At 44.0% G+C, this 135,525-nt stretch overlaps 3 protein-coding genes and 3 long non-coding RNA genes across 14 annotated transcripts in view; 2 read left to right on the plus strand and 4 right to left on the minus strand.

The window, feature by feature from the left end:
* Positions 1–5,378, plus strand: part of LOC135981451 (uncharacterized) — a 9,617-nt gene extending 4,239 nt beyond the window's left edge. Inside the window, exon 3 of the long non-coding RNA XR_010598475.1 lies at positions 5,249–5,378. This is a non-coding gene — a long non-coding RNA (uncharacterized LOC135981451). The remainder of the gene's footprint in view (positions 1–5,248) is intronic.
* Positions 5,379–26,157: 20,779 nt separating this feature from the next.
* On the minus strand, positions 26,158–66,619 carry FH (fumarate hydratase). Of its 2 annotated transcripts, XM_065584039.1 has the most exons (11): positions 66,427–66,566; positions 64,862–64,932; positions 56,022–56,156; positions 50,994–51,104; positions 49,617–49,793; positions 46,519–46,701; positions 45,007–45,172; positions 34,566–34,769; positions 33,170–33,297; positions 31,069–31,222; positions 26,158–26,350 (listed from the first exon to the last, which is right to left on the minus strand). In XM_065584039.1, the coding sequence occupies exons 3-11, from the start codon at positions 56,058–56,060 to the stop codon at positions 26,208–26,210; spliced, it is 1,305 nt and encodes a 434-aa protein (XP_065440111.1). In that variant the 5' UTR covers positions 56,061–56,156; positions 64,862–64,932; positions 66,427–66,566; the 3' UTR covers positions 26,158–26,207. The 2 variants fall into 2 exon arrangements, with proteins under 2 accessions (XP_065440111.1, XP_005296563.2); XM_005296506.4 differs by lacking the exon at positions 64,862–64,932 and having other exon boundaries at positions 66,427–66,619.
* Positions 61,293–64,855, minus strand: LOC112059694 (uncharacterized). Its single transcript, XR_010598473.1, has 2 exons — positions 62,381–64,855; positions 61,293–61,746 (listed from the first exon to the last, which is right to left on the minus strand). It is a non-coding gene; the product is annotated as an uncharacterized LOC112059694 (long non-coding RNA).
* A 2,675-nt stretch (positions 66,620–69,294) lies between the features above and the next one.
* SDHA (succinate dehydrogenase complex flavoprotein subunit A) lies at positions 69,295–99,232 on the minus strand. Its single transcript, XM_005296507.5, has 15 exons — positions 99,074–99,232; positions 90,297–90,383; positions 89,717–89,878; positions 88,959–89,102; positions 88,336–88,500; positions 86,758–86,906; positions 85,326–85,450; positions 80,808–80,976; positions 79,680–79,875; positions 78,547–78,718; positions 76,248–76,366; positions 73,797–73,908; positions 72,310–72,440; positions 71,501–71,614; positions 69,295–69,668 (listed from the first exon to the last, which is right to left on the minus strand). Exons 1-15 carry the CDS (start codon positions 99,140–99,142, stop codon positions 69,582–69,584), a joined length of 2,001 nt encoding a protein of 666 aa, XP_005296564.2. The 5' UTR covers positions 99,143–99,232; the 3' UTR covers positions 69,295–69,581.
* A 28-nt stretch (positions 99,233–99,260) lies between these two features.
* Positions 99,261–109,530, plus strand: CCDC127 (coiled-coil domain containing 127). Of its 8 annotated transcripts, none has more exons than XM_065584040.1 (5): positions 99,261–99,398; positions 102,887–102,960; positions 103,452–103,517; positions 106,129–106,257; positions 107,448–109,530. In XM_065584040.1, the coding sequence occupies exons 4-5, from the start codon at positions 106,137–106,139 to the stop codon at positions 108,116–108,118; spliced, it is 792 nt and encodes a 263-aa protein (XP_065440112.1). In that variant the 5' UTR covers positions 99,261–99,398; positions 102,887–102,960; positions 103,452–103,517; positions 106,129–106,136; the 3' UTR covers positions 108,119–109,530. The 8 variants fall into 8 exon arrangements, with proteins under 8 accessions (XP_065440112.1, XP_065440116.1, XP_065440113.1 ...); XM_065584041.1 differs by having other exon boundaries at positions 99,265–99,403; XM_008169341.4 differs by having other exon boundaries at positions 99,330–99,494.
* Positions 104,692–107,448, minus strand: LOC135981450 (uncharacterized). Its single transcript, XR_010598474.1, has 2 exons — positions 106,780–107,448; positions 104,692–105,992 (listed from the first exon to the last, which is right to left on the minus strand). It is a non-coding gene; the product is annotated as an uncharacterized LOC135981450 (long non-coding RNA).
* Positions 109,531–135,525: the final 25,995 nt, after the last annotated feature.

Here is a 135,525-nt window from a genome sequence, read left to right on the forward strand (position 1 = left end):
ATTTCTGGGCTCTATCCCTGTCTTTGGGGGGTTTGCTGTCTGTTAGAACAGGAGTCTGATTTGGATAGGGATAGAGACCTCTTTAATGTTTTTAATGAAGTAAATACTAATGGGAATTGTGTGATCATGGGAGACTTTAACTTCCCAGATATAGACTGGAGGACAAGTGCTAGTAATATAATAGGGCTCAGATTTTCCTAGATGTGATAGCTGATGGATTCCTTCACCAAGTAGTTGAAGAACCAACAAGAGGGGATGCCATTTTAGATTTGGTGTGGGTAGTGAGGATCTCTTAGAAGAAATGGTTGTAGGGGACAGCCTTGGTTTGAGCGATCATGAGCTAATTCAGTTTAAACTAAATGGAAGGGTAAACAAAAATAGATCTGTGACTAGGGTTTTTGATTTCAAAAGGGCTAACTTTAAAAAATTAAGGAAATTAGATAGGGAAGTGGATTGGACTGAAGAACTTGTGGATCTAAAGGTGGAGAAGGCCTGGAATTACTTCAAGTCAAAGTTGCAGAAACTATCAGAAGCCTGCATCCCAAGAAAGGGGGGGAAATTCATAGGCAGGAGTTGTAGACCAAGTTGGATGAGCAAGCATCTCAGAGAGATGATTAAGAAAAAGCAGAAAGCCTACAAGGTGTGGAAGATGGGAGTGATCAGCAAGGAAAGCTACCTTACTGAGGTCAGAAAATGTAGGGACAAAGTGAGAAAGGCCGAAAGCCATGTAGAGTTGGACCTTGCAAAGGGAATTCAAACCAATAGTAAAAGGTGTAAAAGGTTCTATAGCCATATAAATAAGAAGAAAACAAAGAAAGAAGTGGGACCGCTAAACACTGAGGATGGAGTGGAGGTTGAGGATAATCTAGGCATGGCCCAATATCTAAACAAATACTTTGCCTCAGTCTTTAAGAGGCTAATGAGGAGCTTAGAGATAATGGTAGGATGACAAATGGGAATGAGGATATGGAGGTAGATATTACCACATCTGAGTTAGAAGCCAAACTCGAACAGTTTAATGGGACTAAATCGGGGGTCCCAGATAATCTTCATCCAAGAATATTAAAGGAACTGGCATATGAAATTGCAAGCCCATTAGCAAAAAATGTTAATGAATCAGTAAACTCAGGGGTTGTTCCGTATGACTGGAGAATTGCTAACATAGTTCCTAGCTTTAAGAAAGGGGAAAAAAGTGATCCGGGTAACTACAGGCCTGTTAGTTTGACATCTGTAGTATGCAAGGTCTCAGAAAATGTTTTGAAGGAGAAAGTAGTTAAGGACATTGAGGTCAATGGTAATTGGGACAAAATACAACATGGCTTTACAAAAGGTAGAGCGTGCCAAACCAACCTGATCTCCTTCTTTGAGAAGGTCACAGATTTTTTAGACAAAGGAAACGCAGTGGATCTAATTTACCTCGATTTCAGTAAGGCATTTGATACAGTTCCACATGGGGAATTATTAGCTAAATTGGAAAAGATAAGGATCAATATGAAAATTGAAAGGTGGATAAGGAATTGGTTAAAGGGGAGACTACAACGGGTCGTACTGAGAGGTGAACTGTCAGGCTGGAGGGAGGTTACTAGTGGAGTTCTTATATTATGGGAACAAGTAAATAACTTTTCCTTATTCACTTTCTTCACATCACTCTGATTTCATATACCTCTATCATATCCCCCCATAGTCTCCTCTTTTCCAAGCTGAAAAGTCCTAGCCTCTTTAATCTCTCCTCATATGGGACCCCTTCCAAACCTCTAATCATTTTAATTGCCCTTCTCTGAACCTTTTCTAATGCCAGTATATATTTTTTTGAGATGAGGAGACCACATCTGTACACAGTATTCAAGATGTGGGTGTACCATGGATTTATATAAGGGCAATAAGATATTCTCCGTCTTATTCTCTATCCCCTTTTTAATGATTCCTAACATCCTGTTTGCTTTTTTGACTGCCGCTGCACACTGCGTGGAAGTCTTCAGAGAACTATCCACGATGACTCCAAGATCTTTTTCCTGATTCGTTGTAGCTAAATTAGCCCCCATCATATTGTATGTATAGTTGGGGTTATTTTTCCCAATGTGCATTACTTTACGTTGTCCACATTAAATTTCATTTGCCATTTTGTTGCCCAATCACTTAGTTTTGGGAGATCTTTTTGAAGTTCTTCACAGTCTGCTTTGGTCTTAACTATCTTGAGCACTTTAGTATCATCTGCAAACTTTGCCACCTCACTTTTTACCCCTTTCTCCAGATCATTTATGAATAAGTTGAATAGCATTGGTCCTAGGACTGACCCTTGGGGAACACCACTAGTTACCCCTCTCCATTCTGAAAATTTACCATTTATTCCTACCCTTTGTTCCCTGTCTTTTAACCAGTTCTCAATCCATGAAAGGATCTTCCCTCTTATCCCATGACAACTTAATTTACATAAGACCCTTTGGTGAGGGACCTTGTCAACGGCTTTCTGGAAATCTAAGTACACTATGTCCACTGGATCCCCCTTGTTCACATGTTTGTTGACCCCTTCAAAGAACTCTAATTGATTAGTAAGACATGATTTCCCTTTACCTAAACTATGTTGACTTTTGCCCAACAATTTATGTTCTTCTATGTGTCTGACAATTTTATTCTTTACAATTGTTTCAACTAATTTGCCCGGTACTGACATTAGATTTACTGGTCTGTAATTGCCGGGATCACCAATAGTGCCCTTTTTAAATATTGGCGTTACATTAGCTATCTTCCAGTCATGGATACAGAAGCTGATTTAAAGGACAGGTTACAAACCATAATTAGTAGTTCCGCAATTTCACATCTGAGTTCTTTCAGAACTCTTGGGTGAATGCCATCTGGTCCCAGTGACTTATCAGTTAATTCCAAAACCTCCTCTAGTAACACCGCAATCTGTGACAATTCGTGAGATTTGTCAGCTACAAATGCTGGCTGAGGTTTGGGAATGGCTGGAAGGTGAAAAGAGACAAATTCCTATGACAAATAAGGCACAAATATTCAACAGCGAGGATGACTGACCACAGGAAGAAACTACCAAGGAAAGTGGTGGATTCTCTGTCTCTTGATGTCATTTAATAAAGACTAGATGCCTTTCTGGAATGTGTTTACCCCAAAAGTAGCTATTGTGGTAGACAGGAGGCCTGTGATAGGGGGTAAGATTAGACGCTCTAACTGTCTCTTCCGGCCATAAAGTCTACTCATTTCTGAGAAACCGAGTGTAGCATTGGGAGCAGCCTCTGATGTTTTACTGTCTATCCGGCTTGCTTCCTAGAATGAACACTCATTGAGCGGGGTGATCCACAGGGAGTAGCTCAAACCTCCAAAGGGTCTGGCCTGCAGCAGAACATTAGCACTGCAGGGGAGGGGTGGGTGTGGGAGTGACATCACAAAGGCCTTTTGCAGGACTTCAGCCTATTGGCCAAAGGTGCAGGGGAGGTGGTGACCTCACAGAGGGATGCTGACATCAGCCAGGCAGGACAGGGGCGCAGGGCCAGGGAAACCTCAGAGTCCCCTGTAGCTTTCCTTCAGCAAGTCTCCTTCTCGAGGTCTCTCTTTGAGGACTGAGAGAGTATTAGGGGTCACGTACATGAGCGCCAGGAGGAACCTCTTTTGAGTTTTCTCCTTTCTTTTTCCTGATTTTACTAGAAAACAGACGTCCCTGTTTAGAAGGTAAGAGCCTCCGAGAGGTTTGGAACCTGTTCAGTCTGATGCATCTGGCACCAGCTGAATTCTAGGCATGGAAAACACTAGCTTAAGGTGGCCGAATTTTATTCCCCACCTGGGATTTTGTTCCTTAGAATCACTGGGGACATTAGGGTTTGTCCTTTTTGTTTTACATTTTCCTCCATCCCTCCCTCCTTTCTCTTCATCTCTTACTTCTTTTGTCCTTTCCTCTGTTCCCCTCCCACCACCAGGAGACTCTGTGTGTGTGTCGTGGGGAGTGCTCTGCAATGGGAACAGGGACAATTCTCCAACTTTGGGCAGTCGAGAGCCTGGGTGAGATAAGGGGCGTTAAAGCCCTTTGTAAAGGAGAAATGGGAGTTTCATGGTGTTGAGCACCAAGGAATTCTAAACTTTGCTAAAACATCTAGTCTGCAGAAACCAGAAATGGTTGGGGCCACATTGTAACCATTGTCTTTTTTAAAGCCCATTGAGGGATGTGAGTCCCACCCTTTTAGGTATCTGGGGTGCTGGGAGAAGAGAAGAGGTGCCTGTCTCCATTTTATGGCCTCAACAAACTAAGTGCTGTGCCCCAGTTCTCGTCAGAGATCCCTGAAAAAGAACGTCTTCCCATCCATTAACATACCTGGAAAGATACCGAAACTCCTTATTAAACAATCAGTTTGTCAGCACCTACAGGACAATTTGGTTCTTAGGACTAGTGAGCATGGACTTGTCAAGAACAAATCATTCCAAACCAATCCTAGCTCCTTCTTTGGCAGGGTTACGGGCCTAGTGGAGGTGGGTAAACAGTAGATGTGATCCATCTTGGTGTTAATAAGGACATTCTCACAAGCAAACTAGGGAGAGGTGGTCTAGATGAAATTAGTATAATATGTGTGCACAGATGGTTGAAAGCCCGTACTCCAACAGCCCAGAACCAAACACTCCTCCTCCTGGGCAGTGCGCTCTGACCTCTAATGGTCAGATGTTGCTTAGCACTGTCAGAGCAGCTTTTGCTGGGGGATTCTCCCAGCACTTTCCAATAGTGGGAAAGTATGAAATCCCCATTTGACTGCTGGGGACAGAGCCTAGAGCGGGGAGCAACTTACCCAAAGTCCCACAGGTCAATAGGAAACCAGCAATGGAACCCAGGAGTCCTGACTCCCAGTTCCCTGCTCCAGTCACTCCAGCGGAGCACACTCCCTCTCAAAGCAGGGGGACCAGACATGAAGGCCTGGTTGTAATTTCCAGCTATGGGAGGGAGTGTGCAGCAGTGGTTAGTGAAGGGGCCTGGAAATAAGGACTGCTGGGTCCCATCCCTGGCTCTGACACTTGGTGTGACCCTGAGCCAGTAGTTTCCCCACCCCAGGCCTGTTTCCCATCAGTAGGGTTGGGGTAGCAGCCCCTACAGACCAGGAGGGTTGGGAGGCTCCAGGAAGGTGTGTAAAGTGCCAGGATGTCAGGATCCCGGAGGTGCTGTCACCCCCGCATTAGGCCAGTGTTCTGCACCCCCTGCTGCTGGCTGAGTTTCTCTGTCCCTTGGCAATAAGATAGACTCTTGTTTTCACAGCCAGTCGATCGCCCAGTGCTATCCCCCTGCCTGCTGGCTGGGCAGGGTAACTCCTCAGGTCACCACCACCCTCTCCAGCCTGCCTTCGCTTTGGGGAGTGAGGAGGAGGGCGAGGGACGATACTGAACATCCTCCATCCATCGCTCCGTCACCAGATCAAGTGAGTGGCATTAGGGTTCCCCGTTGGCGTCCCCTGTCTGTCTGGGGAGAGGCAGAAAGAGGGGGAAAGAATCTCTCCCAAAGGAGACTGGATTTGCAAACCGCCCCCAGGAGCCCCTCGCTCTCAGACCGGGGAGGGGCTTCTCCAGAGCCGTCCCCAGTGTGTTTGGAAAGGTCCCAGGAATGGGGCTCCCAACGCTTCCCTTGTGGGAGACCGTTCCCCAGGCTGAGCGTCTCTGAGCTGGGCCAGACCCTGTGAGCTGCTGAGCATGGAAATCAATGGGAAAGGCAGGGGTCCTGGCCTTGCTCTGCCTCGGGACTTTGACCTGGGGAATGGTTTCCCAGGAGAAGTCGAGACTCCTGGGTTCTGTTCCTTCTCTAGCCTGGGGGGGAGTGTGGCCTGGGACGGCAGGAGGGAGCTGCTTGTCCAAAGTGACTGAGCCCAGTGATGGAAAAGGAGGAGACTCCCCGGGCATTGCAGCCCCAGAGATGACGAGGGGGAACGCTGGGAGCAGATCATGCAATGAACTCCTGCCAGTGCATGTAGATTGCATTACGTGCACCCCTGTGGGGGGAGGAGGAGCTGCTCTGGCTGGGGCAGGGATGGGGAGGGACCAAACAGGCTGGTTAGTGAGAGGTTGCCTTGACCCCAGACTCACGCCCGCTTCCCGCTCGGTTCCAGGGTGGCCAGGCTCCTGAGGATGTTCAGGAAGAAGGCTCTGCAGGTGGCCCCAGAGCCTGAGGGAAGCAGCTGCCATCTTCCCCGGGAGCAGAGCGGCCTCTCCATCCCCACTGGCGGGGAAGGAGCTCCCGGCCAGGCCAGGAGGTGGAAGTGCCCAGTCTTCTGGCGGAGAAAACCCGCACCCAGCGCCGGCGCCGAGGTGGGAGAGGCCAGGTCGAAATGGAGCTGGGCCAGGCTGCGGCTGGGCAGGCAGGACCCAGCGCAGGACGGGAGCCGGGCAGAGTGACTCTGGGACATGTTGTGTGGGCAGCAGCAGCCCCAGGAGCCCAGCCCTGATTCCCAGCAGGAGGCATCGCCCGGCCCGGTCAGTGAGGACATTCCAGCCTCCCCAGGGCAGGAGGTGGAGGATCCCTGTCCCACCACCAGCAGCTCGGCCCGCTCCCCATGGGACAGCAGCAGTGCCTGGGACTCGGGCAGCAGCGAGGACGATGGGCGCCGCAGCTTTGTTCCAGGTGAGGAGTCAGGCTGGGCTCAGGGAGAGGTGAGGGCGGGGCTGTGAACACCCTGGGCCCAGGCCCTCGATCAGTGCTATGGGGGCGGATCCCCAGCCCAGGGGTCTGGCCTGAGCCACATGAACCCCACTGACACTAGATGCTGCCACTTTGGTCCTCGGTGTTCCAGTTGGGGGGAGGCACCTCCCAGGGAGTCCAGGACAGCGTGGGGGGGTCTCTTTGCTATGGGCTCCTGAAGGAGTTGGGGGCTGAAGGCATCACTGAGACGGGGGAGTGTGGGGCCCGATCTGCCCTGGGTCCCGGAGGTGGGAAGGGGACACATTGCCACAGCGTGCCCCTGTCCTTCCCCCGAGTGGCAGCAGGCGTCACCTTGTCCCCTTCTCTCCCTGGTGCAGGGACCGCCAGGGACTCAGGGGACGAGGAGGAGGAATGGGTGGACGTGGCCACAGAGGAGGCTGCTCTCAATAACAGCCGAGAGCAGCTCCAAGATGGAGAAAAGGTACAAACGTTCCCCAGCTGTGCTGGAACCGAGACTGTCCTGCCCCTTCCCAGCACCTGACCCCCTGCAGAGGGTCTTGTCCCTGATGATCCACCAGCCCTAATGGGGACCTTTCTCCTCCATGATCTGGGACCCCAGAGGTGGGGGTGTCTGTCACACACCAGCCGGGTCTCCTCCCCCCACAGGCACTGTCCCAGTTCCTGACCCCTGCCAGTGGTGGAGTGGTGGGTGATTTGGACAATGGGCGGGTCCCCACTATCCCCCATTCAGGCCTGAGTCCTGCAGCTGCTGTGTGGGGGCAGGGAGGTCCCTGGCTAACTGGCTCTCTCTCCCCTAACCCCACTCCTGGTGGGTGCAGGAGGAGGCCCAGCAGCTCGTGTTCCTGCACGCCATCCACCCCGCGTCTCGCTGCACAGCAGAGAGGGCAGGACACACTGGAGCCGCACTGCTGCAAGGCGGCTGTGGCGGAGAGGATTGTGGTGAGCGAGACACGGCGCCCAGAGGGAGGACAGAGACATGGGAGGGGCAGGGGTCTCCCCAGGCCAATGGATGGGGGATGGCTGGTGCTGGAGGGGCAGCTGAGGGCAGGGATTGCTGGGGCTGAAGACTGGGGAGAAGAGACGGGAGAAATTCGGAGAGTGGTCACTATTGGGCAGGAATCGGAGGAGCGGGGGGCAGGTGGGGGGATCCTGCTGGTTGTGTGGGGCCCTGGCTGTGTAATCTCCTCACTGGGAAGTGTCAGTGAGGCCCGAATCTCACACGCTCCTTTGTCTCCTTTGGGTCTCACAGGAGCTCATTGCGGAGCTGCCTGATAACTCTGCACCCGGCACCGTCCTCGCCAACTCCCTGATTGCTGTGGGCAACCTCAGGTACCGAGACCCTTCGGTCCGGTTCCCCTAACCCCAGTGCTGCTCAGGCCCAGGGCTGGGAGTCACTGCCCCTCCCACTCCCAGGTCACCGCCCAAGGGTGGCTCCTCTGGCAGAGGTGCGGGGAAGGTTCACTCTCTCCTGGCTGGGCTGTTCTTTTCACTCCAGTAACATTGCAACGGCTTTGGGGAGAGGCTCACACCCAGGATCAGATACAGGAGGGGTAGCAGGGTGCAGGGAACAGGGGCTATTCCTGCCCTGCCACTGTCTGTGTGAGAAACCTTGGCCTTGTCATTCCCTGGCTCGGTGCCTCAGTTTCCCTTCTTGCCAGCCTGTGCCTATTTCCCTGCAGTTTCACCTGCGTGTTGGTGCCAGTCCCATCCCCGTACTGCACAGTCTAATACCGGCTCCTCTCTCTTGCCAGCACCATGACACCTGCCCTGGAGCCAGAGCTGGAGACCCACCTCCTCCGAGCTGCCCTGCACGCCGTCTTCACCCTGGGTATGGAGAAGGACACCGCCCAAGTGCAGGTAGATCATGCTAAAGTCATGGATTGAAGAGCCAGCTGTCATCCTGCCATGAGTCCTTGCTAATTGCCTGCAGTGGGATGTGAAGGAGAGAGGCCAGGATATGTGTTTGGGGGTCTCACCAGTGCTTCCCAGAGACCCCACTTCCCATCCTGTGGCAAGTTTAGCCCCAGTTTCCCTAACTCTGACCCATGGCTCTCCCTTGCTTTCAGGATCTGCCTAGGGTCTTGCCAGACCTCCTGGACGCCATGCTGGGGAACCTGCTGGCAGAGTCCCCAGACACCGACAGGCTCCAGTACACCTTGGAGGTGAGCCCGATGAGAGGGGTGGGGGCAATTTTACCTTCACTCTTAGATCCATTTTCCAGTCTGTCCTCCTAGCCGGGCCCCCAGTGGGCATCCTTGGTCAGGGCAGTCAGTGCAATGCCTCCTTTCCCCACAGCACATTAACTACTGGATCGTGTCCAGGGTGCCCCGAGAGAGAGCCAGGGCCGTTAAGAGCAGCACGGCCCTGCTCAGATTCACCATCACCCTCCCTGAGTTTGACGTAAGTGACCTCTGACGCCAGCTTCCTGACTCCAGGCGTAGGTGATCTGGCTCTGACGGGCTGTAGGATCTGCTGCTGCAGGGGCTGTGGGTTAGGAGTGTTCCTCTTGGGGAGGCAGAGTCAGAGCAGAGAGTGAGCCTGGCTTGAGTCAAGTTCTTCTTGTCCTAGTTAAGTGGTGACTCTGGGCTTTTAAGGGGACTGTGCTCCAGGTTCATGCCTCCCTGTCATCCTGGAGCAGCTGGGGAAGCAAGTCCTCATGGAGGGCCCTGTCCACAGCCCTGTGCTCCAGGCTTCCTTGGGGGCAGAGGAAATTAAGGGTCTGGCTCTAGCTCCTATCCTCTAGCATCTCCTGCAGAGGGGCTGAGGGGAAGGAGAGTCCTGGCCCGGGGGGGACTGGGAGCTAACAGGAAAATGCTGATGGAGTCCCCTCTCCCTCTCCCGTCCATTAGAACTCAGCGGAATTCGCCAGGATGGGTCACCACGTGGCACAGCTGGCTCTGTCCGTCAGTGACCCAGCCAAGGACATCAGCCGGCAGGCCAGGGAGGGGGTTTACCGGCTCTACCAGCTGCTGCTGCACCAGAGGGGTAAGGAACCCAGCTGGGAAATGGCACCCGCTAGAAGAGTGAGACTGGGACCCCAGCCAATTTCTCTCAGACTGACCCCAGCTGGAGGATGAGTCTCTCTATCTCTTTCTGTGTTCCACACCACGCCCTGCAATTCTGTTGGGCCGGGCACCCAGCGAGGACTCTGCCCACTGTGCAGCCACCAATGGGATTGGAAGGACACAAGCCCTGCAACCAGAAGGACAAATGTGTGTGTCTCTCTCCCTGTCACCTACTCCCTCCTGGGGGAAACCCAGCAGCTGATGGGGGACAAGGTGAGCAGCTGAATTAGACTCAGGAGATTGGGGCTGGGCCCAGGCCTCATTCCCATCCTGTGGCCATTCGCTGGCCTGGCACAAGGAGCCTGGTGGGGAATGAAAGGGAGAGCAGGTGCTCCTGGGAAGGGAGATGAATTCACCTCCATGAGCAGGAGCGAGCCAGCTTCTCCCCGGAGCAGCTCCACCCAGCTCTTTAGCCAGGCTAATTAATGACAAGCTTTGCCTCATCCCAGACTTACGTTCTTAGGACAGGGTGCTATCGCTCTTGGGAAGGGCAGGAGAGTCCCCCAAGTGCCCTCTGCGAGACTCTCCTGTCCCACAGGGCCGCACCCAATTCCTAGTGGTCTGGTGTCTGTGTCACCCGAGCCACCACCCAGAGTTGCTCCCATCACTGGCAGCCTGGGAGGCCAAGGACTGACGGGTGATGGCATCTGACCAGGCAGGGCTGAGGCACATGGGCAGGGGACGCTTGTCCTGCTGCTGGCAAGGCTGGACCCGTTCTGGAGAGAACAGGAGGATTCAGTCAGCAGTAGGGTTACCATGTCTAATCAATAAAAAAAGAGGACCCTCCACAGGCCCTGGCCCCGCCCATTTCCCCACCCCTAGCCCCGCTCCAACTCCGCCCCTTCCCCGCCCTAACTCAGCCCCCTCCTCCCTCCCACTCCCAGCCATGGGGAAAGGGCTGCCCCAGCGTTACCGGCTTCACGGTTTGCCGGGCAGCCCCCAGACCCTGCGCCCCCGGCCGGCGCTTCCCCAGCGCAGCTGGAGCCCGGGAAGGGAAGTGCCTGGCCCGTGGCTCGGGGTCCGGAGGCAGGGGGGGCTGCCCGAAGCCAGTAGCGCTGGCTCGGGCAGCTCAGCTCTTAAAGTCTGAGAGGGGAGGAACGGAGCAGCTCAGCTGGAGCCCGGGAAGTTAAGTGCCTGGCCGGCGGCTGGGGGTCCGGAGGCAGGGGGGGCTGCCCGAAGCCGGTAGCGCTGGCTCGGGCACCTCGGCTCTTAAAGTCTGAGAGGAGAGGAGCGGAGCAGAGCATCGGCGGGAGGGGAAGTGCCCAGCCGGCATTTTCCCAGACATGTTTGGCTTTTCGGCAATTCCCCCCGGACGGGCGTTTGATTGCCGAAAAGCAGGACATGTCCGGGAAAAACCGGACGTATGGTAACCCTAGTCAGCAGGGGCTGCCGATCCGTCCCATTTACCAGGGCTCCCATCCTGCGGCTTCAGCATTAGTGGCTGGGGTGACTTGGGGAAAGGTCTCAACCTCCCCACATCCCACTTCACTGCTGCCAGAATCCCTCCTGCCCCCCCGCTACAGTCCCCTCCCTACCCAACCTGGGTGGGGCTGGAGGAGAGGGGTCTGAGAACTTGAGCTGTGGATTGGAGGTGGAACAGCTGTCAGGGGCACTGACGGGGAAGTGGCAGGAGCTCCCCGTACAAGGAGGGGGGTTGCCACTAGAGGTCACTAGGAAGGACAACAAGACTCCATCCAGGGGGTGAGGAGGAGGAATCCATCCCTCAGAGGTGGGCAGGGGCTGGGTGGAAATGCTGCTGGTTCCAGGGGCCGTTAATCCCCCCTGATTCCTCGGAGGCATCTGAGTCTCAGACAGGTTCTCGTTCCCTTGCAGCATGAGGACGTCACGGCCAATGTGATGCGCCAGCTCCATATCATGCGGCACTTGCGCCAGGTGCCCGAGGCGCTGCAGGGCCTGTGCCTCTGAGACCACCAGCAACTCCCGCTCTCTGCTGCAGGTACTGCTCTGGCTCTCTGTAAATGGGGAGCTAGTGGAAGGGGAAATGGAGTCCCCTGGCACTCACAGAAACCCTCTCCCCTCTCTGTGGAGCGGGGTCCTTTCCTCTGCCCCCAAATTCCTTCATCTGGGACAGGAGCTCTTTCCCTCACACCCATTCCCCTCCCCCCTTTCCTTGATCTACCCCCATCCCATTCCCCCTGCACCCAGGCAGAGCTCTGCCTGCCCCATATGGTGCAGAAAGGCCTGTGATATGCAGGGGGTCAGATTAGATGCTCTAACGGTCTCTTCTGCCCATAAAGTCTACTCATTTCTGAGAAACCGAGTGTAGCATTGGGAGCAGCCTCTGCTGTTTTACTGTCTAGCCGGCTTGCTTCCTAGAATGAACACTCATTGAGCGGGGTAATCCACAGAGAGTAGCTCAAACCTCCAAAGGGTCTGGCCTGCGGCAGAACATTAGCACTGCAGGGGAGGGGTGGGTGTGACAGTGACATCACAAAGGCCTTTTGCAGGACCTCAGCCTATTGATCAAAGGTGCTGGGGAGGTGGTGACCTCACAGAGAGATGCTGACATCAGCCAGGCAGGACAGGGGCGCAGGGCCAGGGAAACCTCTGAGTCCCCTGTAGCTTTCCTTCAGCAAGTCTCCTTCTCGAGGTCTCTCTTTGAGGGCTGAGAGAGTATTAGGGGTCATGTACGTGAGCGCCAGGAGGAACCTCTTTTGAGTTTTCTCCTTTCTTTTTCCTGATTTTACTAGAAAACAGATGTCCCTGTTTAGGTCAGAGCCTCCGAGAGGTTTGGAACCTGTTCAGTCTGATCCATCTGTTCCACAAGTTCTTCAGTCCAATCCACTTCCCTATCTAATTTCCTTAATTTTTTAAAGTTAGCCCTTTTGAAAAAAAAAACCGTAGTCACAGATCTATTTTTGTTTACCCTTCCATTTAGTTTAAACTGAATTAGCTCATGATCGCTCAAACCAAGGCTGTCCCCTACAACCATTTCTTCTAAGAGATCCTCACTACCCACACCAAATCTAAAATGGCATCCCCTCTTGTTGGTTCAGCAACTACTTGGTGAAGGAATCCATCAGCTATCACATCTAGGAAAATCTGAGCCCTATTATATTACTAGCACTTGTCCTCCAGTCTATATCTGGGAAGTTAAAGTCTCCCATGATCACACAATTCCCATTAGTATTTACTTCATTAAAAACATTGAAGAGGTCTCTATCCCTATCCAAATCAGACTCTTGTTCTAACAGACAGCAAACCCTCTCCCCCGCCCCCCCCGAAAGGCAGAGATAGAGCCCAGGAATCGAGATGGTGGGGAAATTTCATTGAAACCGTTTCTGACCAAAAATCCTATTCAAACTAAACCAGTTTGTTTCTTGAAATCATAACAAGTGGCAATGAAAATTCTTTGTCACAATGTGTTAACTTGTCTCGTGGCACTCAAAGAGGAGACACTTAGATCTCAAAAATTAGATAAGATGCTTCAGTCTGAGCTGAGTAGTTGCTGCTCTTAACAATTGCAAAATAATACAATACAAATAAAATAAACTATTTCAGCCATTCTATTATGTCCTAATCTGATCTGAGTAAACATGATAGGACACCTCATCTTATGCACTGCTCCTAGTGACACTCTCCAATAGACCCAGAAGTCCTTATTTCCAGGCCCCTTCACTAACCACTGCTGCACACTCCCTCTCACAGCTGGCAATTACAACCAGGCCCTCATGTCCGGTCCCCCTGCTTTGAGAGGGAGTGTGCTCCGCTGGAGTGATTGGAGCAGGGAACTGGGAGTCAGGACTCCTGGGTTCCATTGCTGGTTTCCTATTGACCTGTGGGACTTGGGGTAAGTTGCTGCCCCCTCTAGGCTCTGTCCCCAGCAGTCAAATGGGGATTTCATACTTTCCCACTATTGGAAAGTGCTGGGAGAATCCCCCAGCAAAAGCTGCTCTGACAGTGCTAAGCAGCATCTGTTTGCTTGTGAGAATGTCCTATGGGACTGTGTCAAAAGCCTTATTAACACCAAGATAGATCACATCTACTGTTTACCCACCTCCACTAGGCCCTTAACCCTGCCAAAGAAGGAGCTAGGATTGGTCTGGAATGATTTGTTCTTGACAAGTCCATGCTCACTAGTCCTAAGAACCAAATTGTCCTGCAGGTGCTGACAAACTGATTGTTTAATAAGCAGAGGCTGCTCCCAATGCTACACTCAGTTTCTCAGAAATGAGTAGACTTTATGGGCAGCAGAGACCGTTAGAGCATCTAATCTGATCCCCTATCACAGGCCTCCTATCTACCACAATAGCTACTTTCGGGGCAAACACATTCCAGAAAGCATCTAGTCTTTATTAAATGACATCAAGAGATGGAGAATCCACCACTTTCCATGGTAGCTTCTTCCTGTGGTCAATCATCCTCGCTGTTGAATATTTGTGCCTTATTTGTCATAGGAATTTGTCTCTTTTCACCTTCCAGCCATTGGGTCTTGTTCTGCCTTTCTCTGCTTGATTAAAGAGCCCTTTAATACCCAATATTTTCTCTCCATTAAGGCATTTCAACACTTCAGTGAAGTCACCTTTCAATCTTCTTTTGATAAGCTAAACAGGTTGAGCTCTTTCAATAGCTCACTAGAAGGCATTTTTCTCCAGCCCTCAGAACATTTCATGGCTCTCTGCTGCCCCAGCTCCAATTTCTAGGACCATCTTTTTCAAAGGAGGACACCAACACTGGAGGCAGTATTCCAATAGGAGTCTCACTGCTGCTGCTGTCACCTCCCTATCCTACTCACGGCTCTGCTCCTACGTCTAATGATGGCTTTAGCCCTGTTCACCACAGCATCACACTGGGAGCTCATGTTGAGTGGCTTCTCCACTCTGGCCCCTAAATCCTTTTCAGAGTCACTGCTTTCCTGGATACACGTCCCCATTCTGGAGGTGTGGCCGGCGTGCCTTGTGGCTACGTATAGGACCTTGCATTGGGTTCTGCTCAAACTTGTTTTCTTTGAATGGGTCCAGCTGGTCGAATGAGCCAGATCGCTGTATATCACTACCCTCTCGTCATCAGGAATTACCACTCTGCCTGTATTTTGTCACCCCCCAATCTTATCCGCAGTGATTGTATGTTTTCTCCCAATTCATTGATAACAATTATTTTAAAAAATTAGTCCTTGAGAGCTTCTTCAGACCCTTAGTACCCAGGACCTGCTCCCCACAGCACAGTGAGAAAGGCCGTCCAGCCCTGCTGGTACATACGGGATAAGCACAGAACAAACACACTTTAGGAGCTGTGTTGTCCATAGGCTCTGAACAACATGTGGGGGTCAGCAGATTACAAATGCACGACAGACCTGTAGTCTAGACAGGTCCCAACTGTGTCTCGGTTTCCCACCCTGCTCTAAGTTTAGTCACAGCCTCCATGTCTTTCCCCCGTGTCCCTTAACCCCACGTCACTACAGAAGAGAGATTTTCTGGTAGCCAGCTGGCTCTCCTGCATGTGGATGTCGTTCCAAAAGACGTGCTCTGGCTCAGTCCCATGCTATGGTTGGCTGAAGGAACCACTGGTCACATTCTAGGCCCTGAGTTATACAGGAGGGGCGACTAGATGCACATAATGGTCTTTTCTGACCTGAACCTCTATCAATCGCTTCATTTTCTGCTGCTAGGAAGAGAACTCTGGACCTATTTTCTCTCATTCACTTTCAGTCGGAATAATTTCAATCCAGGCCAAAGGATTTCCTCTTCCATTGTGTCTTCAACACCTTTGCGAGCAACCAGTTACTGTTACCCACAGGTTACCAGTTTCAACCTGTTCCAGGTCAGATGACCAGGGAAGGGGTTGGAGCTCAACTGCACCTAGCCCAGGTGATGCAGCTCCCTAGGGTGAAGGGAATAAGTGTGGGGGTCACGTGACAAGACGCAGCCTGTGACTAGGACCCAGGCCTGCTGAGAGATAGAAGGGTAGCCTGTGCTCAGCCAGGAGAGAGACCCCAAGGGAAGCAGGCAGGAGGGGCTTGGAGAGTCCTTTAAAGGTCAGGGACAAGCTGGGAAGGGGCCAGGCTGAGCACTAAGGACAAGGCCCTAGGAGGGAAAGACAGGGCAGTTTAGGTGATGGGGCAGATAGTCCAGTTGGTTTCGGCTCCCAGGGCCAGACACCCAGAGGTGAAGGTGATTGTCGGGGCTTCTGACCTTCTTCCCCAGTGTAGATTTGATAGTGGAGAAGACTGATGCCGTAAGGGGGAAGTGAGTTACCCCAAGGTCACCCAGTGAGTTTATATCACGAATGCATACTCGGAAGGATCCAATAGAAACATGGATTTTCCAGTCTCTTCTTTCTAGGAGTACCCAGGGCTAAGGTAAAACCCCTGCTGCCCCTCCCCATTCTGCTCACCTCCAAGATGTACTGGAGTTTGTCTGTGCTGGGGGGTGCTGTCAGCAGGATCGAGAGCTCGTCATCCATGTTCTCTGGGCAGGCCTTGCTCAGAGCCTGCCAGCGGAGGGAGACCAGGGGTCAGGATTATGGAACCTGGGGTGACACCTGCCAGGATGACAGCAGGCTCTGTAGTCCTTGCCCAGAGCAGCTCTCTGCAGAGGGCCTGGTGCACAGCAGTGTAGGGAACAGCCAAGCTGCAAGGGATGGGAGCTGGGCTTCCTGGCAGAGTCCAGCACCCAAAGCCCAGCATCTGCAAGGAAGGGATTCCCCACAGAGGGGCAACATCATCTCCCACACACAGGGAGTCTCCCCCTGACACTTGATTCGTCCTATGGCCTGTTCTCATCTCTGCCCACCACACTCCCAACTCAGCAGCTCCAGCTACCGAAGGGAGCACGAAGCAGAGGCCTTCCTGCTCCTGGGACAGAGGAGTAGGTTGATGATCTACCTGGATGTGAGCGTTGGCCTTCCCCATGCCCAGGGTCTAGACTCCATTCAGGGCAGCGCACAGGAACTGCGATTCCTATTCTAGATCTAGTGGCAGCTTCAGTTTGCTGGCAGGAGACTGTACATGAGACCTTGCAGTTGCGGGGGTGACACAGGCACTAACATGTGCATGGGAGTTTGAGCAACAGGGCAGAGGCCTGTGTGGGGCAAGGAGGGCAGGGATTTGGGAAGCAAGAGCAGAGGATCAAACCCTTTCTTAATGTGGGTCGGGATGATCCCCATTTCAAAGATAGAGAAAGTGAGGCACCAGGTGGGAGAGTGACCTGGCCAGGATCACGTTACCGCTCAGTGGCAGGTCTGCAAACAACCAGTTCCCTGATCTCCTCACTGGACGCTGCTGCCCCTCCTGTATAACCCCTCCAGCCATCCTCTCCCACAGCCCATCCCCACCACTCTCCAATACCAGGCTGTTTCCATAATGGAAGCGGGCTTGTAACAGAGTTCACTCACCGATAGGTGCCCCTTCCTTCAAGGCCTGGGGTCACAGATTTCTTGGGCTAGCACGCCCGCCAGCAGGTTTCTGGCTGGGAACTCAGCCCTTCGACCAGGCGACCATCTTTTAGACCCACTCCTTCCTGGGTCGCGCTCATCCCAAACGAAAAGTCAAAAAATGTCTTTAACTGAAACAAGATCCTCTGTCCCTTGGGGGCTTTTCCTCAGCCTGACTTTGGCTCGGCCTGCCCTTGCTGGCCTTGGTAGCCCTTTCTATGGCCCTGTACATCCCCTTCCTTAGAGACCGTGGGAGAACCAGTCCTACCCTGGATTCTAGGTTTTGCCCCAAGGCCCTGTACCCAACAGCTAGGCCTGCTCCTGTACCTTTGTTGCGGTTTCCCCTGGTTTCCCCTCAGCTGGAGCTCACACTGTAATCCATTTGGCCTAGCTCCAGGCTTTATAGCCCACAGGCCAAGCCCCCCGTTATATACCCTCCTCCTTAGAACCTGGCCCACGCGGGGGCAAGTTCTATTCTTCTCCAAGCTTCATCCCTCCTCATCTCATCGCCGTCACCGGCTGCGCGCTTGTACAGCCTGTGCGCAGTGTCTGCAGCTCCACTGCCAGCTCGCTCGGGGCAAACCTTCTCTTCTGCAGTATCCCGACGCTCTTCCTGCAGCCACTCAGTCTCATGAACAGCTGCTTGCAGAGCCTGTTCTGAAGCCTTTAGCGTCTTCTGTTGCCTTTTTGCTACTGCCGCTGCATATGCCAAAACCTTTTCGGTCAGGGTCTGAGAACCCACCATGGACTGCTCCACCCTTGTGCTTGTCCCTCCTCCAGTCTGCTTCATCTCTGGGCCAATCATTTCGTCCTTCATCTCCCTGCAGCACCCGACAGGGTGTGTTGGTGGAGGGTCTGCAAGGTCCATGGCCACCCCAGCCACCTCCACCTTGCCTGCCTCATGGGGGTTTGTGTCAGAGGACACCTTCTCCTTTCTTTCTAATTTCTTAGGGCCCTGGCCCCTCGTTCAGCCACTCAGCAATTTCCTAAGCAGGCTGTGTCTTTTGATATGGCCTGCTTCTCTGCCCCCAAAACAAAGAACTCTTGCTCCCATCTTGGCATTAGGCCACGTTTGTACACTTTCTCATGCCCTTCTCCCTGGGCTAACCTTCTCAGCAAAGCCCAGGCATGCTCTCCTTCTCTGCTCTTTTTGTCCATGGGCATAGCAGACCCTGGGTTGATTTCCCTTTGCAGGATCTCTCACAGGTATTGCTGCTGCTGCGTCTATAGCTGCACCTGCACTTCCTTCTGCGTCTGTTGGTTTTCTAGGAGCTGCTGGAGAAACCCCTAGATCTGCTTTGGCTGCTTAGCCAGTCCCTGGAACTGAAGTGGGAAATCCAGCGACCAGCTTGGTCCCTTGATACACCTGCTTGGGGGAGGGATAGCTCAGTGGTTTGAGCATTGGCCTGCTAAACCCGGGGTTGTGAGCTCAATCCTTGAGGGGGCCATTTAGGGATCAGGGAAAAAAACTGTCTGGGGATTGGTCCTGCTTTGAGCAGGGGATTGGACTAGATGACCTCCGGAGGTCCCTTCCAACCCTGATATTCTATGATTCCTTCAGCAACCAAGACTTCCCTCACGGATCACAGGGGGAACTCAATCCTGCCAACTATGCCAATCATAAATGAATCTACTCATTTTTAGGTGCCCCCCGGCGGCCAGGCATGGCATCACAGCCCTCTCGCTGGGCTAGCGTCCCCCATCCATGGTCGCTCCAGCACCACGGCAGTTTCTCTGCCTGGTAACTCCGGCCAGGTCACCACCTTTAGTCCACCCTTCTGGGGCCCAGCTTGCCTCACACTAAAAGTCCAAAGAGGTCTTTCCACAGACAGAAGTCCTTCTGCCATCGCTGGGGCACTTGCTCAGCCTGTAGCCCCCCTTGCTGGGCTTGGGAACCCTCTCCAGGTGCGTGTACGCCGCCTCCTCTGGGGCCGGTAGGGGAACCCAGTCCCACCCTGACATTGATAGCAGCTCAGGGCCTTGGACCCAACAGCTAGGTCTGCACCTTTCTCTTTGGTGCACTTTTCCAACCTCTCTTCTCAAGTTCCCCTCCAGGCTTTCCTTGTTGCTCTGAACTTCCTACCTCGTTCTCAATCCTGTTGCTACCCCAGCTGGGGTGTATCACCACTGAAGTCTGGCTCTTTAGGGGGGCGGATATGGTGCCTCTCAGTTCGGGCTCATTCTGTAATCAGCTTTCTGTGAGTGCCAGGGGGCTCCATTTCCCCTTCCACTAGCTCCCCATTTACAGAGAGCCAGAGCAGTACCTGCAGCAGGGAGCGGGAGTTGCTGGTGGCCTCAGAGGCACAGGCCCTGCAGCGCCTCGGGCACCTGGAGCAAGTGCCGCATGATACGGAGCTGGCGCATCACATTGGCCGTGACGTCCTCCTGCTGCAAGGGAACGAGAACCTGTCTGAGACTCAGACGCCTCCGAGGAATCAGGGGGGATTAACGGCCCCTGGAACCAGCAGCATTTCCACCCAGCCCCTGCCCACCTCTGAGGGATGGATTCCCCCCTCCTGACCCCCAGGATGGAGTCTTGTTGTCCTTCCTAGTGACCTCCAGTGGCAACCCCCCTCCTTGTACGGGGAGCTCCTGCCACTTCCCCGTCAGTGCCCCTGACAGCTGTTCCACCTCCAATCCACAGCTCAAGTTCTCAGACCCCTCTCCTCCAGCCCCACCCAGGTTGGGTAGGGGGGGGACTGTAGCGGGGGGGGCAGGAGGGATTCTGGCAGCAGTGAAGTGGGATGTGGGGAGGTTGAGACCTTTCTCCAAGTCACCCCAGCCACTAATGCTGAAGCCGCAGGATGGCAGCCCTGGTGAATGGGACGGATCGGCAGCCCCTGCTGACTGAATCCTCCTGTTCTCTCCAGCAGGGCCGGCTTTAGGAAGGGCGGGGCCCAATTCGAACATTTTTGGCGGGGCCCCGGCAGGGATGACTAACAAAAAAAATAATGTAAAAAAAAGCCTTTCATTTCTTCCATGTATTATTTACTTTCCATAACTATATAAATAATAAAATTATATATTCTGTACATTGCATCATATATGCTGTTGATCGGTTATTAATGAGCTCCGTTTCACGTGTGTGGGTCCCCGCCACTCCCTGGGGGTGTGCTAGGGTGACCAGATGTCCTGATTTTATAGGGACAGTCCCGATTTTTGGGTCTTTTTCTTATAGGATCCTATTATCCCCCACCCCCTGTCCCGATTTTTCACACTTGCTGTCTGGTCACCCTAGTGGTGAGCTATAAAAGCCACCCTGCCCTTAAAGAGTCTAAAGATGCTATACGGCCCCTTTGACGATCCTATTCATACACCTCAGCCGCTAAACAAAACGCTGGGGGGGCGGCGGGGAAGAGAGATGGGCCTTCTGCAGCAAAATCCAGATTTCAGGTTGCAATAGGTGGCGTCGGCAGGTTAATAACCAGCCTCCAGGGAACTGTAATGATACCCCAGAGGGTGAGAACATAAGAACATCAGAATGGCCGTACTGGGTCAGACCAAAGGTCCATCCAGCCCAGTATCCTGTCTACTGACAGTGGCCAATGCCAGGTGCCCCAGAGGGAGTGAACCTAACAGGTAACGATCAAGTGATCTCTCTCCTGCCATCCATCTCCACCCTCTGACAAACAGAGGCTAGGGACACCATTCCTTACCCATCCTGGCTAATAGCCATTAATGGACTTAATGCAGAAGGGCGGTATGGATGGACTATGTAGAAGCTGTGACTATGTATGGAGGCATAACTATAATGTGGAGATGCAGAGCAGCTTTCATTGCACGGGATCCCGATGCATTTTACAAACGGTCTGTATAAAACTCACTATACCCACAAGAGAAGTCCGACCACCTCTTCCAGGGGGGATGGGACATAGCAGGCGTTTAACAGCACCATAGTTAACCTCAGGTAAGCAAGCATGCAGCATGCAGGTGGAATGTAAGCTAGGGTGACCAGATAGTAAGTGTGAAAAAAAGGGATGGGGGTGGGGGGGTAATAGGCACCCATATAAGAGAAAGCACCAAATATTGGGACATCTGGTCATCCTAATGGAGTGCAAACCTCCAAATTAGATGCTCAGTTCCCATGCTTGGAGAGAGTCCCAAGGATCACGACTTTGGTTTTATGCCCCGTCTGAAAGATGGAACATCAGAATGGAGCTGCCACATGCTCCTGGTAGAGCGCCCCTTGCTGGAGTGTTTGGGCACCACGTGCTTTAAGCTGCCTGAGTCTGAGCAGAGTTCAGGCACTGCCTCTGTTTGAACGCAGAGGGTGTCTCTATGCAAACTCTTGGGGTGCACATGCTCTGTCTAGCATCCCTTTCTGGGAGTGGAGACCCCACAGTCCAAGTGCCTAGGCACAGAGACTAGCGCCAGCTCCCCGGTCGCGTAAGCACACCCTTTCCAGAGCCCCAACCCTGGAGATCCTCACCCCTGTAGCTGAACCACGTAAGACAGAAGCTTTGCAAAAAGGGCTTCTAAAGCAGCTACTCTTTACTTTAGACAGGACACAAGATATACAGCTCCAGACCCAACAATCACCTTCCCTCCCTCAGTTCCCTCCCCACTCTCAAGTGTTTTTGGGCCAGGCCAGAGTCTTTTAAGGAATTCAGGGTCCCTCCCCCCTACAGCTCATGGCTTCTCTGAATCATGGAATCTCACTCTTTTCTCCTGCCAATTTCCTTTGCCCTTGGTCGGCCCCCGCATCCTTTGTTTTTCCTGGGAGCCCCCTCCTCACCCTGTCTCTGGTGCCCTACACCCCAGCCCCCTGCACAGAAGTTAGAGAAAACTGACCCTCCTCATTTCAGGGTGCTCCCATATGAATGGGAGCCATTCAGGTTAACGACTCTCCATTGTCTCTGCTCTGGGAGAGATGAGGGTGGAGCCCACGTACACCAGCGAACTCCCTTACACAACAATTTCATGAAGATCAGCCAGAATTCTGAAGTTGCACCTAGATTCCCCAAAGCGTCCCATCGGCACTGGCTCAGTTCTGACCCAGAGGGAAGAGCGCCACCTATTGACTCACCACCACCACTTCTGGCGGCACCCTGGGCTTTCCTTGGCGCTCTCCCATCCAATACTAGCGACAGTAGAACCTCAGAGTTACGCACACCAGAGTTATGAACTGACCTGTCCACCGCACACCTCATTTGGAACCGAAAGCAATCTGACAGCAGCAGAGACACACACACGCACAAAATCAACTACAGAACCGTACAGTATTGTGTTAAACATAGACTACTACAAATAAATAAATAAAGAAAGAAAGAAAGAAAGAAAGAAAGGGAAAGCGGCATTTTTCTTCTGCATAGTAAAATTTCAAAGCTGTATGACGACCATGTTCCTTTGTGAACTTTTGAAAGAACAGCCATAATGTTTTCTTCCGAGTTATGAACATTTCAGAGTTATGAACAACCTCCATTCCTGGACTCCCAATCCTGCATCCCTTGCGACAAGGTCACAGGCAGGGCTACCTGTTCTGGGCGAGTAGATCTCTGGACCCAAAGCTTGGTAAGCAGCATGGACATGTGGGCACGGTTGTGGTGGCGTAAAACTGCCCATTCCCAGCAGACTCGTCCTGTCCCCCAGCTGTGCAGAACAGAAGTACTCTGCTGACACCTCCTCTGGGCCTGTATGATATCCTCAACTGATTAGAATTGCACCTGGCTGCCAAACTCTCTAAACCTAATGGTGAACCTCCTCTTCCCCCGCCCACCCCGATTAGCTCCCCAGGGCAGCGGCTAAAGCTTTGCAGACAGTGACAGCCTGTTATACAAGACTTAGGCATTGTTTCCTTTCTGATCTTTCTCTCTCTCGGCAGGTTGGCATCACAAAGCAGGCACCAGGCTGCAGAGCGGAGATAACAGAGACCATTAATTCCATCAGGGCTGGGACGACAGCTCATTAGCGGCCGGAGAGGAGACTAATGGTTCCCTTTGTTCCTGCCATTTCCTTCCCTGAGCGGTGACCTTTCTGGAAGAAAGCCCCTGGCTTGGGGAACGCCACCCCCTTTGAGAGAGCATCTTAAATTTAATGGTGTACCATTAAATCGCTGCCTTCCCCCAGGACACCTTCCCCCCCAGAGCTGCTCTCCCAGCCTTGTGAAGAGTCCAGGGCCCTGTCTGTGCGAAGCCCCATCTCCTCTAGCCAGAAGGAGCAGCTCAGTAACTCGGCTCAGGAAAGCTCCCTGCAGCGGGTTCCCAGCTTTGTGACTCATCCCACACAGGATTTCAGGACAGACTGAGCATTGCTTCCCCCTGGCACTACATTGAAACGGTCTCTGATTTGCAGAGCACGCAGCTGCCTCTCCGTGGGTGCAGGCTCTGGGACAGAGTTTGGGGGCTGGAGAAGGGGTGGTGGGTGCTGGGGGGGAGGGAACTGCCATCACATGTGGCTTCCTTCCTCCCCTGCTGCCCCTCACCATAGCCTCGGTGGGGGATGGGGCTGCCCCTTGCCCAGTGTTTGCAGGAGTGGTGGCTGGGGAGAAACCCAGTCAAACTCTGGTTTTACTCTTTCGTTGATGGGTCACTTTAACCCCTTACAAACCCCTTCCCACCTCTCTCACCCCCCTTTTCTACTGGGCTTGTTTGATCTTTTTGGTGGAGCCAGATGAAAACCACAAACCCCAGCAAGAGCAACAGGCTGGAAGACTAGACTGAACCCACCACCCACCCAGCCTAGTCCATCCCAGAGCCCAGGACTGAGGGCAAATGTCCCCCCACCCCCGGGCCACGTGCTTCCACTCCTAGCCCCTCCTAGCGCCGCCAGAGATTCTGTGTGGCTGCATCAGGTGGGATTTCAACCGGACCCCCCCCCCCACCACTAAATTCACCCCTGTTTTGTGACCACTCTGCACCAAGAGCCCCTTCCTTCCCTACCCTAGAGCTGCTGGATGGCTAGAAAGCTGAGCTGGGCGTTTGATCGATCTGGAATGTTATCGTGCCCCCCCCCCCCCAAAAAACCTTAATGTCCACACAGCTTGGGGGGGGAGATATTCCTCCCCCCCAAGCCAGTCTATTTTATTGCTGTAGGGCAAATGAAGGAGCCAGAGTTTAATGGAAATATTCAGCCCCTACAGCAGTCTTGCAGCAGGGGAAGCAGAGTTGATGGGAAGGGAACTGGTTTGGATAGGAGCCCCCCGTCCCCCTCCTTTGCAAAATAATTTGGGGAGGGGAATCAGATCACTCCGTGCCTCAGTTTCCCCTCTCTCGGGGGAGAAGGGAGAGATAAAAGTCTCAGCCTGCCGTGTTGCAGACCTTTCGCATTCTCCCCTCCTGATGTATTTGATTTCCTCCTCCAAACCTCCCTGTCTCTCTCTCTCTCACCTGGAATTCACAGCACTAAGTACTGGCTCGGGGCTTTCTTCCTGGGTTACATGATCCCGAGTTTAGTTTTGAAACAGACGCAGGCAGGCACAACTCACCCTCAAACAGCAACACCACCGAAAACCACAAAACCAACCCAATATTACACACCTAGGGGGAATCACGGGGTCAAACTCTCACCGACCGAAGCCCCAGCAGCTGCTAAGGTGAGTGAGGTCCACTGCAGAGATTCCTGTCTCCCACCGGACCGGAAGCCCCCTCGGTGTCTCCTCCAGGCGAGTGCTGGGGGGAGGGGAGGGGAAGGCTGCAAAGCACATGTGCCTTCTCCTCCCCTCCCCCTCCTGACCTGCAACAGCCGCTGCTGCCTCTGCCTCAGGCCCCTGCCGGCCAGCGTCTCTCGCTGCCTAGCAGCAACAGCTGCTGCTTCCGGGAAAGCCACAGAGCTTTGCTTCAGGCAGGGACACTGCCCGATCTGCAAGGGGCCCTCTTAGGGGCGGGGCCCAATTCAGGGGAATCGGCCTAAAGCCGGCCCTGCGTAGAGGCACAGCCAGGCGGCTCTGCACGCTGCCCCATCTGCAGGCACTGTCCCTGCAGCTCCCATTGGAGTGCTTAGGAGCTGGAGCGGGACCATGCCATGGTTCATGCTGCGGCTTCTGGGAGCCACATGGTGCAGCCCCTGAGCCAGTGTCCCGGCTGGAGTGCCAGAGTGCCCAGCGGGAGCTTGCGGGCTGCCTTAAAATGGCTCACAGACTGGATGCGGCCCGCGGGCCATAGTTTGCCACCCCCTGATCTAGTCTGATCTCTTGTGTAACAGAGGCCATAGAACTTACCTATCATATTCAAAGTTCCACAATGTCTCATCTTGTTCAATATGCCTTATGTCTTCATTTCATCTAATCCAACGATTAGCTAGCCCTCAGCCAAGCACTGGGTAAGGTATCAGGCTCCAACCGACAAAAATATCTACCTCTTTAGCTGAGGATGCATGTCTGCCATTTGTTGTTTTGGCACACAATTGAGGGGTGTGGTTAGATTTCTCGGTATTACTAGATCAGGTTACCGCAACTTCCACTATTTAATAAAGGCTGAGAACAAAATAGTCTAAAATTTGATGTCCTTTGGGATACACAAAGTTTTTATATATTTAATTTTTGATTTTTGAGAAATTAGATAAAACATTGGAAGGCAAATTTAAAGTTGGGTTCTTGGCATTGACAATGCAGGTGCTTGGTTTACAAATATTAAAATTATGTTCTGCAAAATATGAATACATTTTCAAGGACATCTCATAAATTAGTCATTCATCTTTATTCTTGAATAAAGTTACCTTTTGGTTTAAAGCAGGCAATCCAGTACTGGAAGGCTCCTATATTTTAAATTAGCTAATCAAATGATCCATAAAGGAAGTAATTTACAGTATTTCTTTATGTTTTGTTTCAATAATAAAAGATGCATTGCCTTTTATTACATAGAGTTAATTGTATAGATATTGCTCTGGAAGCACCATCCTTTCAAGTATGCAATTATTTGAGGACATGTATCTAAACTACATAAATAATGAGGTATCTCTGGCAATGAGATGCAGTTGGATGAATCAATCTTTTTGGAATATTTATTATATTTGCATATATTTATTATATTAGAACAATTTCCTCATATAACCTTATGACCCATATGGAAAAGCACTTCAATCATAATATAAGTGGCCATGAAAAACAAAGTGAGCTGCAAAATATTTTGTTTTATACAATTTAATTTTTTTCCTTTTAAGTACACTTGTTAAAATTACTGAGGACCTAGCATATCTTTAGGCTTCACCCACTGATCAAATTGTTCTGATGTAAGGAATCCAAGCTTAATAGCTGCTTCTTTTAGTGTTGTCCCTTCTTTGTGTGCTGTTTTGGCAATCTTGGCTGCCTTGTCATATCCTGTAATTAAAACAAAAGAAACATCAGATGAATCTGATTTTGGCCACTATGTGTTCAGAAGACCTGTTAAAGGAGACAACTTGGTCTATTCAGAACTACTGCTACTATATTTTACTTAATTTGAAGTCACGAATGTTGGTTTAAAGCAGTATTAACCCCCCCCCCCCCAAAAATTAAAAGATATTCTGGTAATAAAACATTTAGGTAAATTTTATCTGACATAAAATTTAATTAGGCTTGTTGCCACTCAATTCAATGACTTTACTTAAACATTTCATGATCATCTATTGCCACATTTCTTGCTATGAAATTTTAACCGCTAGAGACCAGTATTTTCAAAAAAGCCTATAGATATGGCTATTGTGAACAGGGCATTTATTTTCTGCTGACTGTGCTCAGTGGTAGTTTATCTACTCTTTGGGATCTTATACAGAGTAAATTCATTTCCACACGCAGTGAAAGAACTAGTTAATTGGAACACACAAAAATGCAGTTCATGATTGGGTTCTGAGCTTCCATGAACAAACATTTAAAAACATAAAATATAAGTATAGCAGAATAGTCATGCAGGAGAAGTAATCCAACTTCTAAGAGACATAAATGTTGCCACCTAGTAGCATGACTCAAAATGAACAGCTCTGTAGTTGATCTATATTAAAAATAATATTCAGTGACAAGCACAACTCCTGGGGAGGAAGAATTAAAATTTCACCACTGAATCCCATTAAGTTTAACACCAAAAAACCCAAACTGAATAAAACTAATGCACTACCATCAAAGAAAGTAATTATAGGAAACAAAAGAAATAGATTCAAAAGGAACAATATAATAGGTGACTGATGTCAGGAATATAATTTTTCAAGTTTTACTAAACAAACGAAAAAGACAGTTACTTGCTGATACTGTAACTGTTGTTCTTAAAGACATGGGTGCAGAGGTGCATTCCACCCTGGGGTGTGTGCGCTGTGCGCACCAGAGTCAGAGAACTTTGCCTAGCAGTAAACATAGGGTCAGCACTTGTGTTTCCCGGGCCTTATCCCTTCCCCAGGCTATTTAATGGTGGCACTACCTCAACTCCCCTCAGATCCTTTGCACAGAATGCCAAGAATTGGGACTCCAATGCAGAAGGGACCAAATGTGGGTCATGGGATACACATCTGCACCCACATCTAGAACAACAACATTTACAATACTAGGAAGTAACAGTCTTCACTTCTTTGAGTTGCAGATGTGTATTCCACTCAGGTAACTCAATCAGTATCAGAAAGCGGTGGGGCTTGGAGTCTATTTAAAGAGTGACTGCAAGACTGCCTTCCCAAAATTTGCATCTGATCAGGATGCAGACATAAAAGTATAAAGCTTGGTAAAAGTATGTACCGAAGACAAAGTAGTAGCCCTGAAAATGTCCAATATCAAAATATCACTGTGAAAAGTGATCAAAGCTGCTTGGGACATTGTCAAATGGGCTCTTAACCTCTGTGGAGGTGGTGGAGTCCAAGTTATTTCAAACTGTAGTGACACAGGATGTTAACCAACTGGAAATTGTCTATGTGGAGACGGCTTGATCACTCTTGTGTTCCACAAAGAAAATAAAAAGACAAGGTGATGAATGAAATAGCTTGGTTCTTTCTATGTGAAACGCCAAGCATCACCTCACATCTAAGGAGTGAAGATGCTGTTCATCAGTATTCGAATGAGGTTTGGGAAAAAAATATATAGGTAAGTAAATTGTCTAGTTAAGATGAAATAGTGGCACCACCTTAGAGAACAGGACTAACACGGCTGCTACTCAAACCCACCTTAAAGAGAAATTTATGATGAGATCTCAAGGCAACCTTGTCCTTGAAAAACTGGGTATACTGAAAGCCCACCATTAGGGTCTGCAGCTCAGTAACTCTTCCCACAGAAGTTATGGCCATAAGAAATGCTGTCTTTTGGCATAGGAGAGAGAGAACAAGTTGCCACATCCCAAGGGGGCCATTGGGAATACGCATACTGTTGGTCAGTAGGTACTAGGCCAGGAACCCCTATCCCTACTGCGGTAACAGCACTGATATTTGGTACTGATGGTGATGGAAGGACAGTCTTCAGGATTGCTGAGAACTGTGCTTGGACAGCAAAGAAGAAGAGGAAGAGGTCCTCAATCTCGACCAGCCTCCAGTAGTCATCCAGTGATAGTGGAAGAGCCACTCCCCAAAGGAGCAAGCAAGGAACAAGCCTCATCCAAAAACCAATAAGGAGATGATATCAGTACTGAAAATGAATGAGAAGTTGGTGCCTTCAGTACTGAAAGAGGCATCGCAGTTCCGCTCGGTCCCAGAGCAAACAGATATTGAGCGGAAGTAGTACCAATCCTAAAGATAAAGTCTGCAGCAAAGATATAGTCAGTGCCAAAGACAGCGTCTGCACCGATGGGTCCCTCAGTACCAAACAAGATGTTGACTACAACTCAGAACTCTGGTTCTCAGGTGGAACGTAATACAGTGCCAAAGTACGAAACAATCTGCAACCAAACTAGATGATGCCGAGAGCACAGCCAAAGCAGCTGCCCCAGCTGTCAAATGCTCCTGAATTATTAGGGAATCAAGAATGGAGAGGCAGAGCAGGTCTGACACTGCCTGGTAGACCAATGACATAGAAACAGGCAGGATGATGTTGGTACCTAACTCAGACTCCCATGGCCAGTACCAAGTCAATGGTACAACATCTAACTGATCATGGGTAAGTATCAGGGAGTGGTTAGGTGGCCCAGCTCCATCTCGAATACCGGAGGATTCACAGTGCCAGTCAGTATTCCTCTTAAAAAGACAAGGAGGCATCTCACCAAGTCCTGGATGGTCTCAGTTCATCTTGTGAGACCTCTTTCTTGGAGGACAAAAGAAAGGAGAACAATCCCGCTTCCCACTAGGGGAAGCACCAGACCCCAAGCTGGGAGCTACATTCTGGGCCAGCTCTGAAGGAGAGTGCAGGTCCAGGCAATCTGCAGAGGTCCCCAGTGCTGAAGCAGGCCTCATGGCCTGCTCTAAGAGGTGCTGCTTCAGACACAAGTCCCTCACCAGGTGAATTCTCCTTTTAAACAACATGGAGCACCTCTCTTTCTTCTGACCTTCTCCTGTGCACAACAAACACCACAGGTCGGGGTCACTGTTGGGGATAGACATCCCACATGATGGACAATGCTTTAACCTCACTGAGGGCATCACCCAGGGTAAAAATCAATTTTAACCTAATACAACTAAACCTAAGGGTACTACTAAACCACACTAACAAACTACATACACCTCCACCTTGATATAACGCTATCCTCGGGAGCCAAAAAATCTTACCGCATTATAGGTGAAACCGCATTATACTGAACTTGCTTTGATCCACTGGAGTGTGCAGCCCCCTGCACCCCCGGAGCACTGCTTTACCGTGTTATATCCGAATTCGTGTCATATCGAGGTAGCAGTGTACAATAAAACTCTAGAAAACAGAGAAACAACCACACCAAACGCTCGGACTGTAGCTGTGGGCAGTAAAGGGACAAAGAGATCGGGGTGGCGGCACCCTTAAATAGCCTGGGGAGGGGCTAAAGGCCAGAGGCATGAGTGCAGCGCCACCTACAATCAAAGTTCTCCAACTCTCATGCACTTGGCATGTGCACACTTGAGTGGAATACACATCTGCAACCACTTGAAGAACTGCTCTTTATCTACTTCTGATTAAGTAAAGGTTGTGGTAGTTATTAATATTTATACAATATTATTAGTTCATAAAATTGTGAAGAGGATAACAGCTAGAGTTTATATGGCTGGGGAAGACAAACTGTAGAAATGGACTTAGATAAGCTTGAAGATCCCTTTCCTCCATCATCCTCGCAGACAAGAAATCCCACCCATATCTTAGCCTGTAAGAGAGTTTCTGTATTTTTGGTGCTGACATTGCTTCATCAGGCTGTTGGCATGCTAGCCAGCTTCCATATCGGTACACATCAGCAGTATTTACATTCATGTTTATCAATAGTGCCTGATGCAAAGGCTTCTGGGATATACATGCTGTTCAGTGTGTACAGTGTGATTAAACAAGATAGAAGAGGAATTATTGTGTGGATGGATGAGGCAAACAGGTAGGCAGGACCAAGTGCAAGATAAAGCACAACCTCACTAATGCAAACTCAAATGCGAGACACTGAGTACTACTGAATTTTGTGAGTGAACAACAATAAAAGGATACTACATCACAAGGTGTACTTCATTTATTTCATCTTTTGTACTTCCCGTATTTCCCGTGACCCATCCCTGACTTTTACTAAAAATATCCGTAACAAAAACTTAGCCTTACTCACGAGTCTGGGATATACATGTTCCCCTATCAACACAGGGCCTTGATTGTGTAATTGTCTATGCTAGTTTTCTATAACATCATCATAATGTAATGGAATTCTTCAAAATATGTACGTAAACAATTAGAAATAGTCTTATGTAAAAAAAAAAAAAAGTTTCCTGGCCATAATGAACTCTCTTATTAATTCAGTTTGTTTGTCAAAGAAAAAGCTAATTTTTGATCAAGCACTTGAGTGCATTCTTGATCAAAGAACAAAATAGAAGGAAGTCTGAAACACTGTACCTTGTTAAGCAGAATAATCTACTGCTTGGTTATTCACAGTAACTGTCACTATGTATTTTTTTGAGAAGTTTATATATTCTAATGAATAGATATCAGCCTTAGACTTTTACCTATGTGGGGATTAAGTGCCGTCACCAACATCAAAGACTCGTTCATTAGTTTGTTGATCCTCTCCGTGTTGGCTTGGATTCCAACCACACAGTTGTCAGTGAAGGAAACAGAAACATCTCCAAGGAGCCTTGCAGAGTTTAATACATTTTTAATCTAAAAAATGCAGAAAGTTATTAGATGCAGCTATTAACATTTTCGTTATCTGATACATCATCATTTCTTAAAAACCTCATGATCCATCCATTTGACAGTACATCTTTAGCAAAGGATTGTGTGCTGTACTGTACTCTCTTCCTTCTGCAATATAAATTGAGTCACTGATATTTAAAAAAGCACTTTATGTGAAGCATTTCATATCCTGAAGAACACTTAAGTGCAATAGACATTATCCATACTATTGAATATATAAGCAAAGCATCTTTGTAAACTACTTAGAAATCAATAGATTAAAAATGTGCTATGTAAGTGCTAGATTTCAGAAAGAAAAGTGTGAATTTTACACACATCAATAAAAGATATTTAAAATTATTAAGTGGATGCACAATTGGCATACCCCCTGGCAGTCAATTACTCCGAAACAGCATCCAGTTGATAGCACTAAAGCCAAAGTTTAGTAAAGAATAATAATGGAAAGGGACACCTATATCTCCTATTGGGAATATCACTATAGCTGTTCAGTATGCTATTATTATTATCAAAGTTAGATAGAGACTTTGAAGAAAGACGCTTTTTCAAATGAAAAAAATTCCTTACTAGGTCTATTTAGGAGATTCATAGACAAGTACATACAGCTTTTAAAAGTCTTTTCATTTTGTTGAAAACACCCTTAAACAGCATGAAAAAAAAGTAGCAGACAATAAATGGCTAGGTGCAAGAAAACAAAATACTGCTTGCTACATCCCCCCTCACTGTTTTTACTGCCCTGACCTTTCTGCTATAATGTAGCTTATTCTGTAAGCCTAGCACCACTGTTATTTTAATGATTTCTCCTGCTGTATCTTCTACCTTTATTTTTTCTTCTTGTTTTGACTTTTTGGTCTTCCTTTTCCACAATTCCCTGTTTTTATGCTTTTGCCTCTATTCTTTCCCTCAATTTCTCCTCTGTTCATTCCTCCTCCTCCTCCTCTCCTCTTCCTAACTCACCCTTCATGGAGTAAGATAGACCCCTCAGTCCTTTGTTTTCTTTCCCCACCTACACTAAACAGGTTTCCTTCTATTTCTCCATGCCCTGCACAATCCAGTCTAGAGGGAAGAATAAGCACCCAGACAAGATAGGTGTGCAAATGAACTACTTGTTGCCTTGACACCTCCCAGAAGCAGAATGAATCTAACAACATGTGGATTCAACTCTCACAAAATTTTTACTGGAAGCAACATAGGTATGATTTAGCCTGAAATTTCAAGCGTCAAAGTGATTAACTGCGTATGCTATATACTCCTCCGCTCAGCTGTGCCTCTGCCTTTAAACACAGTAAGGAAATGGTCACATTAAGATTCTGATATGTCCTCCTAGAAAATGCATAAGATAAATATTTTAGAGGCCCCGAGCCCAAGATTATTATCCTGAATTTACATTTTAAACATTTGTAATGTGAATCTGAACAGTTAATTAATTTAATGGTACAATGGTAAGTGGCTTTCCAGGCAATTGGGGTGTGTACTGCAGGAAGGCCAAAGGGACTGCACAACAAAACAAAGTCTTCTGGCCACTGGAATAGAAAACAGGAATTCCTCATTTCAAAACGTCAGCTCTGACACAGATCCTTTTTGGCTTTAAACAAGTTACTTATTCTTGCTGCCTCAGTTTTGCCATCTGCCCTTTTCTCCTAGGGGCACTATGATAACTAGAGTTTATAATGCATTTCTATGATGAAGTGCTACAAAAACTCAATTCTTACATATTGGACAGCCAGTTATGTCTCAAAATGATGAGCTATTTGATTTATCACCAAGCAGAATTTAAGATTCTTCTAAAATTAATATTCTCTGCCTCTCTGGTGCTTGTGCTGTCCAAGCAATCACTGAAATTCTTCCCTAAGGACATACAGTAAGATAACCGTTTTTTTAATTAAAAAAAAAATTAAAATGTTTTGAGCTTACAATCATGGGCTTGAAAACATTCAATTCAAAATGTCCATTGCTGCCTCCCACTGTAACAGCAACATGATTTCCCATCACTTGAGCTGCCACCATGGTTACAGCCTCACACTGGGTAGGGTTTACTTTTCCTGTTGGGGAGGGAAGGGGAAAGTATTTAAAAAAAAAAAAAAGTTCTCCAGTGTTTGTTTTCTGAATTTAAATCCTCAGAAATGGTACATGTGATTTCAAGAAACATGTAAAAGAGGCAGCAGTCAAGCAGTGAACAACATACAGGCACAGATTTATTAGACCCACTGCACTTTTCTGATAACAACTAGGATTTGTTTATGGTGTGAGAAGCCTGTCAGACATTTACCTTGTATGGCCTTGACAACTGTTCGCCTCCCAGAATGCCTTACTACTCAAGACGAAGGTTATTATTCTGAAACGTACTCCCCCTCCTACCTCCCACAAAACAATCAAAACTTTTTAAAAATTACATTTCTCCCCTTTCTTTGAGGAGGAAAGGAGGAGCTGCAAGATTACACTTTAAAGCAGGGCTGTCCAAACTTTGTTAAGATGAGGGCTGCACTGGCAGCCTTCCAGGAGCACATGAACTATGCTGCTGGCTGCCACCCTTATCCTCAATATGGAGAAATGACCTGCAAAGACTTCATTTACTTCAGGGGAAAGAAATCAGAAACAAAGGCCATTTGGATCAGAAAATTACTGTGCACGTTTCAATCCTAAAACCCCTCCCATTTAAAAATATTGCGCAGAAAGAAAAAAACCGCAACCTGCCACAATGGCTTGTATTTATATGTGGAACTAAACAGACAAAGATCACACACACAAGCACCTATTCCATCTGCAAGTAATCAGTTCAACACATGAAGGGCCTGCTTTGAATTGCTTTTTAGAAAGTGGAAGAAGTTTTCAAAGTCCTTATTCCCCTCCCTTGCTGCTCTTCCTCATGCAATCTTCACCTGGTAGGGAAGGATGAAATTTAGTCCACAGTCCCCAAGCCAATCCACCTTTGTTTTTTCAAACTGAATAAGAGATGCTATTTGTACTCAGAGGGTAAATCTAAAAATCTGTGACAATAAAAACCTTTGCATAAAAAATGCACTCTTCCAAGACACTTGCCAACTAAACCTTTATACCGCATCTCTCCAAAGCATATACTCTCTCTCTCTCTCTCACACACACACACACACGTTATAAATCAAATAATTTTACTTGCACACATTTTTGTGGACAAAAATGGATTAGTCACTGTCAAAAACTGCATCATTTTAGTGCTTCATACCATTTTACCACCCAACTCTGTCACAGTTCTATACATACTTGTTAATAATAATTATTACTCTTACTTTGCTACACAAACGTAATTGACATTTGTTATTGGATACGCTACCTGGCATAATGCTGCTTCCAGGTTCATTTTCAGGCAGGATGAGTTCCCCTAGACCAGAGCGTGGTCCAGAACCCAAGAAACGAATATCATTAGCTATCTTCATCAGACTGCAAGCCACAGTGTTCATTGCCCCACTGAGTTCAACTAGAGCATCATGAGCAGCAAGAGCTTCAAATTTATTTGGAGCAGTGATGAAAGGCAAGCCTACGGAGAAATGAGTATTAAAGGTTTTTGAGGCATAATCATTAGTTAAAGCAGCATGCCCTTAGCCAAAGCTCTTGAAATGCTGTCTAGTTAATACAAAAATCATAAACTAGATAATATAAAAGTAAAAATATTAAGCAGCCAAGTCAAGCAGAATGTTTTCTTCTCCAGACTTATGACAACCAAGAGTTTCCTAAAGAAAAGTTCTTGTCATGGTGGTATTGTTTGAGAAAAAACTGTTACCTACCTTTCTGTAACTGTTGTTCTTTGAGATGTGTTGCGCATGTCCATTCCACTGTAGGTGTGTGCGTGCCTCATGCACAGTTGTCGGAAAACGTTTTGCCTCAAAAGTACCTATGTGCAACACATCTCAAAGAGCAACAGTTACAGAAAGGTAGGTAACAGTTTTTTCCTCAAACAATACCACCATGACAAGTACTCAAACACCCTGTCACCACATGCCACTGCATCACCCCCCTCAGCTCCTTCATACTTGACAGACTAGGATAGAGAGGGGAAGGAGGGCAGGTCATGGAATGGACATGTGCAACATATCTCAAAGAACAAGTTACAGAAAGTGGGTAACTTTTTTTGTTCTTCAAGTGCTTACACATGTCCATTCTACTGCAGGTGACTCACAGGCAGACAAACATGGAGATAGACTTGCAGTCTACCTGAACAGTGATTGTAGGACAACCTCTCCGAAATTGGCATCATCCCTGGACTGACAGGAAATGACATAATGAAAAGCAGAAGTGTGGACTGATGGCCAAGTTACTGTTTTACAAATTTCTATGATTGGCACTTGCACCAAGAAAGCTGCCAAAGTTGCTTGTGCCTCCAGCAGAATACACCAATACTTTAGCTGGTGGGTCTATATTAGCCAACTGGTAGCATAAACAAATGCAGAAAGAGATCCAAGATGAGATTCTCTGAGTGAAAACTGGTCAGCCCTTAGCTCTGTCCGCAACCACAATGAATAACTGTGTGAAGGATCTAAAGGACTTAGTACATTCCTGGTAGAAAACTAAAGCCCTTCTCACATCTAATAAATGAAGTACCTCTTCAACTCTGTGCTCATGGGATGTCGGTAAATAGATCGCCTGGTTAACATGAAAGTAAGAAGAACAGGAGTACTTGTGGCACCTTAGAGACTAACAGATTTATTAGAGCATAAGCTCTCGTGGACTACAGCCCACTTCTTCGGATGCATATAGAATGGAACATATATTGAGGAGATATATATACACACTTACAGAGAGCATAAACAGGTGGGAGTTGTCTTACCAACTCTGAGAGGCCAATTAAGTAAGAGAAAAAAAACGTTTGAAGTGATAATCAAGATAGCCCAGTACAGACAGTTTGATAAGAAGTGTGAGAATACTTACAAGGGGAGATAGATTCAATGTTTGTGGCACCTTAGAGACTAAAATTTATTAGAGCATAAGCTTTCGATGCATCCGAAGAAGTGGGCTGTAGTCCACGAAAGCTTATGCTCTAATAAATTTGTTAGTCTCTAAGGTGCCACAAGTACTCCTGTTCTTTTTATGAAAATAAGAGACTACCTTTATGAGAAGTTTTGGGTGAGGGCAAAGAAACTTATCCTTATGGAAAACAGTATTGGGAATTTCTGACAATTGGGGTCTCAACTTGTTGATCCTTCTGGCTGAATAATGGCAACAAAAAAATGCTACCTTCGTAGAAAGGTGGAGCAGAGAACAAGTTGCAAAGGGTTCAAATGGTGGTCCCATTAACTTTGCTAGGACCAAGTTCAGATCCCGAGCACAGATTGTACCCCCATGTGCATGACCCTATCTGATCCAAGCCCTTTAGGAATATGTCAACAATATTGGAGAAAAAGGATCTTCTATCCCCTGAGGTATGGAAAGCTGAGATAGCTGCCAAAAGAACTCATACAGAGCTAATTGCCGAACTCTGACGTTTTAGGTACAGAAGATAGTCCGGTACGAGGTTCAGGGGTGCATGCTCTGGTGATATGCCTTTCTGACAGGACCAAATAGAGAAGTTCTTCCATTTGGCCAGTTAAATGCTCCAAATTGAGGGTTTTCTACTATTCAGAAGCATTTCCTGGACATCCTTAGAACTGGATCTCTCCAAAGGCATTAACCATGAAGCATCCCAACCATTAGGTGTAAGTATCATAGACTGGGATAGAACAGGCGGCCGTGGTTCTGAGAAATCACATCTGGATCCAACAGGAAAGGCAGCAGAGGCTTGATTGGCAAGATCAGCAGGGCTAAGTACCAGTGTTGTCGAGTCCACGCTGGTGCTATGAGGATGAGATGAGCGTGGTCTTGTTTGACTTTGAACAAGACTCTGGGCAGCAAGGGAATCAGAGGAAAGGCATACAGGAGGGGGTCATTCCAGGGTAGCAGAAAAGCATGGGTCAATAAGCCTGGGCTGAGACCTCCCTCGGAACAAAACCAATGGCACTTTCTGTTGGACTCTGTTGCAAACAGGTCCATGTGGGGAGTCCCCAAGAGCTGGAAGATGGATTCGGTAATGTCCAAGCATAAAGACCACTTGTGGCGATTGGAGAAGGTTCTGCTCAGTTGATTTTCCAAAGTGTTCTGTTTCCCTGGAAAGTAAGCAGGACTGAGATGAATGGAATTGGTTATGCAAAAGTTCCAGAAGCGAATTGCCTCCTAGCATAGCTAGGTCAACCATGCTCCTCCCTATCTGTTTACAAAACACATAGTTGCAAAGTTATCAGAATGAACAACTTTTTTCCTACTATATACAGGAAGAAAGCTGAACAGGCTAGCCACACAGCTCTTAACTCCCTGACATTTATAGGAGTCATTAGATTCTGAGATGATGAGAGATTGAGTCTGCAGGGACCTCAAATGAACTCCCCAACCCAGGGTTGATGTGTCTGTATTAAAGTGAGGGCTGGTAACGAGGGGGCTAAAGGGAACTCCACAGACTTTCAGAGGGTCCATCCACCAATCTAGAGATGACAAAATCGACACTGGTACTCGAACCACCTTCTCAAAATGATGACAACAACTTGGGGCGTAGACTGATGCCTGCAGCTTTCTGAGATGCAGCTTGGCATGTTGAATCACATAGGTACACGCTTGCCATGTGACCTATAAGGGTGAGGCAGCTGTGTGCCATGGTGAGAGGATACACTTCAGTCATAGCACCAAACCCTGTTGCGCTTCAAACCTAGATTGTGGCAGCCCCAGTACATTGAATGTGGACAGGATACACAGGATCCAGTGGATACACTGGAGAACATCTGAGCCTCAGACCGATCCTTGAGCAACCAGTGATTCAGGTACGGGAACACATGGATTCCTGATTTTCGTAGATGTTCTGTCACCATCGCCCTACGCTTCATGAACACCCGAGAGATTGAATGGGACCAGCGTGAACTGATAATGGGACCCATTTGACACAAATCTGAGAAACTTCCGATGGTTGTGCCATATTGTGACATGGAAGTAAGCATCCTCTAAGTCAGTGGTTCCCAAACTTTTACAGCCTGTGAACCCCTTTCACTAAAATGTCAAGTCTCGCGAACGCCCTCCTAAAAATGAATATTTCCAGGGATTTTCTCCTTTACCTGAGTATAAATTATAAAAGCAGTGATCTTGGAAATATAAAATTTGTTTTTATGACATGCTTATTACACACTATTAATTATTATTTATCATTACAGTATTTTTATTACATTATGAAAACAGCAACAGCAAGATCTCACTTTCGTAGCTTGTATCACTTTGAATAAGCCTGTTATAAGACAAGGCTCATATGTTTCATCAAGGAGTATCAGATGTGAAACAGCATGAAGATATTTAAGAAGACAACTCAAAGAGTTCCTCCTACACAAGCATTCAGGTCTTGAGCAGTCCAGGCAAACAACGCACGTTACAACAAAGCTTAAACTTGTTCTTCATAATAATTTTAAAAACAATACTAGCTCCCTATTTAATTTTAAAAAGCAAAAAATATCCACCTCCCTTTCCATTTCTTATAAGGAGTCTTGAAGTTTAAATCTCCTCCTCCTATGCTTGCTTTGATCTGCTTAGCTCTTGGAAGTCCAGGGGCTCCGGGCTGCTGTAATAAAAAAACAGCTCTGTCCGCCATTAGGGAATTTTTTCCCCGAGAACCCCCTGTAACATTTCATGAACCCCCAGGGGTTCACGAACCCCAGTTTGGGAATCACTGCTCTAAGTCAAGGGCAGCATACCAGTCCCCCTGTTCCAGGGAGGGAATAAACGGAGGCTAGGGTGACCATGCAGAATTTTATTTTCTTCAGAAATTTGTTCAGCTCTCTTAGATCTAAAATAGGTCCAAGACAACCATTTGTTTGGGGATCAGGAAGCAGAGGGAGTGCAAGCCTTTCCCCTGAGGTGAACGGGAGTTCCTCTATGGCCCTTGCCTGAAGAAGTGATTGGATATCCTGGTGAAGGATGATCTCATGAGAGTAGTTCCTGAAGAGAGATGGGAAAGGTGGGGAGGAGGAGGAGAAGTGAACTGGAGGGCACACCCCAGTTCCATCACGCTTAAGCCCCACCGATCCAATGTTGCATGGGCCCAAGCACTTAGGAAATGGGATAAGCTATTTGTAAACAAAGGGTGGAAACAAATTGAACTATAGTCACTGGTTCACTGCCCTCGACCAACATATCATAATGTCTGTTTGGGTGAGGTGGCTGGGTAGAATGAGCCCACTGATGCTGAAGAGAAGGGCAGCAGATGTCTCCTATAATCCCTGCCCTTTCTCCTTGGTGGATCTTGAGACAGAGGGTGGAGGAGCACTGTAAGGCTGTTGAGGATGAAACTGCTTCCTCTTTGTTGCCAGAGTTTAGATTCCAAGAGATTTTAATATCACCTTGGAATCTTTTAGGCCAGGGGTCGGCAACCTACGGCACACGAGCTGATTTTGAGTGGCACGCAGCTCCCTGCTGCGGTCCCAGTCCCACTCAGCCCCCCCGCTCTCTCCTGCGGGGGCAGGAGGCAGAAGCTTGGTTCTGCGGCAGCCAAGCTTCCCCCCTCCCCTGCTTCTTCCCCCAGCGTGGTGCTTTCCTGCCCCTCCTCCTCTCCTTCCCTGTGCCGATCAGCTGATGACCCTAGCGAGGGGGAGGGGAGGGGAGGGGAGGGGGGGGGAAGAGCGGCAACGTGCACACAGCTCCGTAGAGGAGGCAGAGAGAGGTAGGGACGGAGCCTGGGGGAAGGGGGTGGAACAGGGTATATCCCTTCCAGCCGCCTGCCATGAGCCGCTCAGGGCAGGGGGCTGGGAGCACCCCCACGAGCCGAGCACCCCAACCTTCTGCCCTGCACCTCCACACCCCCCCCAGACCTCTGCCCTGACCTCCCCACAACACCTAGCCTTCTGCCCTGCACCCCCACAGCCCCAGCCCTCTGCCCTGAACCCCCCCACACACACCCCAGCCTTCTGCCCTGCACCCCCACAGCCCCATCCCTCTGCCCTGCACCCCCCCACCCCAACACACACCCAACCTTCTGCCCTGCACCCCCACAGCCCCATCCCTCTGCCCTGAACCTCCCCCACACACTCAGCCTTCTGCCCTGCACCCCCCACACCCCAACACACTCAGCCTTCTGCTCTGCACCCCCACACACCCCCAGCCCTCTCCCCCCACACCCCGACACACACCCAGCCCTCTGCCCTGATCTCTGAACCTCCCCCACACACACCCCAGCCTTCTGCCCTGAACCCCCTCCTCCAGCCCTCTGCCCTGACCCCTGAAACACCCCCCCCCAGGTCTGGGGTCCCGTCCGCAGGCCCTGATCAGCCCGCTGCTGGCCTAGGTGAACAGAACCCCAGGCTGGCAGCGAGCTAAGCAGGCTGGTGGCGTAAGATCAGCATTTTAATTTAATTTTAAATGACGCTTCTTAAACATTTTGAAAACCTTGTTTACTTTACAGACAATAGTTTAGTTATATAATATAGACTTATAGAAAGAGACCTTCTAAAAACGTTAAAATGTATTACTGGCACGCGAAACCTTAAATTAGAGTGAATAAATGAAGACTGGGCACACCACTTCTGAAAGGTTGCCGACCCCTGTTTTAGGCTGTGGAGCCTATCACTTGTCTTATCCGAAAACTGTCCTGGAGAGTTCTTGCAACCAGCTTGTTTTCAACTACCATTACTGCGAAGTCCTGCCTACAGTCCTCTGGTAGCTTGTCTTTAAACATTTTATATTGTTTTCTCAGAGAGTGAAGTCACAGTGGTTCAGGAGTGCCTGTTGGTTTGCAGTCCTGAGCTTTAGATTCCCTATAGAATAAAGTTTGCGTCCAAACAAGTCTATTCTCTTCAAATCTTTGCCTTTCAGCATTGATGCTTGATGTCCTTGTTTTTCCCATTTATTAGCAGCCACCGCCCACTACCAAAGAACCTGGCTGAGGGTGAGAACAGAAATTCTTAGAACCCTTTGAGGGGATGGATTATCTCCTTTCAAATTGCTTTGCTGTAGGAGATAAGGAAGATGGTGTCTGCCACAGTGCCTTGACCAACTCCATAATGGCTTCAGTAATCGGCAGTCACTTTGGCCGATACCATAATGACACTAGTGAAAACTTTCACGCACCTCCTCTGCTTGAACGTCAAGAACAGAGGCCACCCTTTTCAATAGATCTTGATGAGCCCAGTGGTTCTCTGGGGCTGGTGAATAGCTTGCCACCTCAACAGCCTGGTCTGGCCATGAGGAAGAGGATGTCACAGGATTCTGAGGTGGTGGCTGCTCCATGACTTGTGGTGGGGAGTGACTTCTGTCTGCTTGGTACTGGTTACTGGAGAATGATGCTCTCAGTGCCAATCCCCCCGAGCAGTCTCGAAGACAAAGAATGAGACAGTTGGGTGAGGTCCTAGAAGGATGTCCTGCGGTGTCCGAAATGGCCACTGATATGGGCCTGGGACCCAGCCTTGAATGGACCATTGCTCCTTAGAAGGAGGTGGCCAGTGCTGTGACTGTTGCATGACCTGCACTCCCCAAGTCTGTGATGGAGAGTATGCCCTCTGTCTTGAATGGGATACAGATGAATCCACCTCTGAATCTGAAGAGAAAGAATCTGAAATGTCCAACATCAGTGGGGCACAACCAGTTGGGACTGGAGAGAGGTAGCCTGCGCCCAGGGACGGTAGTACTAGGGATATCAAAGGAGACCATGTGGAATCCACTCTGTGGCTTCCAACTGAAGAGAGATGAATGAGGGGCTCCTGAGAATGGTCTCAGAAGAGGGAGGGGGAAGAATAGAAGCAAACTGGAGCATATATCCTACCCTCCACAGAGTTCAAGACCCACTAGTCCAAAGTAATTTGGGATCAAGCACTGTGGAAGTGCAACAGATGGTTTGTGAAGGTGAGGGAGTCTGGGACTGGAGAGATGGAGACTAGCATGGCAACCTTGACCAGCCCATTAAAATGAATGTTTTGTACTTCCTGGGTGTCTCGAAGGGCCTGGAGCTGGAGCCGAAACAGCAGAAGGGGGATGCATATGCCTATAACCCCTGGACCTCTTTTTGGACAACTCCCGCTGAGGAGGTGGATCAGAATACCAATGCTGGGGCCAGTAGTGCTTTCTGACTGGGGCAGCTATGTACAAGCCCAAGGACTTTAGGGTGGCACTAGAGTCCTTAAGTTCAAGGAACTTCCTGTCCATCTGGTCTGAGAACTGAGAGGGACCCTCAAATGGCAAGTCCTGAATTGTACTTTGGACTTCATAGGGAAGACCAGAAGGCTGCAATTAGGATGATATCCATGGTGAGCATGGAAGCCATGGTTCTAGCTGTTAAGTCTGTTGCATTTGTCCCTGCCCATAGTGATGTTCTCGCAACTAGTCTGCCCTCATTGACTATTGAAGAGAATTCCTGCCTGGCATTCTTTAGAAGCAGCTCTCTGAACTTCTCCATGGAAACTCAAATTAAAATCATACCACCCCAGCAGAGCCTGTTGGTTACCAATACACAGCCGTAAAACCTGTCAAATAAAACTTTATGCCAAATAAGTCCAGCCTTTTAGCATTTTTTGATTTGGGGATGGTAGACTGGTGCCCTTGTTGCTCTCTCATTAGATGCTGTCACAACTAATGAGCCCAGTAGTGAGTGAGTATAAAGGTATTCAAAACCTGTGGAGGGTATATAATATTTACTTTCTGCCCTTTTTGAGGTGGGATGCAATGAAGATGGAGTCTCCCACAGAGCCTTTATAGGCTTTAGCATTGCCTCATTAATTGGCAGAGCCACCCTGGAGGGACCAACAGATGATCAAATGCCAACCAGGCAATGTGACGACTCTCCCTGACCTCCTCGGCCTGTACACCCAAGTCTGCAGCCATGCTCTTCAACAGCTCCTGATAAACTTTAAAATCATCAGGAGGAGGAGAAGTTGCCTGACAGAAAAGCTTTGTCTGGAGAGAACAAAGAGGAAGCCTAGACTGGAGGTGCTAGAATCTCTTCTATAGGCTGTTGCTCTGGCTCTGTGATGACTTCTTGATGCTCAGTACTTGTCCCAGTACTGGACTCTAGACAGAGCCCTCTGGTGTACAGACTCTGTCCTTCTAGATGAGGGGACTGAATATGCATGGTGAAGGAAAGATCTGGAAGGTGGGAAAAACCCCTAAGGGTTTCAAGATGGCCACTGACCTGGCCACATTCACATGGCAGTTCCAGCTTACTGCTGCGACCCTTCAGTAGGAAGAGAGGATCTGTGAGGAGAGTGGAGGTCCTGCTTCTGGCTTGTGAGACATACAATCTCACCTCCAAATCCAGTGACAAAGACTTCCTTTCCCTTTGATCACGGAGGAGCTGATCCAGTGCGTGCCAGAGACTGGTGCAGCATTGTCATCATTGTGGCTTTCCCCTTGGATGGTACCAAAGGGCCACCTATGCGGGAAGCAGGCAGCTGCAGTACCAAAGGTTGAACTACTGGTTCCAGATAGGACAACAGTGCTGAGAGATCCCACTCCTGGGATGATGGTGACACCAGCACTCAGAAGCAGAGCAGATTCTTTGCCGCCGCAAATGCCTCCAGGGTATTCAGCACTGAGACAGTCTCCTGGGGTGTGGAAGATGATGACAGTGCCACTTCTGGTACCAGGCTTTATAGTGCTTTCTGTGGCACCAGAGCCAACTGCATCAACCTAGGCACTGATTTGGAGGAGGTTTTAGGTGCGCTCTACTCAATACCTTCTTGCCCACCATAGCAGACTTAGAAGGTGAAGACCTTGACCCAACCAGGGCTTCTTTGGAAGTCTCATATTTGTTCCTCAGTATGAGTGAGGGAGATTGGTGCCAGGATACAACTAAAGTTGGAAGTATGCTTCTCACCAAAGCTGCAGCACTCACAACAGAGTCAAATCGGGACAGGTCTGACAGTAGCCTGAGTGCTGCCTCCATCAGCAGGAATTTCAGCTTAGCCTCCCCATCCTTCTTCATTCTAGGCTAGAACTCCTTGAAAATGTGGCACTGCCCTTTAACGTGTGCTTCACCCAAGCACCTCAAGCAGCTATTGTGAGGCTCACTCACTAGCATAGGCCTTAAGCAAGAAGCACATGGCTTGAATCCTGGTTACCTGGGTATCATATGCAGAAAAAAAATCCTCAGATGGGGAAAAACAGTCAGTCTGAATTTTTTTTAAACCACTAAAATTTATTAACTATATGACATACACTACTATACACAAAAGCTGAGAGAGAGAGAGAGAGAGAGAGAGAGAGAGAGAGAGAGAGAGAGAGAGAGAGAGAGAGAAAACTATTCTGGTCTTGGACAGGGTTCCAATGACCATTCTGGGCAGTAAGAAGAAAATGAGGGGGGCTGTGGTGGCTCTGCCCTCTACACCTGCATGCAGTGGCACACGGCAAAAGGGGGAACTCGAGCCACCCAATGGGTACTGCTGAGGGAAAAAAGTTTTTGACAGCCATATTGCTGGGTGCACAGACACCAAGAATGGAATGCACATATGCAATCACTTGAAGAAGAATCTCTTCTTTTAGAAAGCAACAGAGGGTCCTGTGGTACCTTTGAGACTAACAGAAGTATTGGAGCATAAGCTTTCGTGGGTAAGAACCTCACTTCTTCAGATGCAAGTCTTGCATCTGAAGAAGTGAGGTTCTTACCCACGAAAGCTTATGCTCCAATACTTCTGTTAGTCTCAAAGGTGCCACAGGACCCTCTGTTGCTTTTTACAGATTCAGACTAACACGGCTACCCCTCTGATACTCTTCTTTTAGGTTATCCTTACCTGTCAGTGAAGACGCTTTAGCAGCAACCTTCTCAGCAAAACCAATCCTGGTATTTAATCCTGTACCAACTGCAGTGCCACCAGCTGCCAGCTCATAGACTCTTGGCATGGCTGATTTAATCCTAGCCACACCATATTTAATTTGTTGCACATAAGCACTGAATTCCTTTGAAAGGAAAAAAAAAAAAAAAAAGAAGAGAGAAAACCAAGAATTAGTGACCAGAATTGGTATTTTGTAATTTAACATCACGTAACACTTTTATTTAAAAATAACTTTTAAGCAATAGTCTCTATCCAATTTGACTATGAAACAGAGTAGGTTAACAGACTGCTCATGTACTGGAAATAGTTCTGCACCTAAATGTGGAGCTCCAACCAGCATATATCTGTATATAGATCGTCTCTTTCCTTCTCCTTTCACCTTTTTGAGGTTGCTTATCATGGGCCCTGATCTTGCAATCAACTCAGAGAGTGCAATGAGTCAGCATATTCCACACAGGTATGGATTGCAAGATCAGGGAGTTTTAGGACTTGTTGCCACACAAAGTTGAATCAGTTTAACTGAAAATGGTTTAAAAAATTATTTCAGCCAGGGCAAAACCTGTGAGGACAGTCATGTAGATTTAAACCTAGTTTAGATCTCAATTTATAATCAATCAATTCTTTACCAAATTAAGCTAGATCGATATAAGCCATTCTTGAACCAGTAAGGAGCATCCATACAGAGGTTTGCAGAGCTTTAACTAAATTGGTTCAAAAACACATTTAAACTAACAACCTTTGTATGTAGACAAAGTCTCAGCCTTTGAGAGTATACAGGGTAGGAACAGTCTTTCTATGAATTTATAGAATAAGGCCTAAATCTGACTGGACCTTTTGGATCCCACTGCAATAGAAATAACTGCTAACACAATTTTTAGCTTGACATTGTTCCCATAAAGGGATACCATCAACAGAAAAAAAATCACTTGTCTGAACATATTATTACCACCATAAATATTAGAAAAAGATTTGTACTATTGTTTTCAGTTTGAATATTTGCAGATAGTGTTACATTTGCATTAATGAGTTATCCAGCCACCAAACTCCTTCAATAATGTTGGTCATCTGGCTGAAAAGAAAGAGAAGCATATGTAATACTCAAATGTCAGTCTACTTTCATCATTTTAAAGATATTTTACGTTTACTTGTGCAGTCTTGATATAGTCTACTCAAAGTGATTTTTTTCCTTTAAATCTACTGGTTAAAAGAACACACACCGGTCAAGGAAAATTCTTGAAGCTCTGCGTGCAAAACACCCAAGAAATGTTGTGCATTAAATTTTCAGTAAATATGAACCTATAATAAAATATTGCGAACCAAGGTTCTGTTGACCTTCAATACTTTGTCTTCAGTTGCTGAGCAAATTTGTGCCATGATCAAAATTAACAATTACCTCCATTAATTTACAACAATGCTCCAAACAAGTGGATAACATTTTTGTACAAGGTTATATTGCTTAGTGTTTTATACCTGCCCAAGAGTAAGTGGAACAGCATCCTGTGTATGAGTGCGCCCTATTTTTATGATTTGGGAAAATTCTTTGGATTTTGCTTCAAGTGCATCTTGTAGCTTCTGTAGTCCAGGTAACAACACTTCATTAACCTCTTGTGCAGCAGCAATATGCATTGCTGTTGGGAACGTATCATTTGAGCTCTGTGAAGGAAGTTCAAGTCTTATTATTTACAGTCTTTTCTTTAATGTTCATTATAGTACCTGAGTGACTCATATAGTTGCTTTACACTTTAGTGGATTTACCTTCAAAACCTCTGTGAGGTCAGAAAGTAGTAACCTCATTTACACATGAGGAACTGGGGCACAGAGAAATTAAGTGATGTGTCTAAGGTCAAAAAAGTCAGCCTGTGACAAGAAAGAACCCAGACCTCCCAAATCTCAGTCCTATGCCTTAACCACAAGACCATCCAAGAAGTTCCTTCTTAAAAAAAGGAAGAAGTGCAAAAAGTATTAAGTGGCTATTAAATATGGTTCACAAATAAAAGTTAATTGAGAAATGGAAAGAATTACTGTAGTAGTTTAAACTAGTATAGAAGAAAAGATGTAAAAAGTGCAATGAACTGATTAAAAATAATATCAGTGACTTTTAAAATAACCCATCTGTATTCTTACGACAACACAGTGTTTCCCAAAGCATGGGGTGTACCTGCAGAACTAGTTCATTGGGGAAAGAGGCACACCACTCAGTTGTTCTCCTGAGTATCAGCTTTCATTTAAAAGGAGTCTCTAGCTGCAACCATTGTCAAGAAAACCTTCAAAATGGGAAACAAAGTGTAACCAAAGCAGCTTCACTGTGCAGATGGCCTAAAATAGCTCTGAGGTATGAACTGACCCATTCCTTTCACTGCTTCTAACACAGATGTCAACTACTATAGGTCAAATGTCAACACTGTTAAATTATTTCATTGCTCCAAAGTATAAGAATGGAGAGAAAGTACCATATAATGGAGCTCCATAATATCTACATACAGTTGACTGCTATAAGTCTACAGTTAGACTCTTCTACTGCAGCAGCTGTCAAACCCCAATGTAAGAACTTACAGGGAGAAGAAATATTATAAACAAACAAACAAACTCCATAAGACAGCAACACTTTGATCATTTTTGTCAATCCATTACACTATTATATTTAACTCTCAAAGGAGCTAGCTTAGCTACACCCACCACAGCAACTGAAAAAGGGACAACTTTTTGATGGCCAAGGAATTTAACCTAATGTGCAGAGACAAAGCATGAGTGACATCAAATTACTGACCTATAGACTTAAGAGTTTATTTCATCTGCAACTGCAAAATTGCTAGCAACTTGACTGCTAGTAATCATTATTCAAGCATAGCTGCATGTGAAAGCTCACAAAATTTGACAACCCTGGAAGTTCAAGCCGTATATCTATAATCAACAGAAAAGATGCAACACGTACAACAGCTCAACCCTAGACCTAAGGGATATGAATTGTTTATTTTCCATTCCCTTCTAGTCCTTCTCTACTGGGACTGCCAAAGAGAAGATCACTTCAGATTGCCTATACTTGGAATTAGCCCTGACTGAGCCATTGGTGGCTAGCAATCTAGGTAACTGCACTGTTGTTGGTCCCTAAGTGTAGACAAGTCAAACTAACATTTGCCCAACAGAGTTTATCCTTGCTTGAAATCAGGTATGACACAGAAACTTTGAATATTACTCCTAGGGCAATTCTACGCCAAAAAAAAGCACAATATTTTAAAATTCTGAAAAATTCTGCATATTTTGTCAAAAGACTACAAAAGACACCAGTTTCAATTATTTTGGTAATTAATTTCAAAACACCTATCAGCAAATATGTCTAACAATATGGACAACAAAAAAGATTCCCCCAAAAGTAGAGAGTTAAAGAAACCTCTGCAACAACCCAGTTTCTGTTTATCTGTCATGCTTTTGTCAGGCACCTCAGTCTGGGGGTGTCACACATGCCAGCTAGGCCCATCTGGGGGAAAAAACTGCCCCTCTGTTCTTTTAGTCGATTCTCTTTGTTTTTTTTGCCCTGCCCCTGTAGGATTACCATATTTCAAGTTCCCGAACAGAGGACACTGGAGGTTGTGGTGGGAGGGGGTGGGAAGGGAGCTGGGTGGGAGGTACAGTTGGAGGGTGCTGGAGGGATGTGTGTACTGGGGGGGGGGGTATTTGGGGAGTGCTGGAGGGGGCTGCACGGGACCACCCGGCCCAGACACCCACACTCTCCTCCCCTCCAGAGCCCAGCCGCATGGCTAGATACCCGCACCCCCTCCTCTCCAGAGGCCAGCTGCGGGCTCTGCTCCATACAGCTTAGTTACTGTCCCACTGGGCAGAGACGACCTGTACCTGCTGTTAGTTGGGGGGATGATATAAAGGTTCAACAGTTCCTGGAACAGCTCAAGTCACACCCACCCCGCAGCAGGCCTCCCCCTTACCCTCAGTCTCCCCTCCCAGAAAGCAGCAGACCCCCCTCCTCCCCTGCAACTCCCAGCTGTTGCTCCTGGCTCTCCCCGCAGGGTGCAGCTCACGGGCTTTGGCAGCTGCCACACAGGGAGGGGGCCCAGCTACACCATGTGACCGAGTGGGACCAGCAAACCTGGGAACCGCAGCCCACCTGCGCCTCCTGCACTGGTGCATTGTGAGCCGGGATCTGCTGGGTCTAGTGGCGGCCAGCAGCTCTGCAGCACCAATTCTGCAGGAAAAAAAAAAATTCTGCGCAGAACATTAATCCTGAGCAAATTCTACAATGTGCAGTGGTGCAGAATATGGTGGTAAAGTGGATACAAGGAAAAAACAAAATGTACAGAGCAGGGATTTTGTTTTTGTAAGTATAAACAAGCAGTAATTTAACATCCAGCTAATTCACCACTTAATTCAATAAAAGCTTTAAAGAATAGGTCTAAAATTTCAGACCCGAACAAGCCATCTGAGTATCAAATACACAAAAATAAAAACAAACAGTACCTCAGAAGAATTTTTGAATTTTTATAGTAAGAACCACAACTTGAAAGGTTTACTTTTTGCAAAACAACCCCCCAAAAATATTTGAAAGTGTGTATAACCACCTGGCTTTTATTAACATGATCATTAGGATGCACTGGATCCTTGCTTCCAAGTTTACCTCCCATTATTTCAATGGCTCTATTGCTTATGACTTCGTTTACATTCATGTTGGTCTGTGTTCCAGATCCAGTCTGCCACACCACCAAAGGAAAGTGATCATTTAATTTACCTTCAGATACCTATAGAAAAATAAGAATGTGTTAATTTCTGTAACCATACAATCCTTCCTTCCCCAGATGCTTGTTAAGATTAGCAGCAAACAGGGCATCCCCCGCTAAAGGAAAATTTGATCAGCTACTACCCAATTCAGAAATTAGTGAGATTATCATCACAGGATTGATTCACTCTTGGGGGCCTGACTGCCCATTTGAACTGAACACACCCCTGGGGTCACAGGTGGTGCTTAGCATGTTCAGGACCATCATCTCCAAAATACTGATATGCAGTTGTTTCTAGAGAGATCAAGATCTATGGGTGTGCAGTCCCCCTACATGGGCTCGCCCATTCCAGGTTGAGCATATAATTTGGATAGGAGGCATTTGGAAGTCAGTTTCTAGTTCTCTAGACTGGCATCAAGTCAGAAAAGCAGTCATCCAGATCCAATGCAAGTGATCCTGTACTGCTTGCTTCCACTGAAACCTCAAGGCCTAGTGATATGGTCCTATATAGGGAAAGAATCAGGCATACTATGAACAATAGACCCAACATCAGTAGCATGTTATCAGCTGTCACTTGCTAACTAAAGCTTCTCCTTTCTGTCAGTCAGGTGGCTTCACAAATCCTGTGAAGAAAACCATTTGCCAGTACTGATGCTTTACCGTATCAATTCAGGAAGCAAAAGACGTTGATAAATTGGAGAGGGTTCAAAGCAGATCCACAAGAACGATTAAAGGATTAGAAAACAGGCTTTAAAGGAGCTTAATCTATTTATCTTAACAAAGGTTACGGATGATTACAGTCTATAAGTGCCTACACGCAGAACAAATATTTGATAATGGGCTCTTCAGACTAGCACACAAAGGTAAAACATTATCCAATGGCTAGAAGTTGAAGCTAGACAAATTCAGGCTGGAAATAAGGTGTACATTATTATCTGTGAGGGTAAATAGCCATTGGAACAATTTACCAAGGGTCATAGTGGATTCTCCATCACTGGCAATTTGAAAATCAAGACTGGATAGTTTGGGGGAATTATTGGAATTATTTTGGAGAATGTCTGAGGCCTGTGTTATTCAGGAGGTCAAGCTAGATTATCTCAGTGGTCCCTTCTGGCTTTGGAATCCATGCATTTTTTCAGAATCATCTGTTCCTATGGAAAGCTATTTTACACTGAAATAATTTGATGTATAGTCCTGATGTTTTGAACGCTTTCCTCCTACCTCATCTGCTGCCTTTATAATGGCATTAGCAATCTTCGGATCAAGACCATAATCCTGATTTACTTCAGCAGCTGCTCGTTTCAAGATGCCAAAAGCTCTTATAACTTGAACCTGAAATTTCAAAAATATGTTTAAAGATGTGAATGTTTTATGTATAGAAAATACAGGAAGTCGCAAGGTTTGTATAACTCCTTCTAAAGCTAAATCTAGCAAGGAGGCAATCAGGTAGTCCACAGGACAACGTATGCTGTATGGCTAACATCCATTGAAATAATGTCTGACCAAGCAGTGCAGAAAAAAATTGTAAAGAAGTACTTTGCAAGTCTTTTTCCTTTGTACTAAAAGTCTGTTTTGGTATATAGTGTGTCTTGAAGTGACACTCACACCTACAGATCACAAAATAAGTTGCCTTCTTGGAGATGGGTCTTATTACAGGTTTCACTTCAAAGTATATGCCAAGTATATACCTGGAAAACTGTGGGTACCCTAGCACTATATTGTTTCAATTTGTCCAGTTGCAGAGAAAATGAGGCAACCTACACGGAGGACAAGAACTTCATTTTATTTAGTGACTAAACTCTTTAATACAGATAATTAGTACTGTCCATAATTCTGTTTACCTTATACCGGGGTTCTCAAACTTCATTGCACCACGACCCCCTTCTGACAACAAAAATTACTTCATGACCTCAGGAGGGGGGACTGAAGCTTGAGCCTGCCCAAGCCCCACTACCCGGGGGGCAAAGCCTGAGCCCCATCACTCTGGGCAGGGGGACCAAAGCTGAAGCTCAAGGGCTTCAGCCCCTAGTCAGGGGTCCTGCAACCTAAGCCCTGCCACCCAGGGCTGAAACCCTCGGGCTTTGACTTTGGCCCTGGGCACTGAGGCTCGGGCTTCCGCCCTGGACCCCAGCAAGTCTAAGCCAGCCCTGGCAACCCCATTCAAAGAGGGTCGCAACCCACTTTGGGGTCCCAACTCCTGACCCACAGTTTGAGAACCGCTGCCTTACATAAAGCTTAGAATCCATAAAACAAATTTGCAGCAAAACTAAAACCACAGTCTTCTATTCAAACTTGCTATTAAAAAATCCTCAGTGGTAAGTACCACGATAAAAATCACTAAAAAAAAGTTTAACATCGCTTTTCAGTAATTTCTTTATGGGCAGGCTCAATGATTCAACAGTTCACTCCATGGAAGAAACAACTATCTACCTTTCTGTTACTGTTGTTCTTCAAGATATGTTGCATATGTCCATTCCACTGTAGGTGTGTGTATTCCTTATGCACAGATGTTTGAGATATTTTCCCCTCAGTGGTACCTGTTGGGATGGCTCCAGCACCCCCTGTTGCTGCCTACCACTACAAGCTGGTATAAGAGCACAGAGCCACCTCTGACCCCCTTCAGTTCCTTCATACTGGATGTGCTCCAATAGAGAAGGGAAGGAGGGAGGGTCGTGGAATGGACATGTGCAACACAGCTTGAAGAACAACAGTTACAGGAAGGTAGGTAATCTTTTCTTCTTCTTTGAATGAACTTGTCAATTCCACTGTGATGCTCCAGAAACAGCTAAGGAAGGGTGTTCAGAGTCTACCTGAACAGTGATTGTAAAACACCCGTCTGAAATTGGCATAGTCTCTGGCGTGACAGCTAATGGTGTAATGAAAGTGAAGATGTGAATTGAAGACCAAGTCACTCCTTTACAAATGTCGACAATTGGTACTTGAGCCAGGGGCCGCAGGGACGTGGTGCCGGCTGCTTCCGGGAGTGACGCGGGGACAGGGCAGGCAGGCAGGCAGGGAGGGAGCCTGCCCTGGCTCAGGTGCGCTCTGCTGCCACCCCGGAGTCGCTCAAGGTAAGTGGCGCCAGGCTGGAGCCCACATTCCAAACCCCTCCTGCACCCAACCCCCTGCCCTGAACTCCCTGCCACACCCTGCCAGCACCCCAACCCCCTGCCGCACCCCGCATCCCTCCTGCACCCCACCCCCTGCCGCACCCCAACCCCCTGCCCTAAGTCCCCTGACACACACCTGCCCTGAGCCCCTTCCCACACTCCTCCCTGCACCCCTGCCCTGAGCCCTCTCCCACACTCCACACCCCCTCCTGCACCCCAACCCCCTTTCCTGAGCCCCTTCGTATACCCCGCACTCTTCCTCTGCTGCAACCCCCTGCCCTGAGCCCCTTCCTGCACACCGCATCCCCTCCCACACCCCGCACCCCAACCCCCTGCCCTACATTCATGGCCCTGCATGCAACTTCCCCACCCAGATGTGGCCCTCGGGCCAAAAAGTTTGCCCACCCCTGTCCTATATGGTCTGTTGGACTTCAGCAAGTAGTCCGGAAGACTATAAACATGAACACCTTTTCATAGCAATGATGCCATGGTTCGAGCCACCGAATCCACACTAGATCCTGGACAGCAGTGCAGGTGACCAGTTTACCCTCCTCCACCATTACTGAGAACTCTTGCTTGGAATCCTCTGGTAATTTGTTCTTGAATTTAGCAATGTTCTCCCAGAGCATGTAGTTGTATCAACTCAGGAGCGCATGTTGGTATGCAATCCTTAGCCACAGGCCCCCAAGTAATGAAGTTTGCGACAAAACAAGTCAGGCCTTTTTGAGTCCTCGCTCTTAGGGATGGGGGCTTGGCCCTGTGTTTCCCGCCCATTGGTGGCTGCCATTACAAGAGAATCTGAAGAGGAGTGAGTGTAAAAACATTCATACCCCTTAGAGGGAAGGAAGTATCTTCTCTCTCAGCTCATTTTGCTGTGGGAGCCAAAAAAAGAGTCTTGACCGGCTCCATTACTGCTTCATTGATTGGTAGAGAAACCTTAACTGGGGTGCCAGACACTATCATGTCCACCAACTTGTGAGAACTCTCATGTACCTCTTCTGCCTGGATGCCAAGCACTGAGGCCACTCTTTTCAGGAGATCTTGGTGGGCTCTGTGGTCTTCCAGAGGAGATGAATCTCTCATTGAATCAATAGCTTTGTCTGGTGCGAAGACAAGGATGCAACTGGTGGCAACTCCATAATCCAGTGTTTCTCAAACTGGGGTTGCCGTTTGTGTAGGGAAAGCCTCTGGCAGGCCGGGTCGGTTTGTTTACCTGCCCCGTCCGCAGGTCCGGCCGATCGTGGCTCCACTGGCCGTGGTTCGCCGCTGCAGGCCAATGGGAGCTGCTAGAAATGGCGCAGGCCGAGGGACATACTGGCTGCCGCTTCCAGCAGCTCCCATTGGCCTGGAGCGGCAAACCGCGGCCAGTGGGAGCTGCGATCGGCCGGACCTGCGGACGGGGCAAGTAAACAAACCGGTCCGGTCCACCAAGGGCTCTCTCTACACAAGCGGCGATCCCAGTTTGAGAAACACTGCCATAATCTATAGTGGAAAAGCTACTCAAGAAGGACCTATTTGGCTGTGATCAGTCACAGTACTGGACATCAATGCTCACGGCGCCTGGTGCCTGACTCAATGTCGGGTATCTGTGAATGATGTTCCCAGTGCCGTTGTGTCCAATGAGCGTCCCATGATTGTCAAGATGGTTGAAGTGAGGTCCTGGGTAAAGGAGAGACACTCCAGGGAGCCAAGAGTGGTCTCTGGTATGGACCCAGAACCCATCCTCGTCAGGGCCATTGCCCCTTAGGAAAAGGCCAACACTGAGGCTGCTGCATTGTCCATGGACCTGATGACCTTGAAGGAGGGTAAGTGCCCACACGTCCAAGTCAGTGAACAAGGAGTCAGAGGCTTACGATAATGGAGGCGCTGATGCAGACAGTACTGGAGCAAGGTATTCTGAACCCGGGGATGGCAGTACCGGAAAAAATATGTGAGGTTTCCCTCTAGATAAAACAGATTTGGGAGGAAGTCTAGATAGTGGTACCAGGGGCTCTCAGTGCAGTAAGGGGTGAGCTGCAGGAGCAGGAACTGGTTGGATGGTTTCCAGTGCTGATGAAACTGGTACCGAGAGGCTAAGCAAGTCTCTAGCGGCAGCTTATGCTTCTGGAGTAGATGGGAGCAGCATCGACTGTTGGCTCCTTAAACGCCTCTCAGAGGACAGCCTTGGCACAGGCTCTGGAGGCAGCAAATCCCTCTTCGGAGGCGAGGCTTCTGCTGCGGCTCTCTCTGCCACACACTTGCCTCTAGCTTCGATACCAAGGTTGATGAACGAGACCATCTGGGTTTCTTCTTCAGTACTGGGGATCAGGATCAATGAGACAAAAACATCTGCTGGAGCACTCCATACTGACACTAAAATACTTGGGATGCTCTTCCCATGAGATGACTCGGCTAGGAGTCCAAGTACTGCTTCCATAAGCAAGCACTTAAGCCTCGCTGCTCTATCCTTTTTCAAGCGGGGTTTGAAGCCCTTGCAAATGACACTTGTCATTAACGTGGGCCTCACCTAAACACTTCAGGTAGGTTGGATGAGGTTTACTGATTGGCATGGGCTTTGAATATGTCCTGCAAGACTTACAGCCTGGGAAGCGAGGCATCATTCCAGTATGAAGCGTAGTACTGAAAGAAAAGAAACAGTCCCAAAGAACACAAAACCAGAACCCTAACACTAACATACTTGAGAAAAATTCAAACTAACAATAATTAACTGCAACTATTTACAACAAGTGAGGGAAGCACTTGAGTTAACAAGTCTGAGATCGCTCTGACAATCGTTACTGGCAGTAAGAAGGAAGTGACTGGGCTCAGGGGTGGCTCTGCCCTCTTATACCAGCACGGAGTGGTGTGCAGCGTAGGGGCACTCGAGCCATCCTGACAAGTACCATTGAGGGGAAAACATCTCCAACATCTGTGCATGAGGCGTGCACACACCTACAGTGGTATAGACATGTGCAATCACTCAAACATGAACAAGACCTTGACATAAGGATTGAGCCTTCCAATCATAATTCAAAGGTATTGTTAATCTTGTATTCCTAACTAGTTCCTAGCAAGACTATAAGGAAAACAGACTTATTCTTATGTTTAAATGAGTTTATACTGTAAAAAATAAAAATCAATATAGATTCAAGTTACTTACTGGCATCCTCTCGCTAACACCACCTATCTTAAAGTTCATTGTAGATCTCACAGTCTGGGCACCGTAATACTTGTCATTTGGGACCTTTAGTTCACCAAAGGTATCGTATTCTATTCTAAAAGAGTCTTGACTGGCCTGAGGAGGGGAAAAAAAAAAAATACAGGTAAGCAAATTTCTTTAGAAAGAAAATAAATGCCTCATACCCAGTAAAACAAAACAAGATAATCCCACAAATGGGGGTGGGGGGAGAGGGGAATGCTACAGACACACAAAGCTGGCCAGGAAATAAATTTTAACATTGCATCCCAGGGTTTTCCATGTTTTAACATTTTTCTTGTTTTGAAGCACTCTTTACTGCACTAAAGAAGAGTTACAAGTGTTAATATGGTTAATACATAATTCAATACTGTATCCTGGTCAGCCAGTAGTAAGTGGTTTGAGAGAGACAAGTCTTCTCCTGCCTGTTGTATGGAATAATTCATCCTTATGAAGCATTCAGTTTCTTTCAGCCAAGAACACATCTGCTTCTAGTCAACAAATTACCAATTCACTGAAAGCATAATCACCTATCCTGCTGGCTTTAATTTAAAAAGCTGAAAATACAAAATTCAGATCTCTGTGTATGTGATGTGTTTAGAGAAAACTCAGTCTAAAAATTAACATTGCTCTGAGACAAGAGGGTCAATTTTTATTGAAGCCCTAGGATACCAGGCATGTTGTTATTGTTAACAATAGTAGTCATACAGTAAGAGGAAAATGTCCATAATAAAGTTTTCATACAACATTCAACGCATATTATATACTTCTATTACAATATTTTATATAGCCAGGAGCAAATACATTTTAGTTGACCTATTTGTATATTGAAGAGTTAAAAGTTTTGTTGTTGTTGTTTTTTAAACGTTCAATTTTGGTGAGATGACCAAAACCATATGGGATTCCACCAGGTAAAGCAGGGCACAATTTGCCCTCCTTTCGCTCAGCTAGGAACAGCAGGAATTTTCTCTGAAGGAAGCACCATCCATCCTCTTCAATCAATAATGCTTGCCTTCTTATTTGGTCTTAGGGGAGAAAAAGGAATCCTTTATTGAGGACAATGTAAAAGAAAACTCATGCTTCTTACTCTAACTATAATCTAGAGTAAGATAAAGAAAACTATGAGGAACTAGTTGCCTAGATCATTCACGTACACTCAATGTATCATCTGCTGAACATTTTCTATATTTAGTCTTATTACAGCCAATGCTTCACTTGGACAGTGACTAAACTTACCCTTTGTATTGATACACATGCCAGGCACTGATATTCAAATCAGCTCTGAAGTATCTGTAACTGGTATTTGGTTCCATAAATACCCAGGTGTGCCATTTGGGCACCTAATTGAAGCAGCCAAATTTGAAACTTGATGGAAATGAATATAGATCTAATACTGAAATCACCACTATACCAACAGCTAGTCACCAGAAACAGATATACTCAAAGATGTAAATTAATTTTAACTAAATGACCTTTTAGATAAATAAAAAAAACTAAGTTCCACTGGGGCAGAACCTATTTCTCAAAACTCGCAAAGTTCCAGTGTCAACAATGGGGAAAATTAAAATAATTAACAGCTAGGACTGACCACAGCCAACAGGCCACTACCTATGAACCATCACTAATATCAGAATGCATGTTTCACAAATAAAAATACGTTTTTATGAAATCATAACTGAAGGATCAATTTCTTTGACTTAAGGGTGATCCAGTGTTTAACTCTATCATTTCTGACAGACAGCCTTCAACAATTCAAAGACTAATTTTTTCCTGTGTTCCAACATATAAGTATCACCATAACCAATCAGACTATTGGTCCATCAAATCAGTACCCTTTATCCAGCAGATGCTTCAGACAGGCAAAAAGCCCCATTTTGCACACTCAGTTATGCAAATCTGTAAGAGGAGAGGTAAAGAATTTCTTCCTGAGTTAATCTGGATTAACCTAATGTTTGTATAACTACAAATGGTATCACCTAAAGCAATGCAAATGTTTTTAAGAAGTCCACTATGTGACTGCATCTTGTCACAGTGAATTTCACAGGCTGTATACACATTGTGTATACAACATATATACAGACACACACACACACACACATTCAGTTTATCCTTCTGCATGCTACTACTTAGAACTGAAGGTCCTGATCCCACTCCCCACTATATCTCTTCCTACAGTTCTCCTGTGGCATAACAGAGCCAAACAGCCTTCTCTGTAAGGATATGACAAATCACGTCTGGGGTGATTTGTATCAGGATGAATAAAAATAAATTAAATTAAAAAAACAAAAACAAAAACAGAAATGCTATTAAAAATAAACCTATTTGAAACTAAATTTGAAATTATGACTAACATATATTAAGGTTTAAACTTACTATATTAAAATCATTTAAATTAAATAACAATACACAAGCAGTACATTTGCTGTGACATATTAAAGAAAAATCAAACCAACAAACTGGTGGAAGTCACTGGCTAAGCATGTCAAACCAGAGTTTCCTGAAATGCTAAACCAGCTTTTGACAGCAAATAGCCTCCTCTGCAGGTAAAGACAGAATACTTTCTTCAGCTAGTTTAGTTCAATTACTAGTTCACTCAAAATTGAGAAACTGATGGGGAGTTGAAAAAGCACAAAAGCTGCTTTCCTCTTCTAATCTGTGAATAAAAATGAGATGTGAAAGGGTCCTGAAGGACACGATGAACAAAAAATAAAATAAATAAATAAATAAATTTACTACAGTTAATATTTCCTATGTTTAATAAATCAGTTAATTTTAAATGTAAGACATGTTTTGATAAGAAAAAGTGTTTAAATATGCAGCACATTTAAGATATGTTTTGGTAGTTAACTAAAACTTTTCTGAATACTGTTTGGTATTCTTAATTGATTTCCAATTTCCATCCAAATGCAGCTTTACACAAATCACAAGAAAAATAATCTAGTAAATAAGAAATGAATATTCCCCATTTTCTAAGATAATACAATTATAAAAATTAAGAATCTGGATACACGTGTGAAGCTATATAATTGCTTATCTAAAAGTGTCTAATTCCTTTAATAGAAATAACTAAAAAGTGCAAACATATAACAAGATTAACATCCATTATTTAAATCAAGATTTTCTGCTTGCTGATTTAAGCCTTGTCTGATCTACAAAATTAAGTCAACTTAAGTTAGGTCACTGTACAGGCACCACAGTAATTACTGCAGTGGTTCATGTCCACACTACGCCGACTTAACTGTGTGGGGCATTGTAAGGCACTGACACCTGGAGCACCTCCCCACCCCACGCAGGGCTCACAGCCAATAGGTGATATAAGAAACACAATGTCTACACAGACACTGCATTGCCCTAACTACATCGATCTAAGTGCTACACCTCTCACAGAGGTGGAGTTATTAGGTCGGTGTAGGGGGTGACTTACATCAGTGGGAGCAACGTTGAGTGTAGACACTTAGGGCTTGTCTACACTGATAAGTTTTTTCGATCCAACTAATGTCGCCAAGGGAAAAAAAATCGACAAAAACAGTTGCCAAAGCGTGTCTACATTTGCTCCCTTGATCGACAGATCATGTCCACATTTGGGACACCTTTGTCAACAGTGAGTGCAATGGACTGTGGATATGTATCCCACAGTGCCTGGTGACAACATCCATCGCTAGGTGTTGTGGGAACGTGGAAACGGAGCACGGCGCATCCTGGGATGTGCAAAATGTACCGTCATGCACCGCTTTGTGTCCCACCCCTCCAAAGGTCTCTGGCTTCCTTTCGCGCCATTTTTCCAACTGTCATTCTTTTGTAGTGCATGCCAGCATCTGCAGTGAGAGAGGATGGATCCCGCACTTTTCTCTTATGCGCTCTTAGCTGTCATGAGGACATCGTGCATGGCAGCACAGTTACTCTCAGAGTTACTCACAAAGTTTGCAGAGGATGAATCGCAGGCACCCGAGTGTGATATGGACAGCAGCAACTTATCAGTGCTTTGTGCTTTCACAGAGCATCTGCATACGGTGGACCGTCGCTTTTGGACTAGGGGAACAAACACTGATTGGTAGGATCGCATTGTCATGCAGGTGTGGGATGACTACCAACGGGTACAGAACTTCAGGATGTGTAAAGCAACCTTCATAGAGCTATGTGCTGATCTGGCCCCGACCTGTGGCGCAAAGACACCAGATTGAGATCTGCCCTTCTGGTAGAGAAGTGTGTTGCAATTGCTGTGTGGAAGCTGGCGAATTCAGACTGTTACCGGTCAGTCACAAATCAATTTGGAGTAGGAAAGTCCACTGTTGGGGCTGTATTACTCCAAGTGTGCAGGGCAATAAATCGCATCCTGTTGCGGAGGACCGTGACTCTGGGAAATGTGCATGAAATAGTGAATGGCTTTGCAGAGGTAGGTTTCCCTAACTGTTGCGGGGCAATTGATGGCAGTGGCACACACATTCCAATTTTAGCACCAGACCACCTTGCCTCTGAATATGTCAATAGGAAGGGATACTTCTCCATGGTGTTGCAGGCGGTTGTGGATTAACGGGGGCATTTCATGGACATCAATGCAGGCTGGTCTGGAAAGGTGCATGAAACACGCGTCTTCAGGACAGTGGCCTGTACAGAAAGCTGCAGGCAGGGACTTTCTTTTCAGATCACAAGATCACAGTGGGGGATGTGGAAATGCCCATAGTAATCCTGGGAGACCCATTTTACCCCTTACAGCCCTGGCTCATGAAACCTTACATAGGGCACCTGGACAGCAGCAAGGAGCATTTTAACAACAGGCTGAGCAGGTGTCACATGGTAGTCGAATGTGCCTTTGGCCATTTGAAAGCTTGCTGGAGGTGTTTAAATGGCAGGCTAGACCTTACCGAGGATAATATTCCCGTGGTCATAGCCGCGTGCTGCACTTTGAATAATCTGTGTGAATCTAAGGGTGAAATGTTTGCTCGGGTGTGGAGCACTGAGGCAGGGCGCTTGGCTGCACAGTTTGAACAGCCAGATGCTAGGGCTGTCAGAGGAGCCCAGAGGGCTGCTATTAACATCAGAGCGGCTTTGAGAAACCACTTTGACAATGCGGGGCAGTAACACATGTCTGCTTTGGAGTTGCTTCCCTGGTGCATCCATGTACAATTTTGGGGCTCAAGATATGTGCAACACAATGCTTTAGGAACCTGTTCCCGAGAGTGAACTGATTGCTATGCGCTTTTGTAGAACACAGAATAAAAATGCTGTACCATTAAATAACTTAGCCTTCATTTATTGTTAAAAAGGATAAAACACCACAACTGTGTGTAGCTCCAGCTATCATTGTGCAAGCTGTGAGAGGAGGTGGAGTGCTGGGGAAATTCAGGAGTGCTGTGAAGTGAAAAGGAATGTGTGGGCATAGAGGGGGGTGGGGTTGGCAAAGAACAGTGCATCTGCTGCAGTAGCACTCAAACTCGGATCTGCTCAGTCTGCAGAGACTTGAGCATCTGTCTGATCCTCCATAACTTATCATCTGCTCTGTCGCATGCCTAGCGAAAGCGGCATTCTCTTTTCTGTTGTGCCTTTTGGCTTCCCAGAAATCTTTCCATTCCCTGGCCTGTCTCTCATCGTGCTGTATAACTTCGCGGAACATGTCTTCTTTGCTGTGCCTAGGGTTTTTTCTTATCTGCCGCAGCCAGTCCGCGGGGGTGCGTGGTGTGTTCTTCAAGGTCTGTGCTGAACACAAGAGGGATTGTTACATTCCAGCAATCAATTGAAGGGGTATTTTCCTAATAGAAATCACTTTCTCTCTGATGAGACTCTAGGCAGGCACATAGCTCTGCGAGCACCCCAATCATGGTGAGTTTTGGGAGTGGGGGAAAGACGGTTGTGCATATGGACAAAAAGGTCACGGCTTGCAGGGCAGCTTTGCAGGGGACTTATTCTAAAATTATCCCACAATTTTTCACAGGCGGACAACCTGCTGGCTGACATCTCTCTGTTGAGGGTGACCAGGGAAACCAGGGCTCAGCTACTGAACAGTTGCGGCTTTCACCCCGGTCTATATGCAGCTCAGCTATGTGCCGCTTTGGTCCCAGCTCCAGTGATTGCTAAATGACATGGTACAGTTTCCTACAATGGGGGAACCAACGAGGCTGCAATCCCTTGGAATCTGCGGCAGAGGATTAACAAGTACCTCTTGGAAACTTTCCAGAGCCTCTCTCTGGAGGATTCCCTGGAGGTCTCCATGTCCATCGATACCCAGCTTGGCCATGCAGATTAGCTACACAGGGAAATGTTGAGCCCACAGAAAACACTACCTGCCTCCCACTTTTCGATTCCTTACACAAGCCACAGCAACTTACCCAGCGTCTCATCTGCTTCCTGCTCCCCGTTGAGCACTTCTGGAGTGGAGAAGTTCCTGGCTGCCTGCCCCACTGGGTGACCCTGCTGGGAGCACCACATCCTCTTCTAGCTCAACTTCTTCATTCACAATTTCAGCCTCTAGGTTATCCCCCCTTTCAGCTGCATGCGAAGTATCCACGGGGCAATCAGCGATGGAGGTGGGGTCACCACCGAGGATATCGTTCAGCTCCTTATAGAAGCGGCAAGTCTTAGGTGCACCACTGGAGCGATGGTTTGCCTCCCGCACCTTATGGTATGCCTGTCTCAGCTCCTTTATCTTCGCTCTGCACTGATGCATATCCCGATCATAGCCCTTTTCGCACGAGCCCCGAGAAATTTGCCCATATGTGTCCTGATTCCTACGGGTCACTCACAGCTGCGACTGAACAGACTCCTTTCCCCATATACTGATCAGATCCAACAACTCAGCAGAGGTCCAAGCAGCAGCACGTTTGATGCAATAGCCAGCCATGCTCACCTGGGAAACTCCTCTGGGAAGCCAGCAAACAGGAAATGAGATTTAAAAGTCCCAGGGCTTGCAAGGGGGAGGGGCAAATTGGCTGCAGGGCAGCAGAGTTCAAACCGCTGACCAGAGCGGCAGCATGGGAATTGTGGGATACTTTCTGAAGGCCAATAAAATTGAAGAAAAAAAAAAAAAAGCCTGTGGTGTCTACACTGGCTGTTTGTCGACAATAAAGGGAGGGGAAAAGACAAAAGTCTCTCGCAGGGATGGAAGTTTTTTGTTGCCAAATCTAGGTGGGTTCCCCCCCTCCTGAAAAAAGGGACCTCGCAGCGTGTACGCTATCGCTGTTTTGTCGCCAAAAGGCAGTTTTTGGCAACAAAACTTGCCAGTGTAAACAAGCCCTTACAGAGTTAGATCGACGTAAGCTGCTTGTACGTAACTCTGTAGTGTAGACCAAGCCTTAATCATGATTAAAATCAGTCCTACTCCAGCTCTTCTATGTCAAGGAGAAGCCAAGGTGGCTATGCAAGTCTGCTAGTTTCTGGTTTAAACCTGCTGTGTTATGCCTCCTGCAAGGCACAGCTCAGAATTGACATTCTCTACCCTATAAAATAAAGCCCAGCTGGTCAAAAGTCCTACTCACATGTCCTCTGCCCAAAAACACAGTTCAGAGCTTAAATAATCTAAGCAAATATAACTGTACTTTTACCTCTTAGCTAGTGACTAACAGTTTTGATGTTAAAACTCATTGCACCATAATGCAATGGAGAACTCAAAAGGGCAGGACAATCGCAATAATGCCCACTATGAAAAATTCTATTCTAGTTTCAACAAGCAGCAGTTTTTAGAAAGATTTCTTTCACCTCATTTAATTTATGCTGCAATTGTGCAGCAAAGCACAATAAAAAGACAACTATTTGTACTCTTCAACTGCTCTTCTGACACAGAAAAGGTTTCAAAGTGTTAGTTTTATTTGTTGCTTACATTATAACTATCACGTCGTAACTTTCAAAAGTCTGGAAACCAGAAATGTATATTTTGTAGCACTCAACTGAGGAGAGAAGGAATGCTGCCTTTCCAGCCTCAGTTTAAAATATATCATTTTAAATGCTGTGCAGTTTAGCTCTATGGTAGCAAAACAGCAGAAAGTCATGGCAGGGTCTATGTACATTGGTGTATTTGGCTACATGTCTCCAGACACTAGGAAAAGTGCACATCTTGAAGTGACTTGTATCTGCTCATTGATTTTAACCCCTCCCCGCACCCAAAAACACACTTTACAAAATGCAGTTTGTTTACAATGTATCCTTCCACTGTAAGAAGTAGCTCCCAATAATGAAAAAATAGGGAACCGTTATATACACCTTTTCTCGACTGTCCTAAATTACAGGTGACATTTTGGAGAACTAAGAATATTTAAATTTCATTACTTCCATTCATGCCCCTGAAGCCTTTTCCATACTCTCTTTTGTCAATGAAGTTAGCAAAGGTGATTTGTGAGAAGTTATCCATCTTTGGATACAATTTGTTTGAAAGCTTAAGGGCATTTTCTGCTCCTTCAGTTTTACTTCACTTCACATCTTTATGATTTTGCAGTGTAAGCAAGCAATCAAGAACTGGATGATGATTACTGCCTTCAGGTGACTAAACAAAGTGCTCCTTGCGAAAACTCTTCAGTTATGATTGAAAAAGTGTGTTCTTTCAGAAGACCTTTACTACAAGAAATGTTTGGGTAAAAAATAAACCAAAACATAAAGCTTTCCATTCAAATTCAAAAGGCTGTTTGAGCTCATCCTCCACTTTTACTTTTTGAGGAACACTTCCTGATTAGTTATCAGAAAATTAAATTACATCCAAACCGTTAAATTTTACTGTATTCTCATTAACATAGTTTCACCCGCTACCAAAAAAGGACAGGTTTCAGAGTAGCAGCCGTGTTAGTCTGTATCCGCAAAAAGAACAGGAGTACTTGTGGCACCTTAGAGACTAACAAATTTATTTGAGCATAAGCTTTCGTGGGTTTTCACGGTACTTCCATTCCTCAGGCAGCTAGGCAGCAAAAAACAAGAAAAAGTAGCGTTGGGAAAGGCAGAAGTTAATATTGATTACAGAATTAACTGGTTTTGCAACTAAAACCTGTATGCTTTTTTTTTTTGTTACTTCAAACCAGAGGTTATGACAAACAGTTTATTTTAACTACATTGGTCTTTTTTTGCCCTCACCCAAGAAACAACACAGGAATAGGGATAAAGTTAAGTTTTATGTGAGGGATGAGGTCCCAGGCGTACCCACTTCTGAGCTGGAGCACAAATGTGACAACAGAAAGGTCCACTCAGAATGCAATTTTGAACAACTGGTGTCTCCCACTCATTTTTTAATAAGAGTTTAAATACTATCAATCAACTATATTATGAATGACAGTACAAGCTTGTTTTACAGCACAAGTCATGTGTTCGTCTGGCACAGCTCAGAGAATGTTGCTTATTAGATCTTAGTTACACAAAAAATGTGCTAGGAAAATATGGAGGGATACACAAACAAAATTATCAGAGTGATGATAGGCCAGTGATTTATAAGTTACATGTCTGTTTGTTTTAAGTTAAATATTGAATTCCAATTCCCCCACATTTCAAAATAGTGTAATTTGGTTTGTTCATTAATTTGGAAGTTTGTCCCTTTGTACTCCATTAAACTGTAAAAATACAGAATCAACATTTTAAAAAGCCTGTTTTAGGAACAATGTCCTATCCTAACTCCCCACTTTTTCCTGGAAGTTTTTGACAATTTGATGAAGATCTGGAAAGTGACGTTACAGGAGACTGAAACCTGAGGTGCAGTTTTCCTCTCCCTATCTGAAAGGGAGGGAATTTTAATTGTCAGATTTACAATCTCGTGTGCACAGCTTGTGTGTTTTTAGACTGCAACATGACTCTCATTTACTGCAACTGACTATAGACTGTCAGCTTGGGGTGAGCACTGCTGTGCAGTTCAAAGGGTTTTCAGTGGCGGAGTGTGCCCCATCCCCAGGAAGAGCCAAACACGTTAGCGCATTTTCCATCCACGCCTATCTTCACAGCTACGAGCTTCTCCTAGCGATGTCCCGGGGAAGGATGAAAGGGCCGGAGATAGCGACAGCGGTGCAAGACCCAGGCGCGCACCAGGCCCACCCAGCCAAGCTGAGGTTCGGGCCGCCCATCACCGCGGGGTCCAGGCGCTTGGGGGCGAGGCTCTGCCAGCTGCAGCCGAGCTCTCCCAAGCCAGGTATGTCGGACCCGGCGGGACTCGAGCTCGGTGGGGGGGTTAACAGGCCCAGGGTCAATTTCGGGTCCCACAGACCCGCTCCGCGCGGTAGCCCGATGCTGAGTGGGGAGAGGCTGCACGACCGCGGCCCCACTGCCCCGGGGCCCCCGCTCGCCAGGCCGCAGCGTGTCCCCTCATCTCGACCCCCGCACAGCCCCTGGGGGGAGGGGCGGCTGGCGGTAGCAATTAGAGGTCACCGCCCCTCCCCCCCGTGCCCGACGCGAGACCCGGACACGTCCTCACCATCCCGGCGGCGCGCGGCGGCAGCGTCCGCTGCTGAGGCTGGCACAGGAGAGCAGCGCGCGACGGCGGCTGGAGCGCGAGGAGCCCCCGCGTGCTGCCCAGGCGCTGAAGGGGCCGGAGTGAGCAGTACATGCTGAGCGGGAGCACGGAAGCCGCGACACAGGGGCCGGGAAGGGGGCGGGGCACAGCTACTTTCTGACGGCAAGTGCCATGGGGAAAGGAAGGCCCGCCTCTAGGCAGACCAATCAACAGCCGGGAGCGGGCACCAGGAGGCGGGCTCAACCACGCGGAAGCCAATTGCCAAGCTGCGAAAAGCGCAGCAAGGGGTGGGGCCGGTTCCTATCCCCCTCCCCTCTCTCCGCCGCAGCTCTTGGAGGCTACTACGCATGGCTGAAGGAAGCTGAGCATGCGCATTAGCAACTCAGCTGCTGCCTTTCATGGGGCGAGGGGCGCGCGCTGTGCGGGGAAATAGCGACGGCGCAAGTGACGAGCGCGCGGAAGCGGAGCTGGGCGGGCAGGGGGTCCGGGGCCGAGCGAGCGGGTGACAAGGCCCAGGGGAGCACCGCCGGGGGCTGGGGCCTGTTGAAGCGGGTCGCGGTGAGGTGACGCCCGCGGCTCTTACATCGGTCACCAGGGCTCAGCATGAGGCGAGCTCCGCTTGGGGCCTCGGGCCGGTCGTAGCTGCAGCCGCCGCCGCTTCCGTTCCTCGAGCGAGCGGGAAGAAGGGGCAGCCTGGGGCCGCTGATGCCGGAAAACTGCCTTTGCCTTGGGAGCCCCCGCCCGGGAGTTGCTCTGTGCGGGCGGCAGGTAGGAGCTGCTCGGCCCGACTGGTGTGAATGTCAGCACGGAGCGAACCGCTGCTCTGGGAACTGAGATCCGGGCCCCGCCGCCTGGCGCTACCGGACACCCCTGTGTTGGGGCCGGGACCGGCGCGGCTAGATCGCAGCGTCCCGCTTTCTCGCCAGTCGAGACGCCGAGCCCCACGGCCGACAAGTGCCACTGAGGATTAATGTTAAGGTGCTTAGAGAATAAACGATAAACCCCTTCTTGATCCTTTGAACACCTCCACCATCTCCTGCCTCACCCCTGGTAATGCACCTGGGCAGCGCTTGGAAGAAACTACCTTTCTTCTCAGTCGTGCCTTGTCTTATACATCGCCCTGTACTACTGGCAATATCTATGGCCTTGCTTTATTGGCATTTGTTTTTACCCAGCCGGTACTTACCCCTTCCTTTAAACATTAACCAAATTTCATGACCACTCATTAAATCTTGATCCTGTCAGTACACAGACCCGTTGACAGAACGTTGTCCGTGTACCAGAAATATTTGTTCATCATGTGCACATGTAACCCAGTAACCCAAGATAGTTCATTTCATGAGCTGAGCTGAGAAGTGAAGCACACTTAAATAGGCACCATGTCAGACTCCGTAATGGAACCAGTGAGGGCTAGACAACTGGCAACTATTTTAAGTAGAAAAGAAAAAACAGCTGTCTAATATTTAAGATTGGGCTTTGAGTAAAGGAGTTAACCTCCACCTGTGAAAGGCAGCTTTGGTCCTTCTTTTTACTTAAAAGTTTTTAAGCTGTGATGAATCATCCCTTCTTTCAAACAACATATTTCCAGATTGATCATAATAAAAATCAATTTCTAAAAAATGGTGAAGTGCCAGTAACCCCTGACACTAGAATAATCTGATATGTACTGATGAAGACAGATGGCTGAATATAAATTAAGAGTTCTTGGTCCCATAAGGGTTTAGCAAGTTCTCAGTTCTAGCAAAAATTTTGCTAGTATTCCTGATAGTAATCCATTTCATATCACCTATCTGTTGGGGAGGGGGTTGGGAAAGGAGAGTCTGAGTCCAGAGGGTGGGGCTCCAACTGGCCCCTTTATCTCCACCTCCCAGGTGTGCACAGTCCTCCTGCATGAGCCCCAGCCACAGGAGACTGACAGCCAGAGCTTTTACAAAAAGCACTCAGTTCACACCTCCCTGGAGAGGCCCACCCCATAGTTTTGAGAACTGCTGATCAAGAGTAAATGAGTGTTTCATAACTCACTTTTAGAGGATTACATATACTGTGCTGCAGTTAACAGAAAAGGGATTCTTTATGCAAATACACAATACATAACAGTATTTAATTATAATATTCATAGTTGTTCTCCCCACCCAGATTAGCAGACAAGATGTATTTGTGTGCTAAGGAAATTCTGTAGTGTATGCTTTTCATTTTATATTAACATTAAGCATGGTATATGTTTTGTAACAATGTTAAGCTATAAAGAACCCTGTTCTATAAATCTGATAGTTTATTTCCTGGTAGGGAGGAAGAAAAAAGTCCTTTTCTAATGAATTCACTCTAATTTATCCATTCTCATAGATATATGCCCCATAGGAATATTCTGTAAATCTTTAATCTTTCCAGTGGTTTTGATTTGACTAAGAATATGTACAGTTTATTCAGTCTACCTTTGAGTGGAGGATATTTGCTCAAAGGAAACAATTTGCCTTGTAAAATTAAGTTTCTTCACATAAATTAATTAATTAATTAATTAATTAAATTAAAAAGCCCTACTGTGCACTAATGAAACATAACAGATGCTTTAAATCTTAGGTTTAGAAATTCAAAGTTACAGTTCCCACAGCAACTAACATAAATAGGTAATGTGCAACAGGGCAAAGTTACTGTCCTGGAAGCTTAAGTTTAAATTGCACCCCTAATCATGAAATGTAAGTCTCAAGCAGCACACTACAGTAGCCCCTTATTCAAAATAAATGCATTAAGTTTATTTCAATGTGCAGAGCTCGAGGTTTTAAAAAAAAAAAAAAAGTAAAAAGAAGAAAAGCTGTAACAAGTAGGCAGGGCTGTTTTAGATTATTTTATTTTGGCATTAGTTCTGTATGTTCACTTCAAATGTTTTGACAAAGGGATGAAAGAGAATCCGTGTACAGCTTTGTGCACCTTGGTTTAATGGTGATATGCTAGCCACCGAACAGAGCATCAGTGAGAAATCTCTAGACAGCATTCTTCAACCATCATTAACATAACAGTAGATTTCTGAATAAGAGAATACTTAATATGTTCATGTATACCAGCAAGCTCTGGCAGACATATACATAATTACATAAGCTGATTTACATAGCTAACCATCATTAGTAGGAACGAATAGCAGGTGGAACTGTTGCACAGTCTTCTTCATTTAAAGTTTTGTCAATTACAGGTCTGTATCTCAAAGTAACCTAAAAATATAAAACAGTGTCTTAATTAAGGCAAAGCAAACCACTGCATCAAACCCAGAAGATAGCATGAAAAATATTCACAATTCCTGCTAAATCCCAATAGTGAAAAATAATTGGAACTGGTCTAATATCATTAAAAAAATAGAATTGGTCAAAAATTGCCAGTATTGTGGAAAACTTAGAAATCAAATGTATACAGTTCCTCAAAAAACTTTGACAAACAAAACTTTAGTTTTTCCATTTCTTGTACTGCATCAAAACTAGAAAATTGACTAAAAAGGAAAAAAAAAACCTCCCAAAAAAAGTTTAGTGCAATTTTTTAAAATCAAAAGTGTTTCAAATAAAATAAAAAATAAAACTCTGACCAGCTCTAATAAGCAAGATTTAGTTCTAGTTCCCTTCTTGCCTCTTGAGCCAGCAGGGTCTTGGAGCATTTGGAGAGACAGTCTGTCTGAGGGAAGAGGAGTGGTAGATACGCTGGAGGGAAGGGATGGGATACAGAGGGACCAAGACAAATTGGAGGATTGGGCCAAAAGAAATCTGATGAGGTTCAACAAGGACAAGTGCAGAGTCCTGCACTTAGGACCGAAGAATCCCATGCACTGCTACAGACTAGAGACCGAGTGGCTAGGCAGCAGTTCTGCAGAAAAGGATCTAGGGGTTACTGTGGACAAGAAGCTGGATGAGTGTCAACAATGTGCCCTTGTTGCCAAGAAGGCTAACAGCATTTTGGGCTGTATAAGTAGGAGCATTGCCAGCAGATCGAGGGATGTGATCATTACCCTCTATTTGGCATTGGTGAGGCCTCATCTGCAGTGCTGTGTTCAGTTTTGGGCCCCACATTACAAGGAGGATGTGGAAGAAGTGGAGAGAGTCCAGCGGAGGACAACAAAAATGATTAGGGGGCTGGAGCACATGACTTGTGAGGAGAGGCTGAGGGAACTGGGATTATTTAGTCTGCAGAAGAGAAGAATGAGGGGGGATTTGATAGCTGCTTTCAACTACCTGAAAGGGGGTTCCAAAGAGGGTGGATCTAGACTGTTCTCAGTGGTATCAGATGACATAACAAGGAGTAATGGTCTCAAATTGCAGTGGGGGAGGTTTAGGTTGGATTTTAGGAAAAACTTTTTCACTAGGAGGGTGGTGAAGCACTGGAATGGGTTTCCTAGGGAGGTGGTGGAATCTCCTTCCTTAGAGGTTTTTAAGGTCAGGCTTGACAAAGCCCTGGTTGGGATAATTTAGTTGGGGATTGGTCATGCTTTGAGCAGGGGGTTGGACTAGATGACCTCCTGAGGTCCCTTCCAACCCCGATATTCTATGATTCTAAGAGTGCCTCATGCCACTCAACAATAACCCTTCTGGCCAACTAAGGAGGTTAATCACTTGGAGGGGGAGGTGATCCTCAGTACTTCACATTGGAGGGATACTGTAGATCATCTCAGGAGGGAGTTTGTAAAAACACAGATTTTTAATACATTTCTTTTTGAATCCATAAATGATTTATGCTAAGCATCAAAACATGCATTATCAGTGCGTAATGTTAAGAACTTTGAACTAGCCTGTTCTAAGCTGAAAAACTATTCTAATTCCTACTCCAATTGTAAAGTCAATTGCTAAACAGCAATTCAGTGATAGTCCCCAGGAATGGCTCTTGTATCATCTCGTACATTTAGTTCTTCATATACTCAAGAAGTAGTGTGTTAATTTAGAAAAACTGAATGTGGTACTTTATGAAGAAACTTCAACTCATTTCCACTGCAATCATGCAATTTCCACCCCACTGACAGTAACAGAATGGGACAAAAAACCCTCCAAGCCCAGAGCCAACATACCTTCCCAGTCTTGACATCCACAAAAGAAAGGGTGTGTTTTCTCCAATGCTCTTCAAATGGTCTTTTCTGTTGCCCTTGGATTGGCTTGGAAAAATCATATTCATCTACTCTTACCTAAGCAGTAAAAAGAAAGTATTATGCTGTAGACCAGGAATTGCATTTTGCAAATGCATTAATAATGTCCTTCAAGATTAGGTTTCTTCTGATTATAATGCCATACCAAATGTAGGCTAATATTAAGCTGTTTTACTGAATTTTATGTCAATTCCTGCTTTTATTTAAAAATCATTGCAGAGCTTCAGCAAGTTAAGTAGGATTGTAACTGAGTTTGTGGAAATTCTAGAGTGTGAGGTCTGCATATAATGCTTAACTCTTTTCAATCCTTTTTATGTATCCAGTGACCATATCATTACTGTTCCTATCTTCTTTATCAGTATTTCAAACAGTAAGATTCAATAGGCCTGACTAGGAGCTGTGCTTTCATCACATCAATACTCAGCTGATTCTGGTTAGAGGTACTGATCAAGGGGTGTGAAAGTCATTTGGATTTACTCACAATTCAAACCACAAATCAGTTTCACAAGCTTTAAGCCAACGTTAGGAACACTTAAAAAAAATCTCTTAAATAAGAATCTAATTTACGTGAGTTTTAGGAACAAACAATGCAGACGGGGGGGGGGGGGGGGGGGGATCACCCCCCAAACTCAAGTACAATTGATTAAGACCAAGAGATATGTTTGTTGACGAAAGTTGGTTTCATGTATGAAAAACATATTTATGAAGCTAAATGTTATAAAGTACATAAGCACCTTGTAGTCTTCTCTGGCATGAGCTCCACGAGATTCTTTCCGAGCCTCAGCACCATAAATAGTTTGCATAGCACACAGCATCAAATTTTGCAGTTCCAAGGTCTCCACTAAGTCAGTATTCCACACAATACCTAACAAGATATTACACTAATTTGAAAAATATTCTAGCACCAATTGTAAGAACTTCAGCTCAATTTTTCTCTTTTTGTTGGTACTTAGGAAACAGAGCACTGTAGTCACAGCGCAAGCTTCCCTATGAAATTATCAATGCATCTCAGTCATAGCCTGCAAAGCTCTCTTCCAGTCTTGCATCTTTCATAAGCTGACAATCCTGCTTAACTGTGCAAAAGTATATAGTTGTTTTGAGATATGTGCCTGTGATTACTAGAGACAATTGTGAGACCAATCTCAATTACCTCTCTCAGTCAAAAAGACATATTATTCAAGATTGAGTGTGCCAAAAACAAGGTGGAATCTTGCATGCTCTATGTCAAAACACAATTCTGTCCTCACACTCAAGCAGTTTGTTTCAGGATTTGGCTGCAAATTTAATTAAGGTCACTTTTAAAAAAAAATCCTTGGGGATAGCTGGGCAAAAGAGTTTTTCCAGCAGAATTTTATTGGTATCCTCTATCCATACAGGATAGATAGAGTCTACTTCTTTAGGACACTGTACAATCCAATTGCCAGGATCACAGGTGTACTGGCATCATGCCACTCATCCCTAGGCTTTCAGTTCTACATCAGGCTTTTTCTCTTCTTGGTGTTTGGCAAGCACTACAGCCTGTAAGAGGGCCACTTCAAAATGTTCAGTTTAAGGCACATCTCTAAAAGCAGCTACAGAAAGAGAGATTGCAGAAAAGGAAAAAAAATTTACAGATTAAGTTGTCATTTTGTTTAATTTAAAAAAAAAAAAAGTTTAAGAAAAAGGTTTAAATCCTCCTTAGAGAGATCAGCAAAACTGGATTTGCGTGTGCAATGTCTGTTTTTCAAATAAATATATACCTAAACATTGTTATTGATAAGAACAGGTTGATATTACACTTGCACGAAAAAAAACTGTTTTCATGATTTATTTATAATAAATTGAGAAGACTCCAATAGCCCTCTGTGTATTTGAGGTGAAAAATGGTACACAAGTTCCCTGGGAGGTAATAATATTTTCTATAGTCAAATTTGAAAAGTGTTAGCTAGCCTACACAAAGTAGAAAACAAAAAATTCACATTCATGAACTCCTGACTTTTTCTAATCTACACACATTCTTTAAAACATTTAAACAAAATCTCTTTAAAATGTTTCCATGTGAATTCACAATAGTCAAGACAACCAAATAGTGCTATACCTAGCTCCTCTTTGTAGCTGAAAATACCTTTCAATGTAGAACACACACACACACTTGGAAAATAAGTACACCCACAGGTAACAAAATGAAAATATTCAAATAAAAAATACTTCTACAGTGGTTTGTGTAACGATATCTCATTACCTCTATCAAATGTCTTCAGGTCATCCAAATCACGATAAATGTGGCTGAGTTTCTCACAGCCTTCCTGTAGTACTGAGCCTGTTCGGAACACCGCGGCATGATTTTGCATTGTCTGAAACACATCAAAATAAAGAAATAGTATACTTCCAAAAACTGCAAGAAGTTTCAAGAAAGGCATTAGAATTTCTCTTGTAACCTCACCAGTTTTAAGCTTGCTTTTAACATTTCTAGTTATTATGGTTGCAAACATATTCTGTATATAAAGTAATGCCATGCTGCCATCCTGAACAGGAAGTCTGAAATACTTCTAAGGGCCAAATATCCCCACTCCTCATACACTTCTGCAGGCACAACAGGCCCTAAAGCAGAGGTTCCCTTAGGAAGGCACAGAGGAATGTTTGAGGGGGGCACAGCAGGGCCTGGGCCAGCCCCCAGAGGGGGCAGGGAGGGAGTGCCACTAAGCCCTGCTCCACTCCATGCTCTGCTCCGGCCCTGTCCCAGCAGCAGCTCCGGCTCCACCCCTGACCCTACCCCGCCCCCCCACCTCAACACCCTTACACCCCCCCTCCCCCAGGAGCAATGCCTCTGCTCCCAGCAGGGGGAGGAGGAGGACATAACCCTGAAAAGTTTTGGGACCACTCCCCTAAAATCCGTGAAAGCTACCAGGATTCTACAATGCAGTGGGGCAGACTATAAAGGGGTCGCAAGAGAAGGGCAGGACAGAGTGACAGAAAAATCCAGTTATTCTGGGATTGTGGGTGGGGTTAGGAAACAGTACCACCTTTTTATTCACCAAACTGGATCCCTGAACAGCATACTGATACTAGGTGCAAAGGTCACCAGTTTTGCTACCGACCCTCACTGGGTTCACGCAAGGCTTGATACATTTGGAATCTCCAATTATTATTTTGTGATATACAGAATTTTAAAGTGGTCCTACTAAATCAATGAAAGCTTTTGAATCACTGTGAGCTCAACTTTCTTACAAAAAGAAGAGTCATATTTCTGGTGGAAGTCAATTCTGTTCTGAGTGAGGTTCAGGTGCACTTTAAAACGCCACAAGTTAATGTTATGACTGCATCCTAAATTACTTCCAAAAGGGCTTCCAATCCCCTTGCCAACATTTTTGCTTACACTTGAATGTGCAATTCCAGTTCGACATGAAATGCTCCATAGGCTTTTACCTAGGGTGGATTAAAGTTCTTGAAAGTACACATAGCCCTATGTTTCATTCAGCATCACCTCACTAGGTTCTGTTACAACTAAGAAGAACGTTCAGTGAAGGCATTCAACGAAATTAAAAGGTGGTACTCACAGATAAGAGGGAAATACTTTTTTTTAACAACATATAATTTGACTGTGGAACTCACTGCTACAGGACATTGTTGTGGCCCAAAACTCAGCAAGATTACAAATGGGATAGGATACATGTATGGATAACAAGAACATCCACTCATAGAAAAAAGTTTGGAAGGGATATTAAATCTCATGCTTTAGGTCTTATGCCAATCTCTAGTAGAGATCAAGAGGAGACCTAATGTGGTGGGGAAAATTATACCACACGTGTTTACTGCAGGGTTCTTATACCTTCCTCTGAATCATATAATGCAGTCAGAGAAAGAATATGGGCCTAAATGGACCTCAGGTCACATCCAGTATGGCAGTTCCTATGTTCTTAACACTGTTGAAGTGGCTGTCTTACTACATTTCACGTTACGTATGCAGTGGTGTTGAAGCCGTGTCAGTCCCAGGATACTAAAGAGACAAACTTGGTGAGGTAATATCTTTGTTGGTCCAATAAAAGATATTCCCTCGCCCACCTTGTCTACATTTCACTTTTAGTCGGGCGTTTCCTACAGGAAGTAATCTTGGCTACCAGTCAGATCTGTGTATGACAATTTGCAAAGCAGGCACAAGTCTTGTCTGAACATACTTACAAAACATGGTTATAGATTTGGCTTCTGGAGACAAGAATTTAGGTTCTGGGTGCCCAAACTAAGTGATGAGCACACAAGAAAACCCCTTATGGATAACACAACAACTCAGAACTTCCGAGCACTAGGATTTGCCATCAGGTGCTGAGCTTGAAGCATGAGTAGAACAGGCATTCTCCTTGGTAAACATAAAATATTTCATTTGGAAAGAGGCCTCTCCTATCAGATCACAGAGAGAAAGTAGGTCAGAAGAGGAGTGACTGTTTCAAATAGAGAGAGGTGGCATTTCTTATTCCTAATTTAAAGAAAAAAAGATGATCTTTTGGGCAGCTGATTGGAGCAGAAGGATCTTTGTATGGAAAAAAGGTTGATTTTGATAAATTCAGAAAGTTTTCCAAAGTTTGACCTTCAGCTCTACTAAATAGCAACTCAGTTCTCATAAACACCTACAGTATATTTTAATAATCAACCTCATCTCAAGATACTGTGTTACAGTCATTGGTACGGAGATCCTTACCTTTTGCATATTAAGCCTCAGTTCTGATGTTCTAATGTTTCCATTGGCAAATCGTAGTTTGTCAAGATTTGCAACAGATTCTTCTCCGGCATTTGGTTTAATTGAGGGAACTGCTTCTCCTATTAAGGGTAAACATCTTCAGTTTTCTTATGCAATTATATCAATAAAATCAAGATTTAATAATCCTCAGCTTGTGGCAATTTTACACAGCAATAACTATTTTTAGTTGCTTCTTTTATTTTACTTTATTTTTATCTCAAAATAAGAGAGCCTGTCATTGTTTCTTGTGTCTGCCACTAAATTCATGTGTGACCTCAGTCAAGTTACAGCCTGTCAGTATTATGCTTCAGTTTCCTCATCTGTAAATTGCAGCTACTACTCACTTGCCTCATGGAGATGACGAGGAGCACTTTGAGATACAAAGAAATCATTAAGACTGCAACGTATTAAACTTAGCATTTTTAACTTTTGGCAGGAGATAAACCGGGATGCGTAGATTAACTAAAACATTTCAAAACAGGCTTTCCATATTACCACTTAGTATGCAGTGTTTTACAGCTTGAAAATGGTTTAAATATTAGTGCCAATTTTACAGTAAGTTTGAAAATATATTTAACTTAAATAAAAGTGTAAACAGAATGTTAATTAAGCTCAAAAGAAATACAACAGTAAAAATTCCAGCCTTTACTGCCACCTCATCCTTCATAACACTTCACATATTGTCAGAGAACCCCTCACCAATAGTCACAAAGAGGAAACCAAGTTTTCTCAGTGTTACAGAAATATGCCATCCATCCACTCACTGTTTCTATTGGGTCCCAGGGGGGATCTAAGGTCCATATTCCCAGGGTTTATAAATTATTGTGAGCTCCAGGACCCACATGTAAGCACATTAGGGCACAAACTGATCTCTAGCACATAACTGATGGGTGAAATCTCAACCTCATACTGAGGGAGCAAGAGATGTATAGCCCAAACTGAAGTGGTAGATCAGAATAGTGTGTCATCTCTACTCCATACATAGAGAAGATGCAATGGTTATCATTGCTGACAAGAAATGTGGAGAAAAGTCAGATCTCCAGCCTATAGATGGTAGGTGGCGTCACAATTCTGAGAAACAGGTACAGTTCTAAATAGCTACAGTTTGTTCTGGAGAGTTATCGATGGGGAGGGTGAGTGACAAGAATTAAGATCAGTGTTGGTCCTGTGAACTAACAGGAATTTCTTGACTTAATTTAGATATATTTAATTATATATGTTTTGGGTTTTAACTCTGAAGTGTTCTATTAACTTAATCTCAACCTTAATGCTCAGAGTTTTATGGCTGGGGATTTACATAATGTCCTAGACTTCAGGGAAGCATAGGAAATGAGCCTGCCATACAACCATGTTTAAATCCCATTTACTATCCAGGGAGAAGATTAATTAAGCCTCCTTAATAAGAGCTAATCCAAATCAGATTCCTAGTTCGAATGTACACTCTTTCTGTAGCTTGGCCTAGGTAACCCTCTTCAGCCCCAGCCCACTATTTCAGTAGATGTGATTTTCGTTACAGGATTTGATATATTTACACATGTAAACTAACAAGAAATAAAAGAGCATTGTGCTAATCCTTTTAAAGAAACTAGATGAAAGTGTTCTTCTGATCCACATCATCAGAAATTATTAAAATCAAAACCTGCAGTACTAGTTTTAGAATGTATTATTTGCTTTAGGATCAAAACTATAGAATCATAGAAGTTACAATGGAAAGATCTAGGTATTAAGTCAAACTGTAAACTGCCTTCCAAATTCTCAGTTATGTTGCAAACTGACATGCACCCAAAGGAACGGATATTATGTTTAGAGTTTAACGTTTAACATGTTGTATGTGCAAGGCTACAGCAAATGCCATAATCTCAGACTAGTTTAATATAAGAATAAACAGTATAAGATGAGTCTGCACTGTATCATCCACCTCAAAATGTAGTATGTTGCAAGGCCTTGTTTCTTAAAACTTGTGATAACATTAGTAATGCTAAAGTTTTCTGGTTTGGGAGAAAAGCTTCTCAATCATATTTTCCAGTTGCTTTGGCAGAATTATATTTTCCTGCAATTAGATGTAGTATGGCAAGTTCTTGAACAGTCAGTAACACTGCATGTTATGTAGAACAGTAATAAAAAAAAGCTACTGCAATTTTCTAATAGTCTAGCTAATAGCCCTATAATTACTTGCTAAGATTTAAAGATATGAGAGCGCTTTAAGGATAGGAATTTATAACAATTCATTCTGATACAAGTTAAACTTGTAGAATCTTACCAGGCTTGCACAATTCTGCAATACTAAGGGCACAAGCACGACCAAAGACCACCAAGTCCAAAAGAGAGTTTGCTCCAAGTCTATTAGCACCATGAACGGATGCAGAGGCTGCTTCACCACAAGCATACAAGCCAGGTACTACTTGATCTTTGCCATTCACATGTGTAATTACCTGTAATTTCAGAAGGAATTCAGTCAACATGTTTGCAAATTCATTTGTAAAATAAAGATCACTTGTAGTACAGTGTCAACGTTTCATTTGAATGTATTTGAATGTCACTTATTTGTCTTGAAAGCATGAAGTCAAAGAAATCTAAATACTAAGTGATAGATTTAAAGGGAGAGGGGAGAAGAGACTCCAGGAGAATAATTTATTAACTGAAAAAAGTGCTATATAGGAATGTGGTATTAACAGTTTAATTCTTATGTTTTGCCACCATCTCAGACACAAAGTACTACAATTCACCAAAATATTTTTGTAGTAAAATTCTGAGTACAATGGGAAGAACACTGGATCTTTTATAATGCCAGGCCACATTCACAAGGCAGAATTTTATAGCTATTTTAAAAACTGATCAAAAGGAACTAGTCCAAGAAATCAGACTGGTCCATTCACAGATTCACTCTGGCTGACGCTGGGACTGGTTGCTGCTGTTTAAATGCCAATTTTAATGGCAAACTAGAGTAACCAATTTTAGCGCAGGGATTGCAGCAGTGGCACAGATAATCCACCTAACCTAAGCCCTGAACCATGTGTCGTTCAGGCCCAGCTATAATCCATTTTTAACTATACAGTACTACCCTCATCTGGATAAGCTTTCATATGGCTAATATAAAGAAATTCTGTAGATTTCATGCATATTGAAATAATATATTTAATATTTTGCATATTGTCTCGAGTTCCAGCTCCACCCAAACAACCTGAGAACTCTGACAACTTGTTTACAGGACAAACCAAATTATAACATTTTGCAATTTTTCCTTTAACATTATTACTCTTAAGGTTATGTAATTTAACATACTTGTATGTATAAATCTAATAGCATGCTCAGTTCACACTAATTTTACAAGGAACCAAACATTTCCTTTCTACTAGAGAAAAATGGTTTCACAATACTGATTATGGTCGTTACCTGCCCTTTGTAGTTAGTAGGAATACCTCCCATATTGTAATGCACAGTAGGAAGAACAGGAATAGGCTCTTTTGTGACATCCACACCAGCAAATATCATAGCTGTTTCTGAAATTCCAGGGAGGCGCATTGCTAGCTGCTGTGGTGGTAAATGGTGCAATTGCAAATATACGTGGTCTTTTTCAGGGCCACAGCCCCTAATGTAAAAGGAAACATGAGTTGCAGGTTGGAATACTGGCCACTGCAGAATTCCCTCTATATAAAAGCACCCACTTCTAAAGCACCCCGACCATATTATCTAAAAACTATCTAGCACGACTTTGATCTTAATGAGTCATCTGCATGGTGATGTGAAGCACTAACACCAGAAAAAAAAAAAAATCAGAATATAAGTCACTTTATTTCTACTCTGTTTCGAGTAATCATTTGGGAGTTCAAAACTTAGATTTGATTTATGACCAAATTTGTGCAACTATTTATGCATCCTATTTAGAAAAACTAATGCATCTGGAAGCACAGAAGAGAAAAAAAAAACTGACATCCTTCCTCAACTTGTGTGCACTTTAAATTTCCCCTTCACGCCACTGTCTTTCCTACCATAATCATGAGATTCCTGTATTTAAAACCAAGTTTTCAGAAAACTTCAATATAAAGTCTTCTTATCCTCCAAAGATGTTGGTGATATAGCAAGTTACAAGTAATTACCATACCATTTAGTAAATTATCTAGTGAATATTAAGAACTTCTGTGGTATCTTATGACTTCAGCAAAACACCAAAAAGTTATGGGTCAGATTTTCAAGAGCACAACAGCTCCTCCCACTGTTTTCAATTATAGCTGCTGTGTGCTGAGCGTTTTTGAGAAGCTGGCCTACATGCTTTAATTTGACTATAACAAAAGAGAGACTCTGGAGATCTTTTCTGATTACCATATTAAAAGAGAGCTTGATTTCAAATTCAAGATTTTTGCCTGAAATGTACGTAAAATCTTCAGCAATCTACCAATTAAAATTGGCTGCTCAAAATGATCAAAAGACTTCCATGAACGATCAGCTAACTCCCTATCTGCTTTAACACAAATGTAAAGACTTACTCGTATCATCACAATACCACTGAAAAATTAAACAAACCTTCCTTCACGGATTTCAATGGTCATAGAACGAGACACTACATCTCTGGAAGCCAGATCCTTAGCAACAGGTGCATATCTCTCCATAAATCTTTCACCTTCACTGTTAATAAGAATACCTCCTTCACCACGACAACCTTCTGTAATAAGACAGCCAGCACCATAGATACCTGCAAAGAAGGAAGTAGCAATGTTATGAAATATTTACATGACAACTTTGTAATCAAATTATTGTAAGAATGGAAGTATAACACAAAAGTATTTTTTAATTATGGACCCATCCATGACACAGACCTCTTGGCATAAGGTCTCCTGTTCTTTGCGAACAGCTCTCACCTCAGACCTGACAAACTCACATCAAATATGGCTTACAGGATGTTTATCCATAAAAGAGTAATGCGTAAGGCTACAGAAAGCTTGTAACTTGTCAAGACTCAATCACTGTGAGATGTATACAAAGATAGTATTTACAGAATAATGTATTTATACTGAAAGTATGCTTTATGGACTTGGAGTAAAAATTAGTCACAGGGGTAATATGTCTCAGTGACGACCCGGTCAAGCAAGAGGGAGTTATCACCCTACCTAGTCAGTCAGTGAGGTAATGCAAGGTTCTATTGTCTACCCTTGCCATATTCCAGAACAGTCAATACAAAAATATCTAAGACTACTGCAAATGATTGAAACCACTTGAAGGTAAGAAGGAACATTATAGCCGCCTGGGGATCACTCTGGCTATGAATAAAGATAAAAGACTGTTTCAGTATACCGGTGTGTGGGGAAAGCCACTATGGATCAATCCACTATGGAAAACCCCTGAACGGGATTGCTCTCATGAAGGTTTAGATATGGGTTCTTGGGAAACCAGCCAGCTCCCAGCTCTACAATAGACTGAGCTTTGGGGGAAAATACACTTTATTAGATAAGAAAGCTAATTATTGATAAGTAGCAATCCAGGTTTGCATTTTATTATTTTGTTTTGTACTGTAACTACTTGTTTTCACCACTCTCTCGTTTCTAGTTAAATTCTTATTTTCTTAAGCCTACCATCTCATTTTATTGTAAGTGCTCACAAGCGCTGTGTGGTTTACAGCAGTGCTTCTCAAAGCTGGTCTGCCGCTTGTTCAGGGAAAGCCCCTGGCGGTCCAGGCTGGTTTGTTTACCTGCCGCGTCCGCAGGTTCGGCCGATCGCGGCTCCCACTGGCCGCGGTTCGCCGCTCCAGGCCCATGGGGGCTGCAGGAAGCAGCGCGGGCAGAGGGATGTGCTGGCTGCCCTTCTCGCAGCCCCCATTGGCCTGGAGCGGCAAACCGCGGCCAGTGGGAGCCGCGATCGGCTGACCCTGCGGACATGTCAGGTAAACAAACCGACCCGGCCCACCAGGGGTTTTCCCTGAACAAGCGGCGGACCGGCTTTGAGAAGCACTGGTTTATAGGAAGCAGTGGTTTAAAGTAAAACTGGTAAATTGGGGTATATTGCAGACAATCTTTGGGTGCAGACAATCTAGAATTTCTGAGAGTAACCAGTGTCAGGAGCTGGATATCACAGGAGAAAAATGCAAAGGGCCTTGGGGATTTGAGTGCACCTATTATTAACCTGCAAGGAGAAGACAGGGCTGGCACTGCCCAGAGAAGAGTGCTTGAGTTGTTGAAAGTCTGGAGGTGTCAGGGAGCTGACACCCAGCAAAACAAGAAAGATTCCCACTCCCTGGAGGCAGGGAGTAACAAGGAGACCCACAGTCCTGGCTATCATGAGAATAGTCACACCATTGAATACTCCAAAGTTAACGTTTTAAATTGTTTTCTATTATATTCCACATTGGGCCTCAATCCTCGTCCTCAAAAAGACTGTCTAAAATTTACATTTGTGATCTCCTGCCAAAGAAGGATTTTTGTATCAAATGCCAGGTTTTTAAAAAAAAGCCACGATTTGGACAGTTACAACAGAGACTTTTCAATTGTTAAAGTTGACCTTTGTGAACATCATCCCTCAAACTGTCTAAAATCAACTGTTTTATTTATCTGTCCCAAAAGGCAATTAGTACTTTGAGCATTTTTCCTGGAAGGGTGGTGAGTTACTTTGGGACTTGCTCACTATGATCATGTGAAATAGTCTCTCAGTGGAGCTTGTAAACTCTGCAAGGTCTCAATGTTTATGAACACCCTGTTGCCTAAGGACTTAACTCAGAAACCAGACTGGATACGATCAAGGATTTTATGACTGTCTGCAGTTCCACATCTTTGCAGCTCCACTACTACAGCTGTAAGGAAGGAGGAGGAGTGCAACAGGTATGCTTCTATGGCTCCCTGGGTCACCTGGGGAGTGAAGACTAGCTTAGTGAGTCTTGTCTTCTCTTCCCCCAAACTTAGCAAGACTCACTTGATCATCTTCACTCCTCTGGGTGATCCTGGGAAGTGAAAGTGTTGGCTGATTAACAAATTTAAGGAATACTGACATTGATAATTCAATAACTTAAACTATGAAGATTCTTTGACCAAAAAAAGCCTTAAAGTGATAAATGATGGTAAATAGAATACATGTATACACAATGAAATCTTGTTATAACATTATAGTTATAATGCCTTTTAAAGTTAGGAAATTCAAAGATCCAGAAAAACTTAACATCCACTCTCCAGATATCCAAGAATGACCATTTTACTCAGCTATCACCAAGTAACCATACCTCATCCACCTTTCCAATATGGACCATAAACCTTCAGTACCCATACATTAAGTACAGGTCCATGACTACACATAACCAATAGTCCCAAAGACGCACTGTCCCTCACTTCAACACCAACAGCTAGTTTCTTACCTTCCATAAACATTTTCTACAATTCCAGTATAAAAGGCAGCCCAATAGATTTCCATCTACCCCAAAAATGCAGTTGCTGGAAGACTCCACAATATTTCAATATACCTTCCCCTTCCCACTCACACTGCAATTCATATATATAGCCAATTTACACAGTAGGTATGTCCCTGCACCTTCTGAAATCACAAAAACGGCACGACAATATACTTATAACAAGCTTGGCAGGATTCAATTTGTTAGTTGTCAGTAAACGTTTATTTCACCTGACACACAGAAATCAATGAAAAATATATCCATAGGTAACAGTTGGCAAACACAGCCTCTCCCTCACCTAGGACCTACAAGGATTCATGTCATGGACCCTGCAATCATGCAGGCAGCTTTCTACAGTCCTGCTGTTATGGCCCCACACCTAGGGGTATAGAAGCTGTTCCCAGGCAGGAACCACTCAGCAGCTGGGTTGGCCTCTCCTGCAGCTGGGGGCTAGTCGTCATGGCTCTAGCCAGCAACCTCTGCTCTTCCTACCAGGATCATAGCTTTCTCTGCACCATTCGCCTGCAGGGATCCAGTGTCACTGGCTCCATGGGGAGCCCTCTGCAGCTCTGTTGTCATAGCCCTGCTCTCTCACTCACTGGCAGGCAGCAGGGCTCTCCCCAGCAAGAACCTTTCAGCAGCGGTGTGGCCTTCTCTACAGCAGGGGGTTCATCCTCCTCCTTACATCCCTGGACAGGGATCTCTGCTCCCTGGGCCAAGACCGCGGACTCCCCTACACCTTCTACCTGGGTCTCTCCGACCCCTCGGCCACATAGAGAGCCCCCTGCAGCCCTGTCCTAGCCCCAACCCTAAGGCTCCCCTTAATTTCCCACAACTGGGAAAAATGAAAGTTGTTTAATAAAAATGATATTAACAGTCAAAACTTCAAAACAATAAAAATCGAGTTCTGCCAAGTCTGCTTATATACATTCAGTTCACTGGTCAAGCATCATGAGGAGCACGGACACTACATCAAAGGCAAACTTATGTGCAGATCCTTAACTATGAAGATCTTGACTTCAGTTATTAGAATGTCTTTAATCAATACTGTATTTTAAAAATTTAATCTCATTTCTTTAGGAATTATCAACTGATTTCTTGACGCTAATGCTTCCCAGGATTAAGAAACAAATGCAGTGTACAACCTAAGATTTAAAAAATTAAAGGAATAATTCATTTCTGTTATTTTAAAGCTAGAGAAGTGGAGGCACTAAATTACAATTTTGAAACATGAACCTAAATTTTAATGAAGTACCTATATTTGGTACAGTGTTTAAAGCCCAAAATTAATTGCACGTAAGTTTATACCAAAATGTGCAACTTAAGTACTTTTATACAACAGTTGAAGTATCTCCCACTTTACTTCATAAGACTCCTGAATTCACGATTCTGTATTTTTCCCTACAATAGCTGCAGACATCAAAAACATCTAAATAAGTTTAATGAATGTCAATTCCTTGCTCCATTTAGTTGCTTGCAATATTAAATGTTGCAGGGGAACCTGCAACTTGAAACTGGATGTTAAGGGTGAGCTGAAAATCTTTTAACATACTTAAGACACTACACCTCTTAAATACTATAAAACTGTGAGGCTTAATATTTCAGAGATGTTATTTTTTGAATACTTCAAATTCCTAGAAAACAAAGAGTGCCTTTCTAGTCTTATACTGTACCTGTAGGGTGGAACTGTACAAACTCTAAGTCCTGGCAAGGAAGGCCAGCTCGTGTGACCATAGCTGTGCCATCACCTGTGCTGGTATGAGCAGATGTGCAACTGAAGAAGGTGCGACCATACCCACTAGAGAAAACATTTCAAAAATTAAAATTTGTCTGCAATATTTTCCTTAAGAAATCAGTAGAGAATTAGTAAGATTTCATTAGGATGTTTAGCTTATTCTCTGCGCTTTGTGCAACGGCAGATTTACAATTCAACTAAAGCAGAGGACTTTCTGCATAGCATTCAGTCAGCCACTGTACTCATTTATCACACATATTAAGCTTCTCGCTAATTTAAATTTAACCTAATGTGAACAAAATTGATAGGTTGTCTGCTGTGCAACTTGACCAAGTGGAGGATCATCTAGCTGAACTAATATCTGAAAAATAACTTGAGGCTAGTAGGTGAAAGAGAAATAGCACCACACTTCCTCTAGAATTGCTAACCAGGGTTCCTTTCAAAAGTGGTCAGTGGAATTATGTCCCACTAATGGGGTCAATTTTTTGAGAGAGGAATCATGTGGCATTTTCCCCTCATACACACATTGTTTTACTTTGGGCCAGTGATTTGGCTCTCCTCAATTAAATACCAGAACTGTGTTTTTTTTTCTGAAAACGGTGCCTTTCTTCATGCAGAGTTCTTTCAGGAAGATAAGAAACAGAGGAGAAAGAACTTATTTCCATGACACTACCTCAAGTACACAAGTTTAATGAGACTAGTACTGTTAGCAACTTCTGGCAGGAACAGCATACTACAATGCCCAAGGGAGATAAAAATAATGTAAAACCAGGATTGTACATATAAAGGTGCAATTTCCACACCTTGAAATAAAGTTTAGACAAAATTTCCAAACTCGATTGCGTAAATTCTGGCAACTAAATTCATTCCCCCTCTCCTCCCCCCCAAGGTAAAAAAGTGTCTTGATTTTCCAGAGGTTCTGAGCATATGAAGCTCCTATTGACTTTAACAGGATTGGAATGGCTCAATATCTCTGAAAAAAATCAATTCATTTATTTAGGGGCCTAATTTAAGGCACCCACATTATGCAACCACCAAACATGAAGTGTGCTTCTCTGCACAAACTCAGTATTATTCCATTTATTCTAGAGTTGCTGATCTAACTAACAAGGAGATAAAAGACTAACACAGAAGCAGAAGAGGGCAGGACCGACAAAAGAGAACAGAGAGGATTAGTTTACTCAAAATTAGGCTCACATATCATTTTTGCACCAAAATTACATGGGTCACGACAATTCGTCTTTCTGTGATCCACTAGGTTTCTGTTTGTATTTTCTGAATATATTTTGACACACCGGGAGCGGCTACACTTTAGGTTTTTTTTCTTTTGTTTTGTTTTTTAACTTCAACATAATTTTATATCACATTACCCAGTGGCAATAACAGTGTTCTTTGCTCTTAAACGATGTATTGAGCCATCTTCTATACAAAGTGCAATAACTCCACGACATTCTCCATTTTCCATCAGGAGGTCCAAGGCAAAATACTCAACAAAATAGCTGGTATCATATCTTAGCGACTAGAAAAGAAAACATTTTCAATAGTTAAGGAACATGCAAAAGCTAAACAATTTTTTTCCCCACAGCCTCGTTAAAAAGTGCTTAGTTACATATGAATAAAATCAGACTCAGTTCTCATGGAAACTATTATCCAGATAAGCCTGTATGCAGAAAGTCTGCGGCTCTTTTAGGATAATGGTGTTCTAGAAAATACAGAATGTTTAGATTGGACGGGTTTCATTACCAAACCATTTAAAGGAATAGTCCCTCATCAAATTTGTCTGAAAAAGTTGTACTTATCATTGGTATAAGTAACAACGAAGGTAGATGAGAAAAATTCCATGTTTCAGTTTACTTTGTGTGGTTGACAATACCTGGTACATGGCGAGTCTCACTTCCTGATCTCTTTCAGCTCCTGTCCCATGCACTAGCCTATTACCCCTCAAATTACCCCGGGGAAAGCTCACTTCACACTTCTTCAAGCATTATAATAGGGTGTTAACAGGGCCAAAGAGTACCAGCAGCTGGGCAAGTGGACTATGGGCATTTCCTTCATCTTGGACGAAGCAGATAGCACCTAAAAGCAGGTGCTCCATCTCTCTTCAGCCCCCATACATTTACCTATATTATGGTTCCACATACAGGCCTCATTCAGGATAGAGAGGAACAATTAGCTGAGCCTCTGTAAAGAGTGCATAAAGTACATTGGTTGTTAAGTCCTTAATGAAATTAGGTCTAAGGGCCACTTACTAGTTCTTAATAATACTCTGGATATTTGTTCATCTTTTATGGCCTTGCACTAGGAGATGGACAGGACCTATTAATTAGAGCTGTGGTCACCAGTAGAGGCTGATGAGACAAGCTCAGGCAGCTTGGTGGTTGCATTTTTGCATTGCCAGAACCACGCCTACCCTCCAAGTTTCTCATACTTGCTGTGAGGGTGGATGGAGGCTGATCTTACTTGTTATCTCCCCCTTGGGGTGCCCTGTCACTCTGGCCCAGTTTTTTCTTGGCCCATGAGAAGGTCTAGATGGAACTCTTCCTGGGACTGGCCAAGGGGTGGGTGAGTGGTTGTGGCGGGAGGGGCAATAAGTGAGTGCGTCATGGCACAGCAGCAAAAGGAAGAGAGTGCTTCCTCTGGCCACAAAATTAGCAGAGCTTACTATCTATGCATTCTCTCCAGGAAGAAGTGCAGGAAAAGCAGATTCTTTTTTCAGCCTTCTTCTGTTTCTGTCACGCTGATATCAAGCAGAAGCATGCCATGGGAAAAAAGGAGGCCTGGGATCAAGATTAGGAATTCTCCTGGATTCCTTGCTGACTCTAAACTCTCATATAGCAGAGCCCACAAGTTAACAGCACTATTAATTTTAACAATTTTTTTAAATGCCTATAGTAGCCATTAGTTAAAAACAAAAATCAAGCTCTGTTTCCCATTTCACAGTCTCTTACCCTGCCATACAGGGTATGCAACAGTGAGTGTCCTGTCCTGTCCGCGACACAACAGCATCGATGAGCCTGTCCCCCTTTCCCAAACTGAAGGCTCTGTCCACCAAAAGCACGCTGATAGATCTTCCCTTCTTCTGTTCTGCTAAATGGCATTCCATAATTTTCCAGCTGTTGAGCCCAAACAAAGTATTAGAGATATAGCTGTGGACTTCAACAACAGGCAAGTTACTGTTAGGGATGTAAAATGTTAACCAGTTAATTGATAAGCATTAGTCTTACCAGTCAACCTGCCTTAACTGTTAACCTGTGGGCCAGCCAGCTAGCCAGCCGGAGCAGCCCTAGCCACGCCAGCCCTTTAATCAGTTAACTGTTTTATTAATATTTTTTAATAGTTTAAACGGTTAACTTTTTAAACAATATTTACATCCCTAGTTACTGTTATGGTTGCTTTGTAACACTAATAAACCTATCACCCACCCTCAAGAAGGCAACAAAGAAAGGAGTTTCTCTTTATACAAAGTTTACTATTCCAGTCTAATATCTGTATCATTAAAATGTCACTATGGATACTGATTTGTGTTGCAGATAATTATAATTCAAATAAACTTCAATATGAATAATTTCACCTCTACAACTGCAGCAGGTGCCTCCTCAGTCATGTAATGAATGGCATCCTGGTCTCCCAGCCAATCAGATCCTTTCACGGTGTCATAAAAGTGCCATCTCCAGTTATCTTCTTCCATGTTTCCCAAGGCAGCATTGATCCCTCCCTGAAAATGAAAAATATATTTCCCCAAAGTGACATTTGAAATGCATAATTTCAAAAGCCAGTTCATTTCTCAATCCCATGAAAACACACAACATGTAAGACAACAGACAAATTACTTTAAAATCAAATTTATGTGCTGTGCCATTTATACAGCATACAAACCTGAAGAAACGGTGTAACCTCAAACACATATCTATTTCACCAAAAGAAGTTAGCTTAATAAGAGCTATTACTTAACCCACCTTGTCTCTCATTTATACAGTAGAAACTATGAGTCTTTATCAACTTCCCAATGGTTAACATCTCATTCCTTTTAGGGTAAAACATTTTGTACAGCAGAATAAATTACAACACTGTACACACTTAAACAACAACTGAAATCATAAAATGGAGTGGCATGTTAATACAACAAAAAATAATAAAGCCATAGAATAAAAGTCAAACATATACAATTTTCCTAAACTGTTTTACTTAGATCCTAACTTCCATTTTTACTAATCATAACGTGGGACTGAAATTCAGTCAACTTATGAATCATAATACTCTATATATAAAATCTGTGTTACAAAAATATCAGTATTTTTAATATCAAAATAATTATATTTAAATTCTTACCTGTGCAGCAACAGTATGGGATCTGGTAGGGAACAGCTTTGTAACACATGCTGTATTAAATCCAGCCTCCGACAAACCAAATGCAGCCCGCAAACCTGCCCCACCAGCACCCACAACGACAGCATCAAATTCATGGTCCACTACTGGATATTGTGTAGAAATCTGAGGAGAAAGATTACTGAATTAAAATCATAAGTCAAATGATTACAGCTCAAGCAGCGTCAGTTTAACTACTTTATGCATTTTTTTAAATGTATACTGGAGGATATATAGCAAGTTTCTCAAACTGTGCATTATCACTGATTTTACCTGTATCACAAGCTTAGCATAGTGTAAATTAATCATTTAAGTAGGTTCTAGTCAATGCAGTTTGTATTACTAAAGTCAACGCATGATCCATTTTAACGATTCATTGCCCCTACTAAAATGTTCTTCAACCAAAAAAAAAAAAAAAAAGTATACATGAAACCAGAACTCTGATAATCCAGTTCTATTCTCTTCTTCCAAATTCCAGAAACATTAAGAATATACACTGAACCACCAGGAAGGAAGACTGTCTCATAGATATATATGAACTTACCGAATCAGAAACTTTAGCAGATGCATTCTTCTTTCCATAGACAGTAAAGTGAAAGTTACGTGCAAGAGCTTGGCAAGCTGCTGGCCACTGTTGAAACATGTTCAAAATTATGTAAAATGTTCTAGTTTACAAATGTTTTAGAAGCCAGATTCCCAGAATATCCAGTTATACAATGTCTAAAACAAATATGCTTTACTTCTGAATGTAATTTGTTATACATATCGCTAAAGAATATTGGATTCATATAATTTTAGGGTAATTTGTAGGGGGAAAGTCCTGCTTATTCCTAAATACAGGATGTGACAGAGACGAAATCCACCCAAGATTTTAAAAAAATAGAGTAAACTCTGCACAGCACAGCCTACAACACACACGCTATTATAATTCCTGTGTTGACCCCCTACTTCTCTACCAACACATATTAGTAGGAGCTGGATTTTATAATGTACTACAAGAATTAATGTATGATTTGATTTCATCCGGTCAGCCATCCTTTTTGAATAGCAGAAAGGAATGACAGACCAGAACAATCCTTATGACTGATTACGGTCACCCTTTTGTTTTAGGATAAGTTATAATGTCTACTATGGTTTCCTATATGTATTACAAATTAGGCACTCTAATTAAATATACTAAAACCTTTAAAACAAAATGTAAGTAAGAGACAGGATTCTCTATTGTGTCTATGTTAAGTAGATTAGAGGAACATTGAAGGCCTGGGTCTCAATGTAAATTGTCTTGGTTATTGATTGTAAAATTTAGCAAGGTTTAATTTGCAATACTTTTTTGCTCGATATAAAATACTACCGTTTGTATTCTCAATCTGTTTGTGTGAATGAGGAAGGTATGCATCAGGAAAAGATAAGGTGTGAAGGCCATTGTTATAGCCACAGTCAAGGAAGAAGGAGTGAAGAGACTTAAAGGACATCAAAGAATCATCAATGCACATCCATAATGAAGGGCAGATTGACGACCCTGAGGTGAAAGCTGGCACCCCTAAGGACAATTGATTAAATTGGAACAAAGGACAGGATGACCCTCTCAGAGGTGTATTGGAATGTTTACACCAATTAAGAAGTAACCTGTCACAAACTGACACAGCAAAATCCATAGGCTTCAACAAAGCCTGTAAGAACAGGGTGCTTGGCCATGGGACTTTGGGTTCATCTTGCCACACTCCAGGAGCATCGGATCGGGACCAATAGAGCCCCGCTCCCCTCTGTGACCAATCTGGCTAGCCACTAGATTGATCCAGACTCTGGGCTGGTAACTAGAAACATCACTGCAGGGGTGTGTGTGTGTGTGTGGGTGTCTAAAAAGCATATGCCAATTGTTGTATTTTCAATAAATGCTGTGTATTTACCTTCCTCTATAAAGATCCCGTGTGCTTGTGCAGGGCGGCCAAGGGCCGTCGGGGCCAGCGCCTGAGCTGCACGGCCGGGGCCCCCTGCTCCCCCGAGCCGGTATGTACGTACGCACGTGTGTCTAAAAAGCATATGCCAACTGTTGTATTTTCAATAAATGCTGTGTATTTACCTTCCTCTATAAAGATCCTGTGTGCTTTGTATGAGCATAACATACTAACCAGCTAAAACAAGACCAAACTGCATATACTTTGACAGACAACTGTTTTTAAGCCTGGGGTAATATGAGAAGGTTTTTGAGACCGAACAGTATGGAAAAAAAAATCCACAGCTATTTCACTTTTGTTAATTAGTTTGGACTATTTTGTAATGTCATCTCAAACTGTTTTGTCTAGAGTCACCAAAATTGGTTTATTTTGTTGGCCACAGCAAGGCGTGAGAGCTTTGGGAGGGTGGATGGTTATTTTTTTAAATTATTCAATAATGTGTTTTGTTTTTTCCCCAGGAGGAACCTGAACTCTTGAGGTATTATGCATATATTCTAACATACATGAGGTCTGTCCCAAGAAAGGGTGCCCAAGGTCAGGTGTAAGTGGAGGTCTAACTACTGAAGAGAGACATGAGCAGCAGGGAGCGACAAGTGTAGGACATGCCAATATCAGTAATCACAAATCTCCTTTTGTTACAAAGGTGAAGCATTTCAGATTTCAAGTAGTAATGCTCTCTATAGCTCTGCTCAGATTCCTATGTTTTCCACCTTCTAGAAGTAGTATTTTTGATTAACCAAAGCACCTCTACATCCTATACAGTCTCCACACGTGTCAGGTGTTCCCTTAGTGGAAATTCTACACTTTCCAAATTTGCAAATGATACAAACTTGAGAAGACGCACACACAAAGGAAGACAGAACTAATCTACAATGTGAACTGGAGAGGTTAGAGTAGCGGGAACTACAATGCAACAAAGATTTGGATTGATATTGTAAAATCATTTAAATGACTTAAAGGTTAACCTTTAAACAGATGTCATGACACAACCTTAAGGATAGGAGTGCTCCAGTGCCACTATAACATGCACCCTATACAAGAAAGGTAAGAAATACTAATACCAGAGGTAAGAATCGTAAAAGAAATATTTTTAAAGAAGATTCAAGGTCATCAAAAGGCATTCAGAAAAATATTTTTATGGGGATGAACTTTGGAACTCTCCCATTAGTCACTGCACTTTTTTTGTATCATTAACTAGCTATATGTTAATGAACTAGATGAAAGGTTTCTAATTCCTTGGCTATAAAACGGTCATTTAGGTTTGGAAGAGTGAAGCAACTAAACTGAGCTTTACCAAACCAAAGAAAAAGAATAGCACAAATACCGAGTATCTTGAACAAAGACTGGAACCAACTAGAAGTGAAAGCAAGTCAGTAACAACGATGGAGATGTTTTATAATGTGGACTAGTTTCCATTGCAAAACAGAGTGAGATCAAACTCATTTCCACTGGAAACCTACAGAAGAATGTGCATCCTGATCGCTGATGAAAGAGAGCTACTCCATTAGTCACTATACAATTACCCTCTTAATCACTGTCTTTTAGAATGGATTTCTTTTTAAAAGAATAGCAAAGGGATATTTCATTTGCAAAATGTACTAGGATACACTGAAAACGGGACACAGTGTAAAATGTTTCCAGTATTGTTGTAGCTGTGTTGGTCCCAGGATATGAAAGAAACCTGGTGGGTGACAAAATATATTTTATTGGACCCACTTCTGTTGGTGAAAGAGAGAAGCTTTCGAGCTACACCGAGCTCTTCTTCAGGGCCAGGTCTACACTACAGACCTATGTTGGTATAAATACGCTGGTCAGGGGTGTGAAAAAACAAACAAACACCTGTGTAGACAGCGCTACATCAGTGGGAGAGCTTCTCCCGTCGACACAGATACTAGCTCTCAGGGATGTAGATTAACTACACCACTGAGAGAAGCTCTCACGTTGGCACAGTAGCATCTTCACTAAAGTGCTACAAGGGCACAGTTGCGCCACTGTATGTGCGCAAGATACTCAGGGTAAGTCTACAGTAAAAATGCTGCATTGGCGCAGCTGCATAACCACTGTAGCACTTTAATGAAGATGCTCTATGCTGAGCCAAGAGGTGGTAGCTATGTCAGTGGGAGACGCTCTCAAGCGTTGTAGTGCTGTCTATACAGAGGTTAAGCTCCATATAACTACATAGCTGAGGGGTGTAAATTGTTCACACCCCTGAGCAACATAGTTATAGGGATATAGGTCTATATTGTAGACCAGACTTCAGATTGTCACAGCTGAATACAAAGTGGCAAGGACTGTTAAGCATAAAGAGTTAACACATGTTGTTAGAAACCATTCAAAATGAAATGGCAGTTAACACCTCTGCAGTCACAGGACAAAGATGGTCCAATAAAAGGTATTACCTTACCTGTCTCTCTCTCTCAGTATAAAATGCATAGAGCAGCAGTTTTCTTGGCTCCAAAACCTAGCTTCAGATATATAGTTATATTGCAGTATTCCACTATATTTTACTGTGTACTTTTATTTGCTTAGATAAAAGATAACATAACTTTACCTTTTATTGCTCAGAGTGATTGATAGTACAGCTTTACTGCACAGAAAGAAAACTCATAACTGGCAAACAAGCAATTCCAAGCAGTTTATTTCTTGCTTTGTTTTACTAAAGGTGACAAGCAAATAGTTTTGAAGACTCCACCAACTATAAAATGTATTAACAACCTAAAACACAGGAGGAAGTTAACTGACCATTTTCCTTCTTTTATAGCTTTTAACACCCAAACCAATGAACTTTAACTACATGACATCCCAACACAAGCTTCTGCCTCAGAATCAGGGTCTTAGTTGACAACATAATATCCAACATGGAAGTCTAGGGCAGGCTGGAAACAGTCTGAATCCTGATGTTCAAGAAAAACCCACAATACTGTGCAGTTTTGAAACACTGAATATCCTTATTTTACAGGAACACTTTGCTACATGACACAGTAATTAAGTGCATTCTACAGTACAAAATTAAGCCAACCTAATTTACATCAGCATACATCCATCATGCTAATTACATTGCCTGTGCTTATCTACACTTTGCTCATACCAATGGTGCGCATGCCCACCAAGAGCACTTACACCAATTAACTGTCATCGTGAGATGGCTTATGAAAGCCAGCAACAGTCGACGCAAGTAACCCAGTGTCTACACCAGGGGTAGGCAACCTATGGCACGCATGCCGAAGGCAGCACGCGAGCTGATTTTCAGTGGCACTCTCAGTGCCCAGGTCCTGGCCACCTGTCCAGGGACTCTGCATTTTAATTTAATTTTAAATGAAGCTTCTTAAACATTTTAAAAACCTTATTTACTTTACATACAACAATAGTTTAGTATCAGAGGGGTAGCCATGTTAGTCAGAATCTGTAAAAAGCAACAGAGGGTCCTGTGGCACCTTTAAGGCTAACAGAAGTATTGGGAGCATAAGCTTTCGTGGGTAAGAACCTCAATTCATCTGAAGAAGTGAGGTTCTTACCACGAAAGCTTATGCTCCCAATACTTCTGTTAGTCTTAAAGGTGCCACAGGACCCTCTGTTGCTTTTAACAATAGTTTAGTTATATATTATAGACTTATAGAAAGAGACTTTCTAAAAACGTTAACTGTATTACTGGCACGCAAAACCTTAAATTAAAGTGAATAAATGAAGACTCGGCACACCACTTCTGAAAGGTTGCCAACCCCTGGTCTACACTGACACTGTGTTGACCTAACTACATTGACATTGAGTCTATGGCTCTCGTGGAGGTGGAATTAAGGCAGAGTAGCAGGTGACTTATGTCAGTGGGAGCAAAATTTTAGACTTTGTTTACACGGGAACTTTGTTGGCAAATCTTTTGTCGTTCGGGGTGTTAAACCCCCCGCGAACAACAAAAGTTTTACCAACAAAAAGTGCTGGTGTGAACAGTGCTTTGTCGGCAGGAGCGCTCTCCTGCAGACAAACAGCAGCTACGGTGCGTGCCTTTTAGTGGCACGGCTTGGCTGTAGTAGCACATCTGTGTCATTAAAAGCTGCGTAGTGTAGTAGATGCTTATATAGTTAGGTCGACGTAAGCTGCCTTGACATCTACTTAATTCTGTAGTGTAGACCAGGCCTAGGTTTTAAGTCAATTATGCGCCAATTATCTCACACTGTAGTATTTGGAACTTTTAGTTTGCATTTCCAAAAGTAGGTAGATTTTCAAACTATTTGCAGGTCAATACAATCCTAACCACTGTGGGACCTTCCATCTGTACAGTTTGCAAACATTCATAATATTTTCCCCTGAATTAGGAGGCTCTAGAAATGGGATAACAAAATGAACTGTTTAGCAAGTTTGTTTTCAACATTTTCCTGTTCATCAGAACTGCTGAAGCTCAGATTTCTGAATACAAATTATAGCTGTGGTGGTGTTCCTCCTATTTAAAATGCAAAATGTATGTATGAACATTTCTGCAGTACATTCTCTGGGGTCTTTGTTCAGAAACATGCTGCACAGAAGCCTACAGAACAAGGATGAAGATCTCATCAGAATATCTCACTTCATATTCACTGGCTGCACAAATCCTGACTTAGTGGACAGTCCAAATTATGAAACCTTTGTGTATCATACATACAACTAGAAATGGGGGGTATGACTATACAGCAAAGAAAAACCTGCGACTGGCTCATGCCAGCCACAGGTGTCTAGTTGCTGTGTAGACATACCTGGGGAATACTCAGGAAAAGTGATAATCAGTTCCATGAGTTACATTTGCATACTAGTTCTGAAGTAGGTAAGTATTATCAATATGCATTTTTCACCACACCTAATACTTTAATGGCCCACGAATTTTTTGTTTTGGCCATTTTCAAAATTAACCTATGTAAAGTTTCATTTATAACCAAATAAATTTAACAAATGAAAAGATATGTAAAAACAAGAGCATTTAGTTACTCAATTGTGATTTTAAGACATACAGTAACCTTTTATATAACAGAACATTATACAACACACTCTAAGCATCCAATTTACTGTACTAACATTCTTTATTATTTTTGGCTCCCTTGATATTATATAAATTCAAAACAGCAGGGCTCCAACAACTAAAGAAAGGTAGGCAAGGCTTCAAAATGTTCCTGTTTGCCTAAACACTACAATTCAATCTTTCCCCCTCTTCTAGCAAGCTCCTTTCCCTCCTTCTCCCAACAGGTGTGAGGACAGTCTACCTCACTGCCTGTTCCACGCAATGGTAGAAGTTGCTGCCCCTGCTCCTATACAGGAGACTTTTTCCTCCCAGCTTGTCCTTTGCACTCTGAGCTAGGGACTGAGACGCTGTCAAGACGAGGAAGGGGACAAGCTGAAAGACAGAATGCCCCCATATAGCTGAGAGAAAGGACTCTGCTTAACCAGCCTAACTCCTCAGCAATAACTAGGAAAGCATCCTCCAGCAACAGGCAGGAAACATATGTGAATATAAAAGTTTTGGCTACAATAGGAAAATTGCAAAGCAAAACTGTAACTGTAATTAAGCACATATCCCTATGCAAAATGGCTCCACTATTTAGGCTGTGGCAGAACCTAAGTCCAGAAATAAGTTTTAGCCTTTGAAAATCAGCTCTGTACTCTGTACAGTTTTTCCCCTTTGGAAATCAGCTCTGTACTTCTTTGTTCTTCTTGTTCAGAATGCAAAATTCCAAGAACCACAACTGTCACTGAAATAAATATTATGATACCACAGAATGACATGTTTTGAAACATCTTCAGTTAACCAGAGTATCTAGAAACTTTCAGAGCAGAAAACAATTTAAGTTAGATGAAGCTATTTGTCACTCAACAGCCTTTCCTACCCACCCACCCCCCAATCTGGCTAGTGGAGATGGAGCAGGGTCCTGTGGTCAGGGCATAGGCCTGGGAGCTAGGAGACCTTACACAAATCATTTTTCTCTGTGCCTCAATATCCCCACCACCCTGTTTATTTAGATTGTTAATCTGTCTTGGCAGGGACTGTATCTCATTTTGTCAGTTACTGTTCCTAGCACATAAAGGGGTCCCAATCCTACTTAAAGCCTCTAGGTACTACTGTAATAAATAGTAATAGTGCAGTCATTCACCGCAGAAGTTTCTACTAATGAAAGGGCTAGTTACCCTGCCTTTGTTAATTTCAGTGTGACAATGGAGTAAAAATAAGACAAGAACTAGCTCACTGCAGGTGGAGGAAAGAAAGTGAGGGGGGAATGAGAAGCATCAAGTGTAGTTTCAGGGGAGCTGGGATGCACATTATCTGTTTTCATATATAATGCCTCGCTTTATCTGCTCATAGACCAGTTATTATAAACCCACTCCAAACACTTTAAATGTATGTAACTTTCAAATATTTGTTCATAGAAAAATACTATTAATTCATTTAAAGCAACTGATGAGATACTCTATACTCCAATAAAACCTCATACACATTGCTTTTTTGTTTAATAAAACACCAGGCTATTTAAAAGAGCCAGGCCATGTTGGTCTGCTTCAGGATACTGGAGTTTCTTTGAAAGCCTTTCTACTAACACACCATCACGACTGCTGTATTCCTCTATCCATTTTTTTTTCTTTTTTTTTTTTTTTTTTTAGCAGCCTTATTAAAAGACACTGCTGCTCAAGAACTAAACTTCTGCCACTGAATCCCTGGTACCTGAGGTCAAATCCCAAGGAGATACCACAGGAACAGAGTGTACAGGCACACAGGCCTTTGAAATTAAGAACCTTAGAGGTGTCAATTGTCAACCTGCTCAAACAGAGGAAAAGGGGTACTGGGGAGGCAGAAGGCCAGTGGACAGGACACCACGCTGCGGGCTGGGTTCTATGCCTGGCTCTGCCTCCCACCAGCTGGATGACCTTGGGCAAGTCACTTCACCCCGCAGCGCCTCGCTGTTCTCCCCCAGCCTTTGTTCATCTTGTTCCTGTCTATTCAGACCGGGGGCGGGATGGGTGGCAGCTAATGCCAGTGTCAGCAGAGAGTGCTGGGCCGGCCCCTCTCGCTGCAAGGGAACCCGGAGAGAAAAGGGGGGGTTTAACATCCCAGGTCTGATCTTCGGGCTAGGCTAGCTCAGGCACGAGGCACCCACGGCAGCCCCCGCCCCAGCAGCACAACCACGACGGAGGAGGGGCCGAGCCGGCGGCCTCTTGCCCGCAGGTGAGGGGGACTATAGGGGGAGCGGGGCAGCGCGTGGCTCCCCCCACCGCCGCGCGCGCACTAGACGAGCCGGTTAGACACATCTGCGAGGCCCCCCCCGCGGGCTGACCAGCTCCCGCCCCGGGAGACGCCAATCCAGACCCCACCCTTCTGCAGGGGCTGGCTGCCCGCGAGGCGGGGCGCACTCACCGCTCCCGCCGGGGGTCGGAACAGCCGCTTCGCTAACCCCCGCGACGCCGCGCCAGCTGACGCCGCCATTTCGCCCTGTCCGGAGAGTCAGTCACTTACTGCGCATGCGTGGAGGCGGGGCTGGCTGCGTTAGTTAGAGCCTCCGAGAGAGACCAACTGCTGGGGGAGGATTGCGTGATGTGCGACCCGGCTTTGAGCGTCTCGTGACGCGCCAACGCAGTACGGGGAGCGGGAAAAGTCTGCGGCTCACGCGGATGTTGTTTCCTTCCCCCCCTCCCGTTCCAATGGGCTGGTCCGGGGAGGTGGGGGCTGGACCTGCTGGCAGGTGAGGTATGTGGTGGTGGCGGCTGCTCAGCTGGGCCTGTGGAGGTTTATGTGGTGTCGCCTCTTCCTGGGCCGGGCTGTGCGCGGGAGGCTCTGGGTGAGTGCGGGGGCGCCAGGAGCTGCTCAGGCCCGTAGGACCCCGCGCGCGGATGGGTCTGGCCGTGGTGAGACTCTGAGCGCGCGGCCCGTCACTGGACCCGGATCTGCTAAGTGCTGCTGAGGGGGTTCTGCGCCCCAACATGCTGCCCGCAATAGTTTAAAATTCTGCCACTTTTATTTGTCAGATCAATGTGGCGGCTCCAGCATGGCCTTGGGGAGCACAGGCCACTGGCTGCACAGAGGTGGGAGCTCACGGTGCCGCACCCCCCCTCCCCCCGCGACAGGTTTTCCCCCTCAGCTGCACCCAACCCTGACACAGTTCAAGGACCGGCCCTGACCCAGGATCACCCCAGGTCCCTACCCCCCCCCCCATGACCATGTGAGCAGGCGGGATCCAAGTGTGGAGGGGCTTAGTGGAGTGGGATCCAGGTGTGGATTGAGAGGGCTCTGTGTGGGGCAATCTGGGTGCGGGCGGCTCAATGAAGGATCCAGGTGCACAGGGGGTTCTGGGTGCAATGGTAATGGGACTCTGCAGGGGGGTCCAGGTGAAGGGGGTGGGGGCTCAGCAGGGAGATCTGGGTGTGGGGGAGATAGAGCTTGAAAGGGGGTGTCTGGGTTTTGGGGGACTCAGTGGGGGGTCCAAATGTGGGGGGGATCCAGGTGCAGCTGGTTGGGGCTTGGTAGGGTGGAAATCCAGGGGTGAGTGGCTCATTGGGGTGGTCCAGGTGTAGGGGAGGGGGCTCATCTGGGAGGTTATGGGGGTGGGGTGAGGGTCTGGGTATGAGGGGGTCTGGATGTAGAGGGGTTGGGCGCATGGGGGAGAAGCTCCCTATGTAGGGATCCCTCCCCCTGCAGCTGAGGAGCGATGGGCGCAGGAAGCGGGGGGAGAGTTTGCAGAGATTCCTGCAACTGGGGGAGAAATCTGGGGGGAGTGGGTCTGACCCAGCCCCAGATGCCGTGCTGGAGAAGAGGAAGTCTCGGCCTAGCTGGGACTAGCAGCTGAGCCTAGCCAGAGTAGGAGCCACCAGCCAGGTCTTCCCCAGTCCCACCCTCTGCCCTACAGTGATTTACCACTCTGTGGATGCCCTGGGCACCCGAAACATACTGTTTTGAAGGGTTACGTGACTGATCTTGTGGCTTCCCTTTGCTTTCCTGTCAGAAAGTCATTTTTCTGCGAGGAAGCAAAGAAATCTGCAGGGGACATAAATTTTGTGCATGTGCAGTGGCACAGAATTCCCCCAGGAGTAACCAAGGGACGTAGGCGGCGCAGTGCAGCATGCGGGCCAGTGGACGGGCCCAATGCTTCTGCCGCCCAGCACCACCCCAGCCCCGACTGCAGGAGGACTCACTGCAGAACAGCTTCTTTGGGGGCACTCAGGGCAGTCCCATGTCAGACTGTCCCCAGCTCTCTGGTTACAGTGTAATAATAATAATATATGGAGATATACCTATCTCATAGAGTTGGAAGGGCCCTTGAAAGGTCATCAAATCCAGTCCCCTGTTTTCACTAGCAGGACCAAGTACTGTCCCTGACGGGTTTTTGTTTTGTTTTGTTTTGCCCTGGATCCCTAAATGGCCCTCTCAAGGATTGAGCTCATAACCCTGGGTTTAGCTGGCCACTGCTCAAACCACTGAGCTATCCCTCCCCACTCTGAGAGGGGGCTACCCCTGTTCAGACCCTTTCTCTGCCCCACGTCTCCCAGCTGAGCATTCTAACTCCGTGTCCTCTCAGCCTTTCCAGGCTATTGTACCCCTTTCAGGAGTATGATTTGTCTTTCACCTCACTTAAAAAAACTACTTGCTTACAAAATCAGTCATAAAAATACAAAAGTGGCACAGTACACTATTACTGAGGAATTGCTTTTTTTTCTGATTTTTTATCATATAATTATAAAATAAATTGATTAGAATAAAAATATTTTACTTACATTTCAGTTTATAGTAAATAGAGCAATACAAACAAGTTATTGTATGAAATTGTAATTTGTACTGACTTCGCTAGTGCTTTTTATGTAGCCTGTTGTAAAACTAGGCAAATATCTAGATGAGTTGATGTACCCCCGAAAGACCTCTGTGTACTCCCAGGGGTTACACATACCCCTTGTTGAGAATCACTGCTCTAACTCCTGGGCTTGAGCTAAAAGTTCAGGTATGTGCGGGGGGGGGAGGGTAGCAACTCATCCTCCTTTGGTCGATTTTGAATGGGACCTGATCTGGTTGGCAGCCTCTGAGTACATGTACAAGATCAGGCCCTGCATGTGAAATAGGCCAGCAAACGCCAGAAGGCAAATATTCTCCAGGTTCACGAATTACTCTGGAATTTAGCAACAGAGGGTCCTGTGGCACCTTTAAGACTAACAGATGGATTGGCGCATAAGCTTTCGTGGGTGAATGCCCACTTTGTCAGATGTTTATGCTCCAATACATCTGTTAGTCTTAAAGGTGCCACAGGACCCTCTGTTGCTTTTTACAGATCCAGACTAACACGGCTACCACTCTGATTCGGAGTTTAGGTGAGTGATGGATGCCCAGATAGGTGCCACAAGTGGAGAGGCTGAAATATAAATGCGGAGGGGAACTTTTACCCTGAAAACTTACTTACTAAGTGAGTTTAGGCTCCTTTGTGATCCCCCAAACTCCTGCCAAGCCCTGCAGGAGACTTACTTGAGACTTAGGCACCTAAATCTGGGGTTTGGAAGTATTTTTGTGCATCCAGCTAACACTTGGACTTCACTACAGCCCTTTCCATGGCAAAGTAGCCCACTCCTGGCAAGGGCAGAGCTCCCATCCCACTCCTCTCTGTGGGCTAGCACTGTGGTAGACTCGCAGTGTCGAGGGCGGTCTGGGTTTGCAGTGATGGGGCCAAATCAGTACCTAGATGGGCCACAAGCATCTTAACACAACTAACAAATGCTTATACTCGGGGGGGCGGGGAGGAAATGTGAGGAGAGGTCCTAAATCCATCAGTTCTACCCAACTCTGTTATCACTGCACAGTGCTAGAGCGAGAGCCCTTGAACTCCATTGTACTAAAGTCTTGCATATATGAGTTGCACCATAACAAACTTTGATTTGGAAAACCAAAATTAGAGTTGATTGCAGCAGGGTTTTTTGCTCCTTTCATTTCTGTAAAGAAGAATTTTAGAATCAGACCCTGCCCCATATCATGGGACAAGGATCTGAAATATTTGAAGGACTGGATTGTTGGTCTGAAGCTCTAAGAAAGGTGGTACCATCTCCATTATCACCAGCAAAACCTGTTCTATACTTCTGCCTTATCAGAGAGTTCTGACTTCACCTATGAGCACTTCAAATAAAGATGAAATGTTCATAATTAAAAATTCTAATCTAGCAAATTAACTGGGTACTAAAGCAATCATTTTATTTTTAGGTCTAAAATTACTTTAATAAAGAAGCTGCAGTGTCCTATTTTCTAGGCAAGTGGTTAAGTCTGCTAAACTGATGGTAAGTAAATCTCAAAGTTCTGGGGCATCTTTCAGTTTTTTCTTGATATGCTACCATGCTAAAGTTCTTCCTTGTAAAGATTTTTCGGCATCATGATTAATTAACATAACAAAACATTGCTGGTATTTAAAAGTTGGCTTGTGCCAACACTTTTAGCCATGTTCACTTTCCATTTTAAGTAGGAAATATAGAATACTTTTTAAGTATCGTTGTGTTATAAGTATGGCATTTTAGAGGTCCTGAATGGCAGAAAAAATATTCTACAACCAATAGAACTTCCCTTTAAAAAAAATCTAATGTTTTAGAACAACCCTTCAACATGAAGAATATTTGCTTTCTGATGTAATAAACAATATGAATATATACAGTATTTGGTAATTGAGTTGTGGTGTGAACATCTGCTTAAACACATTTCAAAGCCCCTGAAACTCTGAAGATTTATTTTCCTTTTTTAACATGATTTTTGTGTTTTTTTTTTTTTTTTTTGGAAGTACTTGTTTTGGCATCTTTACAAGAGAGGACGACTCATCATATTTGTTTAACACGCAGCAGTGGAGGTGGGTAACTGCACAACTTCTTTTATCAGCTATGGACATTGGCAGTCCAGTTTTCAGTGGACATATTGACAAATTTTAGATTGTGTGGGCTTTGGGACAGGGATGATCTTTATTAGGTGCTGTACAAACACAAAAACAGTAGGGTCCAGGACTAGGGCTCCTAGGTGCTATAGTAATACAAATAATATAGTTGTGATCCATGTTGACAATCTCCACAGAAATACATAGGTCTGAAATAGCATGGAGATGAACTTCTTTTTCCCCTTGATAATTCTGTACAATACAGTGGCCAAATTGGGTTAGTGCCTGTCTATTTGACTCCCACTGAGACCACATCTTTCACAAGCAGTAAATTAACTGTCTTCAGCTGTATAAGCAATTCCTTCCACACTATTCTGCTTTAACTTGTATTTCCTGTTGTACCAGGAAACTCTCTGGACTGATTCATGGAGCACTGTAGATACTCCACAACCCCGCTTTTGTGTGGTCGATTAAAAAAGTGGCGTTGCAATGGAGAGCCAAATGCAGCCCTGTTTTAAATAATTTTACCAATAGACAATTTTTTTTTCTTTGCAGCAGTTATTCCTGCAATACACATCTTACTTTCAACACTCTTAAAGGAAGAATCAGCTTTTTTTTTTTGAAGGGAGGGTGGGGGAATAGTTGAAACTTTTGGTCTTATGAGAAGAAAGCAACTCAAAACTAACCAATAACCCAATCTGTTTTCCATCTAAAGGCAACTTTTATAGCATCTGGATTCATGCTTTTACTTTTATTTATATGACTATAGTATGGCAAGGTTCCTGGGGTGCAACCTGAACTATGGGACTGCTGAGCCCTCAAACTGGGCCCCCCTCACACTGTGATGTTGTTGGCAAGCTAAAACCTGTGGCAGGCACTGCACTTACACAAACATTCATAGTCACGGACACAACCAACTGAGTTACATGAATGCTCCCACTCACTCATGAAACAACAACAGAGGCTCCAGCCAGTTCCCCCTAGCTTCCCAGCCTTGTACCCCAGAACTGTACCATCTTGCCCTGGTTAGAAGCCTGACCAGTGTAAGTTCATTACCAAGTCTACCCCTCCTTCGATGTGGAGAGGATATATACTAGCCATTATAAACTAAGCAGATTTCCCAAGCACTTCAACCAAAACACACTGTTTTAAATAAAATATAAAACAGATTTATTAACTACAGAAAGATAGATTTTAAGTGATAAGTAGTAAGTGTAGAGATCAAAGTTGGTTTCCTAAGGAATAAAATAAATTCACAGTCTAAGTTCTATAAAGTAAACAGGGTTGGAATCAAGCAATGCCTCATCCTGAGAGATGGTACAAACAAAGTCTGAGAACTTCAATACACAGGCTGGAACTCTCCTCCAGCCCGGGACCAACCTCCTGCGTTCAAAGTCTTTGTCCTCCAGATGTGTTTCCAGAAGTTGAGTTGTGCGGGGAGTGAGGCCAAGTCATGATGTCACTTCCCCTTCTTTTATATTTTTTTCCAGCTTGCTGGAAAGTTCTATGCTTGTGACGTGGGGGTCCACTGCCATTGGTCAAGCATTCTCCATGGTCTACAATGCTCTCTCAGAAGTCTTCTGGGATGGTCACTGGGAGCATAGATTCTCTTTATATTAGCATGTTTGGTTACTCCATTGCTTTACCTGAAAGACTGGTTGTGGGTGTTCCTAACCTCACAACATATTTCAGTAACACACACAGCAAAACTTCATAACCTCACATACAATGATAGCACAAACAATCCAACAGGATATTAATGTTCAACAGATCAAGACTTTTAAAGTGATGCCTCACAAGGCATTCTTTGTACAAAACATATCATAATTATATGATGGTGAATATGCAGGTTCCAGGGTGCTGCTTTGAGGTACGGAGTGCAAAATATAGTGTCCAGAGATCACCAGTAGGACTGGGGCTTCATTATATTAGTTCTCTTCCCCAAAGCACTTACAACACAAGACATTTTCAAGTTTTTAAAATTTACTAAAGTGCCAGTTATCCCCACCTGCTCACCACCCTAGGCATCATTAAATGGTTGGGGTTTTTATATGTGTTACACCAGCAATGGGACTCATAGAACAGGTACTGGCCTTATGGATTAGTTATTGTACTTGTTTCCATGCTTGAGGAATGAAATTGGCTTTCTGAGGTGCTATGCCCTTTGTCTACTGACTGGAAGTAATTTTATTATTAAATAATAGATTGAGTAAGGTTAATAAACTTTAAGACCAGAAGAGTTCATTGTGATATCTAGTCTGACCACCAGTATGCATAACACAGGTAATAGAATGCTCAGTGGTTATGCACTGAGTCCAACAGCTTGTGTTGAACTAGTCTATACCTCAAAGACTCCAAGTAATAGAGAATGTACCACTTCCCTGGTAATTTGTTTGTGGTTACTTACCCTTACAGTTAAAAATCCATCTCTTTAGTTCCAGTTTGATGCAGAATCTAAAATAGAAATACTGAATCAAGTATTAGATGTGGTTTTGATAGGTGCACATGTCCATGTTACCTACTGCCATCAGTGCCCTCCCCTAATCATTGGTACTGCTGACATGACTTTTTTCCTCCTATTAATCTAAAGGTGTCTCCATGAATAATTTAAATGATCCTCCAAACTGGAATATCCAGCCTAATCCAAGGGATAATGGTGGTGATGGCAACAAATGGAATTATGCTTTGTTGGTTCCAATGCTGGGATTGGCTGCATTTCGTAAGTAATAATTTTAATAATCAGATTTTTCTGATCAGGCCCAGCATTCTAGTGGAAATACAATGTCTTGCCATGTATGGGGGGGGGGGGGGGGGGTCAGAACTGGCTGCTGAGTTCTCTGGAACTAAAAGGTTCATGCAGCATTACACTGCTCCAGCAACCCCTCTTCTGTTCAGCTGATTGAAGTGGCATTTCCACAATCCAGTGGAAAGCCAAATGCAGCCATCCTTTCTAGCTGGAGGAGGGTTATCTCAGAGCCTTTGAAGGAAGAGGAGAGAATTTGGTGAATAACTCTACTTGGGGGGGGGAAATAAAATCAGGTTCTACAAATATAAATATTCCATAGCCCATAATGTACTCCAGACTTGAGAGCAGGGAAGGGATGTGTGCTTAAGAGGACTGGTATGTGCAGGTAAAGGAAGGCTAATACATAAAAACACACATTTGTCTACTTGGGGATATGATAGAGGTCTATAAAATCATGAATGGTGTGGAAAAAGTGAATACGGAAGTGTTATTTACCTGTTCGCATAACACAAGAAATAGGGTTCACCCAATGAAATTAATAGGAGGCAGGTTTAAAACAAACATAAGGAAGTTCTTCAAGCAACTCACACTCCACCTGTGGAACTTGCTGCCAGGGGATGCTGTGAAGGCAAAAAGTATAGCTGGGTTCAAAAAAGAATTAGATAAATTAGTGGAGGAAAGATCCATCAATAACTATTAACCAGGATAGTCAGGGACACAATCCCACAAACCTAAACCTCTGACTGCCAGAAGATGGGACTGGAAGACCGGGGATGGATCACTCGATAAATTGCTCTGTTCTGTTCATTCCCTCTGAAGCATCTGGCACCAGCCATTGTCAGAAGACTGGGCAAGATGGACCATTGGTCTGACCCTGTATGGCCATTCTTATGTTTTAGAAATGTAGATTCATAGATTTTTAAGGCCAGAAGAGAACATTATGATAATCAAGTCTGATCTCCTGTATAATATAGACCATACAACTTCTCAGTTTTGTGGAACATCTGAACTGAAGTGAATTTCACCCTTTGTGTCTTTGGGGAGAAAAAAAAAGTTACTACTAACAGTAGCAACACAACTTCTTTGTGAAGTACTTCAATAATTTTGATTATCAATACTATACATATTTTGTTTACATGTGAAATTTGTTTTGTGTATGACAGGTTGGATCTGGTCCAGAGAGTCTCAGAAAGAGATAGAAAAAGAAAAAAAAGAATATTACAGAAGACTAACATCTGTACAAAGAGATCTTGAATCAAAATATCGTGACATAATCACAGAAAATCGTCGCACAGTCGCTCACTTGGAGTTGGAGCTTGAAAAGGAACACAACAGAACCCTGAGTTATCGTGAAGCCCTAATCTCCCAGAGTCGCAAATTAGTAGAAGAAAGAAGAGTTCTAGAACAGGAACGTGACAAGTTAGAGCAAGAAAAACAGGTTCTGCAGCACTCAGGGGCAGCAGGTGCCTTGTACCAAAGTTGTCTTGCAAAGGAAGCACAATGGCAAAAGAGAGCTAATATTGTAATAAAAGAATTTGAAGAAGCACTTTTAGAAAGACAAGATATCTACTGCAGTTTTGTGCTGCCCAGAAACCAGCGACTAGAAATAGAGAAAAATTTGCTAGTTAGAGCAGCAACTGATCCTGTTGCTATGGATATAGAAATGGAAAATGGTTTAAAAGATATTTTTAAATATGATACATATTGTGGTAATGTGCTGAACACAAACAAACGTCAAAATGGAAGACTAATGTGGCTTTATCTCAGATATTGGGAACTAACTGTTGAATTAAAAAAGTTCAAGAGAGTAGAGAAGGCCCTATTGGAAAAATGATGTGTGGGGAAAGTAGTGGCATTTCATGCACTACGGCACATGTAGTATATAATGACTCACTGGTATTATAAAGCTGCATTTCCTGTAGTACATTCATCTATTTTTCCCCCTCCTCATTGCAACCACATTTGCACTACTCCCATCCTTGAGAGTGTCTCCACAGTTGGTGCCTTTCCATTGATGGGCCAACCACAAATGTTCACTAAGCAGTGCAGTTTACCCTGAGACTATGTCAACTGAAAGACACACTTTGTGTTCACAGCCAGGCTAGCAGAGAATGCTCCCAACTCCTGATTTCCTGCATGGCAGTGCAACGGCATCTTTTTGTGCAACAAAACTCTCAGGAAAGTACTTGGAAGTGACGGTAATAGTGAGATTTCTTGTTATATTATTTAGGTGTGAGATGCTTTCTCTGTACCAATGAAAAAAGTGTGCAATCATGTTTTCAAATTAGATTTGCATTGTTTTCCATGCTTGGTGTGCAAATGTCACTTTACGCTACATTATACATAAAAATATTTGCTTGAAATACAAAGACAGAATGCTATTTAAAATAATACAGAAGGAAAATAAAAACAGACTTTGATGCTTACTGACAATGATAATGAGGGCATGATTGGTCTTAAATCAGGATTACATATGAGTTATAATCTAAAAGTTGCCACTTAAAGGGAATTCATACAATGGGAAAGTAAAACATTTAATCACTTATTTTTCCTTTCAGGTCTAGGTTACCAGTTTGGATTTTGCCCACATTGGTATTGCTGAAGGCCCTATTGCATTGACTGATTGATCTCTAATGGGTTGATTATTTTAAGCCCATCTCTATTAGACAGATATCCATATCATAAAAGCCATCGTCACATGCAGCAGAGATTTCAAGGATTGATTGGATGTAGAGACTAAGCAACTCTCTTATCCTTATAAGTAGTCCCCCCAGAGCAAGTGTGGGATTATATTACCTTGGCTCATGCACAGTGAGGAGTTGGGCAGGGAGCAAAACCATCTCCTGGATTGATTTTGGGGAAGTAACTGAGCAAAAGAAATTATCATGGAATTTTCTTCCTCGACTTCCCTCATCTGGGTATTTCAGTCATGGGGTAATCAGCCCAGGATTCTGACCTCACTGTAGAATTAAACAGAAGAAATTACTTATTCACAGACCAATAAAAATAACAGCAAAGGACTGCAGAAAATAAAATATAAAGGCTTTCGTTTTTCAGTCTGTCCTGTTTAAAGTGCCTCTTGAAATGTTTGTTCTCCTGCAAAAGGAGAAAACATTAATCACTTACATAAAAAGCAAAAGGAAAATGGATATACAGTAACTGAGAAGTAAAGTAACTGTGTTTAAATTGATTTTGTAGATGTGTTTATATCATTGTCAATTTCTATTAAATATTGTTTACATTGCAGCAAGATGAGCAGTAACTGATTATTTCAGAATTAATTTTATTGATCTCTAGCACTAATACATTATAGCATAATGTCTAACTTTAGGTAGAAAATGAAATATTCTAAAGTGACAATCTTGGGCTAAATTTGACTCAAAATAAAGGTTGTATAACAACTGTCATTTACAGAAATGAAGACCAACAGAAGCATATCTATGGATATTTTCCAAATGCCAATGGTTCTGTCGATCTGTGTTCTTATAACTGCACCACTATAATAGCTGGCTGCCTCCCAAGGAATAGAGAAAATACAAAAGACTAATGCACTATACCAGGGTTTCCTTTGTACTTCCCCTGAGGTACTCAGGCAGTGGGTTTTTCATTTGTGTTTTAACTTGATTTTCTCCTATGGATTAACAGCATTGTGCTACTTCATAAGAACCTGAAAGTTAAACTACTAAAATCCAGATTGGAAGTGATTTGGGCCTCAGTCCTACATCAGGACCCACTATCCCAGACCCTTGCATCCACACAGAGTACCACTGGCACAGGCGGAGGGATCCATTCTAGTAGATCTCCATGTAGGACAGGGCCCAGGTCTTTTATGTCAAATCTGAGATAAATACAAAGATAAAAAATGAGCACCCATTTCTGTTTTGATAGACTGCCATTTGTTTGGTTTGAGTTAAAACACAAGCCACACCCTGCGGAGTTTAAAATTAAGTTAAAGAGTGAAAAGTAATTAAAAAAAAATTCTGTTTTAATAATAGACGTTATTTGTAACGTAAGTAAGGATATCAGTTTTCAATATTTTTATCCTGTCAATGACCCTTTTATTAATTGTAGGTACCGCTCCTCTTAAGGTTAAAAGTAATTCTATTTTGATAAAAATGAGAAATATATACCCAATACACACACTAAAGCTTTGTAAATTTGTATTACCTCTTTGAAAAAGGCCAAAATGTTTATCATCTTGGTTTATATTTTTCTATAGTTTTATCACTGATACCAACTCAAAAACATTTATGAAGAGGACAGAGCTGAGAGGGCAAAACATTTTTCAGTTTATATTAGTATTTAAATTGTGTCAGTGTTTGGTTTATTCCTAATACAATGTTGTGAGGTAATCAGTGTATCAAAATGCCAGTTAGTAAAGTAGAGCTATTTTTGTAAATATAAGATTCTTCAAAGTTACATTTGTTTAACATTAGGTTAGTTAATGAAGGCAGGACAGTGGCTCAGAGGGGAAGTCCAAAAGCACATAATAGATTTAGGAGCACAAGTCCCAATGACTTTTAATGGGACTTGTGCTCCTAAATGTCTTAGGCACTTTTGTAACTCACTCACTCTGTCTCTCTCTCTCTCTCTCTCGCAATAGATAAGGTTGTGTTAGAAGTTCCACTGTAAGCTTTATTTTGTCCCTTGCACTTCAAATTTTGATCTGGGGAAGTAATTGGCAATTTGATCCCTGCCAATAGATGACATCAGCTGGCATGAAAAAGAAACACTTCAACCAGTCAGTTAGTGTATTTGTTACATAAGGCCACTTGCCTTCCACCATGCTTCCTCAAACAGCCCATTCCCCTCCTCCACACACCCTGGCTCCCTTCATGCAATCTCCAATACTCCTGACTCGTTCCTATGGATCCCCACATCACCCCAACCCATCCCCAGTGTTCAGAGGGTCCTTGGGGGCCCCCCATTCCCTCTGTGAGCCTAGTTAATGTCAGACTCAGTGAGCCAAAATAGTCTAATTGGGAACTGACAAGCCTACTAAACCTCTTTGGGGTGGCGGAGAGGACTGCCAAATACTCTCTCTTCCTTGGCTCTCACCGTGTCCCATCCCACACAAAGTGCCCACTGCCTCTCAGCTCAGTCACACTCCTCACACTATACCAATTCCTCTGTCTTGCCCTCTTTTGTATCTTGCCCTGTCCCCTCTCTGCCTGCTCCACAATGCCTCCTAACACCTTTCCTCTCTCATGCAACCTAACTAGACTGACCAGATCCTCTGAGCCTTCACTCCTAGGCTTCCAGCTGTCTGTAGCTCCAGCACCACTCCATCACTTCCTCAATATTCTGACAATTACATAATAGTAGCTAAACAAAGAGAAACTGTGAGAATAATCTAATATGTGTATATTGCATACATCATAGAGATGCTGGTTGCAGCTTCATTGTTAAAGATGCATTGAGAGTTCCTTTGTAAGTCATGTTTTGACACAGCCTACTCTCATCCCTAAAATGTTATAGGAAGGAGCTATTACTGTGAAATATTGGAAATTAATCTAAGGGAGGAGCAGAATTTTTCTATTAAGTTTGGTATCAAATGTTAATGTAACCCTAACTTATGATTTTGGGGGGGGAGGTGTTATTTGTTTCATTTTAATGAATGTATTAATTGGTTCTTGTATTGCACTCAGCAACCTTATCTGAAACTTAATAAAGTTTTATGTTTTGGGATATTTAGAGGATTTAGAGGTGAAGTTACTATCAACATTAGCCTAATCCTTCTGTATCCCTATAATAAATAGTTTCTGGACCAGTATAAGTAGATTGAAATAAAGTACCGATGGGTGCGTGGTGGGCTAATATTTTACAATATGATACAGAACACGCCGCTGATTTCTAGAGGAAGTGCGCCCATGTAACTTGGAGCTGAATTTGGCCCAAAGAGTTCAGAAACCAGAAAGCATCATGTGCTGAAAGACTATGTCACTGAATGTGCAGGCAGTACAATGAGCCTGAGGTGTACGGAGAGCCAGAGTAAACACCTTGTCATACATGGTTGCTTGGTTAAAATGTTAATCGGTATTTGTGATAGGTTAGTTATCTGTAAGACAATTAGCCACATTGTCAGGTAGTTCAAGCTCAAAAGTGTCTATTTCTTAAATATTAATGGAAATGTATTAAATAATGTTGGGGGGTGTGTGCTTTCTTTTCAGAGTTAAATGGAAAGTATATTGTTTGGGTTTAAATTCCTTCCTCAATCCTCTTTGTCTGGTGCTGTCTCCCCCTGCAGCATATATAGCTGTGATCAGTGTAGAGTCAGAAACATTTCTTCACTTACTGTGTACATTACCATGCACACCTATGATTCTGTATATACTCATTAAAGAAAAATGACAGGTTATTCATGACCCACACAAATAACCAAAAAAGACAGGCAGCCAGTAAACATGGTTTCTGAGGAAATTTGGGTATCTAATATTGGCAGGTGCCATCTCCACATTATCTGTCCTTGGAGATATTCCAAAGTATTTGCTTTCATGAATCACTGAGTCTCTTCAAACAATCTGTTTGTGCACCTCCTGGCTTCATATTTACCTATTAAAATAGGATGATAATTAAGTCACAGGTAGCCTACTAATAGCTAACAAAAAAAGTACTGCCACAACAGAACTTTGCATGGTATTATAATTAGAAAAATGTTAGTTTCCCATGTGCATACTGAAATTACACTCAGTGTGTAAAATGCTGTCCCAAATTTCTGCCTGTCTGGTACATACCTATGTCTGCATGTATTAAATGTAAATAAAGACTTGGAAAATCAAAACAGTTTATGTGCTTTTGATCAGAAGGGCACTGATGTACATAAAAGGCAGCATCCTGAAAGGTATCTCAAATGGATCATTTTTAAGGGTTTACCTTTCCAGGTTTGGTATTGTTCTTGAGGATTGCAGTTGGCATTCATCTCTGTGGCAGACAAATCATGGGAGGGTGAAACCAGTGCTCCAAACGGCAGGTTAGAACTGCCAAAGTTGAAGTTACATCTTCCCTGCAAGGAGTAGGAATCAGTGGCTTTGCAGAGGAGGATGCTAGAAATGGCTGGAACATTTTCAACAAAATGGTATTTGTTGAAAAATGCTGATTTGTCTAAGCTAAAACATTTCATGGAGATGTATTGATTTGATGGGAAGGTTTTTGAGATCCAGGGAGAAGTCTCTGGTCATTTCCAGAGAGATAGGGAGACCTCTGAATTGAAAACCTGACCTTTTCAACACAATTTCATTCTACTAAAATGTTTGAAAGGGTTTGTTTTCATTACAATGTGGAACGAAAACAAATTTTAAAACCTTGAAAGTTGTAGTGAATGGAGTTACAGTTCTCCAGCTAGCTCTAGAGATTGCGGCTTGTCAGGTGACTGGGTCTGGGGAACTTAGTGGCTGCCTCTGCTAGTAGTAACTTCCAGGTGGATTTTTAACCTGGTCCAAAGGGTAGTATGCCACACAATGGCTGCTTCCCAACTTCACCTCTTTCTGACCCCCGCTTCCAAAGCAACAGAGTCCAAGTCATGTGCAGTTGAAGCAGTGGGGCTTTGGTGGGGTCTGGGGAAAAGGAAGTATTAGTAAAGGCACTGCACTCTTTCTCCTGCCCCTGTGTATTTTGCTCCCCTCCACAGGGTGTAATAGAGGGGACCGTGTAGTCCGAGGTATTGACACAGCCTTATCTTCAAAAGTGGCTTTAATTTGAGATTCTTCCGTTTCTGGATGTCCAGTTTGAGGCACCTTGTGCCTGATTTAAAGAAGTGCTGAGCATCTGCAGTTCCCACTGACTTCATTCAGAACTGTGTTTGCTCAGCACTTCTGAAAATCAGTCCCAGGTGTCGCATGTTGGGCATCCAAAGTCGGTCTCTGCTTTTGAAAATGTTATTAACGTTTCTTGAAGTATACGGTACGTATACCATCAGGGAGCAGATGCATAACCTTGTGCAGACAATTAACTATTTTTCATTTTCCAAGGAGAGGTTATCAGTAGCTGAGCAGCTACTAGCAGATACGAGATTAATTCGCCATTTCCTTTTTGTGTGACCATTTCTGCTAGAAAACCCCAGAAGAATCCAACAATTTGTGATATTTGGTTACCGATTTCATCCCAATACACTCTAATAATCGGACACGTCCACCTTATATGCATGAAGTCACTTCTTTCACCACAATTTCTTCAACATTTATCCCCATTAAATCTCTCTCCATTGAAACAGTATCTTAAAGAAATTTTCTGTTATTGTGCTACAGCTATTGCTGGTCCTCTTTTCCAGATCAAACCTCATTCCTCTGGCGTGATGTGTCTGTGCAGGTCCTTTTCCCAGTGTATCTATCATATATGCACATATTTTGGTTAGGAAAGTTGTCTGTAAAGATTGATATAAATTGGTTATATAGTTTTTTGTTTCCTAATTGACCAGACACCTTTGCTTCTATTAAATTTAGCTTTCTGTATTTTTTTCTGTATTTCAGTTTTTCTAGAAATTTGAGAACTATAATGCCTAAATTTAAAGTACTTGTACCATGGGAGAGCAGGCCAATTAAAATGAGCTTTGATCTCTAAATAAGTTAGAAAAATGTCTTTACTGAATAGCTGACCAACCATATATATTCCATTTTTAAAGCTTTCTGGGTCATGATTAGGGGTCAGATCTGGATTATTTGCAATGGATGTCCTTAGCAAGAGAAAAGTATGTACATTATCTATAGTTCTATCCCAAACCCATAGAATAGCCTTTGCTAAAGGATATGTATAAATTTCTGGAGGGTGTGATTTTTCTTTTATTACTCCATGGTAGCCTAGCAATGTTTACACTGTCACAATTTTCTTGTTCAATAAAGATGAAGCGCTTGGCTGAGTTAGTGTGCCTGCAATCCATTAGTGCTTTGAGGTGGCTGGCTTGACAGTACCATAGAATATTCGGAACAGCTAATCCCCACCCTGTTTCACGGGTCTGCACAACGTACTACACTTACTCACTCTTGGTCTTTTCTTATTCCATATAAATTCTAACAACATCCTCTGTAATCCTGATAGGATTTATCTGGGATGATCACAGAAAGATTTTGAAACAAGAAAGATAACTTTGCTAAAATGTTCATTTTGAATGTTGGCTATTCTTCCCAACCAAGCACTCCAGATCCTTTTTCATTTGCAGAAGTAGTGGTTTGACATTTAAGTCATAGAGCTCTTCTAGCTTGTTTGAGATTTGAATTCCCATATATTTTATGTTTGCAATATAGTTGTAGCCATGTTGTTCCCAGGATATTAGAAAGACAAGGCTGGTGAGGTAATATCTTTTATTGGTTCTGTTGGTGAAAGAGACAAGCTGCAAGCTGAAGCAGAGCTCTGTAAGCTCAAAAGCTTGTCTCTTTCACCAATAAAAGCTATCTTACCAACCTTGTCTTTCAAATGTTTTATAATATTTGTTGCACATTTGTACTCAAATGTTTTCTAGAGGAATGACTTTTCAGTGTCTGGCAAATATATAGCTAGCATTTCAGATTTTGCACAATTTACTTTAAATCCAGATACTTTCCCAAAGTCATGGATTTCTTTATAAATTAATTTTAGGGCCTGTGGCAGAATTTTATTAATATCCCTGGCCAAGTTGAGATTTTCTAAGAGATAAGCAATTAGACTGAAATTTTCAACCCCCTGCACAATGACTAAGCATATGGACTTTGTATATGGGAATAATATACTCTGGGGGACAGAACATTCCCCTTACAAACTCAGCAGCAGTTATACAAGTGTACAAGTGTTGGGGAGACCCACTGTAAGGCCTCTTTGGGCATGTCTGCACAGCAAAAAACAAAAACAAAACATGGCTGGACGTCTCAGAGACCTGGTCTACAGAGTTGGGCTCATACTACAGTGCTGAAAATAGCTGTGTAGATGTTCAGGCTGAGGCTAGAGCTCTGGCTCTGAAGCCCAGGTTGGGGGATGGGATTCAGCATTCAAGCCCAAATATCTATACAGCTATTTTTATACCTTTGAGTCCTACATTGCTGTGACTTTATGATTATAGTGCAGCTTTAAGTTTGTGTTAGAGTTAATTTAATGTCCCTGGTTTGGGGCCTCTAGGCATACACTTCAGGTGCAGACCTTGTATCTGACACCCCTAGAATCATAGAATCATAGAATATCAGAGTTGGAAGGGACCTCAAGAGGTCATCTAGTCCAACCCCCTGCTCAAAGCAGGACCAATTCCCAGCTAAATCATCCCAGCCAGGGCTTTGTCAAGCCGGGCCTTAAAAACCTCCAAGGAAGGAGATTCCACCACCTCCCTAGGTATCGCATTCCAGTGTTTCACCACCCTCCTAGTGAAATAGTTTTTCCTGATATCCAACCTGGACCTCCCCCACTGCAACTTGAGACCATTGCTCCTTGTTCTATCATCTGCCACCACTGAGAACAGCCGAGCTCCATCCTCTTTGGAACCCCCCTTCAGGTAGTTGAAGGCTGCTATCAAATCCCCCCTCATTCTTCTCTTCTGGAGACTAAACAATCCCAGTTCCCTCAGCCTCTCCTCATAAGTCATGTGCTCCAGACCCCTAATAATTTTTGTTGCCCTCCGCTGGACTCTTTCCAATTTTTCCACATCCTTCTTGTAGTGTGGGGCCCAAAACTGGACACAGTATTCCAGATGAGGCCTCACCAATGTCGAATAAAGGGGAACGATCACGTTCCTCGATCTGCTGGCAATGCCCCTACTCATACAGCCCAAAATGCCGTTAGCCTTCTTGGCAACAAGAGCACACTGTTGACTCATATCCAGCTTCTCGTCCACTGTGACCCCTAGGTCCTTTTCTGCAGAACTGCTACCTAGCCATTCGGTCCCTAGTCTGTAGCAGTGCATGGGATTCTTCCGTCCTAAGTGCAGGACTCTGCACTTGTCCTTGTTGAACCTCATCAGGTTTTTTTCGGCCCAATCCTCTAATTTGTCTAGGTCCCTCTGTATCCGATCCCTACCCTCTAGTGTATCTACCACACCTCCTAGTTTAGTGTCATCTGCAAACTTGCTGAGAGTGCAGTCCACACCATCCTCCAGATCATTAATAAAGATATTAAACAAAACCGGCCCCAGGACCGACCCTTGGGGCACTCCGCTTGATACCGGCTGCCAACTAGACAGTTGTGGGGTCCCCTCTTGGCAGTGAGGACCCCACAGTCCAATAACCTGGGCCCTGAAACTATACTGTGTCCCCCAAGCCTCCCCAGCACCTCTTGCTCCTGCCCCAGAATCCCACTGAGGGCGTTACTGCTTTGGAGGTACATGATAGTGAAAGCAAATAGACCCAGGCTTTGCAAAAGGTTTTGAACTCAGTTACTCTTTACTTAAAGATAAAGCACAACAGAGTACATGTCAGTTAGAAAACAAAAAACACCCTGAACGTAATGCCCCTTACTTTGGCTCACCCTTCACTTGGGCATTCCTGAGGGGGTCCATTAGAGATCAGGTAGGCAGAGTTTCTTCTGCCTCATCAGACTCCTGCAGCTGCTCTCCTCACCTTAAGCTGATGAAAATGACCAAAAAGCCAAGGAAGATCAACTCCTGCCCTTTTATAACCTTCCACTCTCCTCTGTCATGTGACCTCCTGGTCAGCCTCTGCCTGTAACCACAGACCCCCTACCAGACAGCTTTGTTGCCAGGCAACTTCTCTCCTGACCAATCAGTTCTCCTGGGTAGGTGCCAACCTTTTGGCTAAGGGTGGTTCCATTTCAACTGGAGAGCACTTAAGTTAACAACACTTCATTGTTAGCCCTGTGCCACTACTTATTGGAATTGCAGACTGACATGTATGTAAAAGGACAACAGAGAAAGAAAAAAAATTCAAAATGGATTCTGCAGTCTGACATAGAAATTTTCCAAAAGGGCTATAAAGAAAAGTGAGATAATCTAGTGAAAAAATGTCAAAAGAGTATGTGTAAATTTGGGAAATCTATCAATATTCAGTTTATGAATTCTGTTTGATACGGGGGGGGCTCTTTATTTATATCTAACACTCTAGGACCTGTCCTTTGGCTACACTGTTGCTTCTCAGATGCTGATTCCTAGAACATCATTTATACATAGGTAGTGTTTAATCTATTTAACATTTTATAACTTTTAGCCATAACAGGAAATATAACCATAACCTCAGTATTAAGGTAGAATAACTTCAAATGCATGGAATGTGTGACAGTCAGCTATGATCTGTTGATAGAATTGATGTGAAAGCATATGAGGCACCTATTGAGATTTTGCAACAGAGTGCAGGTTTGATGAAGCTGGGATATGTATTGCTTTTTAGTATCTGTTGGAGATGGAAATGAAAGCTTTGTGGAGCATGGGCATATATTATTGACAGTGTTGCATGTAGGCAATGTGAAAGTGGAAAAAAACACTAATCTTTCCTTTTAACTTATTTCCATTCTTCTAAGGTTTTGAGTGAATGAATTCTGTCCAGCCACAACCTTAATTGCCACTACAGTAATTTTTTGAAAAAAAAAAAAAAAGTTTTCTTTTGACTCCCTTGGGTGATAGGGTTGTTTGATTTTCAGCTTTTTAAATATTTGCAGTATGACCGACTTTTTCAGAAACATTGTAACTTGATGCCAAATCCTACTTGCCTTAAACACATGGGAAATGCCATTGAGGTCAATGATAATACTCACATGTAGATAAGGTGAACAGGACTTGACCAGGGTAATTGGCCAAATTTCAACAAATTTCCAGCATGCAGTAAGTCCAGTTCCAGCAGGTGGCAGTCTGGTATATTAATGTAGTGAGAGCGTGAGATTTCTTGGCATATCAGCCACTTCTAAAACTGAAACAAATGTTCTAGATTTGTTCAGTACAGGTGTTTTTTTAAAGTAGTAATAGATGTTTTGTACAGTAAAATGTATTCATTTAATTTATTTGTTTAATTCATTTTTATTTTTTAATTTGTTGTTTGTAACGCTGTCTTTGGAAAGTTATGATATGTTAGTTTTGAGAGCAGCAAAAAAGAAATGTATAACTTTGAGCTATAATGGTCCCATTTTCAGCTGCTGAATTAAATTATTTTATTTTATTTACATGGTTTGAAAATAATTAGAAGTTAATCTCCGATCAGTTTTACACCTTTGTCTACACAGAGGGAGTGAGTCCTGATTAGTTTATTTATCACCAAAATTTATGTAATTTCAATCTATGTTACCAGTAGGCTCAGTTAGTACCAATCTGTACTCTTACCCTACCCCTTTAAGATTTATAAAATGGGTTCCACTCCAAATAATTCTGATGAAGGAATTGTGGATTGTCAAAGGCTGTGATATATATATATATGGTGGAAATCCCCTACATTAAAAGCTTTGGAGTAGAAGTAACTAAAATACAAAATCTAATTATAAATTAATTTTTGAGTTATCTCTTACTTTAGCATTGCTAGGAGTAGATTTTTTTTTAAAAATCCAAGACAACATATACTGATATGCTGTCATAATTTACATTGAAAGAAAAAGTGTATCCCTCTATCAAACTTCTCATGTTACTGAAATTGTATTGGGTTTTATGATGTTTCTTCTCTTTATGTATTTTATCTTTTAAAATGCTTTTAATTGGATACATGTCACTAACTATGACTTTGCATTTTAAACCTCTGTGAAAATACATTTTTAAGCAGAAGTGCTGCTGCAAGTACACAGTGTTGCCAACTCATATGATTTTATTGTAAATCTTGCAAGATTTGGTGTTTTTCCACAAGCTCCAACTCTTGGAATTACATGATTATGAGAGATCCTCAGTTTTCATTTAAAAAAACCCAGTAGTTTCCTAGCACTCATGGTTTCAGAGAAAAGCTTGAAAATGAGAACTGAGTGTTCCCTAAATGCTCACACAAGAATTGAGTCCTTAGTCTTCACATAAGGGAAATAAAAAGAAAAAAAAATTTATTATTTTTAAAGATCTCATGATTTGGGGGGCCTGACTCATGATTTTTGAATGGCTGGGGTTGGCAATACTTAAGGATACAATTTAGTCAAGGAGGTCATGGAGTCTGTGACTTTGATGAACCTCTGTGATTTCTTTGGCTTCAGCCTGCCGCAGCGTCAGAGCTGAGGCTATCTTCCCCCATGGCTGCGGCAGGGACTGGAGCTGTCATTCCCCAAGGCTCTGGCGGGGACTGGAGCTGTCATCCCCTGCAGCTGCTGCAGGGCTGGGGCTGGAGCTGGAACCACCACCACCACCTCCCAGGCGGCAGGATTTGGGCTTTTGTTCCCCTTGGTAGTCAGCAGCTCTTCTCCCCCAGTTATTTTTGGTAAAAGTCAAGGGCAGATCACGGACTTCAGTGAATTCATGTTTATTGCCCGCAACCTGTATGTGACTTTTACTAAAAATAACTGTGACAAAACCTTAACCTTGGCAATACTGATTATGGTATAGTTGCGTGCTGCCCATTTTTCATTGGGAGCTGAATCAGGCCCTGGGTGTGCTCACAGAGTGCATATTGACCCAACAGTAGGTAGAGAGATGGTGGCACCAAAGCCACTATTCTTCACCAGCCTGCAGAGTGGGCTTTCCCGCATGGGGAATCAAACAGCTTGTACAGTTCCCCTGAACAATGGCTTGCTGTGGCGAAGAGGCACAATCTCTTGTACAGCTCCTCGCTGCTCCAAATCAGACCCATGCCTAAAGCCATAATCTATCCCTACCTACATTTAGTAAAAAAAAAAAAAAAAATTAAATCAAGAAAAGGACATTTCGTCACAGACATGTAATCCTTCCCAAACCTCCCCTCTCATCCTGTGTATGCCTCTTACCATTTAACTCACCAGTCTCTCCTGTCCTCCCTGGCAAAGGAGTGAAAGGGAAGCGGAGAGAGATGGCTTGAAGTTTTACTTGAAGTCAAGTGCGGTTTGCATACCCAGATCTGAGCCTTAGTTGCTCATGCTTCTGTTGGAGAAGACCACTACAGACAAAGGCAGCAACTGTGAAGACTAAGGACTCAATTCTTCCCCCAATTACACAGGAGCAACGCTCACTGACAGGAGTGGAAGTGGCACATATATAACTGAGGATATAATTGGGCCCTAAAATTCTAAGTCTGAAATAGACTGAACTCCTTCTTTAGATAACCATTTGTTAACAATTAATACTAAAGCTGGGTGGCAACTCTATTTACTCTTTTGCCAAAATTTCATTATTTAAATTTTTTTTCCATTCTGAAACGTAACAAAACCCACCAAAATTGTGAATTTTTCTGTGAAATCAAAAGGATTTGTGATCCAACTTTGACAAAAAAAATAATACCCTAGTGAGCTGAGACGAACATGGCAACTTCCATGATAGAAGATATATTTTTCAGTGAGTTATAATTCCCTAAAAATAGGTGGTTTCAAGTGGAAGTCCCCTCTCAACCTTGACTGCAGTACAGCACTGCTATAACACAACCTATCTAAAATAATTCACTTTAAAAATACCAAGTTAGAAAAATAATGATTCCGCCATGTAATGTGATAGCCGTAAACAGCAGCTATGTTGGAATAGTTTCAACATTTGAAAGGTCAAGTTAAACAAGATACAACTGGTGGCAAGTTGATCACCTTGCTAATATTAATAAACTCAAGTCTGAATTGAAACTGTATTCAAGCACTTTGTTTTAAATAGTATTTTTATACATATTTTAAAAAGAAAAAGCATTTCACATTTTATCCTTAAAGCAAAAAGGGGGCTATATGAATAAGTGAGGCAGAGAGTTCAATGGATACAGCGGTGGACTGAGAGTCATAAGCTTGGGTTCTGTTCCCAGGTCAGGCAGTAACTTATTGTATGATCTTGGGCATTTAACTACTCTGTAGCTCAGAGTATGTCTACACTGCACATTAAGTGTGGGCTCTCCTTCTGCCCCACCCCCCCTTCTGTCCACATACAAATCAGTCTGACTCAGGTCCAAACCTTGTAATTTTGCAGTGTGGACACAGCTCAAGCCGCAGATCCGAATCAAAAGTCTGCTCAGTGCAGTATAGCCATGTTAGCGCAGCTGTAAGACTCGGGTCCAGCAACTGTAAGCCCAGCTCAAGGGCATGGACAGGGATAAGGAGGGGCATGACCCTGAAAAATTTGGGGACCATTGTTCTAAAGCAGGGGTTGGCAACCTTTAAGAAGTGGTGTGCCGAGTCTTCATTTATTCACTCTAATTTAAGGTTTCGCGTGCCAGTCATACATTTTAAAGTTTTTAGACGGTCTCTTTCTATAAGTCTATAATATATAACTAAACTATTGTTGTATGTAAAGTATGATTTTTAAAATGTTTAAGAAGCTTCAATTAAAATTAAATTAAAATGCAGAGACCCCTGGACTGGTGGCCAGGCCCCGGGCAGTGTGAGTGCCACTGAAAATCAGTTCGCGTGCTGCCTTCGGCACACGTGCCATAGGTTGCCTACCCCTGTAAAGTAATGTGCCATGCAGAAAGTACATTGCACTTGCACTGGTGCTTCACAGTCTGCTCTAGCTTCTGGGTGAAGTATAAGCCATGGTGTGGGAGAGGGGTGAGTTGAAATATATAGATGATCATTTGTGGTGCTGTCGGGGTTATTATTTTTATGGTGGACAGGTATTATTGTAATAATAATAATATATGAAGATATACCTATCTCATAGAACTGGAAGGGAAAGGTCATTGAGTCCAGTCCCCTGCCTTCACAGCAAGACCAAGTACCGTCCCTGACAGATTTCGCCCCCGATCCCTAAATGGCCCCCTCAAGGATTGAACTCAAAACCCTGGGTTTAGCAGGTTAATACACAAACCACTGAGCTATCCCTCCCCCCAAATTGTGATTGATTCCTCCCAGGATCGCCTAAGATAGTAATCAGCAGGGATCCTAGTTTTCTGTGATGAGAAAAACCAAAATCCTCTAATTAAAAAACATAATAAGTTGTGTTTTTCCACGATTAAAATGAAACATTGAACTTTAGTTTCCCTAGCCACAATATACCTTATATAGGTTTCAGTTGAACACAATGTTTTATTGATATAGTTACTATTTTTAAGCAAGTTCAAAGCCTACCAGTTCCATCAATCATTATAATAAAATAAACAGAATTCCAATTTGTGTTTCTTACATATACCAAATACGTCTATATTCTATATTTTCAGAAAATTGGTTGGTTTGTTTTTAAATACACAAAAACGCTGGAATGATCCATTCACAGTGCATTGTTTCTTTAGTAGGGTGACCAGATGTCCCGATTTTATAGGGACAGTCCCGATTTTTGGGTCTTTTTCTTATATAGGCTCCTATTACCCCTCACCCCCTGTCCCAATTTTTCAAACTTGCTGTCTGGTCACCCTACTTTACTCTGTCGATGGCCCTGCTGTTTCAGCCTCGTTTTTGTTTCTTCTCAGTCTAAGTTTAGCACTTTCTAGGTGTCCTACAATTGTCTGCCTTTGAACATAATCTACAGTCTTGCTACATACAGTACAGAACAGCACATTGCCAACAACATGAAATTTGTCCTTGCCTAGGGGTGATTTTTAAAGTGTTCAGCATCTTTTCATAACTTTAATTACTCACATCTGGAGGCTGAAGTGAAATTTGAGATGCATTAAAACATGAACCCCTATATGCCATTGAGTAACCTCTATGCACCAGAAGCTGTTTATTGGAGTAAGTTTAGCTTTGTAAATTTAAAGTGCGTTCAAAAATCAGCCACAAGAGGGAGAGGTTGTGTGCATTGAATAAGTGATACTGATACCTTCAGTAAAATTCAGTTAATAGTTAATATATGTTTTTATTTTTTCACAAAACGTAAAAACTAGAGATTTGCTGTAAATATGCAAATTCTGAGTTTGTCCATGGCAAATGCATTTCTAGGATCCCTGGTAATCAGTGGAAATGACAGAAGTGATCTTCAGAGGGAAATGGAAACACTTTTCATTTTGTGAAATGTGCTTTACAGCTTTAATTCACAAAGTAGTCCATTAATGGAAACAACAATCTGACAGTGCATTCCTAGGACTTTGAAATACACAGCAATTCTGTTTCAGTATAAAGAGAGAGTCACTGCTCATGACAGCTGATTTTGATGCCATTTATTTCCTTAGCGCTGTTCACCTTTGATCAAAGCATATAGAAAAGTATATTCCTCTCATTTCACTCTACATAAATTGGACATACTGACAGTCAACTAGTACATCCTGAAGTCAAAGCATGAAGAAGGGTGACAAACGGGGGGGAGGGATAGCTCAGTGGTTTGAGCATTGGCCTGCTAAACCCAGGGTTGTGAGTTCAATCCTTGAGGGGGCCACTTGGGGATCTAGGGCAAAATCAGTACTTGGTCCTGCTAATGAAGGCAGGGGGCTGGACTCAATGACCTTTCAAGGTCCCTTCCAGTTCTAGGAGATGGGATATCTCCATTAATTATTATTATTAAATTACCTCTAGCCCAGAGCCATTTGTTCATCAATCTCTGCTCACTGTCAGTGGCTTGTGTATTCACTACAATCCCAATCTGAGCTTTATGTACCAACTGTAAGAGCATGACATGAGCCTCAAAGAGTTGTAAGGCAAAACATTGGCTGGTGGGAAATCCTTAAACCTGTCACAATTCAGAAGAAGAACTCCAGGAAATAAACTAGAATTCATAAACAGTAGTATTTTAGCAGACAAAATATTCTTCATTATGGATAATACATTTAGACAGGAGTACAAGGCACATCAACATAGTATATGCATAGTTCCGTGTACAATTCATTTGTGCATAAAGGGTTCCATCCTGCGTGGAGCTAAGGACTCTGGCCTGAGTCCCCGCAAAAATGAAGCATGTGTTTATATGTTTTACCGGCTCTGTGCCAGAGGGCTCAGTGACTTGTAGGATCAAGCCCAGACCATTAAGACATGCTGCAAAGTAAGATAATGCAAGCCTTAAAATGCTTCTTTTAGCAGTGCACATGGTACGGTGGCTTTTATACAGTATCTTGTTAAGTTATTCCACTTTAGCCGTGCAATTTCAAATAACAGTGAATGGTTTTAAATTATCTTTGTAGTAATTTACCTGCTGAACCAATTTGCCTTAGGAAAAAGATACAAAGTATGCATTAAAGTAGGGGTCGGCAACCTTTCAGAAGTGGTGTGCTGAGTCTTCATTTATTCACTCTAATTTAAGGTTTCGCGTGCCAGTTATACATTTTAATGTTTTTAGAAGGTCTCTTTCTATAAGTCTATAATATATAACTAAACTATTGTTGTATGTAAAGTAAATAAGGTTTTTAAAATGTTTAAGAAGCTTCATTTAAAATTAAATTAAAATGCAGAGCCCCCCGGACCAGTGGCCAGGACCCAGGCAGTGAGAGTGCCACTGAAAATCAGCTTGCTTGCTGCCTTCGGCACACGTGCTATAGGTTGCCTACCCCTGCATTAAACAAAGCATATTAATAAAAAAAAAACAGAAAATATTGCATGTTTACTAAACTTTATTCCTTTCCTTGCATATTCACATCTAAGGCCCAGCTACCCATCTATAATGTATAGCCTACATTTCCACTGTATCTTCCATATACATTCAATATAATTTTTGTTTTCTAGTACTATAAATATTGCTTGCTTTCAACTAAGTATCATCTCTTGTAATATCATCTTGTTACACTATATCAAAATAATTTACTTCCCCCATCTTGCACATTAAAGTACTGAATGTCAGTGATCTAAATTTATCATTATTCTCTTCATCTACACTACTGTCACTCAATTGAAATTGCAGATTGTTATTTGTTTATACTTGGAATGCTTATAGTTTGTCTATTTGAAACCTGAAGCGTTCATGTCAGAATAAATGTAAGATTGTCAGCATAACAAACATTTATAAATACTACATAATATAAATACAAATTTAACTTGCAAATACATATGTTAATAGACAAAAAATACTACAAAAGACTTTCCTTTCAAAACGTAACTTGAAGAAAGTCATGTGTTTTGTCTAAATCAGAACTATAAGTTTAAAATAAAAGATATATGCAATATAAATAGTCGCTTATTTTATATTTGCAGGTATAGCAGCTGATTTTGGCCTTAATCCTGCAAATACTTATGCACATGCTTTGCTTTAAGCAGGAGAGCAGTTCCATTGACTTTAATAGAACTTCTCAGGTGCTTAAAGTTAAGCACATGGGGGACTGGGACCTAGGTTTCCAAATGAGTTTTCCCCAATAAATAGATTCCATGCACTCATTATCACAGCCAGTGATATTTTATGGGGACTTTACAGATGGCTTAATTTATTTTTATCCATAAGGCCCCCAACTCAAAGCACTTAGGTATGTACTTAACAGTAAGCCTATCGAAACCAATGGGACTACTCACAGGCTTAAAAATAAGCATGTGCTTAATTAAGTACTCTGCTGAACTGTGGCCTCAGTTGATATAATCTACAATTTTAAATCTAGTCACAAAATCTTGCTAAGATTAGTGCAAACTTTAAACTTTTGCAACAGATGTCATACTTGGTTGCCACAAAGGGACGCTTTCATGTCACATTTGGCCCCAAATTCAGATTGTGTAAAAATACATTTTTACAGAACCTAAAAATCAATGGAAATGGCTTCATGATTTTGTTAAAAATTACAGTGGAAACAATTTTTAAATATCAGAGGGGTAGCCGTGTTATTCTGAATCTGTAAAAAGCAACAGAGGGCCCTGTGGCACCTTTAAGACTAACAGAACCTCACTTCTTCAGATGCAAGTCTTGCATCTGAAGAAGTGAGGTTCTTACCCACGAAAGCTTATGCTCCCAATACTTCTGTTAGTCTTAAAGGTGCCACAGGACCCTCTGTTAGTTTTTAAATAAACACCCCCTGCATTGTCTCATTGTGCTAGTAGTACCTGAGAATCTGAAGGTAAAATGGATTAGAAAAAATGATTGTAAACAATAATTAAACTGGCTAAAGTAGTTTCATTGTCCAAAAGTAAACAAAACAGCAGTAACAATGAAATGTATAGTAGCTTTTAAAGATTATTTCAGTTTTAAGAATATCAAATTCTATTTTGTAACATAGGCAAAGAAAACTTTTTTTTTTTTTTAAGTTTACGCAGAGCTGGTGGTGCTGCCTAAAATTAAGGTTGTCTGACACTTATCATTATATATCCGGTTTACAATTGCTTATAATTTTATCAAACTTTAATTGATTTTCCATGCCAGATGTCTACCTGATGAATTTATTTGAAAAGTTCCAGATAAAATGGTTCACTGTTTCTAAGAACAAGAATATGGAAAAATATACTGTTTTACCAATGCTAACAGAATTCTTACAAGTTAAGACACTGGGTGATGCCATGATTTGGAGCAGTGACTTGTTAGGAATGTGCCTTTTGCCATCCCTGCCTTGTTCCTAGGGTCATCTAGGCACGAGGTTCATCCCTAGTGTATATTAAAGCAGTTTGAAAGCTGCTGTAATTTACACTGGCTGCTAATTGCCCCCCAGAGATTGGCAAGTGAAACGGTGTCCCTAGCAACACCTCCTTTTCTTTGGCTATGCCCCCAAAGCAAAAAGTTGGGAGGAGAGAGGATACTGGAGCCATTATCATGGCTCAACACCTCCCAAGCATTCCTGTCTGTTAGGTGAAGTGTCAGTGGCGATTAGACCTGCTTTGTGTTTAGGTTGTGTTTCAGGACCTCTCTTCTGGATCCATATATCCTGTTGGCCCTTTTAACCATACTCAGACATTGTGTTGATAATTCTGTAGTTCTGTCTACTCTTGCTCCCAGATTTTTCTCTTGTATTATGTTCTCCAGGTTGGACCAGTTTAAGGTAAATTGTTCCTGACTTTTTGTAATCCCAAAGCATTACAAGGTATTGTACAGGGCAGAAGATTATGTTTACTTTTCTCAGGAAGGGCAAGGTCCTTCCAGGATAAAGTTCAGATGTTAAGCAAAGATGGGTCCCAATTCTGAAGTCTGAATCTGGATGCAGGTATCCACAAATTTCAGGTTTGGCTCCTGGGTTTTAGTTCGGGCCTAGCTCTGGTGTTGAGTACGTACAATATTTCACAAAGCAGATTACTTTTAAAGAGTGTTAGATTAATTTAGTGTTTACAATGAACTTCAGTATGGAGTTCTAGCACTATAAAACTATTCGCTTTTAAAATCACAGCAAAACTAATCAGTCAAGAGTAAACATAGCTGAGGTGCAGTAATAGTTAGAGCATAGACTGGTTAGGGTTACCATATTTCAACAATCAAAAAAGAGGACACAGGGTGCTGCCCTGGCCCCGCCCCGCCCCCGCCCCCTCCCACTTCCCGCCCCCTCAGAATTCCCCTACCTGTCCCCCCCACCCTAACTGCCCCCAGGACTCCACCGCCTATCTAAGTCTCCCTGCTCCCTGTCCCCTGACTGCCCCAACCGCTCTCTACACCCCCTTCTCCTGACAGCCCCCCCCGAACCACCGACCAATCTAACCCCCACTGCTCCCTGTCCCTTACCTGCCCCAACCACTCTCTACACCCCCTTCTCCTGACAGCCCCCCCAGAACCACCGACCAATCTAACCCCCCGTTCCCTGTCCCTTGCCTGCCCCCCCAACCAGGCTGTGGGAGAGCTGCGGGCTCCACGTGCAGCCAAACAAATAAGGCGCTGCTCTGCGGGGGAGGAGGGAGCGGGGGAGGGGGAGGGACTCTGGCTGCTAGAGGCCCCAGTGACTGCGAGCGGCTTTCAATCAGGCACAGCCGTTCAATCAGCCATGCTGCACTCTGCATGAGGGGAAGGGGGAAATCCCGGACATTTCTACCTTATTAGAAATCCCCTCCGGACAGCCATTTAAAGCTAAAAAAGCCGGACATGTCCGGGGAAACCTGGACGGATGGTAACCCTAAGACTGGTACCCCATATTTGAATGAGATATTTTGGAAATCCAGTTTGGCTGGCTGAATCACCGTAGGAAGATTCTTTGTGATTTCCCCAACCCCTTGTTTTTCAGTAGCTGAGCCATTTGAGTTAGCTGGTTGACCATCTGTTAGGGGTTTCCATTCTTCACTTGTACAATGTTGAATGGGGAGTCTGCTTGGCATAAATAAAGATACAAGAATGTGCTCTCTGTAAAGCAGAAGTGTCACAGCACACTATTGCTAGAAAATTGCTTACTTTCTCATTTTTACAATACAATTATAAAATAAATCAATTGGAATATAAATATTGTACTTATTTATGTGAATAGTGAATAGTATATAAAGCAGTATAAACAAGTCATTGCATGTATGAAATTTTAGTTTGGACTGACTTTGCTAGTGCCTTTTAATGTAGCCTGTTGTAAAATTAGGCAAATATCTAGATGAGTTGATGTATCCCGTGGAAGACCTCTGTGTATCCCCTGGGCTATACATACCCCGGTTGAGGACCACTGACTTAAAGGCTTAGTTGGAGTGTTTGTACCTTTCTCGTTGTCCAGTTTCCACTGTCCGATCCTCCCAGAGCAAAGTGCAAAACTCCATATTTGCTATATTTTTTTATTCTACATCACAGTTAAGAATAGTGAGATGTACGGTTTATAGACTTTTTAGAGCTGGTAAGAACATAATAGAAGAAGTTTTTTTTAATGCCTTGTTGGTCAAGAGCTGAATCTGATAATTTTTTTCTCTGTTTTGTTGTGAAAATTTAGTTCAGATTACAGCTGCTTAAGTATTTTGGTGTATCTATTTTTATGTTTATGAATCACTCTGTATGTTATGCTGAATAAGTTGGCAAGTTGAATACTCTGGAGTATTTAGAAGTTAAAGTCTTTGAATGACTAATTGAAGCAGAACTTTTTCTGAGTGACCACCTGATTGGCACATACATTCTGGTACATGGCACAGAGCCTTCAGGACTCTGAACTGCCTCCACATCATCTTTAAGTTGTAGACAAAACATAAACAAGAAGTGGTAATTAATGGAGCTATTTCTTCTAATTACAATCTTTCAACATATATAAAAGAAATAGCTAAGAAAATTACTAGTTTTGATAAAGGAGAGGGAGCGGGGGGACAGAGAGAAGGGGGGCTCCGCGCCGCTCCGGTCGGCGGGGAGGGAAGGACGCGGGCTGCCCTGCCGGGCTTGCTACAGACCTGGCACCGGCTGCGGCAGACGGAGCGCGCAGCCCGCTCCCAGCAGGGCGCTCCCCTCCTCCGCGCCGCCGCCCCCTACAGGTCGGCCGAATCAGCAAACAACACAACCTTTCTCCCCCCCCCGCCCCCCCAAAAAAAGCGGCCGTGCCACCCTAGGATTGGGCGTCCCATAAAATCTGCTGCCCCAAGCACGAGCTTGCTTGGCTGGTGCCTGGAGCAGGCCCTGCACAGAAATGTAGGACTGGAAGGAACCTCCATAGGTCACCTAGTTCAGTACCTGCACTGAGGCAGGACTAAGTATTATCTAGATCAGAAGTTCCCAACCTTTTCTTATTGTGTACTCCCTTCCAGATCTACGAGCTTCCAGAGTACCTGTACCTTTCTTATCACTGATACTTTGTGTGTTCTTCTTTTCACTATCTGTCTTTAGCCATCTGTCCATATTTCACTGTTACGTACTATTGTTATAGTGTGATGTGTACAACCAAAAAAACCCCTTATGTTCTGAGCTCAGTTAGACTGGACAGTTGCTGGGCAACTGAACCTGAGCTGTACAGTGATTAGAGGGGAGGGTTCTGTATGTCAGCCTCTCTGCGTACCTGTGTTCTCACTGGTACATCTTAAAGTAAATTAACTACCATATTTTATATAACAAATGCCCACAGAGTTTTAAAGCTTTGTCTGAGTAGCCTATTTTGAAAATGCAATAGATAACATAATTAAAAAATAAAATATACCATTACACAATTTCTTCTGCATACCCCCCAGCAATGTCTCACGTACCCCCAGGGGGTACACGTACTACAGTTTAGAAACCCTTGCTCTAGACCAGGGGTTCTCAAACTTTTGTACTGCTGACCCCTTTCACACAGCAAGCCTCTGAGTGTGACCCCCCCTTATAAATTAAAAACACTTTTTTTATATTTAACACTATTATAAATGCTGGAGGTGAAGCGGGGTTTGGGATGGAGGCTGACAGCTCACAACCCCCCAGATGACCTCACGACCCCCTGAGGGGTCATGACCCCCAGTTTGAGAACCCCTGATCTAGACCTCCCTGACAGGTGTTTGTCTAAACTGTTCTCAAAAACCTCCAATGGCAGAGCTTCCACAGCCTCCCCAAGTAATTTGTTCCAGTGTTTAATTACCCTAACAGTTAGGAAGTTTTTCCGAATGTCTAACCTAAGTCTCCCTTGCTGCAATTTAAGCCCATTGCTTCTTGTCCTGGCCTCAGTGGATAAGGAGAACAATTTATCACCTTCCTCTTTCTAACAAACTTTTATCTACTTGAAGACTTATGTCCTTCCCCCCCCCCCCCCAGTCTTCTCTTCTCCAGACTAAACAAACCCAGCTTTTTCAAACTTTCCTCATAAGTCATGTTTTCTAGTCCTATAATCGTCTTTATGCAACCATTTGATTATCACCAGCTCTTGGAAAGTCCAGCACAACAATAAAAAAAAATCAAACATCTTTTAAAAATAATCTGGGAGATTCAGCAAGGTTTTGTGTCCCCAATTTGGAAAGGGAAGGAATTACCCCAGGTCAGATTGGCAGTGACTCAAGTTTTTTCCCCCCCCACCTTCTTCTGCAGCATGGAGTGTGGGTCACTTGCCAGGATTATCTGGGTATATATCTTGATTAATCAATTCCCTGCCATTGCAGCGGCCTCAGTGCACCCCATTCCCTCCTATTCTCTACCTGAGGCACATCATAGTTTAATCTTCCGTGGGCTGCAATACTTTGGTTTAATTTTGGTTGTTAGATTTAATGTGTTGGTGGCCTATGATGCACAGGAGGTCAGACTGGATAGTCTGGTGGTCCCTTTGGGCCTTAAACTCTATGAAAATATAGGGATAAATGGAAGGTTGAAGACATGATCAAGGCTAGCTCAAATAACATGTAGTAGTGAAGTTGCAACAGCATAGGTAGCCACTGCTAGAGTATGCATCCAGGGTCCTGGGTTGATAATATAGGCAGAGCTGGTAGTGCTGCCTAGTTAAGGTTGTCCGACACTTCCCAGTATAGGACCCTGTTTTCATTTGCTTATAAGTTTTCTAAAATGTAACTGTTTGAGCTGAAATTTCCCATGGTGGTGCCTGGTTCAGGCTGAATTGTTTTGGAAAGTTTCTGCTAAAACTCTTAAGCCATTTCCAAGAATGAGATAGGGAAATTATTTTTTGGCCCTTGTTAAAAACATTCTTACAATAATTTTGTAGACATTATCTGATTAAAATATGACCATGTAGATCATTGTTGCTACCATTGTTATATAATTGCAACAAATCTTGTACAAAGTATGTCATGTAAGGTATCCATGGAAAAGTTATGATTTACTGAATATGATTATCCTATTTGTATGCATGTATCATTTTTGTATCGGAAGTTATGAATATTGACCATGTACCTGTATTTCAAAATGTGTTTGCTCATGTGGTAACACCCACTAGAGTATGGGTAATGGCCCTGCTATGACTCAGCGGAGCATGCAAAGGCATGTGACAAGACCATGTGACACTAAACTCCATCTTGTTACCTGTATTTTTCCACAAGCTGCGCTGAGGGTTTTGTTTGAAACAATGGGTTTCCTTCCACATGGCAGAAGCTATAAAAGTCCTTGGAAGCATCTCCATTTTGCCTCTTTCCTGCTCAAATCTCTGGGCTATGGACTTATACTAATGGGAGCATTCTAACCAAGGGACTGAGGACCTTCCAATGATTTGGAAGCAACTAGAGACTTAACAAGCCAGAAATTTATTCCATCATTGCTACAAGCCTGATCCAAGAACATTGCTATTATTGTATGCATTTGAGTCCTTTAACCAATTTTAACTTTCACTTTTCTTTCTTTTTATAAATAAACCTCCCAGAGTTGAGGATTGGAGTGACCTAGCAGATCACTGGTCCAGATAACACCAGAGGGGAACATCACAATTGTACACCAAATATTTCTGGTTTGAACAATAAAGCTGGCAATCATTCTTTAGGGAATTGGTAGTAATCCATGTGCAGTATATTGGAAAGGAAGCAACCAATTCCGCTTTCAGCTGGAGCCAGTCTGGGGCTTTACAGCACAAGGGGATGAGCCACTATGCTGCTTGGCTAAGAATTATTGCCTGGTAAAGTTTAAAGCTGGGAAATCTGAAGCCACCTGCTCTGACAGAGAAATGTACTCTTCGTAAGGAGATTGGGTTTGTTACCAGCACTCCTCAAGAGGGACCTGAACATGTTGTTGATTTTGGTAAAATAAAAGGGAAGAATATGGATAGGGAGGAAATTCAGAATAAAAATGATCCTGGGAAGAGCATTCATGTTTATTTTTCCCTAAAGGGAAAGAGGTAGTGTCTGGCATCTAGTTAAACAGTTTGCTAACTGCATGATTAATGGAGCTACGTTAACTTTGACTACGTTTTTAGCTTCCTTAGGAAACAGGATGCCAAGATCTCTGAGGTTTGTCTGTTGCCAGCTAAATGTCCCTATAGGAGATGCACTTCCAAATAAATACAATTAGATCATTGCTTCTGACTTATCCCAGTTTATCTTGTAACCAGGGAATTTATCAAAGTTATCTATTGTTTGTAGGATATTTGGAATAGATTGATCTGACTTTTTAATAAATAGGAGTATGTCATCTCCCTATACAAGAATTTTTGTCTCCTGAGTCCCTGATTTGATGCCTTGAATATCTTGGTGTTCCCTAATTAATACTGCAAGTGGTTCTAATGCTAGATTGAAAAGGAGTGGGGGAGATGGGGCATCCCTGTCTAGTTCCCTGAAATAGATCAAAGGGAGGGTGATAGTGTGCTATTTGTTAGGATATGAGAGTTGGGTTTGGAATTGTGACAGGGTAGGACTCACCACTCTAGCGTCTCCTGTAGGGTGACCAGACAGCAAGTGTGAAAAATCGGGACAGGGAGTCGGGGGTAATAGGAGGCTATATAAGAAAAAGACCCAAAAATCGGGACTGTCCCTATAAAATCGGGACATCTGGTCACGCTAGTCTCCTGACGGCTGTCATAGGAATTAGCTCTACTCACCAGGGCACCCTCTTCTGGTGGTGCCTCGCCGCTGTCACTTCTGTTCCAGGACCTGAACCACTCCCAGGACTGCAGGGTCCTCTTCAGTGACACTGCCCTCCTACTGTGCCACACTCTGTGTTCCCCCCTTCCGGAGGACCTGCAATCTCCATCCAGCTGCTACCTCAGTGGCAATTACAGTCCTTTGTCCTGGGGCCACTTCCCATGTGGCTTCAGCACTCTTTTCTGTCCTTACCTCAGGGCCTCAGCTGGGTGCTAATTGGGCTGCAGGTTGAGAACTGCTGAACTCGTCTGACCTCCTGCACATTGCAAGCCACAGAATCTCACCCACCTACTCCTGTAATAGACCCCTAACCTCTGGCTGAGTTACTGACGTCCTCAAATCATGACTTAAAGATTTCAAGTTACAGAAAATCCATCCAGTATTGATTAAAGAGATGGATCTACAACTGTTAATCTTTTGTACATCCTTACTTGGTTTAAGTAGTACAGTAATTAGGGCATTGCTCATAGTAGGAGGTAGCATACCCTTCTTTAAGGCATCTTTGTAAATGCCTAACAGCTTAGGGATCAGAATTTCTTTGAAACTTTGATAGAATTCTATCTGGAGATGAAGTAATAGAGATAAATGGAGAGGTAGCTATGATGGGCCAGCGAGCTGAAGAGAGGGATTCTGTAGTAGGTACAAACATGGAGAGCTGGGGAGTCACTTGGGGCCTTTGGAGCCCTGAAGATGTTCTGATGTGTGTGCATGGGCGTGGAAGCAGCATGCTGAACAGATGTGAGTAGTACTTGTGAGAGATATAGCAGCCCCATGTTTTATCTTTGGGGATCATTGTATTACATTTATGAATAGTTTATGTGTGATTGTGTTCTATTTCTGGGGGAGGTTTACAACAGCTCCCTCAAGAACTAAAAACAGTGGGGGTGACTAAGGTGAGTCACTGAGGCTGTCTTCAGTACAATCTACTCCTGGGGAATTTCTGCGCCAAAAAATTAAAAATTCTGCGCACAATATTTTAAAATTCTGCATATTTACTTGCCAAAACAACAATATAATCATGCCAATTTCAATTGTTTTGGTAATTTATTTCAAAATACCTGTCAACAAGTATGTCTGCCACAATACAGACAACAAAAAAGCTTCAGGAAATGT

This window comes from Chrysemys picta, chromosome 2 (assembly GCF_011386835.1).
Source record: "Chrysemys picta bellii isolate R12L10 chromosome 2, ASM1138683v2, whole genome shotgun sequence".
Classification (NCBI taxonomy): domain Eukaryota; kingdom Metazoa; phylum Chordata; order Testudines; family Emydidae; genus Chrysemys; species Chrysemys picta.

Excerpts from the sequence above, each read along its gene's own strand:
- CCDC127 (XM_065584040.1), top strand. The coding sequence starts at position 106,137 with ATGAATAATTTAAATGATCCTCCAAACTGGAATATCCAGCCTAATCCA. Across the intron at positions 106,258-107,447 it reads GCTGGGATTGGCTGCATTTC|GTTGGATCTGGTCCAGAGAG; the intron begins GTAAGTAATAAT and ends TGTGTATGACAG.
- FH (XM_005296506.4), bottom strand. The coding sequence starts at position 66,558 with ATGTACTGCTCACTCCGGCCCCTTCAGCGCCTGGGCAGCACGCGGGGG. Across the intron at positions 56,157-66,426 it reads CGCCGCGCGCCGCCGGGATG|GCCAGTCAAGACTCTTTTAG; the intron begins GTGAGGACGTGT and ends TCCCCTCCTCAG. Across the intron at positions 31,223-33,169 it reads ATGTTTTCAAGCCCATGATT|ATTAAAAATGTATTAAACTC; the intron begins GTAAGCTCAAAA and ends TGCATTTTTTAG.
- SDHA (XM_005296507.5), bottom strand. The coding sequence starts at position 99,142 with ATGGCGGCGTCAGCTGGCGCGGCGTCGCGGGGGTTAGCGAAGCGGCTG. Across the intron at positions 86,907-88,335 it reads TGCATACCCTGTATGGCAGG|TCGCTAAGATATGATACCAG; the intron begins GTAAGAGACTGT and ends TTTCTTTTCTAG. Across the intron at positions 72,441-73,796 it reads CCTGAAGACATTTGATAGAG|GTATTGTGTGGAATACTGAC; the intron begins GTAATGAGATAT and ends ATATCTTGTTAG.